A 141,246-nucleotide genomic window follows, 5' to 3' on the forward strand; every position below is an offset into this window, starting at 1 on the left:
GGGTCCCCCCTTTGAAATTTCGAAAATTCAAAATTTGAAATCTCAAGTTTTCACTTTTAATGAACTCCTGATATCGTAATTAGTATAAAACAACACTTTAAACTTGATTCTGAGACCTTTCATTTTTTTGTAAAAAATCATGTGAAATTGAACACAAATTTGGACTTGTAAAGTGACTAGGTCGGAAGTCTGACCAACTTCAAACTGTCATAACTTGATCAAAACTGAACCGATTTTTAAGCGGAATGTCATTTTAATCATGATTTGGCATTTTAATTCGTTCTGCATTTAAATTTTAATAAATTAAAAAAAAAAAATATTTTTCTCTAGATTCTACTAGATATTGATTTCGATCCTAAGGGTCCCCCCTTTGAAATTTTGAAAATTCAAAATTTTAAATCTCAAGTTTTTTCTTTTAATCAACTCCTTATATCGTAATTAGTTGAAAACAACACTTTAAACTTGATTCTGAGACCTTTCATTTTTTTGTAAAAAATCATGTGAAATTGAACAAAAATTTGGACTTGTAAAGTGGCTAAGTCCGCAGTCTGACCATCTTCACACTGTCATAACTTGAACAAAACTGAACCGAATATCAAGCGGAATGTCATTTTGATCATTATTTGGCCTCTAAATTCACTCTGAATTCAAATATTTGTAAGTTCGTTCAAAAAATTTTTTTGTCCTTGGTCTGTTTATTTTGATGTCATATTTATTATAAAACATCTTAAAATTTAAAAATGTTTTAAAATTGATTTGCTGTACCGTTACGTACCGGAACCGAAAGAGTTATTTCGAGACGTACCGTTTTAAATCAGTTTGAAATAGCTTAGTAAATTTGTGAATATTATAAAACATAATTTTAAGTACATTTAAGTGCATGTTATGTGGCTGGCTCGTCAATAATTGGCTTATTAGCATGAGGAGCATCAAAGTCTGGATGTCTCATGTTTTCAGCTGTCACAAACAGAGCAATGGAATTAACATATTCCGCCACGTAGCACCCATCAAAATGTGCATATAAAAAATTAAAATAAAAATTAAAAGCTCCTGCTAAAAATCAAGTCCCAAAGTCGACGTCGACAGCGACGTTGGAGCGTCAAAAGCCAAAAAGCGCGACGTCAACGTTGTCGTTGTTGTTGTTGCTGTTGTTGTCGACGTTGTTGCTGTCGCCGTGTCACTGCACCCATGGCAAATGCGGGGAGTGTTGGTACTTGGTGGCACATATGAGGTGTTCTGTGACACACACACACACACAGACACAGACAAGCCCACTGGAGACACATACAGAGAGAGGTGGAGAAATAGATGGAGAGACAGAAAGAGAGAGAGAGAGAGGGATAGAGAGAAGAACGACGACATCATAGTACCCACTTGAAACGCTTTTTAACAAAAATTCTTTTAATTTTTTGAGCTTCTTTTCTCTTCTTTTTTTTTTTTTTTTTGGGCATCAACATAGTAAAAAGAGAAAGAGAAAAAATTAAAGAAAAATCCTGGAGTTTGGCTGAAAGCGCAACTGGAAGCTGGCAGTGCTGCCACCGATGTTGCTGCCACTGCTGCCACCGATGTTGCTTGTATATTTGCGCAACCCTCACTGAAAATGAAATCTTCCTACAAGACGGCAGCAGCCGACGACAACGCCGCATTGTTGATGAACATGAACAAGCGGCACGCTAACAAGTTGCCACCCTCCACCCACCGCACAACCCTGGTCTCCACTCCCCCTGCTCCCACTTAACACTGCTAACAGGACGCTGCCTTGATGCACCTTTCAACGCTGGCGTTGTTACGTGGGCGCTGACATTGTTGTTGTTCTTGTTGCTTTTGCTGCTGCTGCGGATGCACATGCCACGCCTCCTCCTCCTCCCTGCCTCCCTAAAGCCGCTGTGGCACCTAGAGAAATTATGATGTTTGAGTTGTTTCTCGTTTACTGCCTGCGCTCATTTTAATTTTCATTTCTATTTTGTTTTTTTTTTTGAGTCGTTTTTTGGCCTTCGAAAATTACAACAAACAAAATGGGAGGGCGAAAAGTGAAGGAAAAAAAACGGATTAAACAGTTAGGAAAAATAGAAAAATTCAAGTGCATTTTTCACTTCACTTTACGGTGCATTCACATTTCCGTTGCATTGCATTTTGCCCGCGTATCGTTTGGTTTTATATTTTTGTCGTCTAAGAGGGGATCTGAGAGGGGAAGGGGATTGGGTAGGCCGCCCTTTTGTTGTGTCCCCCACCGCCTTTGAAGAGGCATTTGTACCTATGCATTGTCATTCGGTTTTTTTTTGGTGGGGTCAGTCTGCAATCTGCACGTTGCACGTTGCACGTTGCATGTTGCATGCTGCAAGAGTTGCACTTTTTCAGCCTGCCCACAAAATTTGTTGTTTGTTGTTGTTTAATTTTTTATAAAAATCGGCATAAAAAGTGCATTTCCCTGGCGTTCTTAAGCCCCATCATTTGTTTCATTTCTGCTTTTTATTATTTGGGCATTTTATTTATTTTAATTTGTTAATTAGTAGCCCCCTCTTGTGGCATGCAACTGCAGCGGGGTTGTGCACAAGGGTTGTGCGCAGCTTTAAAAGCATTGCAAATTAGACAAATTGAAATGGCTGACAAAGTATGTGGCATGGTGGCATGATGATATTGGCTCTTTGATCCAAGCCATGCAGTCCACGCAATCAGAACGCACAAACTATTTAAAATCTAATTTGCATTTCAACTTTTCAGCACAAAACTCGACGCATAATCACAAAATTTGTCATAAAACTTTGACAGACAAAAAAGTTGGCAACGTTTGTTGTTCTTGTTCTTGTTGTTGTTGTTGGCTATGCAAAAATTAGCCAAAAATCAAGAATATAGAGAGAGAGAGAGACTGGCAAGTTTGGCGCAAACAAACGCCAAGTTAGTGTGTCTTATTTATGCTTGGCATGATGCATGTCGATTTTCTTTGCAGCGCTTTTCATTCTCAAACTTATGCATTTATTACTGCATTTCCCTGCCCACTTCATTCGCCTCTTTGCCACTCACACTTGCTAAAGGGGGCGGAACGTTCTAAAACTTTTTAATTACCCTCATCAGCGAAATGCAATGTGCACTCTCTGAACACAAGACTGGGAAAATTCACTTTGTGGTCGGCATTGCAGCAGCAGATTTTGTGGCATCGCGAAACGTGGCATGAATTTAGTGAGCGGGTTTTTGTTTATTTTATGATAATTGCATTTAAGAACTATGTATGCATGTGTCACAAAGATGACTAAGTGCTGTTTAATTAATATAATTAATATTAGCTCGAGTTCAACGACTGCACCTTGAGCCTTGCACTTCCTGTTCAATTTCTTCTTGCCAACTTGCAACCTTAGGGATGCCGCGTGTGGCGCCTCACAGAGGCAGCAGCAGCAGCAGCAGCTCATGCGTGTGACAAGACACACTTGTTATCTGTTTGTGGCAATCAAACTGTGTCACTGTGCAACAAACGGAAAGCGAAACTCAATGCAACCTGATGATGCTTATCTCTAGTGCTAAAGTGTGAAAAGCGAAAACTCAGAGCAAATGGGCAAACAGCTGGACACTGACAACACTGAACACTAAATACTGAATGTTGCCACAAAATGAGGCGATCTTATCTGTAATTGCTTTTTGCAAAAGCAACCAAATCCGTTTTCTTAAGAAGGCTGTCATCAGTGCAACACTGCCACATTGCACTTTAAGGAAATGACCCAAATTAGGCGTTGAGTTGAAAAGTTTTTGCATTAGCATGCCGCATGTGGCATGCAGCATGCTAGATGTAAGATGCGTCTGCCACTTTGTCTTTAGTTTTGTGGCAAACTTCAAGAAATCGACATTTACTTCACCTTCTATTTTTTTTTTTTTTGTCTATGTGAAACTCAAGAAATCACGTAGATGCCACTCCCACGCTGCCAGGTGTGTGTGTGAGTGCATCATATTTTCCACACACATTTTATCTGCAAACATATCTCACACACACACACACACTCGCACACACTCGCACACACTCGCACACACGTTTCGCTCTCTGTCAAACACAAACATGAGATGTTGAATTTGTACTTCCGCTTCTTCTTCTTCTTCTTCTATTACTTCTTGCCCCGCGGCCAAAAATCAGTTTTTCATATTTTTTCATATTTTTTTTTTGTCTCTGTTGATTTGTCGCACGAGTTGAATTCATGATTATGAACCGCCAAAGGGGCATAAACATGTGTTGAACTTTTTTAGTTTTTTTTTTTAATAGAATTCAAGCTCACATTGAAGTGGCACATTAATTATGCGTAAATGAGCTTAATGCATCAATTAATCAAATCAAAGCCAGCTCGCCTGCAACTGCAATAGGCCGAGCTTCTTCCCTTTTCCACCCTGCCAACGTCTCTGCCTCCTCCAAATGCAGTTTTTCCGTAGCCTTTGTAGTGTCACACAAAAGCGCGAACTCGTTCGTCGTAAAAACTCATATCCCACACTCCCCCTGCAACCCCCTGTTGGTCATTTCATGGGTGGGTAACAGTCGAGATGGGTTAAATTCCACTGACCACACAATCTGGACACTACTGTTGCCAACCTAGCTATTTAATAGCTAGTTTTAGAAATTTTCAAATGTCGTTTGCTAAAAAAATTTGAAAATTGCTATTAGCCGGAAACCTGCCTATTTTTCATATATTTTCAGCCATCTTTTACAATTAATATTATTCCTAAATCTGTGCCAAGCGCACACAAAAACTTATTTAGATGCTTTCCAGCCAGAAACATCTATTTTTTCTCTAAAAAGTTGCCAGCACTCATATGGCAATACTGTACTCAAATACTAATACTGTTCAAAATGTTCCGATCTGGCAGCATGTACCGTTTTGGGTACAATTGGACACCGCCTGTATCTTTTTCATTGACAAAAAGATGGCCGTTGACAAGCGCCATCTGGCGCTCGATTTGCTAAACTGACCGCAGGGTTCGTGTCTTGACTAAATTAAATGAGCTGTAGCGATGGAAAATTTAAATAAATAATAAAAATAAGAAAAATTTCAATTTAGTCAAATTATTGTAGTTGCAACTAAATTTTTTTTATTATTAAATTAGAACAAGCTGCCAGATCGGAAAAATTTGTAGGGTGGCAGCCCCAATTAGAACAAGCTGCCAGATCGGAAATGTTTGTAGGGTGGCAGCCCCAATTTCCAGCACTCTGGCAAAAATGTTCCTTTTTGTATTTTACAGTTTTCAAGCCACGAGCGATTGATTAAGCAATAAATTTAAATTTAGGTATTGCAAATTTCCAAATGCCATAACTTTTCAATAGCTAAAGTACAATTTAATTGTAGTAGTAAATCTGCTAGATTCAATTGAACTCGAATTGAACTGTAACTTTCACATCACGAATTTCATAAACAAATAAAAATGACGAGTATTATAACTTCTCAATAAACAATATTAACTGTTAATATTAATACTAGGAGTATTTTTAATAATTCAATTATATTATCTGTATTAAATTTCGAATTTGCTTAAATTTTCCTCATAATTTTAAATAAAATTGCAAGTTCTTTATAGAAATAAATGGTAATAAATAGTTAGTATTTAATAGACATTTTTTTCAAATCAAATTGCTTCTTGGATTATCTACTGCAATTTATTATTAGCCCCTTAACTTAAATAAAATAAAAAAGTTTAATTAACATAGTAACGATTTCAAACAAAACGAATTTGTTTTTTTTTCACCATTATAGTATTGAGATTTTATTTTATTTTTGCCATAGGATACACATTCTTTAAGTTTTTCAAATTAAGTTTTCTCTCATTTTACTTTATTTTCGCTTAATTTTCACATCTTTGGATTTAAGCCCTAAAAAGCTAAACAATTATTAAATTTTTATAGTTATCTCCAAGTGTCGTGCAAGTGTTGAGGCCAGTGGACAATAATGAGACATCATCTGCCATGGCCAATCAAAACCAACTTGGATATGGTCGCCATGCTGAAAGTTAGTATTAGAACTATGCAAACAGTTAAGTCCTTGAAACAACTGTCAGAACGTAAAGCCAGAGCCAAACTAGCAAAAACAACACCACTTCATTCTGGATGATGACCTTAAGAGGCAACGCATTTATGTAGAAGCTTCCCTTCCACGGCAGCTAAACAACAACACATTCACATGCATAGCGTGTTGTCATTGACCATAACTAATGGCATTGATGCTTATAGCAAATTGCCTATCAGCTTTCACACTAGCATATACACACAGACACACAGCTAAATACTCGAAAAAGGTTCAACGTGCCATGTTTTCAGGTTTAATTAGCTGTATACCGCCAATAGTGTGCAAAAAAGCTGCGTTGTGGCCACGAAAGTTATTAATTAAATTTATAGCTCTGTCTGGTTCGTATGTAAATCCAAAGCACACACATTCTTTCACACTTAAATCATTTGTTGATTTGTGGCGCACAAATGTATGCTACACATTTTTCTCCCTTGTCTGCGAGTTGAATGTGTTTGTGGATTGCATGTCATGCAAGCATGCTCCACAAAAATCTCCAGCAATTCAAAAGCTATTCTCAGTGTTTTCAAAACAAGCAAGCAACGCTTTTGAATGTTAAAATATATATGTTTTGGAAAATTGATAAAATCCATCATTTATGGAATGATATAAATGTTTAAACGGGCAAAAAATACATTTTAAATAAATTTATTCATTGTATAATTGAACAAAATTCATTTTTAAATTTTATAAAAAAGGCAAAAAATTAATTTAATTTATGCCTTCCGATTTTTAAATATGAAAAACAAATTCAATTGTCATTAAAATCTCTAGTAATTTTTAGAGCACATCTGATAAATTGATATTGATTAGCTATTATTTGAATCAAGTTCAAACTTTTTATTATTTATACAATTGTTTACTATCAAAATAGAGCTAGGTAACAATCAAGGCTAAATTCAAACCAACTTGTCTTAAAATTTGATTACCTCTGTGTTCAGACAGACAATATAGAGACAGTATTTTACCGGATATCTGTGTCATGCTCACATTGCCAATTACTTTGACACAACAGCAATAAGCAAATTTCATTAGTAATTACTAGAAGCTGGCTTGAGTGCCACAGCAATGCCTGGAAATCAACTACCCCCTTTTCTACTAATGATGTTAACTTATTACATACTACGACTAACACGGCCCATGTCTGCGTTTACTCGGCTATTGTTTTTACTCGTCTATTTTGTTGTTGTTGTCTCTTCACATATGCTTCATCTAATTTTATACATATAATGCATTGTATTCCAAATCTAATAAATATTTTACCAACCCAGTCGTCTGCCCGTTTTATGATTGTATACAATGTAAGATCCACTCATATATCAAGTGGACTTCCAACTACAGCACGCTATGTGCCTTTTATTGTGGCTGTAAATGTCTAAGCTTGTATGTATACCTATGCGTATACGTAATGTATAGATGCCTGCTTGGGAATAGCCGTTTGCATGAGCCACTTGGTTGTTATAAAACTGAGATTCACTCCATAATTTAACTTAATTTTCTAGTTAAAGGTCGTAGTTGATGGTCGTTCCAGAATTAAACTACATTAGCATCATGTTTTTGTATTTATTGAGTGTAGATACACAATCAATAATAAAAGTTCATTTATGACAAAAAATTAAATAAATAAAATATTTAACTGAATTTTAATTTATCCAGTTTTTTAAACAAAATTGTAAATTAAGAAGAAGGCTGTTCAGTTTTACCTCTAGGCTTTGCTACTGCAATTAATTTAAAAAATTATTACAATTGCTTTAAATGCTTTCAAGCTTTTTCTCTTATCTGTAATTCGTGTTGCGTAAAAAGGCATTGAGCGTAACATTTTAATTTCTTAGTCTGGCAGACAAATGTAAGAAAAAGGCCATCGACGTTGTCATATGTTAAATTAGCTATGCCAAATTAAAACCCACTTAAAATAGAACTGTTAGAAGTATTATATAAGCGTGGGAAATTAATTAGGTAGCTAGGCAGAGTTCTTTTGAAGTAGCTTATACCCTGTAACCATGCTGGAATATAAATAAAAGAATGGCAAATCTTGGAAAAAGAGTTATAGAAGATCTACAAAGTTGAGTTATAAAGATAAAATACATGAAACAACAGGTAAGCAATTTCAGTTATTCTATGTCTCTAGAAGGTGTCTAATGATCTTTAAGCCCCAAAAGGGTTAAAAATATTGCGTTTTTACCCACAATTTCGACAATTAGGCACGACACGTGCAGACATTTGGTTGAAAAGCTGTTTGGAGGCATTAAATCTGTTGTCCTTATTCACACACAAAATGAATTCAATTTGAGTGCGTTGACAGATATTTGTGTACTATGTTATTCCATTGAGTGCACGTAAAGTTCAAATTTGTCAATCGATGTGGCAAAGAATGACATATGTAATGGTCAACGAATTCAAATTGATTTATTCACACATCATCAATAAATTATGTGAAAATAATGCTGTCGAGAGCAGACAATCTCGTTTAGTATTGTATTATTTTTCTGTACTAAAGCTTATATTGTCATAAAAATGTATCCGATTTATGTGAAGAAGGGAAACAGAGTTCATTGTCAGGTGAACAGCGTAGGTTGGGGTCATAAAAGTGAAAGCACATAAACTACTTAGTTAACATTTTGCGAAATGTCTGAATGACCTTGGCATAGGACTTTTACCCCTGAATCGAAAAACAACAGCAACTGCTCTCTTTCTGGTTGTATAAATAAATATATAGAACAATTATTTATAGTCTGGTGTGGGGGATGCAAAGTAATTAAAAAAAAAAAAAAAAAATGAAACAAACTGAAGGAAATGTTATAAATGTTATACATGGACTCATAATCGTATAGAGACAACCACGCATATGTGTATTGTCATTGTGTGTGTGTGTGCGAATTATATCAGAAACTATGGAAATTCATAATTAAGCAAGGACGTGGCTCTTGACACAGATTGATAGACTTTGGATTATGAGAGTTTTTCGCAACTGTTAACTTATTAATTATTTTGCTGAATTGAAAAATCATTTATCAATAAATCACTAAAATTAGTAGCCCCAAATTCATCTGAGAGTATGGTAAAGAGTGGGAATACAAAAATATTAATTGATAGGGTAAGTCATTTATTACGTATACGCCGCTCATACAATTTATTAAACAATTACAAAGTGGAATTGATGTGTCAATTTTTTACATTACCTTTAATGACCACAAATTAACCACATCAAAAGACAACAGTATTTTATTTTGCCAGAAATTAGATGAGGGTTGCAAAAAAGTAAGAAAAATGTGTTGACTGAATTCCTTAAAATTGCTTGAATTTGAAATCTTAAAATTTTAAATCATTATTAACCAATTGGCAGATAAATGCGGGTTGAAAAACTTTCATTAAAATATAATTGAATAGAGCAGTTGAAGCATTACGTATACGCTACGTTGCACGCTCAAAGTGAAACTCTTTTGCGTATTGTCAGTTCATTAAAAAGCCACAACAAATATGTGTATTGAACATAAGCAAATACTCAAACTCATTAAACTTCAGTTACACAATATATCTCATTAACGCTCTTTACGTTAAGCCTATTCAATTAGGCCGCCGATGCGGTTGAATAACCAAATAAAGAACTTAACTTAAGGTCGATGGACTGCAAAAATTACAAACATATAAATAAAAAGGTGAAACCCTGGTATACACACACAAGGAGCAAACAATTTATAAATTCCGACAAGTTCTCGGTGGCTGTCTCGGTCTGAGCCAGAGTTTGTTGAGTTTAGACTGTTAACGCTGCTGAAGAACGTTTAATATTTTTTTAAGGGGCCAAAAGCAAACAAAAAACTGTCAAGTCAAGTGCACACTCTAGAGTTTTTCAAACATGAGGCACTTGTCGCTTGGGTACGCAAACAAAAAGGAAACAATTCTCAGTTGGGAAATCCAATTGAAAGTGAACATAAGTTTTTATACTTTGAAAAATGAAATAAATATGTATGAAGAAATGTAAAAATAATACAAGGAAAGTAATAAATAAACAATTTTGCCAATGTCACAAAATCACAAGCCATAGTATCTGAGATAAATTCATAAGAAACTTTTACTTTAAAGAGTTTACAAATAATAAGAATAACAATAATAATAATAAAAAAAATTAATTAAAAAACATAACTTACACAAGACTTTTATTGTCCAACGTTTTATTTATACAACTAAGTGCTTTTAAGTGCATTTAACTGTGAAGTAGATTTCTGAGCTGGTCGAAAACAATTTGGGTAGGTTTCGTCCGAAAATAACACATATTTCATTCACAATTAATCTAAACCGAGATAGTTTAGGGTTGGCAACTACTTGCAAAATTAATTCCATTCACACTTCGTTCAACTGGTCATTAAAGTTTGTTTGCTTCCATTTTCAAGCAGCCAATTCAAAGTATTTCAATTTAATAGTTTCTTTCATTTCACTACAAAGAATTTGTCAACAATTTTCAGAGTTTTTGCAGAATATTTTCATTTATGCAATAGAAGGACGAATATTTTATTAATTTCTTTGACCTGAGCTGAACCATTATTACAAATTTGTGGAGAAAATGCCAGCTCCTTTAGAACAAAAAAATTATTATTCCCATGGATTTTTGTTGGGTTTATCAAACAGAGCAGACTCCGTAAACCGCTGCGCAGACAGCGAGCGCTAGAATTATGCTTAATAGAGAATTCTTCTCATTGTATATTCTCCCAACAGATATAAATAACAATTTCCCTTGACTTTTTAATATATTTAAAGCTATTTACTTTTCACTGCATTTACTTTAATTTTCTTGCATTTACTTTACACTACACACTATTATCAAACAATTCACTATACACATTAATATTAACTAAGGATACACTGGATCAATTTTGAATTCTCAAAAAACTCGACTTATATATTGCTTTATGTCATTTGCATTTTAATGAATAAAATGCTTACGCACAATAAGAAGAAAAGAAAGGAAATATAAAGTGAAATTCTCTATAAGTTAATCATTTCATGGCAAATAAATTTCCGGCTGTATTAGGAAGGAAATTACGAGAAGCAAATGAAATTGAGTTCACAGCACGACAGAGGTATCGAAATCGCGAACGTGACTGTATTATCTCAACCTTATAAATGTATTTACCTTTTGTCGAAGTGTACTTACATACAGGTAAAAACAGGGAAACACAAGTGGCAACAATAAATCACGTTTTTCATTCATTTTACAAAAAAATGATTGTAAATCAAACGACACAAATCAAAGCCTACAGTCAAGTTCCTCGCATCCCTCAATATCGCACCGACCTTGGTTTACTTTAATGCCAGACAAATTAGGCCCAGAAAGAAAAAGCGGTCTAGAAATGAAATTTAAGTCAAGCTGTGTCGATTGAAATTCAAACAACAACTGATATTAAATCAAATTACAGTCTGTAAATACTTCGTATACCTGAGCATTATATTTGTAACTAATGAAATCAAACATATTCTATTCAATTTGGTTTTGTATTTGCAAACACTTCTACTAAAAGCAATACTATTTTAGTTAGCGCAACTAGTTGATGAATTAGTTGGGAAAATTTTCAATTTTTTTTTATACCTCACAAATTTAAAAACGTAATTGGGGTCTGACAAACTTTTACATCAAACTTTTCCCATTTTGTAATGAAAAGTAAATTAATTTATTCATTTTCGATACCTTACAGATTAACAATAGAAAAGGGTATGCAAAATGCTTTTCACCCAGATGAAATGATCTATTAATAAATGGCAAGATTGCAATTATTAATAATTTGCTATATATAAATATACTCAAAATTACTTAGAAACTTAGTCTGTCTCTCTCAATCGGCTTATCAGATCATAAATTATAGACAACTCGAAGTGCAAGTTTTCAGAATTGTAAAACTATTGCCAGAACTATTGTTATTTTGAAAGCTTTGAAGGTAGAATCCTAGTACTTATCCCCGCACTGAGTGGAGCTTGTTATTATATTACTTACAGAGGGCAAATCAGTGTAAAAGCGCATTTTAACAAGAAATGCATTCAGACTGTCTTACTTAAGGGATACTTGCAAAAGTTAATCATACGCCATGTTGCACGTGCACGTGAGACATCAACTTACGCAACTTGAGCTGACCAATTATGCTGATTTTGTTACAGACAGGCTTGAACGGTGCTTTACACGGTCTGTTGTATCATACATGACCTTCAAAAAGGTTATTTAGCTGCGAGCTGCCAGATTAAAAAGTTGAAAATTGCGTTTTATGATTGACTTTTTCAGGTAGGATTACTCCAAAATGTTTTCTGCTCAACCCTTTTGAAAATATTGCTTTTATTGCGACTGTCTGTATGTGAAGCTTTCGCAAACCCTCACAAGGGAACAGATTCAATTGTGTAAAAATTGCCACAATAAGATGAGTTGAGCCTGCCTTTGTAGTCATTTTCAAATACAAATTGTGATGCTGGGCAACGGCAATTGATGTGTGGGAGTTTGTCATGAAAAGAAGTGCATAAGTATGTCTAATATAAGAAATTTGTCATACAAACCAGTTATGTAACTACATGACATAAAAAGCTTTTGTGAAATTTCAAAGATACGCAATAGATTCTTTATGAAGCTTAGTCACTTTATTATGTTTTTTTCTTCAACTTGTTAAATATCCACATTGCAGGTCTCACATCTGCCATTGACTACAATATTGCCACCACGTCGATAAACGGTAGTACGACCATTATCGTAGCCAGGACGATTCACAATCACATTGCCATCGGATGAGGGGAAACTGCGATACTCCTCACCATTTATGTAAACCGCTTCGCCATTTGGATTGGAACCTGTTGAGAAAAAGGCGAGTTGGTTTAAGGCTGACAATTGAAATGCAACTGCAACTTACAGGTCAGACAAACGCCGTTCACCACAACAGTGGGATTAGCTGTGGATAAAGAGTGAATATAATGAGTATTATTGACACTTATTAAGCTTAAGTCGTTCAATTCGAACCGCTGATCAAAACTGGCAGCAATCCAAATAAAAGCAATAATGCACACGTCAAACACTTCATCTTAGCTGCCGGCAACTGGCCTTTCCATAATGCCCATATAGTTTATATATGAAATGCAAATCAAATTCAATTTACATAATGTAAGTGCTTGTGCTAAATCTTATCGCTAACGGCTCAATAAGTTCCATTCAATTCTCAACGACTGTCAAGTGCGCTACCAAACATTCAATTGTCATCTGAAAAATTAACTTCAAAAGCTTTTCAATCTCCAAGTTGACAGATTTTAGCAGACAAGTCTCAAATCTTAAATTGATAAATCGCAAGTTCATTCCGCTTGTTAATGTGCTTATTCTGGCCATATTTTGTAAAGTGCACAGTGGGAAAAAGCAATTACAAATGAGATGAGATTTATGGCAAATTTTAAACCCACTCCCACAAATATTAATATCAAAGTGATAGTTCAATTAAACCAAAGATTTAATTTACATAATTACTATGCACATTATGACAAACATAAGATAAAAGATAATTGTTGTGCGAAACACATGAATGAATGATAATAATGGTTGAGTGAATTCTTAAGAAGCTCGGCATTCCCCATTCTATACGCTGTTTAAGCCAACTGTCGTGACATCCATTCAGTCGTCTATCAACCGTTGAGACAGTGTACACTCCTCTCGTTTGCCAGTTGGAGCACAAATCAATTGCTGTTTGTAATTGCTGAAACGTCAGCAAAGCGTTAGCGATTAAGACTGGGCATTTCCCGGCTTTGATTAATATTTGTCTCTCTCTCTCTCTCTCACGTATACACCTTCATTAAGTACATACTAACGATAAGGCGATGCATTGAAAAAATACTTACGATTTATAAAAAAAAAACCACACAAAGTGCACAGATTGCCATATAAAAGTAGAAGTTAGCTCTGTCAGTCAGCCAGACTCGTTTGGCATCTCAACTCAATCACAACAGCAACAACAATAACAACAACACTAACACACTCGGCAACAAAATGGGAAAATTTTCTGTGGCTTTTGCGGTTTTCGCTCTGTGCACATTGGCAATCTCAGAGGCGGCTGTTTACATTGGCGGCGGATGTTATGACTGTAAGGCACAATTCGATGGCGACAAATAGACGAAATAATAACACATAACTAACGGCATTTGCAGGTAATCCACCCAATGGTCAAGGGCCTGGCATCTACTCCAACGGCGGTGGCGGTGCTCCCGGTGGTGGCAGAGGAAACGCTGGTGGCGGCTATTACAACTCTGGCGGTGGCGGTGGCGGTGGCGGCGGCGGACGTCCGGTTTACTCGGGAAATTTTGGACCAAATGGTTATAGCGGAGGTGGCGGACGCGGCGGCGGTGGCTACAGTAACGGCGGTGGCGGTGGTGGCGGCGGCTACGATGATGGTCTAACGCAAATCATTAGCGGTTAAAAGCAGTTAAGTAATCATAATGCAAATGGCATGCTTTTAGTTAGTTGTTCAGCTGCACTGTAATAACATTAAGCATACGCAGTGTGATCACATCCAGCATTTCAAACTTTTTCAATTAATAACATACAAAAATGCTTCATGGCGTTCATCATGCGCAAAATGAAAACAAAGTTTGTTTAATAAATTACAATGACTGCAACGTAAAACATAAATGCATATATAATAATGGTTTCCATAGTTATCGGTCAGAGTGAAGCTCATTAACCCGTTTCGTATTCGTATTTAAAGACGCTTGTTACATAAAGCCAGCTTAGAATTTCCACACATTGTTTGTTTACCGCCTTTCTGAAAAGGCAACCTTTCAATTGCGCAGTGCAAATTAAGTGAATTATTTGTTAAATTCAAATCGCAGTAATATATTACCCAAGGCCAAGTATTTTTTGTATTATTTTTATATTATATACCCTAAGTTGGCTTAGACAGAACAAATGATTTTAAGACGTGTGTAAAAGGCAAATAAAGGCGTGGCAGATCCCATAAAATATATACATGCATATAGAGTATTCTTTATCAGCATTAACAATGACTTATATTATATATACATGTTTGTATTTTAAATTCTACAGATAGGTGCAACTGAAACGGTTAACATTATTTGTTTTTTGGAGCATTTTTTGCTTTTAATGAAGAACACGTAATTACAGGGTATGACACAGTCGAGATCGTTTGACTGTAATTGTTTCTATTATTTTTTTTGTATTTCTATTATTATTATTATTACTGTGTATTATTATTTTCCTACTATCACTTACCAGACCTCAACCATAAAGTGTTTTCTATACATACTAAAATATACTTATGTCTACATGTAGTAAGGGTATTATGACGCAATTGTTAACCAAGTAACAGGTATGTAAGTATATTATGGACAAGTGTCAGCAGCTGATCTATCTATTCTATCCGGTAACTATTTGAGAAATTCCACATGCAATTAATCTGTTATGATTAATTAATATTATTAACCTAGTGTATAGAGCAAATATTTCTTTAGGTGCATGCTTATTGTGGGCATAACTTAGTCGAGCAATCTAAACTTGAGCACTCCCAACAGCATTGTTGAGAGTCAATTTAATGAGCTGTAAAACAAGATAATTGCCGTGTTTTTCAAGCTTAATTCTGTGTGGATTTCTTTACATTCTATACGTTAATAAAAGTTTGCAGATTTTACGTTTATACGTTGCGTTATATCGTTTATAGGCAAACATAAAATTTAAAATTGTATTCTATAATAATTATTTTTTAAATATTATATTAAGTTTCTGCTGTAGAAACTGCATACATTTAGTATCAAGAAAGTCATGCACTTTATCTTAAAATGTAATATGATATTTATTTTTAAATTGACTTTTCAATTTAATCTAATTAGGTGGTCAGTCAGTATATATTACGTTATATATATACTCACTTACTTCAGTTCCAAAGACTCTTGCATTTATGTGGTAAGATTTTTGTTTTGCTCACAGTTTTCTAGGAAAACACTTTGTAGTTACACCTGATATAATTGCAGCTGCAGATCAAAGCATATTATATATATACCGACTTTGGCTTCAATGGCCTTTGTGCTTTTACTAAACTTAATTAGCTACGTTTACTTTTTTCTTGGAAGCATTTTATCATTGCAATACATAAGCAAATTAATGCTAAAGTACATTAACGCAATAAGTTAGCATTATTTATAAATAGTATACATTTAATTATGTAACTATTGATTTACAAGAATCGAATCATATTAAATTACACTACAGAAATCAATTAAAAACTTAAGATATTTAAATTACTTTAAGAATTCAAGTACTTGAAGCTCCGCTTTGACCTCTTCTATTTATATTTATTTTGATAACCCTTTTGCTTGTTGTATTGAAAAACCAATTAGTGGCCGTTAATGAAGTAATTCAAGTTGTTTGACGGGCCGAGTTCAATGTACTATGAGCAAATCACATAATTACGTTTACTTATTATCATAAAAGGCAAATAATCGAGCAAATAACGCACGTTGTTATTTGAAATACACACAAATTTAAGTGCTTTAGAGTTGCGCCTGAATGTATGCTATGCTTTAAAAGCGGATTTAAATGCAATCAGAAGATCTGTAATTTAACTCTCAGAATCCAAGAAAGATAAGGGAGAGAGAGAAAGATGCAATGATTAAGAGTGTGGGCTTTACTTGCTTCGATTCAATGTTGCAAAATCTTTCATTTTAATTTTCATTTTCATTGAATTGTTCAGCCTTCCGTTGAATCACAATGAGACTCTTAACTATGAAATGTTGGCAACTGCATGCAGTACAACCTACAATTTCTTATGAAATCCATAAATACCCAAACCCACAAGCTGGCATATTTGTTATCATTCTGTCTTATATGTTCGTTTGGTGGAACCACTTAATATGCGCCAAAAAGTATGCTATTATAAATATTTCCCTATAAAATTGTTTATTGTTTTCCCATTTCTTATTATTTTTCTGGCCTTGTTTTATCGTTCTGTTCAGCCATTGTTATTTGGTATCCGAAGGCAACATGTTGCATGCACGTGTTGACTTCCCACTACTATTTTGCTTAACATTTGCTTTTGTTTGCAGATGACAGGCTACAATTTAATTTTAGATTTGCGGGAACAGAGATTTCACATATTTGCAAATAAAAAGTAGATCCAGCCACTTTAGCATCATATGGAACATCGAGTTTCGCTGTTGTGGACCAACTCAAAAAAATGTTTCCAGCTAAGCAAATGGCTTAAAAGTGCTGTGCCGAGCATGTTCATCATTTAACTTGGCTCAAATGACAGCAACCATGTAGCTAACTCAAGAGTTGCCTTTGACATCGTAATGGTGAGAGCAAAAGTGCAGTGCATAAGCCATAAGCATTAACTTGCATTACAAGCTACCAGACTAAATGAATATCGATTCTCTATTAACAGCAACAGTATGTATAAAAATCAGTTGTTCAACTCAACAACTTTAATTTATGCTTAAATTTCATACTCTGCCAACAAAATTATAAGTTTTTATGAAACTTGATAGCCAACTAAGTCTTTGTTGTTGAAGTTATTGGCAGCAGTCGCCGGTCTTGTTAGACAGTTGGCTGTTTTTCGTTCAATCAAAAGTTTCGCACCAGACCAGACCAGACAAAAGAATGCACAAACATTTTTCCACCTACCCCGTATTAAATATTTAAGTAAGAGATAAATACCTGAAAAAAAGTTTGAATAAAATACTTGAATACTTGAAAATTTAAAGTAACAAAGCATGTGCTTAGTGAGTTGTCTGCGTGACCGATTTTATCTCATTTGTACAGACAAAAGAGGCTCTTTTACTTACTGTCTGACAGATGTACGTTTATCAATCAATTTAGCATATTACGTATACGTCATGTGACACAGACGAATTTTGATAAATAAATCGAATGTAAGTTGCTGAACTCAAGCTAAATTTATTTAATACACAAATATTCACACAAATAATCCATTTACATATACATATTTGAGAACTTTAAGACTAAAAAGTGCCGCTGTCCGACGCAATTACCCACCCCAGAGAATCACACGGCCATTCCAAGCGAATTGCTCAATGCTATGCATTTTCAATTGGACAACCTACACCAACACAACCAAGAGAAAGTGTCAATTCTACGGTCTGGCAATGTGCCGCAGAAAACGCAGCATCAGTACCAGAGCCAGGGGATAAAAACTGCTCGATATCCAGGCAATGCGTACCGAGCGCGCACAGATGTCCTCCAAGTGACGGCAATTCTGAAAGTGCTTCTCATCCGACAACATTTTGGCGGTTTCACGTGCGAATTCAGCCGAATGCTTGTAGCACTTGTACCGTGCACTATTGTAGATGCAATTCTCGTATGCGTAACGTGCACTGAAATGAAATGGCATCAACAACAACAACAACAATTACTCAATTGTTCACTGCTTTCATTCTATTTTCAATATGATTGCGACATCTGCTTACCAACAAAATTCCATGAATTTATCGCTGGCATTGCGTTTATTATCGTGCAAATCATCTGTGAGTATGTTTTCAAACTCTGTAGTGCAGCTAATCCAATCCGGCTGAATGTGAGTGAAACAATCTTTGTGGCGCAGATAATCTGCAAGGGATATATGTAAAGGTTCACTCGGCCATGTAAACACATATGTTTATATAAATTTTTTTTTTGCACACTGAGCGACATTATTTAATAAAATTGTGATTCCAAGTCCATTCTACAATATGTAATAATAATAAAATAATTATTTAAATAAAAATTACATCAATGTATTTCATATATTTGCACTTTAATAAAAAAATTAACTGTTGAATTAATTGTTCATGCAATCTGAACACATAATAATATTTGATAATAATTTATTCAAATTAGATTATTATTTATTCTTATGCAATTGATGCAATTATTTAATTTGTGCTTTATTTGAAAAGTAATTTTTGTTTTTTAAACACAAACATACACAAAACGTAAGCAGTTTTTCATTTCTTAATAAAAATAATTTCAAGCGTATATTTGTGTATTTGTATAGTATTTGTTACGTGTTCCTCAGATAATCGTACTTGTGTGTGTTGAGGCACTTGCTTTGCTAAGCATGCACTTTGCCTAAGTGAAATGGAAACAGATAGATCGCATTGTCTGCTTGTGCTTTGTATTCTGTTGTAATCATTTTGTCTGGGACGTTAAAGCCTTTAAGATCAACATTAAGTGCTGGACGACACATTCAATACTAAAGATTTTATACACATTTTTACAATGATCCAAAAAGTATGCTACATTTTATTGTGAAAGTTATTTGAGCGCAAAGAGTTAAGCAAGCAATTAAGTTGCTTTATTTAATGAAAAAAATGACAAAATATATTATTGTATTGTATTGTCTGGATAGATTAAACTAAGATTATAAAGTTAGAACAATCGTAAACCTCTAAGTTTTGAATAAAAAAGTTTAAAACAACATTAAGGATAAAGAACCAAAATAAAGAATACTTACAAAAATTTAAAAATTGATACAGTGACCAATCTGAATATTGTAAACAGACTTTAAAAAAACTAGTCCACTATATGCAGTGTTAAAAAATGGTTGCATACATATCTATTTCATTTTTTATTTATTTTATCTTCATTTACCTCGCTGAAAATCCTCATCGGAGCAGAATTTGTTGAAAAACTTCCGAGCTCCATCGATATTATTTTTAAATAGGCTTAGCTTTCGATTCTGCAGACAACGCGCTGAATAAGCATCAAAGCATTTCATGCCCCGATTGAATACACTATAAATAAAATTGAATAATTATTGCTAGGCGCACACATAATTATGTTACACTGTCCTGATTGAATAGCCTCCCCTTTCAAAGGGCACGTAATTTTAATTATGGAATTACCACTGTAGCGTATCGACGAAGGTTTTGATTTCATTCAATATGAAGGTTTTTTTTTTTATCATTTGAAGCATATTTTAATTGCTTATCAAATTACACTGCACACAGGCCAGCTCGCTTCAACTTGAGGCTGCCGAACAATTTATATTTTCCGCGAATTATTAAATATCCCAAGCTCAATTATAAATTTCACGAGTAGCCAAGACAAATTGAAGGACACAAAGAAAGTTCTTTCTTTAAGCCTTGCACTGTATTCGAAGTAAGCTTAAACTTAAATTTTGCTTTTTATGGCTAAGCTCGAACCAAGTTAAAAGGGTCCGTAGGACATTAAATAATTATTGGCTCTTCCGAGAGGGTTCTTATATGGCTGTATCTGAAGGGTAATCAATAATGTATGCACACACACACAGGTGTGTGTATTTATTTACAGTCGCTCTCACGCATTTTGAAGGCACTTAAAACACTTTGCGATTCGTGTGACTTCCGACACTTACATGCACTTAGCCATGATCTCCTGTTTGCTTATGACGATTTTAGTATTTTGTAAAAACTCCATTAGATGTGGAGGTAAATCCTTAAAGCATTCGTCAACCATCTTTTGAGTCGTACCGCACTGTTCAACGTGTGCCAGCTGTGGCGGTGGATTCTGTTGGGTTTCATTACGTGCATCAGTGATAGCAACAAGCAGCTCAATAAAAAACAGGAGAAGCATAAGTCTCTTTGTCATTTTAACACTGTTGCCCTTTAATTTTAAGTTCACTTGTTGCTCCGCGAAGACGTTTTTAAACTCGATGACACTATCGGTATTCCGTTGATTTTTGATCCTGACAATGCGCTTGCTGCCAAAGAACTGAGCCGCTAATCGTCATACAGGCGTCATTTAAGGAACGTTAACAGCGCTCTGTTAAGCCTCTGTTGATAACAGCGCATGCGCCTTGTCGCCAATTGCACGTGTTTCTCGGTTTGTTTACAATACACAAAGAACCTGTAGGCGTCCTTCTGACGGAAGTAAGTAAAATATGCATGCATTGATGCGTAAGTTGCTTGCAACTGCATAAAGTATTTAAATTCTTAAGAACTATAATTTTCTAAATGAAACGAGAATTTATAACTTCATTCGCGTGTACGCCCTTAGGTATATGCAGTGGAATTCCTTTGTAACTTATTTATGCTTATTAGCTACTTTGTTGCAATTCAGAATATTACACAACCAAATTCTAAAGTTCAGATTCATTGCATGTTAACCGCATCGAATGCTGAAAAACAAGGACCTTCAAGTAAACAAAATTGTTATGTTTTGACAAGTGTCCTTCGATATGTTTACCATTTGGCATTGCTCCAATGCACAGACGTGTCCATTCTCATGTTCATACAAATTACACGGCTTTTCGAGAAATCCCCAATGATGCTGCACGGCATAGTCGCATAAACGTCAAAATGAGCCATTGTTGTTTTCTTTACTGTCCTATAATTTGTTGTTCCTAATTTTAAAGCGTGCATAGGCTTAATTATTGTGCGGCATTGGAAAGTAAACTAATTCAAAACGGAGTTGGTTACGTTTCCATTTTCTTTTTCGACTGAAAAACATAGCAAAAGTTTGGTTTTTTATAAACATTTATTTTATGCAAAAACTTGTACATAATTTAGATTGATTTTGTTACAGTTGCGTAAATAATTATTATTATTTGAACATATGTGGATAAGTTTTGCAAAACTCTTTCAATGAATTTGCAATAATGTGCGTAATGATGTTTCATGTTAAATGAATGAATCTTGATTTGAAATAAATGTTCCCATTAACACAATAGTACATTAAACATTCAATTTGCCATGTGCTTAAGCTTACAACTATGCACTATATATTATATGCAGATATATATATAGAAATATATTTATTTATATTTAGTTTATATGTTACTCACAATCATCAATTGAATTGAAATTCGATAACGATATCGAAGACGAAACCAATTAACCCTCATCAATTATCGAAAGATTTAGGCAGCACACCAAAAGATTCTCAATTTGGCGGTGCTCATTGCTACGATTGCACGATTGCCGTTACTAACATAAAAATATATTATTAAATTGTTAAATTATTGTTAAATTGTGTTCTAATCGAAAGTATGAGTATGTCGGGATTCACATCATATCGTAGTATTATAATTTCAACATGTAGTGGCTGCTGCCTAGCGAGAAATTTTATTAGATTAGCTTTCTTTTGCTGCCAATTCTATGCTTTTGATTGGTGCCCTAATTAAAAAGTTTTTAGATTTAATATTTAACTTAGTTGCAATGCTTTAAAAGGCACACGTAATTACATTGTATTTGTTTTATCAGTAATCAGCTCCATTCAAAATTCTTTAATTTAAAACAATAAGCTATCCGTTTATCTTTTGTACCATAATTTAAATGCAATTAACATTAATTTTTTTCCTTTTACATAATTTGCTTTTATTAATTTAAAAAATATATTTATATATAAAAATTTTAACAAATTATGCGCGCTTTCTAACTTTTAGTATTCATTTTAAATTAAAGAATTTTGTTATAGTTTATATCATTCTTTATTTTTCATTATTATTATTTTGTTGCGGCTATTATAAAAAATATCTTCTCTTATTCCATTTGTTTTATTTTCTTTTTGTTTTATTTTTTGTGTATAATACATTATGATTGAGCTCAACATTAACATTAATTGTTAGAAGTAAATTATTATATATGTTTAACGTGTACATAATTAATGCATGATATTCGTTTTTTTTTTTCATTAACTAAATATGGCTTTTGCGTGTTTTGTTTATTCTGTTTGATTTGTTATCATAAAATTGTTAATAGCTTTTTGACTTAAAATGGATGTGTTTGTGTTGGTGTGGGTGTATATTGTTTATAACATAATCATAATCGAAATACTTCATTAACAAGAATTTGCGTCAATTTAACAAAATTTAATGATGAATATTTTGCATTAATCTAGACTTTAGCAGAGCATCATAAAACAATCAAATGCTGCATAATGAATGGATGCGTTTATATCTGTGTGCTTAATAATTACACAGATCAAATAAAACAACTGTTTAGACTTACAAACTACAAAAAAGATTATTTTTTCGCATTTTGTAGAGTGATAAAATTGTGATAAAAACGATTTGAAGATTTCTTGATGAGATTCCGTAGACATGATATTCATCTTATTTTGTTTGTTTCTTTTTTTTTGAGTTTTATGTTTTCTTTTAATAAAATATGTTTATAGACATAATAATAATAATGGCTCTAAGGGCATATACACAAATGGATATGCGTTTTTTGCAGTTTAAGTAATTTTTGTTCGTTGAACTTTTAATTATGTGCTACTTATCAGTGCATAATAATAATAATTATAATTATCATAATAATTATGTGCTTTAATTTAAACTAGACGCTATCATTTGATTTGATTGGTTTTCTTTTGTTTTGTTTGCTGTCGGGCAAAACGCAACAGAAATGGCCACAAAATTCTATATATTATTATTAATTTGTTTTCTTATTGTTTGATGCAGTTGCAGGAGCAGGCAACAGGCCACAGACTTGTTTTGAGGGTGTGCGAGAGTGTGTGTGTGTGTGTGTTTTATTAGTTGTCAGTGACAAGTGCTGTTGTTGCTGTATTAAAATTGTACATTCCATTTAAAATGGCACACAATGCTTGACTACTGCCACTGCTGCTGCTGCTGCTGTTGCTGCCACACCGTTGATGCCACACTGATGCAGTTGTTGTTGCTGCCCTTGTTGTTGTGGCTGTTGTTGCTGCATTCTAATGCAAATCGCTTGCTGCTGAATCCTGCCTGTGTTTCAATGACGAGCTCATCTGACCAAACGGCAGACGGGCAGAAAGGCAGATAGATGTTGGTTGGCGGTTGTCGGTTGATGAAGGGATTTGGTGGTTTTGTTTTGTGGATATTTGTGTGTATTTCAGATATGTTGTTGGTAGATTTGGTTTAGATTTTTATGTATACATATTTTTTTTTTTATGTTTGGTTAGCATGTAAATAAAAAAGAGTAATAGAAATGGAAATTGAGTTTTAATAAATGGTTAGCAGTTAGTTATTTATATTTTTGTTTCCTTTCATTTCTTTTGTTTAATATGCCTAAACTAGAAACATTGAAGTTGTTTTAATATGCAAAGAAAATGAGCGCAAAAGTTACTAAATGAAAGCGGGCATATCAGATGTATATATATTTATATTTTATATATAGTATGCAATGTGAACAATAAAATTTTAAATAATTTATTAAGAGCAGGGCACACAGGACATGCAGGCCAAGATATTGTACAAGATTTATAGCTCACAAACGTTTAGTAACTTGTCTCGAATATATACGAAAAAACTATTCAATACTATTCAAAATTATTTGTTCGAGTTGAAATGGACAAACACATACGTAATCATTAAGTTCGTAGGTAGTGCAAATAGATATTAAAGTTGATAATTTGATTTAATACGTTATTAATGAAACATTTATTGGTTATTCGAATCGTTTCGGGATTTTTTTATCGAGTAATTTGCAAAACAACGGAAATAGTGTTGTAGTTTTTATTCTTTTTTTTTTCAGTTTTGGTTTAATTTATTTTATTTACTAGTTTTGTTTTTTACTTTTATTTTCTTTGTTTAGTTAACTTGGCCTTTGGTTAGTTAAAATTAGCAATAATATTACATCACATATCATTTAATATTTATATGGTTTTTATACATATGTAAATGCTAAAGAGTATAAAATTTAAAGATTAGAAAAAATAATAAAATTGCAAGTGCATTGGCTGTCAATTATTTAAAACATAATAGTAATAATAATTGTAAAAAAATTTTTGGTCGAAAATGCCAAGGTAAAGCGTTATTTACATTGATTTGTAATTTTAATTAAATTTAATTTGTACCTAACAAAATATTATTTTTTTTAACTGTTTTTAGCAATAGCCGAAAGGAATTTCACAGTGCATAATTAATAATTTATCATTATCATACATTCATTGGCATGGCATTAGAATCGATTTAGTAATTGGTCTCATATACGCGTTTGTATGGGTGTGTGCGTGTATCTGTGTGTTTCTGTGTATGTAAGTACTTTAGGATTTTTTTTAAGCAAATGCATATGCAATTTTATCAAACGTTATACAATTATATATCTTACTGTTCTAAAGAGAGATAGAGAAAGTATTACTGATACCATAACCAGATAAGTAAGCTTATAGAGTAAGTCTGTTAAATACACATTAATATATGTATATATATAATGATATACATATTAATGATAATTGGTAGTAGTTGGACTTGCTATTTTTGGTTGCTTTTTGTTGTCTTCTTTATTAATTAATTAATTCGATTTTATTTATATATGTATTATGTACGATTTTATAGGTGTGGAAGGTGAGACAGACATTAAGCATAGAGTTACGCTCCCAAGTAGTATGTAGCAGTGGTTGTGGTGGTTTTAATTGTGGTTGTGGTGGTAGTAGTAGTACATCAGTAGACGCCACATCTGGCTACGAGTTGTGTGTGCATTACACAGAGCTTATTATTAAAGTTAAGTTCTTATTATACTAAAAGTTGCAAACAAAAGTTAAGTGTGTTCTTATAATTTCATCTATACATGTGTTATAAGTTCTCTAAAGGTGATCAATGAGTTATGTGTGACGAAGACGACGAGTAGAAGGAGTTTTTTGTTAGGTTTCAGAAAGCGTTAGGTTCAAACGATTTGAAAGAAGTTATTTTGAATGCCCAGAGCATTCGTATTTTGATATTATAAAACTTTATAGACTGGTGTTTTGTTGTTGTTTGTTGGTTTTTGTTTTCTGTGTTTTGGGTTGCACTTCAACAAAAGTCATTGATCTTTATTCTGGTACACTTTCGGTTCAATTGCAACATACATTTAAATGATATACAAGGTAAACTTTACAGACTAACAGGTTCTTAATACTAAATACACATATAAAATTCATAATTCATATATATAAAGATGTAGATATATAGATATAGATCATAATAATATTAATTATATGGCTTAAGAAAAAGTAATACAAAATGTACTAAATTGCGTTTGCTTTTTGTTTGTTGAAATCGATAGAAGAATTTCTTACCATCGTTTTTGTTTTTTTTTTTTTTTCTTTAATTTTCTTATTGTTTTGTAAAACACCAAAGGCACAAGTCAACGTCGTCAACAAAGTAATAAAATAAACTAACAAAAATATAGAAACAACTGATTTTGATTTTCTTCAAATTTATTTAGCAACCATTGCACTAACATTCAGCATGTGTCTGTGTATTTTCTATTATTTATTAAAAAAATTTTATTTTTTTCATGTTTGGAAAATAAATCAAAAGTTGCAAATGAGCTGCAGTTTCTATCCTTCAGTTTAGTTTAGAAACTGCAGCTCAATGGGAAACATATTTAAAAAAGTAATAAAAACAAATTTATAGATGAGTAGAAACACAACTAACCTGTGAGGCGCTTGATATATTTATTGGACTGAGTTAACTGAGTTACGGAGCTGCACAGACCGGCCTGGCCAACTGGACTGGCTGGGTTTCATTGGACACACACGCAGCAGAGCAGCAGATGCATGAGTTTAGTTTAAAACATTTTTAAAAAAAAATTTAAAAATTATGATATAAATTTGAAATAGTTATAATGCAAACATACATTTATATATATGTTTAGAAAATCGTAATTGAACTAAATTGTATAATGCCCATTTTTGAACGTAATGGCGGGGCGGAGTTGATAATCCACATGATATTTTTCTTTTAGCATTTGTTTAAACTTTTTACATTGATCTCAAAAAAATTGAAAAATTATTACTTTAGATATAAATACAAAAAGGTGTTGTTCGCAACAAAGTGTCAGTTGCAATGTGTTGCTGCTGCTGAGGCTCTACTGTATCTCAATGAAACCCGCCGGCTTGGCTGGCACTCCGACCGTTGCACGCTGATAGGGGTGTTCTCTGTTAGCCGCCAATCGACGTTGCTGCTTAAGGGCGCCTACTAAAATATACGATACGATACATGTAGATATATTGCATATATAGGTTTATCATATTATATTGGTATTGGTATTGGTATATATAATAGATTATATAGATAATCAAGGCAATAAATATATATATACTGTATATTGCATATATATGTGTATTGTCTACAAAACCTTATTGTTAAAAGAAAAAACATATATGTATATATTTATGCTTGCTCTTTGCTATTGCCTTCGCTTTTGTTTTTTTGTTTTAAACAATTTTTAACATTTTTCACTCTCGGGACACACTGTTTTTTTTTCTTTTTTTTTGTTTTTTGCTAATTACCAATTTTATATTTTGTTATTTTAAATTATAAAAAATTGTTTATAATTAACTGTATTTGCATTTGCATTTTGCTTTACATTTAAATTCTGTTTCTTTGGAATGAGTCGTATATATGTTTAATTGTTTATGTTTTTTCTATGATTAAAAAAACACTTGATTCGGTTTCTGGTTTTGTTTTTGTTTTTGTGTCGCTGGAATAAGTGATTTTTAAGCAGCTCCAATTACTAAACCTAAACAATTCGTAAAACTAATATTTAAATAATTATAGTATAGATAAGTACAGTCATACTTCCATTAAATAAACGTCTCTGCTAACTATTTAATCAGATCTCTAGCGGTTAACACTTTCTTAAAAATTTACGAAAGTAAAATTTAAGAGATACTTGTCTATGTGAACATATTCGCATTGTGATTTCATTGTGTTGAAGTTCGACTGTCGATACTAATATATATGTTTTGTCATAACTTTAATGTAGTTTGTTCTTTAGAATTCTTCCAGCTGTCTGTCACATTGTCTAACTGTCCGTCTCTTTGTCTGTCTGTCTAACTTTTTATCAAACATTTGATGCTCGCTTTTGCTGACTTTTGACTAGTTGTGCAAAATATTGTTGGACGGCTGCCTGAACCTCAACTAACTTATTTCTATAAAATGTTTAAGCACCAATTCGATTCAAGGCTCCGTTTAATAAGCTACAATAATAAATGAATAAATATTCATAATCTAGTTATAATAATATATGTTTGTATGGATTCTCATTAAAATGCTAGCAAAAATTGTGAGGCTGCTGCTCTTTGTTCAAATAACAAAAAATTAAAGATGGCACTGGCTGGAAAAAATCAAACGGTACGGAAATCAAATGTAAAACTTGAACTTGTCGTAAGGTACATTTGTGCATAAATACTGCGTTTAATTGCTTCACAAAACTAATTAGCTACCAGCTAAATATTGCACTTAAAGAGTATTGAAAAATTAAAACGAAAATAAACAATCAACCCACACCGCAAAAAATCAAACAAAAAAGGTATATAATCTATGCTATAAATAACAGAAGTCGAAACCTAAGAAAGCTAAAAAACATACAGACCCTGTTCTGTGCTACAATTTCGGCTACATTTCACATTGCAATCATAAAAGCATTCTCTAAAGAAAAGTCAGACTGAAAAATAACTTTAAACTGCTCTCAATGCTATGCCAAATTTATGAACGTGCAATTGAAGCGAATATAGAATACGGAACAAGGTTATTTCGACATAAAAATAAGGTACACTAATAGCTATTCAAGTCAGCAACTTAGTTGAAGGCTTTAAGTAATATGTATGTATTTATGTAAGTAGAATACTTCATTGTTCCCAAACAACAACCAACAACCAATTTGCTGTCATTTGTTATGTTTGTTGTTGTTGTCAACTAGAATATACTCATGTTTGTCAAAACGAAAGAAACAAGATAAAATAAAAAGATAAATTCTTCATTTGTAGCGCCTAAAAATCACTTATTAACCAGTCGCCAGTTTTGTAGAAATGTTTTGCGACCTATGAACTAACAAAAACTTTGACGAGCAATAATCATTCATGTATGCTTTAAGTATTTTCTGCATTTTCTTTCTCTTTTGAGTATTTGTTTTTTGTTTTTGTAGTTGTAGTTGTAGTTGTTGTTGTTTGTTCTTGTGCCATTTTGCATTTGTTTGTTTTGTATCTATAACTAATTATGTTTAGGTAATTTTTTTTTATCTGTGTTGTGCACTGTCAGCTGCAGAATGTAATTTAACTGGAACTAAGAACTAACAATTTATGGACTTCAATAAATTCTTGGTGCACACTCAAATTAAAAAAAAGTTCAAAAGACGGAGCCGGCATGCATATATCGACCAACTGCAAATATTTATATATGAACATGTTCAGATCAAAAAAGGAAAATTTAAAGAAATAAAATAAAAGTAAATCAATTAGATCGTCAGTATATGAAACATTGTTAGCTGTGAGAAAGTGGCGTGCAAACCGTTATAAAGCAAGCGTTGCCAAAATGGGTTAAAAGCGTGGACTTAATTAAAAATCGAAACAAAAAAAATCTATAGCATACTTTATGGCACTGCAAAATTAAATTAAATCAAAATCATAACAAGAGAACTCTACTCGTATCTTCGACCATCCGAAGCCAAAATAGCCTTGCATTTAGTGGAACATTTAGAAAATATTTCTAATCTCTCAGACGGACGCAAGTCTTAAAGAACATTTGTAAATGGGCTTTGTTAACAAGCATGAAATGTAAACTACAAATCATACAAAAAAATACAAATATTATTCTTAATTATGTGAATTACTACTACTAAACTAATGTATATATTTTAAATATTGCACTTTGGTTAATACGTCTACTAAAAAATGCTGCCTAATAAATTGCTAATACAACTGGGCGTATGCGTGATGTGTTCTTGTTCAAGTAGTAGTAGTAATTGCAATTGATCTGTTAACAATCAAGACTAACATATAACATATTATTCAACAATATATAAATATTATTTAATTTGATTGTTAACTGACCAACTGCAGATACACTAGAGTATATACAATGATTATATTTAAGTATGTTTACATTTTGTGCAATTCTCACGTTAACTGATCGCTTGTTTGTAAGTGTGGTAAGTATGTGTAGTTATTATTGCTTACAGTTTGGCACAATACGATGGCTAATTATAAACTCAACTGGCAGATGACTCGAGTCTCATCCAACTTGACTAAATTGTGATACGATTTAGATATGTGTGTGTGCGGCGTGTGTGTGTGTGTATGTGTGTAAACTGTTATGGCGCATATAGTTAAGTTATATAAATATGTATATGTATGTACGAGTATATATCGATAAAATCAATCTTCGGCTGATTGAATATCATAGATTGTAGTTATTGATTGTATGATATGTATTTTATGTATGTATGTATATATGTAGTTTATCTAGCAAACAACCCACCGCTATGATCTGCATATTCCGTCAGCAGAGGATTGCCAGCGAGTGCCGCATAATTCGCATAATCTCCATAGGGTGCAAAGATCATGCCATGTGCTGTCTGATCAAATGTTGCTGTCGGCGCTGCTTGGGCGGACAATATGCTGGCCGCCGAAGTGGGCACTGTCATCCGTGGATTAAGTATCAAGGGTGCGCCCAGTGGTGCATTCGCAGGTGAACGTATTTGAGTGGCCAATCCAGACAATGTCGGTGTCAGCAGCCGATTATCCGATGCAGCAACCAGGCGACGCCAGTCCTCTTCGCAAACTGCGGGATACAGAACAGAAGCAGAAGGAGAACCAACGCATGAGAAAGCTGTCCGTATAGAAAATCCATGTAAATTTAAAGGAAAACAAATTGCAATATATCATTATTGGTTAGATTCTTGTATTAGAGAATTCGATTCGATTCGCATTCGCGAATTGGCTTTACGCATTGGCGCATTTGCTTTCAGAGCCGGGATTTTGGATTTTAGTCAATACTGGGATTAGGCTGTTGGTTTAGACAAAGTTTTTCTATTTTTTTTTCTCTATATGTTTAAGTGTATTATGGTTTTTGTTTTGTTTTTGTTGTTGTTTGAGTTGACTTAGAATCTAAGTAGAGCTTGATTGACGTACCTGCGACTGATTTCGCTGTTGTGTCCCTATAAGTGCCGTTAATAATGGCTAATTCCATAAGTTGACGTTTCTTTAGTTCATCTTCGCCTTCGGCTTGCTGTTAGTACGAGTATGCGTACGCGTGTGTTTGTGTGTGTATGTGTAATAGTAGTAGGTTCGTATTTTTCAATGTATTAAACAAAATACATTAAAGCAGATTAGATTTTTTGGTAAAAGAAATGAAAATAATATAAAAAAATCATTAATATTAATATTTTTTGGTTAACAAATTTTAGCAATGAGATTTATTTATTGGTTTTTTATTTATTTTATAATTATACAGTTTGATAGATACAGCAAACGCATTATCTTTGCACACAAGTTTAATAGTGAAGGATTAATTAAAATCAAAGGGGGAAAACCGACGCAATTATTGCATTAATTTAATATAACAAATGCCTTGCACATTTATAGGTGTAAGCATTAGAAGTATTTTTTTACATTTTCTTTACATTTTTTTTTTTCAAGAAAAACTTGCTTCGTTTATTATATGCTGCTTAAATTAAGGATTTACTTACCGGCACAAGCAACTTTTGCACTTCAGCGACAGCCTGGGCCAACTTGACTTTGGCGCGATTCTCGGTATCCTCGACAGTGATCAGGACATGCAGATCATCGGACAAATGCTCCCAGTTTGGCTTGCCGCGATTGGCATCCTCCTGTTAAAGAAAGCACAAGTTAAATATTAATATAAATGAATTTATTACCAAAGATGATCTCAGTATTAAGTTATTCTAAATACTTCAACTATCTGTTTAGCTTAAGTAATTGTTTTTCATGCACATGAATCACAGACAAGTGAATCACACTCATTTAAATCACATGAGGATTATTTTAAAATTAGATTTGTGTCATTTCTTTCAGATTAAGATCAATTAAACGTTAAATCATCTTCAAAGAAAATTGTTTTAACTGACTAAAGAATGGAATTAAATTCATATAATGAATCTTGAATCTCAAATTATGCGATAAATATTTCAGTTTATTTTTAATCAAAGCGGCCCCGCTTTAAAATTTTAAAAATTGAAAATTGTAAATTTCAAGTCTCAACTTTTAATCAATTTTCACATTTATTTTAAATTTCAACAATATTATTTGATTTTTATTTATATTTTATACAGTAAATAAATCCATAATATATCTATATGTATCATTCAAGTTAAAAAAAAAAATTTACCTCAATTCGATAAATTTACAATACCTTAAAATCTTTCAATACATGAGTTTGCTTGATTGGTTGCCCAAACACTGAAAATTGCTATTGCGGTTTGTTCGAGATTTAGAATATAAAAATATTTAACCAGAAAACTACTGATGTTGACCAATTGAACTCTATCTTGACCTTTTACAAGCCTTTTCTCACATTCTCTCTCTGTCGAAATATGCTTAGAATTTCCTGTTCCAAGACGACACCTGCTCGCGCGTGTTATTCTTAATGGCTGCTAAACTATTAAATGTGGGCGTTGCATTGCAAATGAAAATGCATTTTATTAATTTTAGAATTTCGCTTTACTTTTGTTACTTTTGCGGCCACGAAAAATGCCAAATGCCAAAAGCACTTTTGGCTAACACGCTCGAAATGTAGCAAAATATGTACTTAATATTTATTTTACAATGCATGGCCCACGGCTCTGTAAGTGGACGGGAGAATTATTCGGGTTCGGGTCGGGGACGCGCATTAACTTTTGACCCAAAAACGAATGTATATATAAATGTATTTTGTGTGTCACGTTAAAAATTAATTTCGTTAAATTTCTAATCAATTAAGCTCAAAATGGCCAGCAAGAGCTGTCAGTTTAGTTGGCTTTTGAAGTTGGCTCATCCGTGGGATGTCCAGTGACAACACCACTATCTAAATGCCTGACTGTCTGACTGTTTTGGCCTGGCTAATTCCGCACCACTTGTCAAATTAAGAGCTGTCAAGCAGGCAGTCCGTCTAAGCAGCAACATTTCTATTCCTCTTAGGGAGGGTTCTTCAACAGACTCTGAGTAATCTCCTTCTATTTTAATGCACATTGCCATGACTCAACTCAGGCAAAGTCTCTAAATATCTCTGAATGTGGGTGTCAGATCTTTGTATAGCTACTAAATTATCAAAATATTGCACCGTTATAAAAGTGAGCATTTTAATAATACCAGAGATATATGTGTCTCGTCTTTATGTCTACCTGTCATGTCTCCGTTTACGAATTAACCAAAAATACATTTGCGAGTATCTCATAGTCACAGTTTTTGCTCTTTGTTTGGCAAACGCCAAAAGGAAATTAAATCATCAAAAAGCATTGGAGTGACAAGATCTAAATGTGTGTATGTGTATATGTATATGTATATACATATGTGCACTTCCAAGGAGCAGCAATAATTTACCAAATAAAAAATATGTATGAATTGCTTGAATGAGCAAGCTGAATATAATATACTCTGTTTAATTTTAAAATTACAAATTTTCACTGTATTATTTCTTATGTTTTTCAATCTTAACAAATAAATTAAATACAATGAACAAAGTGGAACATTTTCAAATAGCATTAAAGTCACATTCAACAACAGCAAAAATTCTGTTGATATAAAAAATAAATGTGCTAATATTAATTCCCAATAATTTCAGCTTTGGCATCACAAACCGACTGTCAAGCAGCTTAGCTATTTCGTGTAGATATCTAATATTTCTCTAAAAATTTAATTAAGACAAAGAGCTTATTGTACAATAAAACCATGAATACGTATTGTGTCAGTGGGGGAAATCGGGAAACTATAGTATTTGGTGCTTTTAGCTTGGCATGCAAAGAATGCAGCATATTGGAATTTCGTATTCGATGTGTGAATCAAATTTTTAGCAATTTTTAGGAGCTTAACACAAGTTAATGGATTCAGTCTGTATAGTTAATAAATTTTAATGCATGTATATTTATGGCTTACCTTCTTCTTGTCCCGCATGGATCCCTTGCCGCGTACCATTATCTTACAGCCAGTCTCTTGTTCTAATTGTTTGGCTGTCATGCCGCGTGGTCCCAAAATGCGACCAACAAAGTTGAACTGAAATCACAGGAAATGAGCAACAATTAAATTACAATAATAATATTAAAACAAATTAGCTTATGTCTTAATGCCAAATGAAAAAATAAGACTGATTTGAACAAAATTTAAAACGCATTAGCAAATTAGAAGGTTGACTCATGAACCAAATCATTCACTGCACAAAACATTCTTTCAAAGTCAAATTTATTATATTTCCATTCCGCCTTCCACTCTTTCCCTCTGCTTGACGAGTGCACAACAACGTATACGTAATATGACCTGAGGCGACACGCCTGAATTTGGCACGATAAACCAATCAGCCAGATACTCAAACAGATTGCCAACTGCAGCAGCTGCCACATTACCAACAACAACAAAGGCGGCATTTTGTAGCATAATCTGCGGTTCAAAGTGGAGAGTGTAGAGTGTAGTGTGCAGTGTAGAGATGGGAGAGTGTACAATACATTTCAATGGATCACGTTGATAGTAAAGTGATGAATTTGGTATTGTTGCAAGTTGGCCAACAAGTTGTCGTTATAATTGCCACGCCCCCGAAGCATTGTTCGCTGCCCATAAATTATATGATTAAATTGTTGGATTTATTGGAGCCGTTTCATAGTCATATCTCAAATCATTTACACCGAGTTATAAATATAAATGACTTGGCAAACTGGTTCAACGGTAGCCCAGAGGCAAGCCGCAACAAGCCACAGACGACCACCCACAAAATGTGTGGCATGGTCTTTTTTGTTGTTGCCCCCCCGAGCGAGAATCTATTCCGAATCGATGATGTGATGCTGCGATGATGTGAGCAACTACAACAACCATTATTGTTGTTGTTGTCAGAGAATTATCTGCAACTGTTGCAAGCATCTGTTGAAGAGATAGCATCAATTGCAAATTGCTGCAGTTACGTGTTGCATCATTGCATCAGCGAGCTTTATTAAATATATATTTAGCAAATTTTATTCGTTTTCAAAGTTTTGGCCAAGTTTGCTAAGTTCTTGACGATCAATATTAAATCAAATTTCAACAACTCGACAACTCAACTCTAATTTAATTTTGCATCCAAATTGAAAAATTCCATTTTTGTATCTCTGTTCATTGTTTCTTTACCTTTCATTTGGAACTTTTTCAAAAACTTCAGACCTTCATAAATTTGTCAAACCTTACCAGATTTTCTAGCAGAATATCAATTTTATTATTATTTTTCCCCTTTTTTGATTCTGCATCAAAATTGGAAATTTTAAATTTTTGATCATTTTTGTCAATTTTTTCCATAAATATGAGCGTTTTGACTAATCGTCAACTTGTTTTTTTTTTTTACATTTCGATATTAAATTTGTTTTAAAGTTTGATTTACAAACAGCAGTCGATAAACAAGGAAATTAAATTCAATCCGTCGCAAACTTAATTATTTGATATAGTTAAATAACTTATATGAAGTGACTGCAGCCCTTTATTAACATTTTATTGGAAATCAATAATGACACAAGCTACAGCGGCAATTATGAGCATCAAGTGGAAAGCGTGCCACAAAAGGAGGCAGAGCTGGCAAGACAAGAGCAACAATGATAGTAAAAAGTAAACAGTTTTCTTGTTGCCTTTGTTGTTATTGTTGTATAAAGACAGCACTTGGGTAAAATTTGCTGTTAACAGACAAAAGAGGGAACAGATGCGAAGCAGGAGGAAAGAGGCAAGTGGTAAGAGCACACAGTAGCTGCAAGCTGTTGAATAAATGTTGTACAAGTGTGCGTGTGTCGGAGGTCTGCCTTATATTAAAGATTGTGAACGGCGATAAGAATGTAAGGTACTCAGAATAACACACAAATGTATTATGTACAAATATAAACACATAAGAAATGTACATAATTTAACAAGTGCAAACAGACAGCAGCAATTGATAAGGCACAAAGGGCAGCCCATCAAAAGGTATAAGAAATAAGAAATCACCCAAATTATAAACTGATGATAGGAAATGGTAAATGAAAAATGGAAAACTTGCGTTGCCATGACATTCGAAAAAGATTCGTAGTGGTCAAATTGGTCAAAAGCTGCTTATCATTACGCGTGGCAAGCATTTCATACCACACATAAACACACACACACACACACGCAGATGTAAACGACAAATATAGAAGTCAATAATTATGCGAGCATTTAAGCCAAGTTTTGTTGGCTTGGCAATGAGCTCAACACAATTTGCAAATACTTTTGAAAAGAGCAAAACATCTTTTTATATTAGCCGACAGTTAACTAGAAAAATGCAAAACTAAGCAACAGTCGGCGCAGATCAAATAGATTACAACTATGTATATACTATATAAAGTATATGTACTTGGTCTTATCTATACATCCGTCTATATATACATATGTGTGTATGTGTATTACGCGACAGTTGCACACAACAAAATTTGTCTGTATAAATCAAAGTTTGACGTGTAACAAAAAAAAAAAAAAACTCCCCGCCACTCAACTAGATTGTTGTTGTTGCTACTTTTTTCTTTTTGCTTCCACAAAATATTTTGTCTAATGCAATACCCGTACTTATTAAATAACTCAACACGAAAATAGCATTTTAGTTGCAAGTAATTAGCATTTTATGTTCATGACCAATCAGCTGCAGTTTTCAGATTAATTGCCACTTTATTTACGACTCAAAAGCACACACACAAGTAAACAATTTAAAAGTACGAGCTGTTTTTATTTTTTGTTACCTTTTTCAACAAAGTTTTTAATTTAGCATAAATATTTCAAACGCTTGTAATGATTGCTAATAGCTGTCCATGGCGAGAATTACATTTAACAGAAGGTTAACATTAATATTCGAGTACTTAACAGCAGTATATCATTTGGCAAATTTGCTAGGAAATTAAGCTTGGGCTGTTAAGTTAGGGCTGTACTAAGAAAGCTACGGAACAAAAAAGTTGACAACAGAAACATAAACTCTCGTCGCTGCAATAAATAACTGCAAAAATAACTAAAATTGGAAAGTTTTTTAAATAAAATCGACAGAAAAAGCAATAAAGATCTAAAAGAGCGCTGCCATCTTAGTCATCTTTAATCTAACTAATACTTATATAATAAACAATTGATTTATGACAGCTTTCGTCGAGTTTATCTGCTGCTTAGATTTTCATCTTTTATCTTCGCTTTTATCATCTTATATACAGAAATTCCATAAAGCAACCGCTCAGTAGCTTAAACAGTGGGTCAAACTGTCACGCCACGGGGCGTATGAGCAATGTGAGTTGACAGCCAAGCAACTGAGACGAATGGACAAGCATAAAGAATAAAAGAAATAAATTCGACTGCGTGTGAGTGTGTGTGTTTGTGTGTTTGTGTGTGCCAAGGGGAAGAGAGTAAAGGGGAGGTAATTGGGCTACTACTACTAAAACGCATCTATGCGAGAGCGTTAATAGTTTCATAGTGATTAATTGTAAACAGTTTAATGCTTTTGTGTCTGTTTTTCAGTTGCAGCAACAGACGTTTGACTTTAATTAAGTTGTATTTATGTTTTGGACACAACAACAACAACAACAACAACAACAATTACAACAAGCAGCTGCAATTTAGTTGCATTTGTGGTCTTGGATCGTTGCAAAGCGATAGGCTCTCTTCCCTCTCTCTTTCTCTTTCACTGTGTGTATCTGCCTCTTGCTCTTTCTCTGTCTCCATTTGTCCATAGCTGGTGTTGACAAATTGTTGTCTATTTACATGGTGTTTGTTTGTTGCCGGTTGTCAGCCGGCTGACAAATCATTATTTACATTGTTGAATATGGTATAAATTATATACAGGCTATTATTTCATTATTTTCGAGCAACATTTGTTGCTGCTGCGTCAGACTTGGAAATTTATAGCCAATGACGGGGCTGCACAAAAGTATTTAAACATAGCTATGTATATATTATCTGTAGCATTGTACATACATATACAAACCAAGTATGCTTGTTTGTATTTTGACAATAAACATTGTGCAAACTTGTTGCATTTTCTTGTGTTTTTCGTGCGGTTCGAAACGCAATTTGTCTTGCTTTATAACCATTTGGCTTTGCTCAGTCGCTGCTGTGAAAGAAAATGTCAGAAATTTTTCGTGTTTGTGTGTTTTCTATCGAGCTAGAAATATTGCAATTAAATGAAATGATTTATTGCAATGCTAAAACGCCCGCGCACACCTAAAGAAAAAAAAAATACAAATCAAATCTACAGCTGCTTCGATTTAAAATAGACAAATCGAAAACACACACAGTCATCGCACACCTGAAATATCACAAAAAGATACTATATATACCTATATTAGATACATCTATAAAACCTATGCCCTCTGGTCGTAAATCTCAACTGTTTCTGTGCCAATTTCCATTTGGAAAGCATCGAGAACATCATCAAATACAAACATGGCTAGCATCATCAGAAATCGACTTTGACTTGGTTGTTGCTCTGCTTTTTTATGTCAAACTATGTTCATTTTTAATTTATGACTTTACTCATTTACATTCATTTCGAATTTCAGTTCTCTATGCTCTTTGAAGACGCAACACAAAAAAAATAACATTTTGATTTGAATAATGTTTATATTAATGAGCGCCCCTGCTTCTACTAACTTAAAAGTTAAGACTTATGCAATATCTCCAAGTAATTAATTAACTAACGCTAAAACTGTTGCAAATGTTTTGGTGTTTGCTCTAATCTTAATCGAATACCCTGTATACGAATATTCAAATAATTATTTGAATATTGCCACGCTTTCTGTGTGAAACTTTGTATAGGGTATTGCTTAGTTGTATCGCTTGTGCTTATTACTGTTCTCCAAGCTTCGCTAATTAGCAACTGTGATTAAGAAACTCGAAAATTTGCATATCGATATTCTAAAGTGATAGCAAAGCTTGAACCAAATCAAGAATTGGATAAAATCTAATAGAGCTTTCGTGCTAATGGTTTAGCTCTTGATACTAATAAATAATTTACCTATTAAATATTTGTACTTAAAGGGTATATTAATGTTGTGCAAAGGTATGTAACTGGAAGGCTACAATGTTGATAGATTTTCTTAATGTATCTATCAATTATAATTGATCTTTATCATAGAAAGCTTAAGAACCTCTGTAATATTTATATAAATCAAAATCACCGTCTATCAGGCAGATGAAGTGTATTACATTTTCGGCTTGATTAAAAGGTTAATTTTCTAATGTTTAAAGCACAATAAATGACATCGTGTCACCGCAAATGTTTAGCGCCATTTGCTAGACAAAAATATTTAAACAGCTGTTCAACATAAGGCTTTCATCTTTGCCCCAATGCATTTAAATTTATGCAACAATGTGGAGCACGCACTCCCCTACACAGAAAGAGAGTGAGAGAGAGAGGAAAACACAAATAGAAGTTAATTGTGTCAAGAAATGAAATAAATTTACTGAGCTCTCGGTTCATGATGCTGTCAGCCATAAATAAGCCAAAACGACGAGACGCCCAAACAATTTCAAAAAAAAAAAATAACAACAATAAAATGGAAAAACAAAATAAATACATAGATAGCAAAGCAAAATTTGGAATTGCATAAAATTAAATCAAATTCTAATTTGCCATGGCGTTGTTTCTGGGCGGGAAAACAAAACGCCTACAACGAAATGAAGCGACGTCAAGCGACTTCCTAAAACGCTTCACTGATTTTGTCTAACCCATATATAAAGTAGACAGACATATCTATTTGTACGAGTATGTGTGTGCCTCTTGTGGAACTGCAACATCAACTGCTACGCATTTTGCATGCGGCAAAGTCTTAAGGCGAGCCCAGGCCGAAACATTTGCCAGGTCTTGGACAACTTAACAGCCGACTGATTCCATCAGCTGTCTCAAGGTGTGTTGATCACTGTGTGTGCAAGTGTGTGAGCTCGTGTGTGTGTTAGGGTTGCCTAACCGCCCATTTGTTGCAGCAGCAACAGCGCCTCGAATTCTTTTTTTTTTATTTTCATTTTTGCGGGCTGTTAGAGGGCGCACCTTAAAGCGATTTCCGGTGTACCAGTTGCTCATTGGGGCTCATTGAGCAATCGTGCTGTCAATTCTAATTAGCGGAAGCGCTTCAAATGTGCTTCGATTCATAAATTAGATCATCGTTGATTTCAACTTACATCTGGATGCTCACGCACTGGCACATAGACCTTCTCGTTCAACGTTACCATGGCACCCTCTGGCTCGGGCAGTGTAAGCGGCTCCTTCTTAACGCCATTGATCTGGAACAGGGAGGCGCGTACGCGTGCAATTTCTGTAAAATAAAAATAATTAAAATTAATAAATCATAATAATAATAATAGCTGATAATAAAAAAAAAATTAACAAAAACAGCACAAAAAAAGGAATAAATGAGTTTATAAAAAAATCAAACGCCTTTCAAATTATCTGGATGAATAGGAACATGTGAAAAATAAGATTTTCCATGATATAATCTGAACAAGTAAAAATTTCAATTTAAATTGTTTAATTTTATACCAGATTAATTATTTAGTTCAATATTTAGAATTATTAATTCATTTAAGGTTACAAAGAAACTAATGTTTTTATTTTATAATATTAATTTGAACAACATTTATAATCGCAGTGCGCGCTATAATAAATTAATAGTAATAATTAGTAAACCAATCCTTGACATGCTGGCTGATGACAGCAAACATATGTAACTTATTCAATTGTCCTCGATTGTAATGACAATTTGTCTTATATGCCTCTTAGTTAGACTTATTAAGCAGCTCAGCCAGCAACAATTGTGCCAGCATATGCCAATAATAGCGTGTGAATGTTTACTTAAAATTAATGCTTGCTAATTTATTAGATGCAAAATACGCGAACAAGTTGCTCTTGTGGGTGGTAAGGGGTGATAAGGGGCAGCGTAACGATTTTATCACCTAATGAAATCATTTGGTTTATATATAAACGAATTATGGCATGCATTTGCCTTTAAAATTACGCCAACTATAAACTTCGCTGTCGAATGGTAGTGAGCTATGCCAAATGCAATGCCAAGTTGCGCATACGCCTCATTGTCCCCCCATAATTCACACATTTGGCGTTTGGACTACCGCGACAACAACATTGCACTGTCCCCCCAACTGTGCCAGTTGACAGCGCCTTTACAATTGATATGATCAACATTTCGTTGTTTAGTTTGGCTTTTGGATAAGCTCTCAGTTGCATTGTTTGCTTTTGGCATGTGCCTGTCTGAATGTCTCACACAATGGCCACCGCTTTGACAATTTGTCACCCGACTGCGATTGGAGCTAGCTGTGATATATGTGTGTACATAATGTGCATATCTATATGTATTTATCTTAGGAGGGGGCGTGCGCCATCGGCTAATGTAATAGAAAATGACTTAAGAATTTGCCACTGTGCATACTCTGAGGCATCTATGACATCAATTTGATGCATGACTTGGCTTATAAAATTATTAATCGCATTTCTTGTTATGGAAAAAGGCAAAAATATACTTGTATATGGCGCTTCTATTACACATACTAATAAAAGTCAATACAATACCTAATTATTGTTATTGTTTTCAGAATCGTTATTTAATATTCAATGACTTCAATTAGTTTTCGCTAACGGGAAAATTGAGAAATGCATTTTGTTTGCCAGCCAATTTCCTTAGCCCAATTCTCAAAATAAACTCAATCCATGTACAGTGAAAGCTATCTAAGCTAACTAAAATGCAACAATAAACAATAAATCCGCCTTACAAAATAATCGGTCTAGGCAAAAGCAAAGTATTTTTGGATTTAAAAAGCTGTCCATTTTTAGAGCTCGCACTGTACTTCAATTGTTTATGTGATGACGGAATAAACGCAGACTTTCTCAGAATTAATGAATGTTTTTCCATCGAGTTAAAGATGATAAACCAAAGTCAATTCATAGAAAGCTGAGAACACTTTGAAATCTAGATTTTAATTACAAATAATTATGAGCATAAAATTTAATTGAATGCAATATTTTTCAGTTTAATTCAATTTCCTTAATTTAAAATAACTTTTTAACAGTTTTCCTTAACACTTTGGCCCCATTTTTCGGTTTAGGCAGATAGATAGCTGCCCTCTGGCTGCCAAAATGCGAAAAATTCTTGCCAAATGTAAAATCGCAATGCATAAAATTTGACAATTTATTGACGCTCCGCTGAGGCTCATAAAGTGCAAGAACGCCACAGAAAAATACACACAAAAATCTAAATATAAAATGTTGCAAAATGTGCCAACCGAGCGCAAACAGTGAACGGAGCAGAAGATCCCAGAAGGGCGTCATAAAGCCGTCAAATTATGCACCCAAAAGTGTTAGCAAATGGCCAATGACAAAAGGCAACAGGCACAAAAAAATCGAATGGGAGGTCACATCTATTTTTAAACAGAATGCAAAAACTTTATGAGGCATCTCAAATTAAAATTTGTCATATCCTTTAAACCGTCAAGAGATTTGTTGACTTTTTGACCAATTTATGGCAATAAGCGATAATATTTTAAATGCGAATAAGATACAAAAACCACTTAAAGCAACGTGCGGGGGCTGGCAATAATAAAAAGACAAACAAACTGAAAATAAAACTCATAATACTTAAATACTTCAACATTGTAGCCCACACACATGAGCACTATTCAACGTTCTTCTAGGTGCCTAATTTGGTAACGCTGTTTGTACCATATTTAGAAGTTAGATTATTTGAATTTCTTAGATAGTCATAAGCAAACACATGTAAATTATGACTAAAACTTGACTTGCATTAAGAAGAGAGCGACATTCAAATGAATGAATGAACGACTCGCCTTATAAGTAACCAGCTCCGAGAACTTGTTAATGAATACAGCAAAAATACAAAAAAAAAAAAAAAGATCTTCCATTGATAATTATAAGATTGGCAAAACTCAAACTGATCGACACCTACATACAAAGCTCAGAGTGGAGCCGCAACCTGCTCGCCAACTCAGGCAATGCCCTTAAATGGTCAGAGTTGGCAACGGACACGAGGATTTAATTATAGTTCAGCCTGACGCAGCGCACAGATACAAACATAGAAAGAATTAGATGTATAGATAGAGATAAAGAGAGGCAGATATCGGGGCAGGTTATTAATTAAGCCGCCTGCGCATATGGTCGGCTTGAATCGGCTTGACTCTGCTTAATTATTGTAATTTATCTAAATACAGCTATCAATTCGGTTTGCCAGTGACTAATTCAATTCAAATCCCCTTAAGCCACTTCGTCATATGCAAATGCATTTTCCACACGAATTTTGCTCGGCTTATTCATCTCGAATCCGACTCAATTTTCAGTCACGTTGTCTGTTCATCTATATGTCTGTCTCTATGTCTGTTTTTTTCTGGCTGACATTTGACCGATTAATATTGACAGCTGTCATGATTGCATTTAAGCTTAGACAAAAGATCTCAAGAGCTAATTTCGTTATTGCTCTAAAGAATTTCAGTTGCGTGCCCCATTCGAGTTGCAGCAAAGTTGCCCTTAATTTGCTTTTGAGCATCTATTTGAATAAAATCAACGCATACTTAATGCCGACAACAACAACAATACAGAAACAACAGCAACAAATGGGGCATGATCATATTTTTCATGTTTATTGCGACAATTTCCATGCTGCATTCAATATTTCACTTGTCGCTCTCGTCTCTTAATGAGTTCTTTGGCCGTCTCTTAATGTTCTTGGACAGCTACAACAAGCCATATCTTGTTATTAATTTGCTACTTTTTCTCTCATTCGTTTTTTTTCTGCTGACAGTTGCAAAAAATAGCTAAGTGTGTGTGCTTCTGTATTTCATCCTAGAAAATTAAAATATGTGCATTATAAAGAGCGTTTTTTCGCTGTGTTTTTTTGTTTCAGCTTTAGTCTTTGGTGAACATTTTTTGTCTGTTTATAATTTATTTGCGTGTAGCTGGCAACAAGCATTGTTATTTAGACGAACATAAAGTTCAATTAAATAAAATGTCAAAATCATAATACTTAAATTGTATGAGAGAAGCAGAAAATGCAAGGAATTTCATGAATCTTCATCTTGAATTGATAAACATGAAATGTAATCCAATTTATTTTTAATTCTACTCTACACTTTGATAAGAGTGTTCGTTTGCTGTATGCTTTGTACCTGGATATATTGATTTTAATTTCAATATGTTAACAAGACTTTAGGCTTGACACAGCGACGTCTACAACAAACCGCAGACAGCCTTGTTCACGCCAAAATCTAATCCCAACTCGTCAATCTCATAAGATATGCCATGCAGGCGGCAGTCAGTCATTCAGCCATTCAGTCAATTCGTCAGGTAGGCCAGTTGACACCTAAAACCAAATTAATATCAAACTCATTCGCAGGTTTAGCAACTCAGCTGATTGATTGTTTTGGTCGAGTCGAGCAATTTGCATTGGCTCACGACTTGGCTTCAAGTGCGACACATAAGTATCTAAGTATCTCGCAGCCAGCTAATTTATGAATGCAAAGCCATTCATGCCCCGAATTAGATGACTCGCTGTGAGTTCCCATTGCTTTGGCTAAGCGTGGGTGTTGCCAGCCTTAACAATGCTAAAATAAAGCTGAATCTGCATCAGTGTGTGGGTGACAAGCCGAGTTTTAACAAATTGTCACAGCAATGACAAACGCTCGTAATGGCACAACAACAGAAACGTTTAAACTTTAAAGCTTCGGCTTGAATGTTGGCTGTTATGTATATGTCCCAGCCAAAGCCACTGCAATTAAGCCGTTTTGCCTCCGGGCCATAAACCAACTGCAAGCACTTTTGGCTTAAACATGAACTCAACAAATGCCTTGACTGGCCTTGACAATGCGCACAAAATCAATTTGCAAAAAAAAATATACAAACAATTTCGCATATTTATGCATTTGTATGTGTATTAATGTGTCTGTATGTATTCAAGTAATTTCATTTATTTGTTTTTTTGAATATATGAATATTTCTGAGCCTGCGGTTAACAAGCTCAGTTCCTTTGATAAGTGTAAATGTGGTTAGAAAAGTATACAGAAACGATAATAATATAAACAAACGATATTCCAAATATTTTTAATACATTACGATTTTTTGTGTGACATTTGAAAGCTGATAACACACACTTGTTTTTATTTGGTTAACTATTATATCACGTTTTGCCTGTTTACATACAAAATTGAAAACCAAATTGTCACTACTTTATCATTTCAATCAACACATATTTGAAATCTGCGCAAAATATTGTGACATTTTGTTGTTGCTCATAATTTTAATATTTTAAAAATATGCAAGCGCAGACGCCTTTATGGTTTTAACCCATTTTTTATTTAAAACACAGGTAAAACATATTGTTGACAAGCAGTACGATAAAATCAAATTGAAAACAGAATTAAAACAACCAAGCACCGCGGATCGAGTGCAATGCCCAAACCAGAAGATACTTAAAAAAAAAAGTATATATATATATATAAAATATTTGTGCACTGAGTATTACTCGAAATTGGGTCATGCGAGTACGAAAGCAGTCTCAAGCGTAATAATTACATCAATGTTAAAAAACAGCAAGAAATTATCAAGTTGAGAGTGAACGAATTGAAGTTACTCTGTAAATAAGGCTACTCAATTTAGATAAATAAACAATAATAATATACAACTGAATTTACTATCCGATCAAAATAAAAAATAATGTTAAGATACCCAATTCAAGAAATTACAATAAGCATCGTCATTAAATAAAAATATATATATTAAGTTCTAAGCCTTAAATTAACTACTGAAATGCATATTCACAAATTTTGTATGCAACCTATATAAAAGACAGCAAAATATTAATTGGAGCATAAATCAGATGTACGAAAACAACAATTCTAAGGAAAAATAAAATAGAACAAACAAAACGTGTCAATAAATATTAATTATTGCCGTGCACACGCCAGAAGGAGCTTGTATTTTATTTATATTTTTAGTTGTTTATGCAATATGGAATAAGAATATTTCATCAATTTTGATTCCAAAAAATAGAAGAAAAATTCTACAATAAAACTTGCGAGAAAGCACCGCCAAAAATCCAATAGCCCCACCTGGCCAGCTGCCTGGCTTATCTCAGCTCAATGCTGGTTCACATATTGCATATTGTGCTAACAATAACACGGAATAATGTATAAATTGTTTGTTGAACAAAAGCAATTTTCCAATTTTTCTCCTTTTGTGATGTAGACAAAAACCAGCAAGAGTGAAGCTAAAAGTGCCCGACTATGGAATACCATAAATTCAGAGATATATGTATTTGATAGATATAATTTTCATTGTAGAATGGATAAAAAAGGAAGGAAAGTACGTATACTTTTTTTATTTATTTATCAATTCGTTATTGTGATCAAGGTGGTCATATTAACAATCTAAGCATGTATACCTTATTATAAGACTGCCAGATAATGCTTCGTAGCTTCAACTAATTTAATTCGTTCTTTTAATATGTATATGTACACAGAATGACATAGCAATGCAATTTAGTCAGATTGTATAATTTGTCAATTAAAAGGAGCATGCAAATAGCCACAAATACAATGTACATTGAAATTGATATTAGAATTATGGTAATATTGTTATTAGTATTTTGACAGCTTTCAAAGTTTTTGATGAAGTAATATGCTTTATTATTAGAGTCTTTCGTCAAGTTAAATGCTATTAGTCATTGAATGTCATCAATTTTATGATGCTTTAATCAAATACTTTTTTTACAAATGAAGACTGACAGCCGAGGCACTCAAGGGAAAAAATCTTTCACAAAAAAAGGGCAAAGCTTTGAATAATTAATTTTGGCAATTGATATTAAAATTTGTTTAATTGTAGCAATCATTGCGCAATTAACAAACGACACTCTCGTTAAATTGTACACATCTGACAGTCTCGTTAAATTGTACATATCTGACAGTCAAATTAATTGGAGTTAAAATGAAATTGGTGCAAATGAAACTTGCAAAACACCTTGAACAAAAAGACAGCATATAAATCGTTGTGATTAAATCGAAAACGAATACTTATTCACTCAAACACCCAAAATCGTGACTAATTTTGTTTCGCTTCTTAGCACATTTTATATTCTTTACATTTTTTGTGTGAAGTCGGTGTCATTTATTAATTCTTAAATACGTCAAGGTCTGGGTAAAAGCAAAAATAAATATATATTAACAAAATTTTAATGAGATAATTTTATGGTGGACTGCAGAAAGCCAAAGCGATTGCTTGGCAACACAATCCGCTTAATTATTTTATTATTTTTTGCAAAATGACTATTCCCAGCGAAGGGCATTAAAACTAATACCATAAAGCCAAAGATCAAAACTGTTAAGACTCTCAAAGAATATGCCAATTTGTGGCAAGGGAAATGTGTTAACAGCGATGGGGCAATATAATGAGAGTATTGCGGTTTAATTTTTTCTTTCTGTTTCACATATTCAAAAGATGAGCATGGTGAATAAAGTGAAGGTGGTCGACACGCCAGAATGGCTTTGACAACGACAATGAAGCAGAGAGTCATGAATCTTAACTGATTGCTGGGTTGTTAAAAGGCGTTGGAAAGGAAGTGAAATGTGGCAGGCAGCGTCGCGTGAATCTGATGAACTTTCAGTTTCAACAATGGCCAAAATGGAAAGCTGTTGTCAACAACTGGCACACAGATAGACAGAGAGAGAAAAAAAACAAACTTAAATCCGAGTATCTATTAAGTAAATAACATTATTATTCACACACACTAGAAACAGAGATTGAAATGAAAATGCAAATGATGTTTTAATGCGACATCGCAACGTATGTGGGTAGCAGCAACAACAACAATAACAATAATACTAGTAGTATTAACAACATTACGACAATTTTTCACACGCACACAATTAAAACAAATAACTGTACATCTGTGTGTGCAGGTGTGCGTGTATGTGGGTGTGTGCGTGTGCGTGTGTGCAACAGCGCGGCAACCTTGCAACTTGACATTAAGCTTGGAGATTACAATTACAACAACAACCACAGACAGTCGGAACGTTGCTCGATAGGCGGGAAGGCGTGTCAATTTGCGTGGCTTAACAACAACTACAGCAAGTTCTACAACACATTATGGTCAAAACGACAGCAATGCAAACAATTAACATGTAATAAGATATATTTTTGGAATTGCCTTTACCCTTGAAATCTAAGCATTCGTATTTTTGTAGCTTTTTTTTATGGATATTTGAGATGGTTTTTAAGCTAAAAAAAAAAAAAAATAGCACAAAAGTAAAATAACATGCTTGTGAAATTGTGTCATTTGGCTAATTAAGTATTCGATATTCTGAAAGTGAAACAAAAATTTGCAGAAGCAACCGAAAATTACTCATAAATACTTGTTGATTGATTTCCCCCTCAACACGAGCTGAGATGTTTTCTATAGCCAAAGGCAAAAAACTAGATATAATTGCAACAAAACACACGTCTAAATGGCAAAATGAAACATGTACGAAAACTGCTAAACAAGTTCGTAAATTGTAAGCCAATTTTTCCAAAAACAAATATAAAAAAAAAAAAAATCAACTTGTCATTGCCAAAAAACGTTGCAAATGTCGATTTATACTGTTAAACAGTTGTTGAGGTTGCAGCAGCTGTTGTTGTTGTTGGTCAAAGTGGCGCAAGGCATCGAGCCAAGCAAAATTGGCCGCAAATCAAACAGTTCCCATGTGCGCAATTTCCAACCAAACTGCCGCCACGTAAGCAAGAAAAACCCGAACTTAAAACCCAACCAACAACATGTACATTAAATGCGTAAATTTGTGAAATTGTGGAAAATGCTGGGCACCAAAAAAAAAAGTGCTCCTAATGATCTAAAAAAAAAAAACAATAGTCAAAGTTGAAGACTAAACATGGTGCAGGCAGGAAGCCACACCCCAAGCCAACTCAAAAGACTGAACTGAACCAAGGCAAACTGTTGAAACGCCGCGTTTTTTTATGTACATAATTCGTTCATATTTCAAAATTAATTAAGATTCATACAATGAAAGCATTCAGATCGAAGGAGGTGTGGAATGTTTCATAGGGTTCTATTAAAAAAACCTTTTTGTTTCTCGACCTTTTTTATTTCTTTTTGCAAATAGCTTGACAAGCAAAGTGCATAAATTTGTCAGCTTAAGGCCCTCTTTTATTTTATATTTTTTTTTTTCATTCGTTCAGTAAGTCAATTAGTCAGTTGGTCAGTTAATCATTTGAAAAACGGTAGTCGCTTGTCGGCAGTCGTTCCATGCGCGCCCATTTTTATAAAGCAATTAACTGAGCTTATTTTATAGCCTTGCTCATAAAATTCAACGTCAGACAATATCGATGAGCTGTCTCGTTCCCTTCCTCACTCAATCACGCGCCCTTTCTCTGTCACTCTGTGCAGTGTTTACTATTCCCTGTTCTCAGTTCATAGCAATGGCTGCTTAAACCAATTAAAAATTAACAATCTATAGTATAAATAATAGACAATTTGTGTACTCAGCCAATCAGGTTAAGTTTTAACCCAGCGCCGACGGCATTTTCTGTAACATTAACAACAGTTGCCATTGTTGTCGTTGTTATTGTTGTTGTTGCTTTTAGCATTACCAATGGGCAGCTACAGTGTTATCGCAGCTGATAAGTTTGTTAAGATAAACTCACCTGAAACGAGCAAGACAGGTAGAAAAGATAAGATTAGCTATTAAAATATAAATAGTTCATTTCGGTTCGGTTTATTATAAATACTAATTTAATTTATGGACCAAAAGTTCCACTTGTGCAAGTCTAAAGATATATCTCCTGCAATCTCTGTAAACTTGTGGAGATAACAATTTTAAAGATAACAAAAATAATACATTTTATTGTTAAATATATCTGCCGTTTATGATCTCATTTGGAAGGCATAAAACATTCAATAGCTCACTCGAAGCGAGTATTTTTTTCTTCGTATAGCTCAATCAACACGTGGAGAATTTAAACTGTTAACACCCGCCGAAAAAGCGACTTGCAACAGACAGAGGTATACAATAATACGACGTTTTCTTGCCGTTGTTGTTGGCCAAACTATTTTTAAGTAAATCCAAATCCAAAAGATACAATTTCTGTCATGCCCGCGTGCTCCACCACTTTGGATGTGATGCGTCTCGGCAGTGGCACTATGTATTGTTGCCACCATCTCGCTTGTTTATTTCTGGAGTAGCCGAATGACTTTTCCGGAGCCCCTGCTACGTGTGTGGAACATAAACAGCCGCTGCCTGGCCACAACCACAATAACTACAACAACAACGGCAACAACAAGAGAACCAAAGAGAAAACAGAAAACAAATCATGAACTGAATTGAATACAGACACAGTCCAAAAGAGCAAAGCAACCGCAAGGGTTCATGACCTTTTGACGTCTTCTGTTTTTGTAAAGTGCTTCGATACTTTATCAGATTCTACCTGCTTCTAGTTCTACCTCTTGACATGAATATTGCACAAGTTTTTGAAATAAAGCAAATTGGTTACGAAAATTTGTGGATCAGTTGTAAACATTTTCTGTTCAACAAGCTGTGTTCCATCAACTGCATTGTTTTCGTTTAAGCAAAATATTATTTCTACGCTTTTCTTTTTTTGTCTGAAAACTCCCAGCTGTTATTAGTTTAGAGAATGCTGCGCGTGTTTTCACGGAAATTAAAATAAAATGATACATATATACTGTGAGATTTTTGGGTCGGGATGCCTAAACAAACAGTCATCATGTGTACGCCATGTAAACAGATTTGTACAGATCGTATATAGCATTTGGTGAAAGTCGAAATTGCCATTTGGTAACAAAACTAGCCAAGTTAAACTGTTGACGCTTATGACAAATACGTTTTTATATTTCTGCCAATACTTTAACCATAATTAGTTAAAATGTAAATCAATTTTATAACGAACAAATTACAGTCAGAGCAAAAAAGATGGCCAGCAAATTATTCATCATGAACATTAATTAAAATTATATATTGAAACATATGCACTTAAGTATATAAGAGTTCATTGTAAATAGGTAAGTATGAGCTGTGGGCGTTTAAAGCGCTTTAAATGGGCCATGCATTACATGTTATTTGATCGTGCTGCCTTTTACTTGGCGTATAATTAATATTGTTGTTTATAGCGCATACGCAACGTGACACACACGTCTCGCACTGAGCCCCCACACGAATATATGTGGCAACAAGAAACAAGACAAAACCTCAGCCCAAACGCCAACTACAGAAACAGGCCACAAGTAGAAACTAAAAAAACAATGACAATACATGAAGAGCTCTCGCTATTGCTATAAATTATTACTGAGCCGCCGACCTAACTGCCTACCACTTGTCCACCTACCTAACCACTGTCACTGCTATCTTTTGTGTTGTCGAGAGTTGAGCGTAAGTCGCAGATACACACGTACCCACCAGGTATCTATATACTTATGTATCTGCATAATTAAACATATAACGTAATGTGCTTGACCAAAAATTCAAGTGTCCAGCAATTCGTTTTCAAAACAAAAGTCAAAGAGTTTGCCGCTTTTTCAATTGTTACATTGATAGTTATTGTATATCCCATATACCAATTAATACTCTGGGGTATTTTATGACATTAATAGGTATCTCATTGTCGACAACACTTGCCACCTATATGGTTGTGGAGTATATTACGACTAAGATAACTTCTCAATGTAATCAAAAATTATTAAAAATTTGCATGAACATATTCAAATAAAACTAATAATAGGTATCTCATAGTCGATAACACCTGTCTCTTGTATTGTTACTTGTCTTACAATCGTGTACCTATTTATTAGTATTTATTATAGGTATTTCTACATTGCAAGTTTTTTTTTTTCTCTCTCTCTCTCTGTCTTGTTGTTGTGCAACTTGTTCTTAACACCTTTGAGCGCCCACGTATTTTATTTATTTTTAGTCAAAAGGCGGCGGCAACCTCAACTAGCAACCATGTCTCCGTCAATGTGATGCCCCTTCCCTCAATCTCTTACCCTGCCTTTATATTTTTGTTAAGGGGTTTTTTTTTTGTTTTTTTGCTGTCGCTTTGTATGACAAAATACAAGAAATTTTTGGTGTGGGCTTTATATGCGTGGAAAACCGGAAAAGCCTACGTGAGTTGGCCTAAAGCCGACTTGGCTTTGCTTTTTAGAAAATGCAAGTGCACTCGTTCGTCTGTACGGTCAACGCATATGCCAATGACATTCACGCAAACTGTCACTCTCCAGCTGATAAACCACAAGATGTCCTTGAGATAGAGATGCTTTAGCTGAGTCTGAGCTGAGTTTGAGTCTGAGTCTGAGTGGGCAGCAGTTGGTTGGATATTTGAAAGTGAAGCGGAAATTCAATGGCATTGTCAGGCAGCATTGCAGCTGATGATGTTTCTATATAAAATTGCATTGAATCGTAGTTGGTTTTACATAATACACAAAACAGATACAAGTAATCCACTTAAAATTGCTTTCATATGTGTGCAGATAAATGGATGTTTATCGTGAAATGTAGATGCATCTCGAGTAACAAAGTATGGAGTAACTGTCTTTAGCATAACATGATGTTAACAGCTATTAAAGCTATTGCTAGTTTAACTAAAGTTCTGCACCATTATCATAAGCAGTCTGTTGGCAAAGACTGTTAAAATAAATCTGTCAGCCAAATCCTGTTCGCTGTTTCTCTGTGTTTCGGCTTGGTACTAATCAGTTTTAGCCACATATGGCCGGCTGACACCCACGCACTTAACATTTCGCCATAAGAAACTTTGGAGCGTCCATATAAAATAGCATTTAACCCAAATACGCAGATGAATAAAACGTGGCGGCACGACATTCAATTTTTATGTCATGTTTCAAAAAAGTGCCATAATGAACATAAACAACGACAACGGACAGCGACAAAGGTAAAGCCAAAGACAAAACAAACATGCAACGACATCAAGACCAAACACACACACATACAGATACTGGCAGTGTTAAACACACGCACAACTGTCTGCATCACAGCTGATAGCAAATGCAACAATTAAGGCGTCATGGGGGCGTGACAATTGTACAATTTTATAAATACCAAAGACTTTCAATCGAAACAGTTGAACGACACGAAAGTGCGTGAAATTGGCTGACGCAGTTATGCGAAAATAGCGCAAAACTAAAACGGCTGGTGTCGTCCCCAAAACCAATACCAAAATGCCAAAACATAAACACACATACACACAGATACACACGTACACACACAACGTGCCAACAACGACAACATTCATTCATGCTGCACAAGTAAATACGCGTCGTTGTTGTTGAATTTCTGCATTGCAGACAGCCAAAAGATACAAAGATACAGACACAACTACAACTACAGCTTCAGATACATCTAGAGGCGCCTTCCTGAGTTTTAATTCGTTTGACTTTTTTTTACATTTTAATGCTGTCTACTGTATCTTTTGCGATGCTCTTATTTGAATCTATAAGATACAGCTCGGTTAATTGTTCTTAATGGCACTGATCTTGTTCGTCGATCTACTCAAAAGTATCTATTTGGCAACGCCAACGCTTCTTTGACTATGTAGTAACAAAAATTCGTATCAAATTTTAAATAGTTCATTGTAAAGAAAATTGGCTTGTTTTGTTTTTAATTTTTATTAAAAACTTGCAAACAATCATTAAACTTTAATTTTTATTTCAAAGCCATAATGTAGCTATTATTTACAATTGAATATCGAAAAATTTTAATAAAATTTCAATTTTTATTGGAACAATAATAACATACAATTTCAATCATGTATTTGCAACAGATTTCTATAGTTATAGTGACAATATATCAATTGATGCCATTTAATTGCAATTGCTTAACTTGTATCTAGGGGTGTGTATCTTTATCTTTAACCCGCATTTCACACGCCAAACAAAGCAGCCTTTTCACTTTTCATTTATCACTTTAATGCAGTTTACTTTTTGGTCAATTGAAAAATTCAATTGATCTGGCATAATAAATCGATATCGTTGCATTGCACAATAAAAGTGATTCACTTGCCGCAGCCGCATTTTCAAGTGCCATCGATCTGCCCATATACGTCGATCGAAAGAGAGATGCAAGCAACGACTTCGAGTTCGAGTTGAAGTTGAAGTTAAAGTTGAAGTTGTAGCCAGCACACCGACCATATGGCACAACTTCAAAGTAAATTTATTGCCTTTTGCATCTCGCACACTCTCAAGTATTGCGTTTTGTTATCAAATTGTTCAATTTGTGCGGCTTGGCGGCGGCTGTCTGCTGGCATATTAAAGCAATTGTCTAATGCCACATGGGTGCTGCTGCTGCCACAAGCGAAGCTGCTGCTGGTAGTCGCGTGCTTGTCAAGGGGGGTGGGGCGCCAGGCAGGGGGAACTGAAGTGTTTATGGAGGGCACATGGAATATGAGCATGCGAAAAATATTTTAATTACGCGCATTTTTTGTTTTCGCTAGCTATTTTTGTCAAAAAAATAAGTAATGTTGCAAGCTGTCTGTATCAAATGTCATGCAAGCTAGAAAATGACGCAATCTAATTCGATCAACGGTAGACGGGAATTTAGCGGGAGCAGGAGCGGCAGAGCAGGTCAGAAAGAGATGAAACCAAGCCACTGGCAGGCACTTGAAAATGCTAATTGAAGGCTATAGATACACATATGAACTCTCTGTCAATATACACTTATTTTGTATCTTTAGGATTGCCATTGCCATGTGCTCTACTGTGCTGAGTCATTTTTGTTGTTGCTATTAGGAATGAAGATATCATGTTTGCCGCCTAGAGATGAGCGCATTTCTATGAATTCTCGTCGGTAAGTTAAAAGCAAAAACCAGACAAAAATAGCGAAAATAATAAGATGCTTATTGCTAAACGCAGTCGAAAAATCGCTGACAAAAAAGGTTCGCAATTTAAGAAAATGCGACTGCTTGACAATATCATAAGTTCAATATGATTAGTAAAACAGTGGATTTGACTAGGAAATAGTTAAATTACTTTAAAAAATGTATTTGGTTGCACTTTTTCATTTGTATGATCTATAATTATATTAAATAAAATATATTTTCTCTATTTTTTCCGAGCTTCTTTGTATATATTCAATTTTAAAGGCTAAAAAAAACGGTCTTGATGAATAATAACAGACTAACTTCAAACTGTCATAACTTTGTCAAAACTGATCTGATTATTAAGCGGAAAGTAAATTTGATCATGTTTCGGCCTCTAAATTCATTCTGCGTTCAAATTTATTTAATTTGTTTAAGAAAAATATTCCCCTCTATTTTGATGAAAAGACTTGAAAATTTAAATTGTTTAACCGATATTTGTTTCGGTTGGATTTCTTGCTTATGACTTTTTACCTTGCCCCTTATCGCATTTTCAAACTAACTGAGAAAGTCATAGATTAGACAGATAATTGTCTGCAATTTTCCCACCCACTTTCCGGCCAACCAAGCCAGACCAATAATAATAGTTTAGCTGACAACTTTCGCCTGTCAACGATCAACGATCCATCCACCTATTGATCTGTGATCAAACGATCGTCGATCAATGCCCTTTCATCGTATAATAAATTTAAACATTGCCAATGCAATTGTGTGATCAATTGCTTCATTTGCTGCACAGTTATTCAATGGTCAATAATGCAGGTTTGAATGCTCCTGGCCATGGTTAACTTCCGCGCTGGGTTGCAATGGGCCAAACGCATGGTTGGCTTCTTTTTTTGGTAGCGCCCATAATACGATTTAGCCAACATAAACATAAACAACAATAACAGCAACAACAAATCAAAATAGCCGATGGTCGCCATGACAAAAGATTTTAATTGAATTTGAAAAACGCAATGGAACGTGTAGAGAGTTACCCCCGTTCCCGTTCCCGTTCCCTTTCTCCGTCATCATGAACGCTCTCTCAAGTGCTGCGGGTTGCAGGGAAGAGCGTAGATCGTAGATCGCTTATAGGGTGTGGAGGGGGCCTTAGAGGGATTGCCAGCTGTGCCCACGCGTTCCGCATAACAATTGTCAACAAATTTATGAGCACGACGTCAACTCGAAACTCAACTCAACTACTACGCTATAAACATTATCTCTGGGCCCGGACCCTGACTAATATCGAATTGAAATTCAAAAGCGCTCATTGCGCGTTTTATTTTAATTTATTTGGTTTCGATCTTTTTCTCTTTCCTTTTCTTTTTTTTTTAATTTAAAATTTAATTTGTTTGCAAAGCGATCGATGGAGCGTTGGATTTGTTGATGCATTTTAGCATTTTGCTTTGTTTGCATTGAAGTCCATTTAGCTCGCAAGCCAAGTTAATAACGATGCTCTTTTAATCTTTTAATGTGGGCAAACAACGCCCCAAAAACGGTCAAATAGAGAGCCGAAATTCCGCTCAAAAAAAATAAAGCAACAACAACCATTTCCAATCATCTAAATTTAGACGAAATGAAGCACATTTCAAATTTTTCATGAAAAAAATGTCGAGCGCTGAAAATTTTCTGCGTGTATGTATCTGAGAGAAATGCCAACGTATATATAAGACGCTATATGTATACACTTGTATATAGACATTTATATATATAAATCTTTGTATATATATAGTTGTGTGACTACATAAACATTTGCGAGTAGTCCGCAGCGGGTGTAGTCCGAACGTAATTTGATTTTTTAAATGCACAACGCAAGATACACACGAGCTGTGTATCTATAAGATCGTGGCCGCTGCGTTGCCTGCCAGAGATACAAAGAAAAAGCAAGAGCAACAACAGAATTTTTGATAGTTCGTTCGTTGTTGTATTTCGGTCAATGCGTGGGCAAAATATTACAATAACCACGACAACAACAAAAGCACCTCATAACAATAATTTGATTAAAAGATCGCTATGTCTGTTTTAATGTAGATATCAAATAGATACAGATACATCTACATCTCCAGATACACACAGAAATACTGATAGCTCTTTAGATAAAGATATAGGCTTTTAAGTGTATCTGTGTTTTATCTACAAGTATAGTTATCTCCGACGTCATGCGGAAGATACTCTCGAGTTATAAATACATATATGTATCTCAGAGATAGTACGTGCAGTTATGCTTGGACTGCGACGCCGTAATCCGAGTACACTTAGGTTTTGACGTCGTCTTTCCACAGTCTAGGCACACTTCAACTGTGCAAATTGCTCGGCATGCATCAAGATACAAAACGCTAGAAACGTGCTACCGCGGCATGTGTCATATGTATCTAACAGATACAATAAACGCTGCGGACAATCTTCCTCTTTAGCTTTTTCTCTTTAAAAATTTTGTGTATTATTTCTTTCTTTATTTTAGACATGAGTCACTAGCCCCAAACAAAACGAACAGCGAAATTTATGTCAGCAGTGCCAAATGCGACGAACGATAAACGTCGAAACGACGAGCGTCGAGTCGAGTCGAAAACAATAAAAACAAGCGGCAAATAAATAAGACATTCTAAATGCGAAAGAGGCAACAACAAAAAATCACAAAATAACAGAAGCCACATACATTTATGCATATAAAATATGAATGTGCATATGTAGGGGGCACGTATGTACATATGTACTTATGCAATTCAAAGCGACGCACAACAGGTTGCAACACAGATGAGTTACAAATAAATTCTCACACAGAATAATATAAACTCGCATTCAATTATTTTGGTTATTGTGGCCAAGAAAAGTATTTTAATTTCCACAAATTCGACACAAAAAAATGTTGATGTTCATGAAAAAAACTTTGGTTGTTTGGACATTTAATAACATTTACATTTTATTTATCTGTATTAAATTAATTTTAAACTGAATAAAAAGGCATAATATACATGTTAAATTTATTTATTTTTGTAGCTAAATATACGAATCGATTAATTTATTGAAATCGACTCTTAAAGTATTTAAGTTCAGTTTTTAAAAACATTTGCCATCAAAATCTCTAGAGATATAAGGAGCAATTGTGATTATACGTACATTAGTCTTAATACAGCTAATTTTTGGGAACTTTAAGAGCTACTTTAATTTCACTTAAAGATATATTCTTCAAGTCTAGTGTACATATTTAACTAACTAGAAATTGTCATAATGAATAATAAACAGAAAAATTATTCTGAGAGTTAAAATTTAATGAACAAAGCAGACGATTTTTCCGACGTATATATAATAAATGCGAAGAAAGTTAAAGTATCTTAAAGCCTACAAAAAAAAGTATCTATTAAAGGAACTCACTATACTGCATCTGCTGATCGTAATTCTATACTGCAATTCAAGTGGAAGTCATAACTAATAAATAAAAAAGCAAACTAAATTGTTTATTAATTATTTAAGCTGCTTGAGAAAAGCAAGAAAATGTCATGAAATTAAAAAGTTTTTGAGGGAGGTTTCTTCTTCTACTTTATTGCAATTGGGAAGTTGGCCAACCCGCATGTCAAAGTGACAACAAAAACAGAAACAGAAAAAACAAACCATAGCTGGCAGCAATTGAAAAGAGAAAGTTGGCAAAAAATAAAGCAACAAAAGTAAAAAAAAATAACTTCTAGCAAGTTGAAAAGTCGAAAGCCGTTAACAGAGCGACCCAGAGGCCTGGTCCGGGTCTTCAAGTGGCTCTCGGACTCGGACTTCGATGGGGATCACATTTGCTTTGTAAGTAGTTCATCCGTCGCCATTCGACTCCCACAGCTGCTGATAAGAGCCACAGTCAGCGGGTGGGTGGTGGCAAGCAGGTATAAAAAAATAAAAACAACAAAAACAAAATAAAACATTTTCTTGTAGCTGGTCGAACGAGATTTACAAATTGTCAACGCTTTGCTTTTGGCAAATAAAATCTGTGGGCACCCAAAACTAGTTTGCAGCCGCGTACATTAGCTGCTCAGTATCTATGTATCAGTATCTCTGTGCAACATAATTTTGTCATTACCAAGCGGCACACACAATCACACACACACACATATATAGAAATTTATGTACATATGCATATGGCAAACAGATGTTAAGCAAATAATAACAAGCCTAACGAAAACGAGCTGCGAGATGTGAAGATGTGAACATCCAGGTAGTCTGTCTTTATGGTCCTGTGCCACGCCCTCACCGCCGCCTCTGCCTTCGACTTCGTCGCACGCCCTGTGTTGATATTCGGCGCTGTTTTTGGGTAACTGTTGATTTTTCTCAGTGTTTGCATTGGCAAAGTCACATGCGTGGGCTGACGTGCAACCAAGACACGCCTTATTCAAAATGTAACAATTATTACCATTCGGATGTCATCACAGAGTTCTCTCTCTCTCTCTGTAGACTGTAGAGTGCAATCAAATCGTAAGTGGGGGTCCCGTTGGCAGAGCGAGACAGACGAATATTAAGAATTTACCAGAGAAGAAGAACAATAACAGAGGCCACAGCGAGTTCTCTTGAAAGAGAACGAGACAGACCACGACGAAGTGGCGCACAAAAAGGAAGTAACTAAAAATAACAAACAACTGCCAGCATCGCAGCGGCAGCGCCAGCGACGGCGACGTCGACAGCAGTGACTTTGGGTTCTCTGCAAGGTGGAATGAACTCAAGATCAAGCAGAGAAGCGACTTTAAATATAGAAAGCAACAAAGTTGCGCTTATTGGGGGGCAGACAGGCAGACAAACAGATAGAAAGATAGAATGAGAGAGAGTGTGAGAGTGATGCTGAGCATAATTGAAACTGGCGCTCACACAAAGACACTCACGTATTTATATGTATAGGAGTGTACGACTTACCTTCATCCAGGAGACGCTCAACATGCGTAAAGACATTTGGAAATGCGGCCAATTGCTTGCGATCCTTTAGCAATTGTGCCAAATAGTCGGCAATGCTTTGTGTGCTCTGTTGTTGTTGTTGTGGCGTCATGTGCTGTGCCTGTGCCACCACCACTTGCGGGGGCTGCTGTTGTTGTTGCTGCTGTTGAACAACGGCAGCGGCTGCGGCAGCCGCAACGGCAGCGGCTTGTTGTTGCAATTGCTGTTGCACAACGGTCTTGTTCTCACATACACTCATTTTGTTGTTGTTTCTGTTACTGTTTCTGCCGTGTGTGTGTTTGTTAAGGCTTTTACAAATTGTTTACTTTGTTGCACAATATTGTTTTTGTTATTGTTGTTGTTTTTTTGCCTGCCGAAATTCTTTTATAATGCGTATTTAACTTTTCGGCTCTTTCTCTGTTCTGCTTTATATTTGCTTTTCGCTTTTTTTTATGTATTGCACAATTGCCAAACAAAAGACTATTCTTTTTTTCTTAGCTTTAACACGCTTCGATTTGTTTTTTTTATTGTATGTTTGTAGTTACTGTAAAATATACACAGAATTGTTGTTGTAGAGAGCTGAATTCTCAATAAATCGTAGGCGAGAGCGAATAACAGAAACAGATTGAAAACAACTCCACCCAAAAAGTTTGAGAAAAAAACGAACGAAAACACAACAACAACAAGAGCAACAGCAACAACGAGAGAGCAAGTTGAAAATGAAGACAGAAAAAATTCCTCAGCGCAACAACGGCGGCTGCCTCTGATCGGTAAGAGGAAGAGACAGAGACAGACGTCGCAGTCGCCGTCTACGTTTTGCCATCACATACACCACACAGACACACACACTGAGACAGTTAATTTGTATGCGTATGCGTATGTGACTGTGAGCGTAGTCGTGAGCAAACGGAGATGAATGAAAGCAGAATGTCAAAATAGCTGCTCGCTCTCGCTCTCTGGCTGCTGCAGCCCCAAAGAAGTACAACAAAAATGAAATTAATTTTTATATGCAAATAAATATTTCTTATTTGCAATCAAATTATGGGAAATTCACAAGAATAACTGAAGAAATTTATAATTTAAGTTCCACGATCTCATACAGAAGAGCAACCATTGAAATTTCAATGTAAACGTTGAAAAATTCGCATAAAATATGCACATTTGCTGTAGCTGCTGATTATATATTTGTTGTTGTTGTTGATATTTTCGTGGGGTTGTTGCCTTCATTCAGTTTGTGTCACATTAATAGAGAGTATAAAATAGCATACATTTGCATTTGTTGCACACTATTTGAGAATTCCTTTTCTGTTTATAAAAATTTTATTCGAGTCGGGTAAAAGGAAAACGCACGGATCTCGCCTCTACTTGAACGATTCTTCCTATTTCTAAAACTGAACCGCACGCAAAGACAGAGAAAAAGAAACTGAACGCAAAGCGCACAGACAAAAAAGATGTAAGGAAGAGAGTCAGTATGCCATTTTGAGTATAACAGCGGCTTTACAGCACTGAAGATCAATTGCAAGCGTTGCCACACTTTGTATACTGCGCAGATGTTTGGCTTAGTTCAGAATTATGGGTTAAATTGATCAAATTTCTATTTATAAACAGCTAGACATAAAGTATTTAATGAAACAACATAAAAATCATTAAAATTTTAGCTAATCCATACGAAAATAATAGTTTATAAGGTCTTTTAATGAAAATTTTGTACCAGGTGGCAGCGCTAAAGTCTATTAAGCATGCGCCGCTCACAGCCGCCATCTCGCTTGCACTCATTTGGCTAAGCATATTTGGCGCGTTGGCGTCAATTTAAATTATGGAACACTGAGCGCGGAGGCATTAATTACGTACGGAAATTGTTAACAGGCAAACGAATGCGATTAGAACCAAACACAAAGTATGTTTATATTTTTTAAGATATGTGGGCATTTGGCCAAAATCGTATGCAAATTATGCCCGTACTGTCTTGATGGAAATGTGCGGCGGGCCGAAAGCCAAATGTTGGTGTTAAACTTGCCTTTGAGCCAAATGCTCAACAAAATGCTCAAATACTCGAAATGTATGTGGGAAAATTGGCATTCGCATGCAATGTGGATGGCGATGGCAATGTTGATGGCGACGCACCATATAAGCGACCCTGGAGAGTTACAACTTTTACTTTCCATTGCAAATGCGTTTCAGATGTTGTATGTTTATGTTTGTACGTACACTCAGAAAAATATGAAAATTTTAAATTAGGACCGTCCGTGCTTAAACTGATACAGTTTTGTTCTTTGAATTGTAAAATTTCTGTGTACTAAAACTATCAAATGAACTGATTATTTATGTGATAGCTATATAATAATCCGATTTTAACCAAAATAAGACAGAATATATAAAATCTTGCCAAATATAAAATCTGTAAGTTTGGTTGAAATACCTTCAGAAACAACAGTTTTTTTTTTTAATAAACCAGCTTAAAATTTTGCACTTAAAATTTTTTTTTCAAAGTTTTAAGTAACTTAAATATGAGATTGTTTTGTACTCAGTTTTCGAAATTTCGAACTTAGTCAGCTATTAAGATCGCTAATAATCGAATATCCCCTGATCAAGTACGAGAATCTTGACTTTTTTTCTGAGTGTAGGTATGTATGAATTTGTGCCTGGGCTTCCGTGTATTCCGCAAAAAGTCAACAACAAGTCAGCAGGCCGCTTGACTCGCACCCGCATGCACTTAAAAAGAGACGTGAAAGTTTTCAATCAGTGGAAGTGGAAAGCAGGCGCCCACCGACCTGGCCAACAACTTTATCAGCTAAACACCTCTCTCTTTCTGTCTCTCTCTCTCTGTCTCTCTATATGTGTGTGGGCCAGACCCGGCATTATCTTCGTATATCTAGATATTTTATTGCCATTGAAATACATATATGTGTCACGTAAAGATTTAGACATTGTATCATTATTGTTTTTCGATTCACAAAAGCCTATTTAGATTTTAACACCTACACTGACACACATTCACACATAGATACGTTAACATAAAATCTTATAGAAATGGATAAAGAGTCACATAATTTGATCCGTGGGCCGTTAAGCTGTTGGGCTTTTGTATGTGGGCCACATGTTGGTAGCACTTTCAATTTTATTTTTCTTTCAAAAGGAAATGGCTTTAAGGCTTTATGAAAATGGCCCAAATGCCAGCGACTGATTTTCACACAACGCTGTGAAAAGCCTTCCTCTCCCTTTTCGGTTTTCCCTCGCATTTTCCACTCAAGCATTCGGGCGTGAGTTATGACTTTACTGGCAAAATTGCATCTAAAATGCATTTCAATTGTTCCAACGAACCGAAGCCCAAAACCAGAGTCGAACTCAAAGACTTATTAGGAAGTTGCCCGGGCAACAGATTGACAAACAGCCCAGACGCACTGCCACATGGCCAGACGACACTCGACTCCGTGCCACAAAAAGTGTGGCAAATTGAATAGATGGAAAATTTACTTAAAGCCGGAATATCTAACAGTAGCTAAATTTATACAAAAATGCTTTTATATTTTATTAAAATTTATTTTTAAATTTTTGTAATGAAATTCTTGTTATTATTTGAATATACTGAAAATGAATTGAAACCTGAAATAATTTAAAGAACTTATAGGCAGTTACCATAATTGTTATAAGGAACATGCAAATAGAAATTATTTATCAATTCGAAAATTATTTAAAATTATATGTATTAAAATTTATAATTTTTTACAGTTCAAATTTTTTTTAAATATGTAATAATTCAATTTGAAAATGGAATATAGAACAGAATGTTAATTGTTTCATTTATTCGGTGAAATCTCAAATTCAACATATTTTCAAAATTAAAACAATACTTGCCACACTTGCAACACTGTGCGGATGTGTGTAGCTCGACAGTTTTCCAGCAGTATTTCACACTCAATTTTGGCCAGTCCGCTTTCAGGCGAATGCAAATTTGTTGGCCATTTTGGCAATTGCTTTGACGTTAGCCGACAAATTATGCATTGCGTTTGGGCCAATTTGCAATTGACACAGAAAGCTGGCAGCGTGTGTTTTAGCCACCTTTGTATAATTAGTAGCGGCATATTGGTTAAAAGCCAACTCTGTTGGCTTTAAACAGCCTGACAGTTGTTGCCATTACGCATGCAACACTTCGTTGCGTAGGCGCCCCCTCAACTCATGTGTGTGTGTGTCTCTCTGAGCCAAATAAAACCAGCTCCAACACCCACACTTACCTGGCCAATGGTTGCTACAGGTAGTCAACGTGTCGCAGTTGCACATGCTCGTTTTTCTTCGGTCGATCTTAACAATAGCTGAAACAGTGTCGGCCATTCCAAGTAGAGCTTAGTTGATATCAAAATATTTTATGATGACAATTTATGACGTTATAAAACGATGGGAAAGTTTGTGAACTTTTCCAGTATTAACTAATAACAATAATTTCTTGTTTATGATCTGTGACTCATATTCGATTCTAAGAGTATTCATTCAAATCAAAGTTTTAGGTCATTCAATAAAATTTGCAACTGGCAAAGTTAGTAGAAAGTTTTTGAGTAAGTTTCTAGAGCAATATAATTTGTACAATTTAATTTCTACTTTCAATTAATTTAAAGTATATTATGTGTTTCATATCTTATGCCTAAATAATTAATAGAAACTAGTGTTAAATTTTAAAAGTATAAATATTCTTCTTGTCTTAATTAGTTTTCTTTAAAAAAGTAAACTTTTTTAAGCTTGGGTTTTTAGACTATACCTTTCTTAAGTAAACAACTTTACTTATCACACACACACATGTTTTATCATAGCTTAAGTTTAAGTTTCTTGAAGTTGAAAGTGTTTCCCTGTTTTCTATGTCATTCATCTATTTTAAAGAAAAGCTTAAAGAGCTTTGGGGAACTTTTCCTGCATTTATAGGTTCAAGTTTTTGTGGTTATCCCACTCATTCATAAAAAATTCATTCATAAAATCTCGACTCTGAAATGCACGACCTTATTACACACTCGCACACGCGTGGCGAATCACTCATGAATATACTATTTAGTCGCATGAATGAATATAAAGTTGAGCAGCAGCATTAATTTGAATCCCATTCACAAGCACAAGCATTTGTTGACTTGATTATTAAATCGTGGCTGCGGCAAGTGCGGCTTTGTGTTAGTTGCATGTATTACCAACCTCCGAACGGTGAAGGGCTAAAGGGTGAGACGTGTGCATAGTAGTTTTCGGTATTTTAAACGCCCACAACAAAAACTAAAATCTATTAATTTGTTAGTATCCAAGCCCAGTTGACTTTCTGGCTGGTTTCATTAGGCAGCGCATTAGTTTCTTGATGCTGCTTTTTGGACAGCTCCAAGCAGCGGGATGTGGATGTGGTTGTTGTTGCGGTTGTGGCTGTGGAGTGGGTGTCGTGGGTTGTTGTTAAACGAGTTTTATTAGAAAATTGTTTACAGCTTCAATGCTATTTCAATTGACAGACAGCAGCGCCAGTGGGCGCCCAATAAATCCCATTGAACATTGCTCAATTGCGAGTTGCGCCGAGTGCTTGCAAAACTGTAACAATTTAGTTGGCATTGCTAAATTAAAAAAGCAACAAAAAAAACTTTATCTATGGCTAGCCAGAACTTTGATAACTATTCAGATCGCTGAACATATTAAAAAAGTTTGTAATCTTGTAAACAAAAAAAAGATTGGGTAAACAAGACTTAAATTTTTAATTTATATTATAAATAATATATAAGGTATAGTAGTCCGATTATAAGTCAATTCACAAGGATTTATAAAATATTATTAAATTAGCAATTCGTGAGTTTTGTTCAGATACTAAAAATGATTTTAAAAAAAAAGCAAGTTTTACGTACTAAGTCTTTATTTTGCAATTTTTTTTCAGTGAGAACTTTATTATATAAAATTCAAATATTAACTGCATCTTTTTAAAATATATAAGATATTATTTTTAATTAATTATTGCGATATAATAAATAAATAACTCTTAAATAATTTTCTTACGACAACTATATTATAAAGCAGTTTTATTGAAATATCTGAAGAATATAAAAAAAATGTTTAAGCAAAATCAACATTTTAAAACGTTTTGAAATGTTTCCCGATTAAGAATACATATACTCTATGGGGTCTGTCACGCCTCCTTTAAAACACAACACATTTCGTGACTAAATTAAAATACCCCCTGCAAGGGTATAAATTATAAATGACCGTCAATAAACTGGAACTGGAACAGTTTAATGAAAAGTTGCCAAAATAAAAAGCACAAGACGTTTGCCGTATTTGGCACAACTCGCTAAATGCTCAGCAATCAACAAACAAGCCACAAATAAGGCAATGCCACATCCGTGTGGGCGTTGCAACGCCTTATGCCGCAATCATAAGATGATGATTCGAAATTTTGTTATTTTTGGTGAAATGAAGACACACTTATGTACATTCGGCTACATTCAAACATGTAGTTGTTATTATATAAAAGTATATGGTTTACAAATTTAATGCTAAATAAACTTAACGCATAAACTTCTTGGCCTGATCCCGATGGACCTGCTTAAAGACACGTTGCTTGGAGTTGCCATCATTCATTTGCTTGTAATAACCGAAACCGCCGCCGCCCACACGCTTCTCGGGGCGCTCTCGCTTGGCCGCGCCCACCTTGAGGTCAACCACGGGCGGCACAAGGAAGCCAAAGCTCTTGGACACCGCCTGCAAGTCGAGGGTGTTCACATTGAATATCTGTTTCAGCTGATGCGAGTCATAAGCGCGCACATATGACTTGAACGCCTCCTTGGCCGACTGATTCAGGAAATAGTTCTTCGATATGAGTTTTTCCAACTGCAAGAGAACGAGAAAGATGAAGAGAAATGTTTCCAGAGTCATAGTTTACACTCACCTGCTGCTGTATGTCGGCAATCTTTTGCCAAGAGAACTCAAACTCATTCAGCGGCACCTTGGCTGCCTTAAGATAACGCAAGAAACCCAATTCCTCGGGTCTTAACATTAATAGAGCATGTCCAGATGTGCCTGAACCACGTGCCGTTCGACCCACACGATGGATGTACTCCTTGGGATCATCTGGTGGATCATATTGCACAATCCAGTCGACCTGCGGGATGTCGAGACCACGAGCTGCCACATCCGTGCAGAGCAGGATTCCCGACTCGGCATTACAGAACTGGAAGAATGTCGTCGTGCGTTTCGTCTGCTTTTGTTTGCCATGTATGGAAGTCACTGGTAGATCGATGTAGTTGAAGAGCTCGTGATGATACTTGACCGACATGCAGGATGAGAAGAAGACCATGACCTTCTTCTTGCGATTCTTCTTGAGGAACGTGAAGAGCACCAACAAACGCTTCTCCGATGGACAGACAATGTAGCCCTGCTCCAGGCCCTCGACCGTAGCCGTCGCCTGGTCATCATGCACACCCACATAGATGGGCTCCTTCTTCAGCGCCAGCTTGGACAGCGCATCGATGCGTTCCGTCTGCGTGGCCGAGAATAACATGGTCTGACGACGTTCTAAAGTGGGAAAATGAATTAAAATATGTATATATTAATGGATAATTCCATCTCTTACTGGGCAACAGATTGATGATCTGCTTGAGCTCCTCCTCGAAACCAATCTCCAGAATCCGATCCACCTCATCAATAATCAGGCACTGCAAGTTCTTGTATAGGAAATCCGGTGAGTTTTGCAAATGATCCAAAAGACGACCAGGTGTGGCCACCAGAATGTTGATGCCCTTGCCAAGTTTCTCGCTCTCCACCTGGCGATTGGAACCACCCATGACCAAGCCATAAGTATGATGATGATGCGCCATCAACTCTTTGAGCACACCAAATGTTTGCATGGACAATTCCCGAGTGGGAGAGATGATAATCACGCCCGTGCCATTGCGTGGCATAAAACGCAACTTGTTGATCAACTCCACGGCGGGAATGAGGAAGGCAAGTGTTTTTCCCGATCCCGTTTGGGCAGCGCCCACCAAATCCCGCCCCTTGAGCAGCGGCGTCAATGACTTGGCTTGGATTTCGGTCATTTCGCTGAATCCCATTTCGTTTATCGCACGTAATGTTGCCTCGGACACGGCTCCTTTAAGGGAAGCGAAGCTGCGATCATCGGAATCACGATAGTCCAATGCAGCCAACGAAGACTCTACCGAGAAGGGCGTGTCGTTGTCGTCGTCCGCAGCTTTGCCATTTGTTGTGGCCGCTTTTGTTGCAGCCTTTGCCTTCAGCTTGGGTTTCTTGGCAGGCGCAGGTTCCTCCTCCTCAGAGTCGGGCAAGTCAGCAGCTGGAAATCAAAGAACCTGATTAGCAAGCATCTCTTATCAAAGAGCAAAGTGCAAGTCCGAAGCATTTTCAGTTTGTATTTGAAATTGTTCTCATTTCTGCACATGGCAACATTAACTCGTTGCTCCAGTGCAGCTCAAATTCGCCTTTGAATCATCATCAAAACAAACAGTTGCCATACAGTTGATTCCATACAAACCTTCACTATCAATTTCCTCATCGTCCTCATCATCATCTTCCGCCTCACTTGCACTCTCCACTTCTTCTTGCTCATCGGATTCTGACTCGGAATCGGAGTCCGAGTTTGCAACCTCAATTTGTGGCTTATTCTTCTTTTGCTGCTGTTTCTTTTTGGATTGTGGCTGCTCCTGGAAATCGTCTTCCAAGTCATCTGTTGATGGTATGACGTATAGTTTAATTAATGATTTAAGCTATTGCTACTTTATTTACATACCTTCATCATCCTCTACAGGTCGTTTCTTTTGAGGCTTTTGCTTGTTCGGTTTGCCTTTGCCCTGTTTTATGGCGGGTGGCTCCGGTGCTGCCTGTTTTCCTTTACCCTTTTTTAGCGAGAGCTCCTTCTTCATTTTCTCGCGCTTAACGATTTTTTTCATTAGCAGCTTTTCTCTGATCGACATTTTAAGTAATAGCGGGGTTAATGCAACTATATGAAAAACAATTTATAATAAAACAAGCGCGCACGTGTTAGAGAACACGATTTTGCCATTCACACATAACAAACGATAGACGACAGCTGTTCGCGCTGCACGCTTATATCGACATCGCGGAAATACTCGATACCTTTTTATATCGATAGTTGAGTAGGGGAAAACTTGCATTTCAAATAATTTTAATAATTTATTATTTTTTTTAGTTCTAAGCCGAATTATTAACAATCTTAAGATTTAATATTAATATTTAAATTCAAAGTTCCAAATTAGTTTATAGTAAAATTTAATTATAAACAATTTTTAATTCAATCAAGTTGTAGGAATTCAAAATGAAAATATATAAATAGAATAATATATATAAAAAATGTATATACCAATAGAAGTATTCGTACAAATTAACTGTCTTCTCTGCTATAAACAAATATTTCGTTATTTTGTGATAATACCAATCTGTTGCCATTCTCATATTTTTTTGTCATTCACAACGATTGTATAGATTGGCCTAAAAAAGCCAACTTGATGGAAATTTCTATAAACGTTTTTGTTTTCATATTGTATACTTTGGTGGTTTTGTATTTGCAACATTTTGTCAACAAATACACGGAATTCGTGCGCAGTCTTTAGATGAGTATGTTGGGACTGCAATCCTACGGGAGCTCCTCCGAGGGCGAGTCGGACAGCGAGCAAGGCCAGAAGCAGGAGTCGGAGCAGGCATTGCCCGCGCATTTACAGCCCGTGGACAAAACACATTCGCTATCCACAGCTCTGGCTGTTTGTGCAGCACCCGAGGTGGTGCCAATGGGTGCGGTGGCTGTTTCGCGGACGCTGGATCCAACGCTCAAGGAAGTCGCATATAATCCACGCTACGATGAAATGTATGCACCGGTCAAGGGACCAGAGCATCCAAATCTGACCATGCAGCAGAGGGCGCCGCGGAATACGCTAGCTGGTTACGTGGAGAAGGCGCACATAAATGCCTTTGAGTTCGAGAATCAACGACGCACGTTCCACACCTACGGTTATGCCTTGGATCCCACTGTGGACGAGGACGCCGATGGCAAGTCATTTGTGGGAGACTTGCAATCCGCCTACGATGACAATGGCAAAACAGTTTTTGAGGCGCCCAAGTCGAAAAAGATGCGCAAGCAGGAGAAAAATGATAATCCAGAGGATGTTGAGGGCTTTCTAGGGCCATGGGGCAGGTTTGAGAACGAGGTAACTGTAGCTAAGCCCAATGAACAGGAACGCGCCGAGTTGGATGAGCTGCTCTCAAAGCGACACAAACGAGGACGCATTCCCGAGGACAAGCCGCTCGAGGAGAAGTCCACGCTGCACAGTAAGTATTCCCGATACTGCATTAACTGGATGATAAATATATTTACCTCATTTCTGTTGCAGTCAAGGATGCCTACGATTACCAGGGACGCTCTTATCTGCATGCACCACACGATCTCGGCGTGAATTTGCGTTCGAATGCACCACCTCCAAAATGTTTTCTTCCCAAGGCGCACATACACACCTGGACGGGTCACAACAAGGGCATCTCATCCATACGCTGGTTCCCCAAGACGGCACATCTTCTGCTCTCCGGCTCCATGGATTGCCGTGTCAAGCTGTGGGAGGTCTATGGCGATCGGCGTTGCGTACGCACCTTCTCGGGTCATCGACAGGCCATCAAGGATATTGCGTGGAACAACAAAGGAACCCACTTTCTGTCTGCCTCGTATGATCGCTACATAAAACTCTGGGATGCAGAGACCGGCGATGTCGTCTCGCGCTTCACAACCCGCAAGATGCCCTTCTGCGTCAAGTTTCATCCGGATAACAGCAAGCAGCATTTATTTGTGGCCGGCACCTCCGACAAGAAGATCATTTGCGTAAGCTAATCCGATAGATACAAGAAGGAAACTTTACTAATTGCTCTTCTCTTTAACAGTGGGACACGCGCAGTGGCGATATTGTGCAGGAATACGATCGACATTTGGGTTCAGTTAGTACCATTACCTTTGTGGATGATAATCGCAGATTCGTGACCACATCGGATGACAAATCCATGCGCATTTGGGAGTGGGACATTCCAGTGGACATGAAATACATTGCAGATCCAACAATGCACTCCATGCCTGCAGTCACATTGGCGCCCAATGGCAAGTGGATGGCCTGCCAATCGCTGGACAACAAAATCGTGATATTCTCCGCCCTGAATCGTTTCAAAATGAATCGCAAGAAGACCTTCACCGGACACATGGTCTCCGGCTATGCCTGCCAACTGGACTTCTCCCCCGATATGAGCTACCTGGTGTCGGGCGATGGCGATGGCAAATGCTACATCTGGGATTGGAAAACAACGAAAATGTACAAGAAGTGGCAGGCGCACGAGGGCGTCTGCATCAGCGCATTGTGGCATCCACATGAGGCGAGTAAATTGGTTACTGCCGGCTGGGATGGTCAGATTAAATATTGGGATTAATTGATCATTAATATTCTAAGCACAAATGTATAAACGAACTCTGTAAACTGACTAAATGAGAAAACAACAATGTTAACCTCATGGAAATTTTGCTTACCTTTTTTTAAATTTTACATTTTAACTGATAACAGCGCAATGCTTGTAAATCTTTATATTACGAGAGTTGTTTAGATTTAAATTTGGGATTAAATACGAATAATAAACAATTCATATTTAACACACAAATTTATAAAAGAGCTCGTGTAAGCAAACTAAAGAAGTAAACAACATTAAAAGTCTTTGTTTACATTTTGTGGGCAGCTGATAACAGAGCGCATGCGCAGTGCTTGCCAAACTGTGCAATATGGCGCTCAAACTGCGAGTCCACCCCGAGGGCACAAAACATATGCGATTGTCAGCCAAAATCAATACTTTTCACAAAAGCAAATCAACAGAAATTGTTTAAAAACGCAAGAATTGCATATAATTAGTGCAATTCGATGTTAAAAGACGCGTTAACAGCGCTGTAACTTAACTGTAAAGTCCTTACAGCTTGAAATAATGTGAAAATTGTGAAATTACAGAGATATAAATATTGTAACCAGCAAATAAAACACTTCCACTTTGAAGCAGACATGGCTAAACCGCCGACAGACACCTCGGGATTAGGCTATGCCTATCATCTGCCCTCTGGCGGTATTTTGTTGAGATTGAAGAATTCTCTATCCCAGTTTAGTGATTTATTCAGCGAGTTCAACAAATATATTTCACCTGCCTTCTTTCATGATCGGTGTGAGAGATCCGTTCACATGCGCATGTATTCGATGCACAAACGTGAGTTTGTTATGGTATTTCTTGGATTCTTCACCTGCTTCGGACTCGGCATCATCATTGGACTGACGGGTCCGCCCATCACAACGACAGACGCTTTGACGGCACAACAGATTCTGGCCAACACAACGTTGGCTCAGAGTAAAACGGTGCTGGCCACCGGACCATTTGCCATGAAATCTCCTCTGATGACGACATATTCTCAGCAGCTTTGGCTCATTGCCAAGCTGGTCACGGATAACAATGATGGTGAGAGATTTATAAATTTTCTTTAATCTGATTTTTTAGTAAAATTTTGATTCATGTTATAGTATTATATCATATTTATATTATATAAAAAGTTCAAAATAAGAATCTTAATAATTGTTATTCGATTTCCTCCTTTTTTCTATTAAATTCTTTCCTCATCTCCAGATGAACGCTATGACAAGAGTTTTCAGATCAGCGTCTCCATCGATGGCATTAGCGATCAGCATAAACCACTGAGTGTCCTTGGAGCAAGTATGGCTCACAATCGCACAAGGCATTTGATTTGTGTTCGTAACGATTGTGAGGAATTTACGGTGATGCATTTGGGTTTCCTGGATTATGCCCATTATATTATTACAGTGCGTTTTTTGGGACTAGAGTCGTTTCATCAAAAATACAACATCAGAGCAATTACTTTCTATGTGAGTACCTTGAAGTCGCCTTCATTAAAAGTGGAAACTAAAATTATATTCTTTCAGTTCAAGACGTACAGTCCAGAGTTTACACAGATTGAGATCTGGTTTAGATTCATCTTTTTGCTCTTCACCTTTATAGTCATCGTAAGTTTGTCAAATCTAATGTAATGTTATTCACGCTATAAAATATTTTTCGTGGAATCTTTTGTTACTCTGTAAAAGTATTAGTAACAGCGGCATTCTCACATTAAAATTTCTTGCCTGTTAATAGGGCTGTAAAGAGTGTGAAGCGATCATTAACATTTCTTTCTCTGTTAATAGTGCTGGTATGCTCACACGCTGCGAAAGTATCCCGTTTACGATTGGTCAATTGAGCAAAAATGGATCTCTGTGCTCCTGCCTCTGTTGCTCCTCTACGATAGTAAGTATCACATGGATTCCAGCTGAACAGGGTACTTATATAACTTATTTTTGCATAGATCCCTTCTTTCCCTTGATTTTTCTGATGAATTCATGGCTGCCGGGTATGTTGGATGCCGTTCTCCAAGCGACTTTCCTCTGCGCCCTGCTCATGTTCTGGCTGTGCATCTATCATGGATTAAGGCAGAATGAACGACGCTTCGTTAGCTTCTATCTGGTCAAAATTATCGTCGTACTGCCTATTTGGCTGTGTGCCATCGTCTTGGCCACTTGGGAGAAATGCAACGAGCTACGGGATCCTACTTATAGTCATTTTGTAGATACCAAGAACTATAATGTGAGTACAGTTGAGTGTTCATTTATAACTCAATCGTATTTAAAACTCTTCCTTTCTCTCTCTCTAGGGCCTCAAGATGTTTTTCTACATTGCCTGCTGCATGTATGTGCTCTATCTGGGTCTGCTACTCTTAAGGGCTTACACGGAACTACGCTCCATGCCTTACTTTGGTAAGCTTGCTTTAAAAAAGAGTATAAATGGATTCTTACTACTTAAAATCACTTGGGTTTTCCAAATTATGATAAAAATTGATATTTCGTAAGGAAATCGGTTAAGATTTGACAAAGTTTGTAGTTTTCAAAAAAGTATTGAAAAAATTGATTGATACAAAAAAAAAAATGGATTTTCCACTTTTGATGCAAAATTGAAATAGAGGCCAAATTTTCATAAAATTGATGTTCCGCAAGTAAATCGGTTAAAATTTGGCAAAGTCATGTCAGTTTATAGTTTTTCAAAAAGTGCCAAAGGTAAAGTATGGGAAAAAAATTTAGTTTTTGAATTTCGATTCAGAATCAAATTGTAGATTCAATAATCATAAAACTGACATTTAGGGTGCCTCTACTGTACTTTAAATGCTTATTCTCTACCACATTTTCTTTGCAGACATCAGGTTAAAGTTTCTCACTCTGCTGATGCTCTTCGTGCTGTCCATATCCATAACGGTGACCACTTGTCGTTTTGGCTTCGGCATCTTGGAGGATAACTTTGTGGCCACTTTGAATACCACCTACCGCAGTTCGGCACAATTTATGTGCTTTTATGGGCTGTTAAATTTCTATCTGTACACCATGGCGTATGTGTATTCACCTGATGGTCGCTTCGCCCAGGCCGAATTGGCCGTTACCAAAGATAATCCGGCCATTTCGATGATCGACGATTCCGATGAGGATGTTGTCTACGGCTCCGATGAGGAGTCACGCCGTCCCCTCACCTCCGTTGGTGGCGCTGGCAAAAATGATTACGACAGCGATTAACATCGAGTCGAGGGAGGAGCCTATCATATTTAAATCATTAATGTTCCATTGAGCACGAATTAAATCGTGTCTCATTATTTGTACAAATTATGTATTCTACAATTATAAACATTCAGCCAAGAGTTTTCGACTTCGTTAACTAACCAAAAATTTAAGTAAAATTAATTATTTGTTGTAAATCAGTTGTTTTCTTTAAGACTTTTCCTTGTACTTTTCCTGATTAATGACATAGTTATTCAATGTCCGATTTCTCCTATAAAAGTGGAAGTGAATACTGGAACAGTCCTGTATAATAAATCACAGTTAAATTGTTTAATTTACTGATTTATCCTCGTAATGATCCCCTTTTTATGCAACGAATTGAAACAGTTATTATAAGCGAAAAGATTACCATTATTTTACTAGATTGTTTATTACATAATTAACACATTTCGCCAGATGAATTACAGGCAAACAAATAGCTGACTAGGCAGCTTCGTTAATGCCAATCTTGTTTTTGGTCAAGAGACCGCTGTCACCAACATCCGAATTGTAACCAGGGCGATATTTCATGCCGGGCGCCTATTAATAAATCCAAAAAATAAAGTGACAGTGGGATTGAAATGAAAATGATCAGAAATTGACTTACATTGAACCAGACATCGCGCCAGACCTTGCTGTCGTCGGCACTGCGCAGCAGCTCGGGCACGTCGAAACGGGGCACATTGAAGTAGCTCATCAGATCGGGCTTGTCGTGGCAGAATTTGATGCGTGCCTCGCACCAGTCGTTCTCGAGATGGAAACGCCAGTCGAGCATTTTCTTGTTATGGTGATCCTCTTCATGCTGAGCGAAGTCCAGGCGTTCGATATCTTCGACAACAACCTCAGCCTCGCCACCGGACGACCAGTCGTAGATGAGGAGCTCGGCATGGCCAGAGATATCCTTGAGATACTGCTGCTTGTACAGAGTGTCCACATCGCGCAAATACTCCTCAGTGAAAGCTTTCGATTTCACCTCATGCTCCAAGTTGCGTGCCTTGATTTGCTGCTGCACTGCATTCACGGGCAGATCCAGATAGATGACCAAATGCGGCTTTAGCAGCTCTCCGATGGTATTCTGGCGAATTTCATTATAAACGGAACGTGCACCGCGTGACACGTAGCCCTGACGGTACATGGCCTCCATGAAGACAAAATCGGAGTAGGGACTACGCTCCAGGACGACGCCCTGGCCCGTGGACAGGATGTGCTGCAGTGCATCAATATACTGCGAGTAGCGCAGCATATACATGCGAATCTGGAACAATGCAGCCTGATCATGCTTGGGATTCTTGCAGAAATCTTTAATATCGTAGCTGCGACAGCTGGGCGGCAATTCGGGATCCAATTTACGCATATCATAGCCATATGGATTGATATAGATCATATCTAGATCGACGGCCGGATAGTAAAGCATGTCCAGCTCCGCAGCCAGCTCCTGGGCGAATTTCGTCTTGCCCGCAGCAATTGGACCCTCAACGCAGATGACTTTGGAGTTCTCATCGAAGCGCTTGGAGGTCTTGTCGAAGAATGAATTGACCACGCTGTACTTCTTCGTCTTGTATGGATAGGGCGCCACCTTGGGCACACGGGGTCCACCTCGCATCGTTTTGCCGGAAATGTTGCACTTCTGCATGAAGGCGGCGGACAGCGCATTTGTCTGTGCCTGCAACAGTGTGGCAGTGGCAGGTGCAGTGGCACTGCGGCATACAAGCCGCGTCAGGCCAACACGAAACACGGCAGTCATGCTGCAATACACAAATATCAACAATTAAATATAATCACAACAATATTTATAACATTTTTGTTGGCATTTTGTGGTGTCTGCTGTTACATCACACGAGCATCTAAATATTCTGTTGCTGCGAATTGCAGTTGAAGTTGGCGTTATTTATATTCTTTATGTTGCAGCTGTTACACAAAAGCCACGCTCCAAAATCAAATGTCCAGAATGTTTTTACTTTTGCCAATATCCATAGTATTTACTCACTTTTAAAGCGAAAATCGAAAATCTATCCAAAAACAATTTCGGCCCAGGTGTTTGGTGTTGATAAACGACAAACTTTTTAGCGCCAATCAACACTGGGAACAGAGTTTACAGCCTTGCTGGTTTCTGTTTGTTTGTTTATTTATTATTTAAATAATATTTATTGAGTGCTTAATTAAAGTTACCTTGTATTTGTTGTCAGCATAACACTTTATTTCCAGAAAAAAATTTACACGGTCTACATTTTTCTTTTATGTTTTGATAGCCTGACAACTCTGCGCGTAACCTCGCTGCAATTTGTCACTTTTGTTCACAACTGGCCTACACCATGAACAGTAAAAACATCAAATAAAACTGTTTGCAAATTCAATAGAAATCAAAGAAACACTTTGGAACGCAATCGAGGCAAACATAAAAGTAAGTGCAACATGGTCAATGTCCTGTCATTTCTCGCAATTCTTACAACGAGGAGTTACGCAACTTGAGAATCTGCTCGTGACACAGTTTGTTGACTGATGCAATAATATCTTGCAGGAATTGAAATTTAAAGAATGGGCAACACAGCGATAACCAAAGTCCAGATGGAGGCATCCAAGCGCATGGCCGCTGGTGGCTCACCTCCGCCGGAATGTCCCATGCACCAGAAGCAGGGAGAGAACACATCTGCCTCGGCCGTACCGCCACATCCCAAAATGCAGGCCGCCTCCGAGTGTCCAGTAAAGCACGACAATAGTGATGTGAATCCACTTAATATGATGCCACCGGCTAATCAACAGCCGGCGCCGGATCAGCCCTTCCCATTGCCCACAGACCGTCAGACATCGACCATACCAAAGGTGACCGAGGACGGAACCACTCAGTTCTGGCAATATCCCAGTCAGCAAATGTTCTGGAATGCCATGTTGCGCAAGGGCTGGCGCTGGAAGAACGAGGATGTGTCCCAGAAGGACATGGGAGACATAATACGCATTCACAATGCCAACAACGAACAGGCCTGGCAGGAGGTACTTAAATGGGAGGCGCTACACGCCAAAGAATGCGGCAATCCGCGTCTCAAGAGCTTCGGCGGCAAGGCCAAGGACTTCAGTCCGCGTGCCCGCTTCCGCAGCTGGCTCGGGTAAGATTGAAACACCTTAATATACCATAAACTTTAATTCAATTTTTATTTACAGCTATGAGTTGCCTTTTGATCGCCACGATTGGATTGTGGACCGTTGCGGCAAGGATGTGCGCTATGTTATTGACTACTATGACGGTGGATTGGTTGACAAGGATTACCGCTTTGCCCTGTTGGATGTGCGTCCGGCCATGGATTCAGTGGACAATGTTTGGGATCGCATGCGTGTGACCTACATGCGCTGGAAATACGAACTATTGGGGAGCTTCAAGGACGCCGGGAGCAGCAAAGTGTCTGCTGGTAGCGAATAAGTAATTTTCAAATATTGTAAACTTAACTAAATTAATCGAATGCAAAATGACCGTTATACAGTTTAGGCTGCACTGCTGTCTGGCATAAATACATAAAACTTGGTGCCGTCTGTTATAAAAAAAGCGAATCAAAACTGTTTTTACTTATTGATTTATATCATTTTTCAGTTTAAAAGTATGGCTGAAGCATGATGAAATTATAATTTCACCATGGTGTATACAAAATCCATGCGGCCAAATCTTGTGGGTATTTTTAAAACCATTTGACATTCGCGCTGAATTTTTGTATTTATATCGATATGTTGAAACAATCAGCGAGCGCAATATTTAAATATGAAAACGCATTTGAGTATATGGGTAAGTCGCGACCACAAAACATTAAATAACATTGCTACAACATTTAATTTAAATAGTGTAAAGTTTATAATTTCAAGTTGGTTTTCAGGTCAAGTCAACAACAGATAAAATGGATATATGAAAAGTTGTAGAAAATTTGTCTGTCTTATGGGAACAAGCGATTACAGTAAGAATCAGCTTTTACAGACAAAAAGCTCTTCTTAAAGCTTTCTTCTGAGCAATACTTTTTCCCCTTTAGAAATATTCCATTCAGTGAATGTCAATCCAGTTTGTCCAGGGTTGTGTGTGTGCATGTTTATTGTGTTCTTACGTCACGTAAGACTGCCATACGTCGTTAATTGTTTTAAGTGGAGCTACAACGTCGCTCCAGCGATCAGTCATAAATGTTGGCAGCCAGAATGCGTTTCGTGCAATATTTGCGTAAAGGTGACCTCGCCAAACGTCTTGGCCTGCTTGCGGAAGATCAGAAATCTCTGGTCGAGCTGTCCGGTGTCGATGGTTTGCCGTGTGATCTGAAAACATTGATTGCACAAAGTCCCAATCTGGAGGAGCTTGCGCAAAAGGCTCAAAAGCAACCGAAGTTGGATATAAACGATGACGTCACTCTGCTGCCACCACTCACGGATCCGGGTAAAATCATTTGCATTGGCCTTAACTATAAGGATCACTGCGATGAGCAGAATAAACCGGCACCCAAGGAGCCCATGTTCTTCAGCAAGTACAACAACACTTTGGTCGGACCCAAAGATAATGTCATAGCCCACAAATCATCTGATGTATGTAAGATAAATATGTTACAAGTGGAATATTACTCATTCTTTTCTTTTCTTATCAGAAAATCGACTGGGAAGTGGAGCTGGTGGTCGTCATTGGCAAGGTCGCTCGCAAGGTGGCCAAGGAGCGGGCTTTCGACTACGTCTTTGGTTACAGCGTTGCCCAGGACATTTCCGCCCGTGACTGGCAGAAGGAGCGCAATGGTGGACAATTTCTGTTGGGCAAATCTATGGATACCTTCTGCCCACTCGGTCCGGCCGTGGTGCACAAGAGCCTGATAAAGGATGTCTATGATCTGCCGCTGAAAACATGGATCAATGGCGTGGAGAAGCAAAACGGCAACACGGGCAACATGATCTATAAGATTGACGATGTCATCAGCAGGCTGACGGAGTGAGTCCTTAATCCGACTATTCTTAGTTCCTTTAAGACTAACTCCCAAACTCTTATAGGACAATTACATTGCTGCCTGGCGACATTATCTTGACGGGCACACCCAAGGGCGTTGGCATGCACCGCAGTCCGCCAGAGTACCTTAAGCCGGGGGATGTCATCAAGACGGAAATTGTCGGTGTGGGCACCATGACCAACAATGTTGTGGCATCTTAAAAAGAACCCCAATAAATGAATTGTTAATACTGTTATTAAAATAAACAATGTTTTGCATTTAATCAATTATTAATTTACACTTTAAATGATTTCGATTTGGTGGCAAAGTACTCATCGCGCTTGTGGTAAGGAGCATAAGGATCGTCAATGTAGTGCTTGGGTCGACGCCAATAGCTCGTGACCATCTTGTCCAGCAACCAGCTCTGGTTGGCATTGGTTAACACATGCTGGCGCAGACGACGCTTCAGTTCATTGGACTTCTTAAACAGTTTCTTATGGCGGCCAGAGTGTGTCCTGATCCAGGCTCCCCAATCCAGGCGCTTGAAACGCTTCAGCACCGCCTTCACAGTCTTCCGCTTGCCCTTGATGAGGGAGAACTTTGTAACGCTGCGGGCGGGCAGAGCTGTCAGTGCCGGCAATTGCAACAACATGGGTGATGACGCTGGCGTCATGCTGCAGGCTGGAAGCAGATTTATCCTATTCTGGGCGGGAGCAGACGCTTTTATCAACTGACTGAAACATGCTCGCTGCGTTTCTTGCAGTGCAGAAGCCGGCGACACTCGGCAAACACTGCGAAGTGCTAGAAGCAATAAATATTTAAATAAGCTGATGTGTATTTAAGGAAAGACACAACTTACCACCAGTAACCAGTGAACGCAGCATTTTATGATTTTTAATTCATTAAAATGTTGACCAAACTTTTTTTGTTACTCAGTCGCGTAACAGTCCAGAACGATCAGCTGTTCGCCAATAACACATGTCCGTATTCTGCTATTCACAGTTCACGCTTCACATTTTATAATACAGGGCTGAAAAACATCGTTAGTGGAATCATAAACGATGAACTATCGATTCTTCATTGAGTATTTAGAAACTTATTTAAGTAGATGCTGGTTCAATCCAAATAATTTTAATTAATATAATTTAACAAATGCAATGCAATAAAAGGAATGAATGGAATAACACAATTGTCAAACGTTACTATCGATTATAATCATCAATGATTTTGCAGCCCTAGTGTGGTGGCATATTTGAAATGAAATGCTTAAAATTTTATTTAGTTTTACATTTTGTATTTTTTATTATGCTCGTAGCCAGCAGTAAACTTGAGTCAATTTAAATTTACAAATTCCTGTATATTTATTATAGCACACATGCGAAATCTCCCAGACACAAGTGCACGAATGGAAGAAGCTGGATGTAATCGCTTGCCATTCATATGTAAACGTGCATATCACGTCGACGGCAAGGGAAACAGCAGTCGGTATTTGTCGTTGGAGAGAAATTGGGCAGGAAAATTATTAACGCCGCCGGTCAGGGCCTGCAGCAGACACCATCAAGTAAAATTATCAAAATTCTTTGGCTACATAATGTATCGACTAGCAGTTATAGAACAGTGCAAGTGTGCAGTGCAGGTAATAAATAAATAAATGTGTTCAACAATGTGACAATCATTCGTGTCGGTCGTGACGTCTTCTGTCCCCGCCCCCCTCACGCACCCACAAACAAAACCAATTGCAAAAAATATACAAGCGAACTTGTTATGTCATATAGCAAATGCAGTTAATATGCAAAAAATGTCCAAAATTCCAGCAAATTATCATCAGCAGACAATCGAAAAGTGTTTCAGTGTCCAATCAGAATCCTTTACTTTTGTCTTTCTAGCGCACTCTGCCACCCACAGGCAACAGACACTACAGCAACAACAGAAGTCACGGCGGCAATGGACAACACCAACAACAACAACAACGGCAAAGGAGTAGTCTGCCCCCACCACCTCATCTACGCGAAGCTGGCTTTGGCAAAGTGATGCTCCTGCTGACACCACTGGCTGCAGTCGGCGGCGTTATTACCTATGCCAAGTGAGTGGTTTTCCCCAATCCCATATATACTCGAAACTGATCAGAGTCCAACGTTTGCAGGTACGACAAAGGTTTCCGCCAAATGGTTGAGAAGAATGTGCCTGGCGCCGAATCGATCATTAAAGTAACTCTCAGGGAGGAGCCACCGTTCCAGGATTTAACCAAAAGTGTCAACGAACAATACGACAAAGTAAAATCGACTTTCAACAACGTATCCGATTCGGTTAACTCAGTTACTAGCAAAGTAACCGGCTTCTTTGGTGGAAACAGTGCACCGGAAGTGCCACCCACTCCAATTAAACACATCGACCAGAAGAAGCAACGCTCCGAGTCGGAATCGGCCAAGCCAAAAACAACTGCCCCAATTGCAAAGAGTGAGCCCCAAGTGGCCGTCATCCCGGTGCCCGCTCCAGCAGCGGCTCCAAAGCCATCGGCGCCCAAGGTGAGTCCTCTACCTCAAGAAGTCGTGGAACTGGAGAAGGCCATTGAATTGTCGGCCCAGCTGGCTGTCAAGGAATATAACACGGCCATTGGGGTGCTGAAGAAGTACGTAAATGTCTGCACTGTAATCTCCGGATGCTTAAATATTCTTCATGCAGGTTTAATGAGGATGTGCGACATGTTGTGGACAAGGCTGTAGAACATGGCGAAAACTCGCTCTGGCGTACACTGAAAAATCGTGCTGGTGCACGAGACACGGCCGTATCGACGGCTGAACGTGCAGCTCGCGAGGCACAGGATAAGATTGGTAAAGTCTTCTAAGAGTAACTGCACTTGGACCTCAAGTAAACTCCCTTTTCAATTGCAGATCGCTGTGAACTTGCCTTGAGCAAAGCAGTCACATCCGAGAACCAGGAGAAGGTGGAGCAGGTGCGTAACAAGATTAAGAAGCTCGTCGAGCACATTAGTCAAGTCAAGGATGAGCTCTACAGACATAAGGATACGGCGAGCGTCTCTGATAAATATTGGCGCAGTGTGGAACAAGCACGCAACTATTTCATCGATGAGATCGAGTCCATCTTTCCTGGCCTCAATCTCTCCGATAAGAAATTGAATATATCCAAGGAGGATTTGGATTTATTCATTCTGCACGCCTACTCCCACGTGGTGGCCTACCAAAAGGAGCTGCAGCGCCTGCAAACCGATGGTGAACTGCGTCTCAAGCGTGCCATTGACTCCCTAAAGGGTGACAATAGCTCCAGCGCTCTGCGTGCCCAGTTGGAGTATCATTTGGAGGCGGAGAAGCGCAAGCTGGCCGTTGAAAATCAGAAAAAGATATTCCAAATCCATGCCGATGCTGATAAGCAGCTGCGTTTGCAGCTCAAGAAACAGGCCGAAGCGCACACGGATCACATCAAGGATATTGTGGCTCAACGTGAAACGGATCTGACGCGCAGCTTCAAGCGTGAGTTGGACGACAAGTTGGCAGCCGAAAAGGCCAACTATAAGCTTCAACTAGCTGCTATGCTGGGCAAGCTACGCGGCATGGATACGGCTCTGGCTGGTAAGCAGATTATTGCATTGTCATTCAGTTTGTTGTCAAGTAATTTGAGCTGAAAAACAATCGAATGTCTCATCCCCTATCTAATCTTTAAGATAATTCCAAAGATTCGATTGTTTTCCAGTTTGAAATATGTTTAGCTAGCTTTATTATATTTATGATAAATACATTCCCAAATGCTGCTTTAGAAATAGAGGATGAATTTAAAGGTATTCCCAAGCTTATGATAATTTAGGTGCAAAAGTTTAGATTCATTTAACCACATTTTTAATCATTTTCACAGAGCGAGCTGAAACGGAGCGTTCGGCTAACCAGGCGCAAGCCTTGTGGGCTGCTTGCCAGGCTCTCTGGGCTTCGGTGCGCACTGCCACGCCCGGCGTGCACTACAAGGAGAAGCTGCGACCTCTGAAGAACGAGATCAATGCAATTGCCAAGGTCGCTGGTAAGTTCGCTTCATTCCCCAAATGAAAGCGAAACCTGTTTAATCTTTGGAACTGCTTGCAGAGGGTGATGAACTGGTGACTGCAGTCTTGAAAAATATGCCCAAGGAGGCACAGGAACGTGGTGTGTTCCCAGAGGATGCGCTGCGTGAACGTTTTCTGAACGTGGAGCGCATTGCACGGCGCTTGGCGCTGGTGCCGGAAAATGGAGGCAGCCTTCCTATTTACTTCCTCTCATTTCTGCAGTCATTGTTTATCGTGCGACCGGATAATCCCATTTCCAGAGATGAGCTTGACAACAAGCCCTTTGACTATAATAAATTGGATACCTACGACATTTTAAATAGAGCTAGGTAATTAATTACTTGCATCATATTCATCTCATATATAATTAATAAGTAATATATTTGATTTTCTTTCAGGTATCATGTGGATCGTGGTGACTTTTTGCAGGCGCTTAAATACTTAAACTTGTTGGAAGGTGCGTCACGAGAAGTTGCCAGCGATTGGATGAAGGAGACCCGCCTCATGTTGGAGACACAACAGGCGGCTAATACACTGATGGCTCATGCCGCAGCAAGCGGTTTGTTGTATTTGTAGATTATGTTTTCCTACACGTCATCCTTTTAGTTTGCAAATGATTTATTGTAATTTCACTTAAATGAAAAGTATATCAAACAACAAACAAAAAAAAGAATTATTACTTAAACATTGATTGTTTTAGATGCAATTATACAAATTTTAAATATAGAAGAAACCCCTTGCTGAAGGGCAATGAAAAGCGCTGTTATTGAATTTATGCATAAGGATTGACTACTTTATTTCGCATTTTTCCTAATTTTTGTATTTCACTCTCGACAAGATCACCTGGCTTGAGAAAGCTCGACGGAGTTTGATAAGCGCCGGCACCAGCTGGCGTTCCAGTTAAAATGATGTCACCAGGGCAGAGGGTCATAAACCTGTAATATAAATAATGTACATATAAATCACGAGATGTTGGTTGTAGTAATTGTTCTATATACTCACTGAGAGAGTCGATGTATAATGTAGTCTATTTTAAAAATCATATTCCTTGTATTGCCGCTTTGTCGTTCCTTACCATTGACAATAGTCTTAATCCACAAATTGTTCACATCAGGCACATGACATTTATGCACAATAACCGATCCCAATGGACAAAAGGAATCCAAGGATTTACCCAACAATGTTTGACCACCAAGTAATACATTCCAATCCCGTGCAGTAATATCCTGAGCAATCATATAGCCAAAAACACAGCCCATAGCCTCGACCCGTGGCACATTACGGCACTTACAGCCAATGACCACGGCTAACTGGCAGCCATAATCAATGCGCTGAAACGATAATTAATCATGGGCAGTCAAATATATTTAGGCAAAATATATTCAGAAATGTTGAAGAAAAATCAAACCCGCAGAAATTATTTGAACGGATGCGAAAATCCTAGATATTCTTAACTTATCGCGATAACGGAATTTTTATTATATTAAATTTTTTTATATAATGGAAAATTAATAGTTAATTCCCTAATAATCAAATCAAAAATTAAAAATTATGATATAAAGGAAAATGATTAACCTACCTTGGCTACATGATGAGCACGTATGTTGTCCAGAGCTCCAGTTATTGAGGTGTTAAATTTAACAAAAAATTCTGGAAATTTTGGTATTCGAAGATTTTGCTCATTGCAGCTGTCGTAATAGTTGCACGTAACACCAATGATCTTGACCGGTGCATCAATTGGAGGCAACAGCCGAAGATCCTCCATCACGTCGTTCACTTCCAGGAACTGTGAGCTATCGAGAAGACTGTCCATGCAATACCTTTGCTGTATGAACTGCACCATGTCTGTCGCGGCACAAGTTAAGTTGGACAATTCAATCATTTTGCACCCATTCTCAGAGACCATTCCCAATCTCTTATGTGTGTCTCCGGATCGTATATATTGAACAAATCGACATCTCGGTCTATGGTATTCGTTGTGACAGGAGGAGATTATTGATTCCAAAGGGTTGCCCCTTAAAGGATATTTATCCAAAGGTGCCGCTTTCGCATGTATTCTCGCGAATCCCAAATGATTACGCAGCAAAGATACTGCAGCTTTCATAGTTTGGCTTCATATGTATATACTTCTCTATTATGAATAATGCTCTAATTTGTGCAAATCTAATTAGCCAAATACACCGAACTCCTTGAATGTGCAATTTTACTCCTGAAACTTAAATTTAGCCTTACAAATTTGAAAATTGAATCAAAACTAAATATTTCACATTATACACCGCCGTGAAACAGATTGAAAATACACGTATAGAACCAGGATAGCTTTGATCGATCAACTTGTTGAGTCAAGAGTCAAAAAGGATCCAAAGTACGTGTACTGCATATTAAGAAAGTCTTATATGAGGATGATACGTATAAAATGTATAGAAAAATATATTAATTGGTAATCAAATATAAATCAAAGCTCTTTCGCCTCCTCTATAGTGCATTTGCATTTCACCGCCTTGGGAATCCAACTTGTGTCTGCTGTAGAGTAGAAAAATTTAAGCCCATTTTAATACTACTCACCGTATTAGCATTACTCTCTCTCTCTATCTGTTCGCTGTCAACTTTATATTTGAATAGAGCGCCCAATATCGATAGATCGATTTTCCGAATATGCGCGATTGTTCTTATCGAAAAATTCAATAGATGGATTCAATACATGATGTACATTTATATTCGTTGTTAAATTATGATTTAAACTACCTTTTTGTGTGTTTATATATGTAACTAAAAAAATTTTGAATGTGAAAAAGATGTCAATAAATTTATCGAAATCTTATTATTTGCGATTACTTAAGAGCAACCCTAGTCAGCTGTTACTGTTGGTTTTCGATTGAAATTTTGCACAGCAAAATTAAAGATTTAAACAATTAGACAGTAGGTCAATTGAAATTACTGCAATAAACACAATTGTCTTACGTACGATCAACATGTCGATGCTGGCTAAAAAACTGGGACGGACATTGGTGCAGGTAAGTAAAATTGGCAGTGTGTTGCACAGTGCTTACATAAACACTTGCCAAGCGCTTTTGCCGTTGACGATTTCGTCGCCTTTGCGGTCACAAATGCAAAATTTTTGAGGTTAAAATCCTCGCAAGAATAGAAGGTTTATTAATAATGGTTTCTCTGTTGGGAACAGGCAGCAGCGGTGCGCAGACTGCATGTTTCGGCGGCTGTCGGAGCTCAGGTGTGTACTCAACAGCACTTAAAGTGTGTCCATAAGTTAATATGTGGTTTCTTTTGCAGGAAGCTGCCCACAGCGGAAATAGAACATCCTGCACTCTAATTCCCGGCGATGGTGTCGGTCCCGAGTTGGTTTATTCCTTGCAGGAGGTCTTCAAGGTGAGTGCATAACATTGGAGTCCACATGAACATGAAGTCTCAAGGATTTCCATTGCTTTCAGGCAGCAAGTGTGCCTGTCGACTTTGAAGCTTACTTCCTGTCCGAAATCAATCCCGTGCTGAGCGCCAAACTTGAGGATGTAGTGGCTTCCATTCAAAAGAACAAAGTTTGCATTAAGGTAAGTTTTAGATGTGACAACCTCAATGACTGATGATTGGTTGAGTTTATCTGTTTCTGTTCCCACGCAGGGCATCTTGGCCACGCCCGATTACAGCAATGAGGGCGAACTGCAAACGCTCAACATGAAACTGCGCACAGATCTGGATTTGTATGCCAACGTTGTGCATGTGCGCTCCTTGCCTGGTGTGAAAACCCGTCACTCCAACATCGATACGGTCATCATTCGCGAACAGACCGAGGGTGAATACTCAGCGTTGGAGCATGAGTCTGTGCCCGGCATTGTGGAGTGCCTGAAAATCGTCACTGCCAAGAAATCGATGCGTATTGCCAAGTTTGCGTTCGATTATGCCACCAAGAACAACCGCAAGAAGGTCACAGCGGTGCACAAGGCCAACATCATGAAGCTGGGCGATGGTCTGTTCCTGAAGTGTTGCGAGGAGGTCTCCAAATTGTATCCCCGCATTGAATTCGATAAAATGATTGTCGACAACACGACCATGCAAATGGTGTCCAATCCCAATCAATTTGATGTCCTGGTCACCCCTAATCTGTATGGTGCCATTGTCGACAACTTGGCATCCGGTTTAGTTGGCGGCGCCGGCGTCGTTGCTGGTGCTTCTTACTCAGCGGAGACTGTGGTGTTCGAACCGGTAAACAAACGTTGATTTTAAGCTATACATACGATTTAAATTTATATACCTGCTTTTTCAGGGAGCACGTCACACCTTCGCCCAGGCTGTGGGCAAGAATCTTGCCAACCCAACGGCAATGTTGTTGTGCGGCACAAAGATGTTGCGTCACATCAATTTGCCCACGTACAGTGAAGTCATTCAAAATGCCATCAACCAGGTGCTCAAGGACGGCAAGGTGCGCACCAAGGATTTGGGTGGCCAATCCACTACGGCGGACTTTACGCGCGCTGTCATTGCCAATCTGCACTAGGCCAAAAGGCAGTAATAGCCACAATAATAGCAGACCAAATTGAAGGATCCCGCAATCTAATAGAGCTATTGTCTAAAAATTGAATTGTCATATAGGTTTTAAATTTTTAGTTCGCTTTCACTCAGTATGTTTGTCTCCCAAATTTAATTGCATTCTTTGAGTATTATTTCTGGCGAATATTTAAGTTTAGTCCAATTACCTCGCCCCCCTGCCTCCCCAAAAACTATTCATAGTTTATTAAATTGACCGTATCCTTTATTATTATTTTGTGATTATATATGTATTATAATTTTTGGCAAATCTCGAATTGTATTCGAATTTAGCCGTCAACTTAATGGTTTACAAAACAAAAGCTAAACAAAATGCAAAATCATATATTCATTTAATTTAAAACTCAAAGTGTACCGAAAACTATTTATGTCAACCAAAATGGCGAGTAAAAACTACAAATAAATTAAAAGCTAGCAGCCAAGACAAAAGTGCTGGCTATTTAAATAGATGAAATAAAATTTTAAAGCTTTGGTTTAGATTCAAAGAATAATAAGCTAAACTCTTCACAAGAAGTTTTAGAAAACATTCCACAATTTATTTGAAATTACCAAAAGATTAGTACAAAAAATGTTACAACAAATTTTGAATATCAAGAGCTATGATCCCTTTGGCTTGGCTAATTCTATAAGACGTGGTGATGCTTTGGCCTTGAGAGCTGCCGGCGAGATGGCGAACGGATTCTCACGTATGTGAGTATTCTCAAACTCCTTTGGTTCGGCCAACTCCTTGATGCGCGTTGAGGGCTTGTATTTGAGTGCATTTGGAGAAATGGAGAATGGATCATCCTTCACATCGCCAGCCAAGTTGGCTTCGTTTTTAGCCAATGGTTGGGCCATTTCCTTAATGCGTTCACTCGCTGTATAGAACCAAAATAGTTATTATTTGGTTGGTTAGCATATGGATAAAGATGTACTTACGTTTGTATTTCAGGGCGTTGGGCGACACCTTCTCTGGCTCCTCATTGGTGTGAACGTTCGGGCGACTGACTGGCATAGCCATTGTCTTGATGCGATCCGATGCCGTGTAAGCCTTCATGCCGGGTGTCAATTCCCACGTTGGTTTCACAATCTCCTCGACCACCTTCGGCCGCGACAATTTCTTTATACGCTTCGCACTAAACTCACCCGCTTTACGCTCCTAGGGATGGCATTAAGGAGTAATTTTGAATAAAGTATTTATTTTGTTTGATGTGGATAACTTACGGGCGTTGGTGGCTCGAGTGGAACTTTAGGCTTTGCTAGCTTCTCAATGTAGGCTGCTTGTTTCTTCTTCTCCTTCTCCGTGGCCTTCTTCTTTTTGACTCTATTCATGAAAAATAATATGGTTAGTTATTTGCAGGGATCGTAAATGATTATTATATATAATTTTTTATTTATTTTTCGCTCAAATCATTGATGAAAATTCTTGAAAAATTATCATAAGTTAACTTTTATTATATTTAGAATATAATGATTACTTTCCCTGGTTATTTGTTAAAGGAAACTTACGGTTTCTTCAGTGGCTGCATGTTGCCTAGACGACTGTAGAGGGACATGTAACTGTAGCGTAACCAGCGATTTAATATGCTCTCGCCAATCCTATCTCCAATTTCCATGGCATGTTGCCTGCGATAGAGCAGTCGCCTAACAGTGGGCAATGCTAATTGTTCGGTTCGGGTGTTGCTGGGCAAGTCGGCTGGCACAATCTCAATGGTCTTCTTGAAGGGACAGGCACATTTGGGCACAAAGCGACACTTGGGATTAATTGGTTTTGCCAATTCCATTATGCGTTTGCTCTTTACAAACGTATTCTCATGTCGCTTGTAGAGCTCACTCAGCTCCTTCGAGATGTCCTTGATGAAACATTGGGCATCATAGGGTATACGATTTAGCACTGGACAACAATCAGGACGAACACTGTCGGCCAGCTTCAGACCCGTTGTTAGCTCAGGACTTAGATCACATTTTAATCGTTTCATGGTCAAAATAGATTAATCTTTTACTACTCTTTTACTTTTTTTTTTTTCAATTTTCACTTTACAATCAATTTTATTGGACTCTGCGAAAGCAAACAATTTGAAGTTAAAATACGTTTATGGGATCCTGAAAAGCCTACTAGAATATTACAATCAAACACTTTCGAGAGAATTTCAATAATGGGTTTGCAATAAAAAGAAAACTTCATCCAATGAAATTGATAAATATACCATGTTATTAATAAAGAAAATGCACCTTTTGCTGTATGTTTTATTAAATTTTTATTGACAGTATTTATCAAAATACTGATAGCTCCATGTTCACATCATTACAAGTTAATAGTTGTTGTTTTTGTCATTTTGTAAGAACGTTCTTTAGTTGATTTGTTGCCATTATAAGTACATACCTTCTATTTGTTCACATACATATACACAAATCTAATCTTTTACTTCTTTTTTTTTTTTTTTAAGTTTTTACAATGATTTTGACATGTTATTTTGTTGTTCTTGTTGTTGTTGTAACCTATATACGCTTGCTATTTCAACAATTGCAATTCAATTGGAAATCAGCACTCATTGTTCTTGTTCTTGATGTTGTTGGCATTCAATTTGTTTTGGAAACAGAAGAACGTTTTTGTTTTTATTTTTGAAATCAATATTCATGATCCATGATATAATTTTAGCATACGTACACAAATATATAAGTAAGTACTATAAATTTGAATTTATCATTTACTAAGTTGACATAAATTTTGCTAATTTAATTTGTTAAACTTTTTAATTTTAATTTTTCCGTTCATTCTTTTAATGTGTTTTACAAAACCCACCTAGCAATTCATTATATTTTGATATTTTATTTATTTATTTACACCCAAAATTACACCAAATAATAATTATAATTTTCTATTTAACTAAATTTAGTTTTCACTTCTTGTTATTATTTTTTTCTGACGCTTACACAATTCCAACCAAATACTTATCTTTGATATTCTTAATGGAATGATTTAAATTTTTGTTTACCGCATATCGTATACAAATTTCTTATTCATAGTTAAATCTTCAATGTCCGGGAGCTTTGACTGACTTTATGACTTTATATAAGTTTTAATATTACCAAAGGGTCACTTATGTACATATAAATATGTGTAAGTACATTGAATTTTTATATACTCATTATAATTTTTGTTATATTTTCCCTAGACGTTCCCTAGATTTATGTTTTTTTGGTAGCTTCTAAATTATTTGCATTTAAGCATATTTATTTCAGAATTTCCGAGTTTTAATTTTAGATTTTTTATGTTTTGCCAAATGTGTTTAATCAGTTATCAAATAAATTTTCTTGTTTGGTCCCTGAAGCTGTTGAGTTTAGATTAACGATAGCTTTATTCATATGTGATAGTTTTTGCCCTTTTTCTAGCCAGGTCTAAAAAATTGCCAGTACATTAGTATCTTGGTTCCAAAGTGTTTAGTGGGTTCAACTAAAGTAAATCAAATGATAATTAAATTCGATCCAAACTGCTCTCTACGAGTATCATTCAAATGCTTCGCCAATTTACCAATTTGCATGTATATTTGCTTTTGTTTAATGTGAAAATGGAGCAAATATTGACGATGTTTGGCTATATTCTGTCCCCCATAGTCAATATTTACTTTGGGCTATTGATAAGTTTATAATAACTGTCCTAGTCATACGTTAATATGGCATTTAATTGTAAGTACAAGTATGTGAATTGTAAATATTTGTTATAATTTATAATTTGCTGTTCCGCTTGGATGAAGTGAATGCGAATAAGTTTTAAATAAAAGCCTCTTTGTTTATACTAAATAAAGAAGGTAAAAAAAGTTAAAAATGCAATTGTTGAACTAAAATATTTTTTTTTATTAATAAACATTTTCAGCGTAAATGTATAATATATATAGAGATGTATATATATAAATCTTTTTGCGTTTAAAACATAATAAGTAAAAATAAAAATAACGAAAATCATTAACTTAAGCATTATTATAAGTGTATATATAACAATTATGCACGCTGAACAAATTTTTAATTTATTTAAATGATTACATATAACTTAAATCAAACCTTTTATGCTTTTCTTTTTCTAACCAAATTTAGATTGTTTATTCTTAGGTTAAACTAAATTTATTTTTTTTGTATTTAAAAACTTGTTTTTTTTGTTGTTGTAAAAAATAAATATACATAGATACATATTACATTTTTGCTGAAAAGAACTAAACATAATTTTTCAATTATTATTTCTATGGAATTTCGCAATGAAATAATTTGATTAGAAATTATTACTTATTTTGCATTCTTATCTGCTGTTTACTTAAGTTTTTATCTTTGCTATTTTGTTGTTGTTGTTATCTGTACTTATGGGCTATTGCTAATCATAAAGTGGTTTTGTTTGTTATTTTGTTTATATTTAGTTAAGCTTATTGGCTGTGAAACAATTTCAATCATGTTTTTTGTTTTACTCAAAAAAAGGTTAATAAAATGATTATTTTGCTTTTGTTGATAAATGCAAAAAATATTTAAATTTTTCTCAAGTTGCTATGTTTTTGTTGATGTATATATTGTACTTGCATCAGTTAAAACGCGTCTAGGGCGTCATCAATATTGTTGTTGTAAAAATAATTTAAATGTATTTTGTTAAAAACGAGAAACTTTATTTCATTGTAGTGTATTAACCAAGTCTGGAGTATTGTTGGTTTTATTTTCTTTATTGTTTGATGAAAACTGTATAGAACTATATGTTTATGCCATTTTCTGTTGCCAATAACTTAGAACTATTGTTGTTGTTTTTTATATTGGTTATTACGATTATTATTGTTACTAGGGCTATTGTTTTTTGTTTTTTAACAGTAATTATGTGGAGTGTTGTTGGTTGAGTCGATAATTGAAATAAAAATTGCTTTCATTTTTACTTATGACAAATGCTTACGAATGCTTCGTCCAATGCGACGTATACGTAATGCATTTACACGTACGTAATCCAAAGCACTCTCTTCGATCTTGTTCTGCTTCTTTTTCCTTCTGCTTTTGCTTTTGCTGTCTATTGTATGCTTGGCTATAATGTTAATTATATATGTGGCTATTGTATTGGTTATTGCTATGAATTTAATTCTGTATGAAAATCAGCTGTTAGTTGTTGTTTTTTCTGTGTGTATGTATGTGTTGGTGTCAGTTTATCTTGTTGTTGGATTTGTTTTTAAAGTTAATTGTATTGTGGCTATTGCTATTTCTATTACTGTTTCTATTTTAGATTGTAGTAAGAGTAGTACTATTGTTTAATAAAATTGTTCTCTGTAATTGCTTGTGGAAAAAAGAAAAGTACAATCGACGTCAGGCTTTGTGTTCTGTTGTTGTTGATGTTGTCTTATTGATTTGATATACAACCAGAAGATTTGTTGTAAATCTGTCTTTTGAATATATGTTTATCAATTTTTAGTTCAATTATTTTGGGCTATTGTTGGTATTCTTTAAGATGTTGGTTAAGTTGGTTGTCATTGTTGGGCTATTGTTTCTTGTTTTTGTTGTTGTTTTGCTCGTGTTCTTTGCATTTATCGCTCAAGTTAAAAATAAAACATTTTGTGTTCAGAATTTGTTTGGTTGGCACAACTTAACATTGTTTTGTTTTGTAACTAATTGATATTTGAATGGTTTCTCGTTTCTATAACTGATTTATAAATAACAATATATATTTTTCTGTGATGTTTGGTTTATGTTTGATTCATTCTTTTAGCAAAATTATATCTGATTTCGACTTTAGGCATATTCTTTTGTTTAATTAAATGTCTATAAAAAGTTATGTGCACTTATAATGATTTTTGATTTTCAATTGAAGATTTTTCTTGGTTAAATAATAATGCTTGTTGTTAACATATATATATATGTATATATGCATTGTATATATGTATACATACTTCTTGGCATTGCAAAGTAGTATATCAGTTGGTTGTTGTTATTATTTTAATATACGTGTATTATTAATATTTGTTGTTGTTTGTTTGTTTGAAACAATTGCACTATAAGTCAAATGTGTTGCCCGTTTTATAATAATTATTATAAAAAATTGTTTAAAGAAAATAGCTTATAATGTGGTCTAATATATACAAAACACAAATCAAGGCTAACAACAGTGGCAACACGCCAGTCTGCTACACTCGGCTAATATACATATACATATGTAATCATATATATTAAGTATATATAAATGATAGTTAATTATAATAAGTAAAATTTTGATTTGCCTTTTTTGCGTAGACGGCGCGTACAGATAATTAGAATAATTGTTATAATTATTGTAATAATAATAATAATAATAATAATAATATGCACTAATTCATATAAGTAGATAAATTATATATGGAGAATATATGCACTTATATTCAGCAAATTTTGATTCATGTTGAACAAATTATATTTTTATACACAAAGGTGAGCAATTCATAAGCATGCTAAAACGATTTTGTTTTTCGTTTATAAACAATTACATAAACATTAGTATATATAAGTATGTATATATTTATCGATTTAATTTGTATATGGTACAATTATTAACTATTAATTTGTAGTGAACAAAGAATAAGTAATGTATGGGTAATCAATCTTTTTTCTCTCCGAAAAATAAAACACGTACCTGAGCGTTTTTGCACGCTCACCTGTATCTCAACCAAGTAGGCACAAGTTTTGTGGCCTACTTTTTGGGGCTGGGTGACATGGTGGGTGTGCAAAAATTCTATACAATTCAACATTCTCAAGCTGTTACTCATTACACTCGACTTCAAAACCTATCATTAGGTTGACGATCTTTCAGTTTCTCACGCCCTTTCAGTTTTTGATATATATTTTTTTTTTGTATATAAGAATGCCATTTCCTGTTGCTGTATGTGTGTATTGTGTGTATAAGTAAGTATTTGTTGCCTGTCTTCTGATCTAACTTAGACACAAGGCACAAAGCAACGCGCCTAAAACCGTTGGCTTGGCTAGGCTGGCATGTCTGTTGGTCTGGTGTTGGTTAAATGTTTATAAACAATTTAAATAATTGGTTTGGTTGCCTTGAAATTGAACCGAACATCCATCGAAATATTTGCTAAATTTCGTATATTTTTAACGTTTGCTTCTTAATATAAACCGTATAATTGCACTTTATTTTTATGTCATTATTTCATTACTTTTACACTCTTTTAGTTTGATTTCAAGTTTATCTTTTTACATATCATTTTTGTAGCTTATAAACAAAATAAATGTACTGCAATTGCATATATTTTTTTGTTGTCATAATTTTGTTATGTTTCTTTTGCATTACTTTGTATAATTTTGTTTTATAAAATGTTCCTTTTTTCATATTAATTTGGTTTGTATATTATAATTTTTTCGACTGGTTTTTTGCTGTTTTCCTGTATGTTTTTAGTAAAAAATTTTCCAAAATATATGTACAACTATATAAGTATGTATGCTCTGAACTCTGAACTGTCTGTTTTAGTGATGTGCTGTAGTTGTTGTTGCCTTGTTGCTATTTTAACCATTTGAATAAATTAAACAGGCAACTCTTATACAAGAGTAATCTTGCCATAATTATTATGCTTCTTACCAACTTGTGGGTACAGTTAAGACTTAACTTTTGCTTTGCTTGTGCTCTGTTTAGTTATTTGTTGTTAATTATTTTGTATCCGATCTTCATTGTTTATAAATTGTTTCAATATTATGTTAAGTATTCATTATTAATTTGTTTTGTTTAGATTGAGTTGCTGTTTATAATGTATGCCTAACCAACATTAGTCAGAAAAAGTTTCTTCAAAATTTTGGATTATTAATCACAGATAGTGTGTCTAATATATATGTATATATGTATGTATAATAAATATTTATGTATACTTCAAATATAAATTAATTAGCAATAAATACTTTTCATCGATTTTTTTCTTTCTTTCATTCCATTCATTTTCCATTTCGTATAATAAACAATTTTTTGCTGTTGGGTTTTTGATACGCATACAATTTTTGCATGGCGTGATGCAAATAATTCACTAAATTTTACAATTTTTGCTTTTGTTATTACCGAATGTTTTACTTGAGACACCAAATGTACATTTTTAAGTATAATATAATTTTGGATTGATATATTTTGTTACTGAGCCACAACATTTATGCACATTGAATTTATTTTAAAGGTTAGCCAATAAATGTGCTTTTTTTTTTTAATTATCCACGCAAAAATTATAAATAATATGTTTTTCTGGTGTAAATGCTTTTAAATGATTTTGTTTTGCTGAATATATAGTTGTTTATATATACTTTCAATTACAATTACAATTTACTAAACATTTTGACATACTCATATTACCGACATTACCGACTTTTAAAATACATATAGTATTGTATATATAATTTATTATTTTTCATTTTCTTTTTCCTTTTTGACACTTACTAGCTAGCACACAAAATATGTTTGTTTTTTAGGTACATTTATATAGATTTTTTTTTATCTTTTTGTTTATTTACGCATACATTTAGTAACCCATCGAAAGTTTTTGAAACATTGCCCAAAATCATTAGAGACATCGAAAGAGTGTGTGTGTGTGTTGGCCAAAAGGTGTAATATGTTTGTATGTGTGTACTGTTAGGAGAGGTTGTTGTTATACATACGAATACATTAATGAAGTGTAAATATGTTAAACGTTTTCTTTCTTGTTGTAGAGTGTAAGTATAGAGTGTATAAGTGTATAAGTACATTTAAATATATATATAGTTTGCTCAAAATGATCATGTGTTTTATTTGAGGTATACGCGTAGTGATCAAGACACACACATACATAAATATACATATATATAGAGTTTGTTTTATATCTTATTAAATATTTTATTTTATAGCCAAATATTTAATTTGTTCTTATGTCCATTTAATGCCTAAACACATGAAGTTTTGATTTAATTTTTTTTTTTTGATTGTAAACACCGAAACATTCAATTTTTTTTGTATTCTTTCTTTTTTAATAACTTTTCTTAATATATGTATATTTTTTTTGTATTTTTTTGTTTGAATTTTTTTAAATGTAATTTTGTTGTGTGACTTAGTTAATTTTGATTTAAAAAATCAAATCAAATGGGAGTTTGATGGGATTCTCTGGGGTTTATTCAGTTTTTGCTGTCTTAATTTTTGGTGGTTTTAGTTTTTTGTGAATTTAAGCTTTGCATGTTGTTTGTGTTGCGTATTTTTTTTTTTGATTTGTTATTATTATTTTGTGTGCTTTTTACCTAACGTTTCTCTTTTCCTCTTATTAATTTATTTAATTTGTAAATGTGAAGGCAGCTTTGTTTATTGATTTCCGTTTTTTGTATGCTTGTTTTTCTTTAAGGTTTCTGGGTTGTAAGTTTCTCCATCTTCTTAATTCTTTGAAAATAATGCAAACTATAATTAAAACTTTTTTTTTTTCAAAGAATGTGAAACAATTTTAAATAATTTTTTGAATAATTTGTAGTTGTAGTTTTTGAATTTTGCTTTGCTATTTCCGTTGTTGTAGTGTTGTGTTGTTTGTTTGTTATTATTGTTTATTGGCTATTATTGATCGGATATTGTAGATGTTGTTGTTGTTGTTGTTATTGTTATTGTTGTTTTTCCTAGCTATGGTCTTTTGCTGTATTTATTGCTGTTGTTGTTGGGTTTTTGTCAGTTTCTATGTCTGAGGCGTCTGCATTGCGTTTGCGAATCACATTTCAAGTTTTCTAAGTCAAGTTTTCAAAATATTGGAATGTTTTTGTTAGAGAATTTTTCATATACAATTCGCTAGCACACGCTGCATAGTTTTTGGCTATTCTGTTGCTTGTAATTGCTTTGCTTGTTGTTGTTATTTTTGTTATTGCTGTTTGTTGATGTTATTTTTTACTTTTGAAAAAAATAATATATATATTTCTGCATTTTTTACTTAACATAAGAGAAAACGCAAACTAAAATATTTATATTTTTTGTTTTGATTTTTTTTTAGAGTGTTTTCTTCCGTTTGGTCTTATAAAGTTATGTAATTTTGTTGATGTTGTAGTTGTTATTTTGTATTTTTGTATTTTTTATTTTAATGATTTTTGTTTTTAGAAAGTTTGTACAAGAGAATGCCTATTTGTCGATTGTCAAAAAACTAAACAATAAATATGCATAAACACAATTGTATCTATGCATGTTTGCTTGTTGTTGTTGTTGCTGTTGTCTATATACTTATCTATGTATTGTGTTGTGTGTTGTGTAGTGTAGTGTACATCTTAACTAACAATATGAACTGACGCTCTTGCCTTGCCTATGTATTTATTATGATATACTTAAAATGTTTTCTTATTATTTTTGTTTTGCATTTGGTTTGCTTTCTCTGCTTCTTAGATGATTTATTCATATGATTCATATTCAATGTGAATCATTGCCTGTACAATACGAACTGCTGCTCACCTCTCCCCTCAAACAGCCTAGAAACTGTAGTAGTGTGTGGCAAGCGGTGGCCAAACAAATGTTGCTGCCACCTGTTGCTGTTGCTGTTGTTGTTGCTGTTGCTGCTGCTGCGGATAATTGGCGGATTGCCACCTGCTCTATAACTGCTCCTCGGTCTGCTCGGCCTTGATCTGTGCCAGTTTCTCGTGCAGTATGGAACTGCTGGGTGAAATGGGCAATGTTGTTGCTGTTGCTGTTGTTTCCGGCTCGAATTTGACACTGTTGCTGCCATTGAGATCCATCATTTTGCTGTTGCCAGTTGTTGCAGTGGCAAGTTGGGCCGAGCTCTGCGATTGCTCGCTCTTCAGACTGCTGACATCCGTTTCCGAGTCGCGTGATGTCATGCGACTGCGGCCATTTCCATTGCTGTTGCCATTGTTGCTGCTGCTGTTGTTCTTGTTGTGCGCCAGGTCACTATTGTTATTGTTATTGTTGTTATTGTTGTTGCTGGTGGCATGCTCATGATCCTCATCGCTGCTCGCACTCCCCGCACTACGCATGGGACTGAGACGCTCCCGCTTGATGTCCGCATAGGCGCCCAAGGGGCTGCCCGCCCGCTTGACGCCCTCGGAACTGGAACAGGCAGTGGCAGCAGCAGCAGCAGCAGCGGCAGCGGCAGCAGCAGCAATATAATCATTGCTGCGATTATTGGTAAATGGCAGCGGTGTCTTCTTCACCAGCAGCTGATCCAGCAGCGCATTGGTATTGCTGTTGCTGTTGCCATTGCCGCTGTTGCTGTTGCTGCCAGCATCGCCCTCATTCTTGAGAGTCTTGCGTATGATGTCGTCGTACATATTCTCGGTATACTCGTGAGCAATCGAGTGGCGACCATGATGGGCATTGGGATTCACACCCAGCGGACTGCTGCGCATCACCTCGACGAGTTGGGTCTTCAGAAATTCGGGACTGCGATTGAAGTCGAGGCCAAAGCCGGCGCCGACATTCGGTTGCGTCCAGAACATGTTCGGCTGGAAGGACAATTGTGGGGCAGCATCAAAGATGGGCAACTTCATGCCATTGGCCGTTGCTGCCGCTGCCGCTGCTGCGGAGCCGCTGCTGTTGTTCTTCAGTGCATTGCTCAGCTTGGAGCCGGAACTGTTGTTGTTGTGGTTGCTGTTGACATTGTGGCTGCTGCTGGCCTTCAGCTTGTCCAGCTGATTGAGACCGACCAAATTGGACGCCTTATTCGCAGCTCCTGTTAATCCCACGAGATCTGGTTGCGGTTTCGGTTCACGTTTACGTGGTCGCATCAAATGTCGCTCCTTAACCTTGTACTCCAGTGTGGAGTGTGGCACGCCATAATAGCTGCCCGCTCGATGCACCGACATCTCGCCACGTTGCACCGCCTTGACTGCCTCCACAAGACTGTCCCGGTCATAGTTGCGATACTTGCCACGCTTCGGACGCGTTCCCTTGCCCGCTGCCAATGCGGCAGCATCCTGAGCACTCAGCTGCTGCTGATGATGATGCGAATGGGCGGCATGATGAGCGGGCAGATGACTGTGATGCTGCTGGGCAAGCAGATTGGGTGAGGCACCAAAGCGTGAGGTGTCCGTGCCACCAATTATTTTGGCCACCGAAATGCTTGGCTTCTTGTAGTTGCTGCCGCCGCCGCTGCTGCTGACATTGCCATTGCCACCACCGCCAGCAACGCCAGCACCTCCACCTCCACCTCCGCCGCTGCTGCTGCACTCGCTGCCGCTGGTGTTGCCATTGTTGCGCTTGTCCAGACTGGACAGCAGATTGTCCTGGTTGCTCTGCTCATTGATCTGGCGCTGTATTGTTGTTGCCATCATTTTCTGTATGGATGTCTGCGACGGCGACAACAGATTGCTGCTGTTGCTCTGTCTGTAAGTGTTGCTGGCTGCCGCAGCGGCAACAGCTGCTGCCAGCATCGGTGAGGCTGAGTGCGGACTGTGATCCCCATTGCGATTGCTGCTGTTGATTGAGTTGTTATTGTTGTTGTTGTTGTGATGGTGGTGGCTGATGTTGTTGATGTGGCTGCTGTTGCCGCTGCCGCCGCTTTTGCCGTGCAGCGTGGGCGAAATGTTGCCAGCGCCGCTGACCTTGAAGGACGGAATCTTCAATATCGGATCCTCGCAGATCTCATTGGCATCCAGTGAGGAGCTGGTCTCGGGCGTTTCAGACTTTGGTAGATGACGACGATAGGCGGCAACAGCTGCCAACTGTTGCTGTTGCTGCTGCTGTTGTTGTTGCTGCTGCTGCTGTTGCTGGTGGTGCTGTTGCTGGTGGTGTTGGTGTTGCTGCAGCAGGCTGCCATTGCTCTCATGCCCGGCAGCAACCGCATTGGCCAATCCCTCGTTAATGATCCCACCGCTGTTGGCCAGCACTAACGATTTCACCAGATCCCCCAGCGTCTGCGTCTCATCCAGCTTGGGCATCACGCCAATGCCCGCCGCCAACACCAGCGTGTGCAACAAGACATTGGCATCAATGGACATGGGCAATCCAGCGGCTGCCTGAATGCCTTGAATGCCCGTTGGCGTGCCACTCTGTGGCCTGGCCAGCTTTGGCGACATGACCGGCTCCAGGTCATCGCCCAGGTCGCTGCCATTGTGCTCGGACATGTTGCTCAACTTACGCAGATGCTCTGTGGCCGCAATGCGCTGGGCAAACTCCTGAAAGCCCGACGCTGGCGTCGATGCATTGCTATCACCATCGTTGCCTTCTTCCCCAGAATCGTCCTGCTCCTCCAGCTCCAGTTCGTGTTGCAGCTGCTGCTTCGCATCTATCGACACTTTGCACAGCTTGTTGCGCAACGTTGAGCGCGGCACGTGATACTGACTGGATGCTTTCCGTGTGCCCCGATTATTGGACAGCACATCATGCAACGCGCTACTCAGATCCTCGCGACTGTAGGTGCGTCGGCGTGGCACAGGCGTGGCACACTCCGAAAGGCCTCTGTAAGTAAATAAAAATTGAGGAAAGGCTTAATATTTTATATTTTATATCAATATTTTATCTGATTAGGTTATTTAAGGAATTTTCTCAATTCAGTTCCGGTAAATTCCTAAACTATTTCAGTATAAGGTTTTATTTCGGTTTTGTCCTATTGGTTTCGGTATCAGTACTAAGGGCAATTTTCGAAAAACACATTAGGAGAACTTTTGCATACATTTGATTGCAGATTAAATAAAAACGCCAAATCATGATCAAAATGACATTCCGTTTGAAAATCGGTCTATTTTTGACAAAGTTATGACAGTCTGAAGTTGGTCAGATTTTGGATCTATGAATTTTACAAGTCAAAATTTTTGTCCGATTTCACATGATTTTTAACAAAAAAATAAAACATCTCAGAAAACAATTTGAATTGTTATTTTATATTAATTACGATATTAGAAGTTGATTTAAAGTGAAAAGTTGAGATTTAAAATTTTACATTTTCACAATTTCAAAGGGGGGACCCTTAGCATCAATATCGAAACTAGGTCAAAAAATGTTAAATTTTTTAAACACACAAAATTTGAATGCAGAATGAATTTAATGGTCAAACCATGATCAAAATGATATTCCGATTGAAAATCGGCTCAGATTTGACAAAGTTATGACAGTTTGAAGTTGGTCAAACCTTTGACTTAGCAACTTTACAAGTCAAAATTGTTGTACAATTTTGCATGATATTTTACAAAAAAATGAAAGGTGTCAGAATCAAGTTTAAAGTATTCTTTTATACTAATTACGATATAAGGAGTTGATTAAAAGTGATAACTTGAGATTTAAAATTTTGAATTTTCAAAATTTCAAAGGGGGGACCCTTAGCATCGAAATCGAATCTTGGTCGAAAATAATTAAATTTTCTAAATTAACAAAAATTGAATACAGAATGAATTTTGAGGCCAAATCATGTTCAAAATGACATTCCGCTTGAAATTCGGTACAGTTTTGCCAAAGTTATGAATGTATGAAGTTGGTCAAACCTTTGACTTCGCAGCTTTACAAGTAAAATTTGTTGTTCAATTTGTCATGATTTTTTACAAAAAATTCTAGTGAACGAAATTAATTAAATGTGAACTCAGAATTTATAATTTAGAGAGCAAATCATGATTAAATTGGCATTCCGCTTAAAAAGCGGTTCAGTTTTGAAAAAGTTATAAAAGTTTGAAGTCTACGGGATAAAATTATGGGATACATAGATACTTAAGCTTAATATTATTCTATGTTTTACTAGTTGTATGATTTAATTAATTAATTATCCAAATTTGTCGTTTTAGCTGGAAGTTAAATTGGCTGTGTCTAGTTACAGTGGGGACTACATGGAGTTGGGATGCAATTGACCGGTCAATCTGGTGGCACATCACCCCTTGCCACAACTCTGTGTCATGCCAGCGTGTGTGGAGTGACTTTACTTCAAAGCGGCACAAAGAAGCTGACAAAATATTATTTGCACACTCTTCTTTTTTCGGAGCCTGCACACACACACACACACACACACACACACACACACACACACACACACACACACACACACACACACACACACACACTGAGTCAAGCACTCACACACTCGTAGGTACACTCAAAAGTACTGACAATGAGCGCTTCTTAAATGTCTGCAGCAGGCAGGACACAGGACGCAGGACGTAGGACGTCGACGTTGTCCTTGTCAAAGGCTATATGGCAAGGATGTAGCATAGAAAAATTTGTGCATTTTTTTTAAGCTTCTTCTTGTTTTTCGGCTGCAGCAGAGACAAAAGATGACACGCAGCAAGGGTTGAGTGACAGAAGGGCTGGAGAGAGGGGAGGAAACGGGTAAGAAGCTGTCAGGCTGACAGCTAGAGCCAGGGACAAACATGTTTTTGAAGTTCATTAGACGAATTTCAAAAAAAAAAAACGAAAAAAAAACGTGCATTTTTTTTTTTTTTGTACATAATGCCAAGCTTGAGCCGAGCCGCAGCACTTGGCGCGCTTTGGTGGTGCCAGCATTTGGAGAAGGGGGCAGCACTTTTGGGTAGCCCATTTCAAAAGGCAACTTTTGTGTAAAGCAAACAACAACAACAACAACAACAACATCAAGAACGCTGGCAGCAACATCAGTGAAAGCCATACGAAATTTTTCTTTTCTTTATGCGCAGCCAGCAGGGAGACGCCACGAGACGAGACGCGACGCGAGTGGAGGCGACTCGACGCGACGCGACGCGAAACGAGACGAGACGAGAAGAGTTGAGACCAAGACCCTTTTGGCAACACAGTGGGTGGGCACTCAAGCTGCAGTACATTGCACTGGCTGTCGTCAGGCAGCAGCAACAACAGCAACAACAGCAGCAGCAACAGCAACAGCGGCAGCGGCAACGGAAACGCACAGCTTCTTGCCCCGCAAAAGTTGACTGAAAAGTTGTCGCTTTTGTTGTTGCTTTTTCGTCTTTCTTTTTTTTACATTTTAGGGCTCGCTCGCGTCTGGAAAACGTCTGAAAATTGTGCAGACAACAAATAAAAAAAATGAGCGCGCTGCGACCGCTGCAACAGCAGGTGGCAAGTGGCAATGACTGGCTGCAACAACTGCTGGCCAAAACTGAACCGAACTGGACTCAGCACTATCATTAACAGCGACAGTTTTTCGGCATAAAAATTTTGCATAATTGCGGCACCTGAGTCTCAGTTGCAACAACATTCATTTGTGGCAGGAGGCAGCACAAAAAAGTAAATGCAAAATGTCATTTCAATGTCGTTTTGATTTTTTGTTGGTGTCGTTTACCTTTTGGCTGCACTTCAATTGCAATTTGACGTGGCTGCAACAGTCGCTGCCGCTGCCGCTGCCGCTGGCGACGTCGACAGCGCTGCTCGTGTCGCTAATGTTGTTGGTATTATTGCACGCATGTTGCCCAGGATTCATTTGCGTTGCAATTCTACTTTTTTTTTGTTTGTTAATGGCGTTCACTTTTTTTTTTTGCCTTTTTCGTTTTTCTGACATTTTGTTTTAATTTGTGGCAGCAACGCGGCAACTGCAACAGCAACAGCAACTGCAACAGCCACGCAGCAGCATAAAAAAAAAAATATATAAAGGGTTGATTTTTTATATGTGTTGCATTTTTGTTGTTGCTCTCGTAATTTTGACGCTTGTTGCAATTGCAGCGGCAACTGCTGCAGTTTGTTGTTGTTGCTGTTGCTGCTGACATTTTTATGTGCATATCGCATTTTTGTCGGTGCATCCCACACCTTTTGTTTGCCTTCAACACACACACACACACAAACACTCACACACGCACACCTTTTCCTGCCTGCCACATTGCAGCATGCGTCGGCTGTAATTTTTGGGTTTACCATGGGCGGAGGGTTGCAGTTGAGCATATAATTACATTTGGGTATCTGCCTTATTGAAATAAACCATAAAAAAGTAAAATATTCTTCAACCTGCGCCCGATCGGGAGAGAGAGCTCGACTGTGAGACACCCAGTAGTAGGATTGAAATTAATAAATTGTTGTGTATACATGTAATAATAAATGGGATTTATGAGGGAGGTCCCATAAGTAGACATCAACTAAAATTTTAACATTTCTATAAATATTAATGTTAGATTGTAATTCACTGTGGCATATTAATATAAAATGGAGTTATTTTAAAAGAACAATAATAAATTATAAATAAATTAATTAATTAGCCTATAGAAAGATCAAACATTGAAAATTTGAGAAAAGATTTCTACAAAATACTATGGTCATATTTTAAAATCTTTTAATCAAATATGATTTAATTATTGTTTATGATAGAAAAAAATTTGTTCATGATTGAGAAAAAGTACTTGAAAGACAAATATATTTGTAAGTAGTGAATACGAATTACTTTTTGAAGATTTCTCTTATTTATTTGGAATAAGAATCTGGTTATTTTAATCTCTTAGTAATCTTCATCTCTTAATTTTATATTAATGACCATTAAATCAACTTTTTTTTAGATCTTTCTCCTTTTCGTTCATTAATTTTTCTATTCTTCTATTTATATTTTTTCTTCAAAATCTTATTTTATTCTCTCTTTCTGACTTACTTTACAATTAATGTAATTCTTCTGCCTATTTTGTTGCCCTTTCTTTTAATTGCGTGCAACGTGGCCCCTAAATTTGTCAGTTGTCGAGATGCGGCAGCTTTACCGGACGCCCAGCTCCGTCAGAGTGGGCGTTGGAAGGCGTGGCCGGGCTGGGCCAAGCATAAAATGTCCCGTTCCATGATTAAATGCGTGTGAGTGTGAGAGTGTGTGTGTGTGAGTGTGTGTGTGTGTGTCTGGGACGACGTCGAATGCAATTTTGTTAAAAAATGCATTAAGTGCATGTGTGTGAGTGTATAAGTATGTGAGTGTGTGTGTGTGTGTGCTTTTTTATTTGTGTATGAATGCAATTGCATGTTTGTTTTTGTTGCCAATGCAGTCGCCCCAGCCGCATTGCCTGCCACTCCCCCGCCCTGCCCCGCCCCGCCCGCAACACCCTCACCTTCCACCTTTGCACTTGATGCGTGCGCAGCAAACAAGCAACCACCCATACACACACAACCACACACACACACACACTCGCACACACACATGCACTTGCTTATATGCAGTTGCATTTTTTCGGAAGATATGCACTCATTTTTTACGAACAGCGCTGTCAGCGTCGACGTCGCTGTTGACGTCGCAGCTGCTGCTGTGTGTGTTTTTTTCTTTTTTTTTTTTTTGTATATTTTTGCTGCTGTTTTTTCTTCTTTTTTCTATCTCGCTCATTTAAGCGACATTTCATTCACGCACGCATATAGCGCCATATAACGGCAATCAGACTGACAGGCGGAAGGGGGAAGTGGGGAGCGACCCCTAATGTTGCCCACCAACGGTCATTGAAATGACAAAAATATGGCAAAAATAAAACCAAAAGCGAAGCGTGCTAGGAAAAAACAGTTTAAAAAAAATTGTTGGCCTGCAGCAACAGCAACAACAACTATCACAACAATAACAGCTGCGACAACAACAACAACAGCAACTACAATAACAATAACAAGCGCACGCATTAAGGTTTTTTATTTCGCTCTTTTTTCAGCATTCTTTTTCATATTTTGGGGCCAAATGGGGAAAGCGACGCTGCAGTCGCTACCGGCGTTGGCGTCGGCGTCGGCGTTGGCGTCGCAGTTAGCGTTAACGCCATCAGTCTATGCCAGTTATTACGTTCACAATCTTTTTTTCGGTGTGTGTGTGTGTGTGTGCACAGAGAATTTTTCGTAAACGAAAAATAATGAATACATACATATATACACAGCGGCAACACCCCCGCTGCACCTCCCCACCTCCCTACCGCCCTTCCTGCCCCTGCACCCCTTTCGGCATATTGCATAGAAAAAAGTAGCAAGAAGAAAGACCAAAAAAAAAGTGGAAAAAAAAAAAATATAAAACGCAACGGGGAAAAAAAAGCGATCGATATGATGCACTCATTTTCTGTCTGCTGCGCCGACGACGACGTCAGCGTCGCTGCAGCAGCGACGACATCTCGTCGCTTGACTTGGAGTGGCAACGTCGCCGCCTCGTCATCAGCAGCAAGGGGGGGAGGGGCAACAGAGGGGCAGCAACAGAAAAAGTGTATAAAAAATCCGTAATAATAAACGCTCGAAAAAGCCAAAAATTGCAGCGTCAGTAGCTTTTGTATTTCAAGTGTTTGGCTGAGTCTGAGATGGGAATAGGGTAGGGAATAGCTTGGAGCAGCGGGGCACAGAGAAGGGAGCGGAATATATTCAACGCAAGCTTAACTATGTGGCGAATATATATATATTTGCAACTGGACATTGAACACTTGTCGATCTTTTGGCTTTTGCTGCAGTTCCTCTATCCAGGTTCTGACACTGTCCTGTCACAAGTTTTCTATTTTTCACAACAATTAAAATAGGTGCACGTTGACGTCAGGCATCCACTGGCTGCTAACAAACACTTGGCCATGCTTTAGACAATAGACAAGCACTCGTGTTTGCGGCTCAAGTGGCAGCCACCGTTGCCACAAAAAAAAAAATAAAGAAAAAAATAGAAATAAAAAAAATGAAACAACCGAAAAAAAAGTAATGACGAAAATTGTGGAACTGCTGGAAAATTATGCACACGTTGTCGACGCTTGTCTCTCTCTGTCGTCTGAAGTGCACACACACACACTCACACACACACTCAGTAAGGGGGAATAAAGGAAAATAACATAAATAATAGGCTAGGTGCTGCTGAACATTTTAGAGTAATTAAAAAAAATAGCTGGCAGAATAAAAAAACGGGTGCACAAAAAAGGAGTTAAGATGCAAAGCACACACAGCATGAAATATATAAATTTTGTATTCTTTTCTATTTTTTTAATTGTTTTTTTTTTTTTTTTTGCTGCTCAAATTTGATGCAAATTTATGCGGTTGTTGCAATGCCAACATAACGCAGCGCTGACTGCGTGCTATGGGGCGTATGTGTAATTTTCGGCATCGTTTCATAAACCGCACTCAAACCACACACAGAGCGAGACACAAAGGCACTTGCACTGAGCTGGCGTTTCACACATACTTAAATACGTATGTACACACAACATTCTCTGCCAGCCCCTCTCATGTCCCTGTTAAGTATGCTACAAAAAATGCAGTGTCAGGGCCGCCTCTGCCCAAAGTGCAATTATCTCATGTATTGTCTGCTCACACAACATCATTTTATTTCGTCTCTTCTGTTCTCTTCTCTTCATTCTGTTCGTAGTTTTTTTTTTGGCATAGGTAATAGGACATAAAGTTTCGACTGATTTTGTATACATTTAAAAAAGAAATAAATGAAGCTAAAAGTGCTTCTCAGATTCTGCCTAAGATTCAATATATGATCTTTATTAGCTATATTCAAGATCAGTCTATTATTTAAACTTTATTAAACAAAAAACAGCAAAGAGTAGCAAGAAAGGTGTCACATTTCTAAATAATACGTGTAATAATCATATATAAATAATAAAAATATATAAATACGTTTAAAAACCGAATTTCTATTGATCACACAAAAATTCTTTGAGCGGTATGCTTAAATTTTACATAAATTTCTATACATTTAACGTCAAACTATGTTTCAGTTAGTTAATTAAGACCTTTAATAGACATTAATAATGGGCAGCAAAAAATTAATAATTTTTAACTTGAAATAACTTGCTCATAAATAATATTAAATATTTAAATATTTGATTATTCTGAGTCCCAGTGTCATGTTTTTGTTTCTTTTAAATAAATAAATTAGAAAAAATAGTGCATTTTAATTTTTTTTAATCCTAAAAGGCTATCATTACTAATATTGATATACAACTTGTTGTTGATCTTGATAAGTATATGTACTGCATTTTTATTATATAGTACAACTTACCTGACTGTCTTAATGTCGCTGCTATTGGGTGAATTTGGCGATGGTTTGCTGCTTAGATCCAATGGGGCATCTGCACTGGGACTCGGTGTATCTTTGAGTGTGGGACTTGCGGCGACTGCCGATGCATCTGAGGTAGTTGGTGTTACCGAATTAGCATGCTGTTGTTGTTGTTGCTGCTGTTGCTGCTGCTGTTGATTGGCCAGCGTGCTCATCAGATTGAAATCGGCCATCATTGTGAACTGTGCCAATTTGCCATGATTAGTTGCATTAAGTATACGTTAATTTAATGTCATATCAAGAGAGAAAGAGGCAAAAAAAAAAAGAAATGATTTTAAGCTTACCTGCTGCACAGCTGTGCCGTTGTAAATGTGGTTGTTGTTGTTGCTGGACGCGCTTGCCGTTGTTTCGGCCACCAATTCGCCTTTGGTGTTCACCGTTAGCAAGCGACCGTTAACACAGAAATTGCACTTATCAGACGGTGTCCAATCGTTGGGTTCTGGCGGTGGTGAAGGTGAGCCGGAGCTACGTGATGTTGCACTTGACTCGTTGTCGTGTGATGTAGGGTTGTTGTCTGCAATATTGATTCATGTCTTAGCTAAGTTCATTTTAAATAACAATTAACGTTTTCTATTGAAGTAATAATATCGAAAATCGCTAAAATCTTATATTATATTTTATTTTCAATATCAATTCTTATTATTATTATTTACTTCATAATTTGATGTTTATAATAATATTTCAAATTTTATTTAAGCTTACTGAAAAACATTTTTTTTTTCATTAAATAATAAAAAAATAGTTAACTAAATTTTATAAATTTTTTTATTTTTAGTTTGCAGTTTTTCTTTTACCAAAATCTCTTTCAAATTGCAGTGCGTCTTTGTTGTTGTTGTTGCTGTTGAAATGTTGGCCGTTGGGCTGCTCGAAACGGTGGTTCAGTGGTTTGCAGTTCTTGTTGTCTTCGACTTCTGTTTCTGATTCTGTCGTTATTATTGATATGGGCTGTTGCTCTGCAATATTCAATTGGTTGCGCGTCAGTTGATCTTGATAATGTTTCCATTTCCTGCGACCCATGAATTCCTCAGCGACACGTTCTAAGCCTACAAAAAAAAAAAGCGAAAAAAGTTATGAAAAGTTAGCCAAGTTACGATTTTCTTTCATTTATTTATAAATGGCAGCACTTGAGCCATGAAATATTCATAAGTCGTATAGGCTATTAACTTTAGCTAATGGATATATAATTTGCGAATGCTAGCATTTATACAATTCTCCCTTCATATTTTTTTTGTGCCACCAAACCTTGGGAATTTCTACAGACATAAATTACTTAATTGAAATGCAAAAAAATGCTGGTAAAACGAAAGAAATAGAATGAAAGAATGACCAGCAGTTATTTTACCCATATGTTTTCGAGAGTACATTTCAAATTACAGTCTGGTGCGCAGCGTACACCCTGCGTATGCGTATTATTACGTATACGCCATGCCAGCTAAGCGGGCGGTACAAAATTGATAGATTTGCATTCGTTGTTTGCATAGGAGAACGGCATTTCCTTGCATATCCTTGCGAATGCCGTCTAATTGCCACAAAAGTTATGCAATTTAATGCAAAATGCATAGGCCATAGGCCATATGCCACATGCCGCTAACGGAGGCCACTCCAGTTGTCGGGCATGCGTGCCTCAAAAGCAGAAAACTTTTGTGCTTACGAGTATACGGTAAAAGGTTACGCGTCAACTCACACGAAATGCGAATTAAATATTGGGGCTGAGACTGAGCGAAAGAGAGCGGCAGCCTAAGAGCTTGTGCGAGAGAGAGAGGGAGAGAGAGAGAGGGAGAGTGAGAGAATGAAACACCTAACTGCAAATTTGGCCGCATTTTGTAGCACTTTGTACGCATTTCAATTTACAAAATATGCAATTTATTTGCTGCTGTTGTTGTTTTAGTTTTTTTTTTTTATATCGGAAGTTTTGCAAAATTTTTGATGCCCCTGGCCGCTTTTTTTCCGTTTCCCCCCTCCGTCTAGCTGTTGTTGTCCCGGTCGCGTCCTGATTACGCAAAAGTGCGTGCAGTGCGTGCCTTGGCTAGCTGTGCCACACAACTTGAAGTGGGGCAACAAGGCGCCACAGCAGCAGCAGCAGGAGCTGTGGCAAGAAGTAGCTGCTGCTGCTGCTGCAACTGCAACGACAACGGCAACTGCTGCTCATTCCGGCGCATAAGTAGAGCGGCATGTTCAAACTTTTTTAGCGTTAAAATTGCATTGCAACTGCAGTTTTGCAGTGTTGCTGTCGGTTGCCTTGCATTTGTTGCTGTTGTTGTTGCTGTTGCACATTGCGTTTTTTGAGGCGCTCAAATAAACAGGGTCGTCGTCGCCGTCGCCGTCGTTGTTGTTGCTGCCTCAGGGGTTGCTGCTGTTGCTGTTGCCGTTGACGTCGCACGCACCAAAAAAGGCGAAAAAAACCGAGGTGAATGCACGCGCGGGACTTACGAAACTCCAACTTTAAAGTGCAGCCAGCTAACACACACACACACACATAGACATACACACTTGCATTTGGGCTGAAAAAAAAGTTACGCATACAAGTGAAATTCCGAGGGTTGCTCGACTCTGCAGCGGTTGCATACAATGCGGCGTACGCACGCACGCACAAAATGTCTGCCCCAACCAGTGGCATGCAGGTGAGGCGACTGTATGTGTGTGTGCGATTGTGTGTGTGGCTAAGCGACACACATTGCGTATGATGATGACGACGACGACGACGGCCGCAAGGTGGCTTTTGAATGCGTCGACTGCCAGAGTAGCGTTTACATTATGCCAAGCGAACGCCTGAATGTATGCTAAATAGAATTTTCACTTGGTTTTTTCTTCTGCTATTTCTGCTGTGCTGTCGATAGGGCTAGAGCTCTATGTGCAGCTATGCATATGAATATGTATGCAGTTATACACAAAAATACACACTAGAGATGGTCACGGCTCCAATTAATACGGCCTGACAACTACGCGTATAACAAATTTCCTATCGATCAGCCAATTTATATTAAAAACAACTCAAATATAATTGGGTTCTGCATCAGAAATAGAAGTTTACATTTTTTGTCATTACTGTTTTTTATTATTTTATTCCATACTTTGTCTTTAAAGCTTGTTTAAAAACAAATTTCCTTGCGGAGTGTCAATTTTATCATTTTTTGCGATTTACATCACTATTCATAATGAAGTAAATACATACTGGTATTTAAATTTTTGTAATATCAAACAAACAAAATAAAAGAAAAAGAATAAAATGTATGTGCTCTTTAAATTTTGAACTCGCAACCACGATAGGTCACGACAAAAATTCCGACCCGTGCTCATCTCTAATACACTCAAACATACACACATGCATTCAAGGCGACATGTCAGCTGAGTGTTCCCCCTAATTGTAGAGTCGTCTATCTGCCTAGCTGTCAGTCTAACTATCTGTCTATCTGTCTGTCTGTCACTCTGCCTGTCTGTTTGTTTGTTGTTGTGGTTTTTGTGGCCGCCCTAAAACTAACAACAAGTCAAAAATGAAAGTGCGTTTAATCAAAGTTAGATGCACATATTAAGTGCAAATTCTTTAAGCGGGGCGTATGATTAATATGTAGTTATTTAAACTCACAGGGATGAAACACAACACGAATACAAAAAAAAAAACCAATTAAACACGCAAACTCATTTAATAAAAACGACGAAAAAAAAAACAGAACACAAACACACACACACACACATATATGCATACATACACGCACATGGAAATGCCATGTGCCATGTGCCATGAGAGACAACCTGAAACAACCCATGAAAAGTGGCAAAAGAAATGCACGAAAAAAAAAATGCAATTATCGATTAATGTACACATTACGAGTATATATGGCTCATACTCATGCACACATATATATTGACATGTGTGTGCGTGTATCTTTGGCTGATAATTCCTTATGTATAGGTAATTTTTAATGTATATATAGGCGCTACCTCAGCGTCTATATATAAAAGTCATACACGGACAACAATTTTCGTTTTTTTATTTCGGTTTTTTTTTGCAATTTTAATGCTCATCCTTTATTTTCCTTTGGGGGGTTGGGGGGAATGGCAGGGGAAGGGGGCTGATTCATGTCATTTACGCGCGTTACATAAGCAAATTTCAGTAATGATATACATAATGTATTGCCATCGATACAAAATGGCTCTTGTTGCTGCCATTTGCATTATTCTTGTGGCATGCAACGTGCCAACCCCTCCCCTACAGTATGGTGTGCAGTATGAGGGCGATGTCAACTTTTTAGCCATGCTGACATGTCGACAACGACAACTTGACATTTTTTACGGCCTTTAACATTGTGTTTTGCTTTCAGTTTTGGCTTTTCGTTGATTTCCTTTTCATTCCTATATTTATACTATATTTTTGTGCCAGTTTAGTTTGGTTTGGTAGCACACGGCGTATGAGTGGTGCGTGCCATAATGAAATGTCAAAAGGTGACTGAGAATACAACGCATACGTATGAGTAATATTATTAATATACGAATATCTATGTACATATACATAGATGTGTGGAATGCTAGGCACGTGCAAGTGACTCGAGACATCTCAGCATTGTGATGTTCTCATTTATTATTTAGCCTCAATTTCTCACAAATATCTGTAGCATACTGTTTGAGACTTTTAATGAGCCTAAAAGTATGCTTTAGTTTTCATTGTGGATAGCAAAGTGGAACCTGTTAATATATGATCAGTTCGTAGAGTGATTTACATTAGATTACCCTATCTCTATACAAAGATCAACTATAGATAGTTTAAAAGAAGGTGGCAAAGGCTGAATTAATATATAAATATATATATATATGTATTTATTAGAGTAGGTCAATTTTGTTTCGCGACAAAGCGGTTTTGAAATTTGTAATCCATGATGAATTCTAAGAAGAATTGCCCAAGAAACTATATGTTGAAAATCATATCAAGCTTCCACTTTTTTCTTTGTGCATTTTTTATACTCCATACAAATTGACCCTCTGTAATATATATATATATATATAGAAATATAGAACAAACCTATATAAATATAAAACATCGCAAAGATCGTTATTAGCACATTAAATTTGTACTTGTAGTGCTGGAAATCTAAATAAACAAATAAATATAAAAAAACGTAATAATAATAATGTTTCTACAATTCAAATTATTATTATATGAGTTTTAAAAATCACTTTTTGGAAAACAGTGACGTTTTTTTTATAGAGAAATCATATAATCGGAATGGAATATCTTAAAGATACCTGAATAGAAAGAATTGTAAATTACAATTATAATTGATCAAAAGTTATTTAGACAGGATTTCTCAGCTGGCCCTTAGATATTGAGAACATTATGCGCACTGCATAATAAATAAAACTGAAAGAAACAAAACAAAATACTTGCAGATTCTTATAAATAGATACAGAGTATCTGCTAGTCTCTCAACTAAAAAGATACAGAGTATCTGCTAGTCGTACACTCTCAACTAGATCATAATTTCTAAGGATCATATCTTAAGTAAGTCGATTGTAACTAAAACATATTTCCATTAAATAAATATATTTATTCGACTTTATCGCAGTTAAGTGTATTAGTTAAGTAGAGCAGCTTCAAAAATTATGCTAAAAATAAACGAAAATTGCTAAATTGTGTTGTAAGAGCAACACACGCCATTGCTTTTTGCATAGCATTTTGAGTTATGTCGAATGTCAACGTACTTGCAACGTGCATTAGCGGGTGGATTGTGGCAGTTGGGGCAGAGGCAGAAACAGGGGCAGAAACAGAAACAGAAACAGAGGCAAAGGCAGGCGGCAGTTAGTTAGTTAAAGGATAACGTTGTAGCTTTTAGTAGACGTTGTTGTACTTGGCGTCACATGTCCTGCAACCGCAACAACAAATTGGTTAGAATGTGTGCAACAGCAGCAATAACAAAAAAGAAATGCAAGCAAAAGTCAGGTTTCAAAAGCCAAAAGTAAAGCAAAGAAATGAGTTTCGTTAAAAACAAAAACAACAACAACAACAACATTGGCAGAAAGAAGCAGAATGCAATGAAAGGCTGAACTGAAAACTCGAAACTGAACTGTGAACTGTGAACTGGGAACTGGGAAACGAGACGCGTCGTTCGTCGGTCGCCTGTGCGTTTTTAGGGGCTTGTTAAATGTTGGTGTGCAATGAAAAGGACATGCGACTATGTGTGACAAGCCTAGGTCTTTTTATACGTGTGTGTGTGTGTGTGCTTGTGAGGCTAAAACGCTTTCGGCCAAATTGTCCACCTTTCGCATAGCAATGCAAAGCGGCAGCGTTGAAATGTAAATGAATTGCACAAAATGCAAGGACATACGCAGCACACACACACACGCACACACACACATGCACGCACAACACTGGGATGCATCCAATGCTGTCACTAAATGGGCCTTCCCCTTGCCCCCCTTCCCCTCAACGACCCTTTCTGCGCTCATAAGCAACCCTTTTTTTTTTCAGACTGCACAACTAAAACGCAACCTACCCCAAAATAAAAAATAGAAGCAAACCTGGCAATTTACATACTGACAACATCAATACACACACACACACACACACACACACACTCACTCTCACACTCACACACACATGCATAGTTGCAGTTGTGCTTAGAGCTTTTTGTGTGTCACTTTGGCATAGAAATTGTCGTCGTCATCGCTTGACGCTTGTGTGAGCGTGAGGGGCCAGAGAGAGGGAGAGGGAGATAGAGACAGGGACGGGGGTTAAAGGGGAAGCATATGAAAATTAGAAGCAGCAAATAAATTCGATTGCCCTGCTCGGCGTTCGCTTCGTCTCGTTTCGTTTCGTCACGTCTCGTCTCGCCTTCGTCTTGCATCGGCTCGGCTCATATAACTGTAACTGTCGTTGTCGTTGTTGTTGTTGCTGTTGTTGTTGTTGATTTTTTGGTGTGGGAGTCCCTCTCGGCTTTTCGAAATGTATGTTTCGGCTGCGCTATCGTTGTCTCGCTCTAATGCGCTTTCCCATGCACTTTTGGGCCTGCTTGCAATTTGATTGGTTAGCCAGCCGTTTTTCGGCCAAAAATTTTGAACACTGCCTTTTTGTTGTTGTTGCTGTTGCTGTTGTTGTTGTTGTTCGATTGCATTTGATTGCATGTTTGCTCAGCACTCCAAGTGTCTGTGCTGCAATTGGTGGGTTTCACAGTTTTGCCGACTCGTTTACAAAAAAAAAACAACAAAAAAATAAATGATGAAGGAAATTGGCCGAAATTGCCGCAAAGCTCTGACTTGAAGTAATTGATGTGAGCACTCACCTAACTAATTCTAACTTGTTAGTTAAGGGTCTCGCTGTTGCACTAATTACAAGTGTGAGATTGATGATTGATGGGTAATTACCCAGTAAAAAAGTTCTACATACTTCAGTTGTAGCAGTAGCAGTTATCCCATCAACGTCAAACGTTAAAAATGTCATACTTTGGCATATTAGACACTAAATTAGTATATACTTGACTCAAAAACGTCACTGTATTATTATTTATACACAGAGCGAGGCATTTTATTGTAGAATATCAAAAGTGGATTGATCAAGACATATTTATTTTCCATAACTGTCACTCTGGACATTGTCATAGGTCAAGCATTGATTAGTATCAATATAAGCAGATAAAATAGATTTCTAAATTAGATTTAATTTTTATAAAAATAATTCACACATTAGTACTACTGACAGACAGTAGCTTTATTTTATTAAAAAGATTGTATTTTATTTCTGTATTTCAGAAAAAAGAAACTCTGTAAAACCCTATTTCTTAGGTGGTGATTCAGCAACTACTTTAATAATTATTCATATCATACTATTAAAATCCCATTTAACTAATTGACTAATTATTTCAGCTTTAAATATTTTCTAAAGTCAAGTAATAATACTAAATATTCATATTAAACAAAAAATTGCCATTTGTTTGCACATAACTGAGTGACTATTTAAGTTAGTAATCAAAATACTATTTTCAAATATTATTCAACAAGAGATTTACTTATTTGATCATGATGCATTAACTATTTTAGAATTGAAAAAAAAAACCAATTCAGTAATTATGTGATTGAATTAAATACCAAGCTGATTCATGTGATCTGTAGTACTGCAACTTTCTAAGCTAATACCAATTTTGACATTTAGTAAAAACAGTTGATTACCCAGAATAGCTGGTGACCGGACATTTAATTTATTTTCACCTAAGCTTTGTAATATTACTTTATCACTGATCATATCTAATATCATCATTGCATTTCCTGTCTTTTTTATGGAGTCGCCCAATTTTACGGCACCATAAAAAGCCAACCAAATATACATCCCATAGACACACAAAAAATGCGACAATAAAAAATAGTTTTTTATATAAATAAATAAAGTCGGGCCAAAATAGCAGCATAAAAAAAGAACAGGAGCAGCTTGAAAATTTATTGAAATGTAAAATGCAGAGAAATGCAATTTCCGCAGCAACGCTGGAGCAATAAAATGAATACGAATAACAACAAAAACAACAAGGGAAAAAACTAGACAATTGTCGAGAGCAAAAACCAAAATAAAAGAGATGCAAAAGCAGCAGGAGCAACAGCTGGAGTAGCAGCAGCAAAAGCAACGACATGGCAGGACTTTAATATAACAGTTGCAACAGGCGGTTCAAGCTTAAACAAGTATATATATAAATCTATATATAGAGAGTGTGACATACATGTGCATGCACTCTCTATTTTCTAAAAAGTGAAGCTGCATGCAACAGGCAGCCCAAAAGTATGCAATGAAAAACACAAACAACAACAGCAGTCGAGGACTAAATAACTAAACAAAAGCTAAACCAATTCATGCGCTCATTCATTCATTGAATTTGCAAATTCAATTTAGCCAACAACAGAAAGTGAGTGAGAGAGCGAGAGAGAGAGAGAAAGAGAGAGTGAGGGAGTGAGAGAGATGTTGACGATTGTTAACTGCACAAACGATGCGCAATAAAACGAAGCGTGGCAACAGATGAGCAGCCCGACGGTTTAACAAGCAAACAAACAGACAGACGGACAGACAGACAGACGGACAGACAGACAGACAGACAGACGGTCAGACAGACAGACAGATGCTGGCATCAAAATTTTATTCATGGATTTAGTTGAATTTACAATGAATGGGTTTTTGGCTTAGTCTGCCGCATGCGGCAGTGAAGCAGGCAATGCCACTAAACGGCAAATGGCACGAAAAACGAGCAAATGATGACATATCTACAACAACAACAAGAGCAGTTGTAAAACAACAACAACAAATAAAGAACAACAACAGCAGCAGCTGGTATTTCAATTTAAATGCTGGCAGCACAGCCAACAAGTGGCAGTAAACTATTTTTCATGAGAGCATATTTAAATCTGCCGCACTCTCCCGCATCCTGTTGCTCCCGGACGGACAGAAGTTGTTACCGTTGTTGTTGCTGTTGTTGTCGTTGTTGTTGTTGTTGCTCTCGTCTGGCACACTCGACACGGACATAAATGGGGACCGTCGTCAGTGAATGAATGAAGCTGCTGCCACAAAAGACAGACGGACAGACGGACCGACACACCTACACACCTACACACACATAGACAGTTTGGTTAGTTGACTGGCATTTAACAGGAGTCTTGTTTTTGACAGCAACCTAAATAGAAAATTCGAGTTACCCCAAAAAGAGGCAGCAGGCTCCACTTGATGATGGGCAAGTGTGAAACCAATTAGGGCCACTTAAGTGTGCACTTCAAATGGACACGTTGTGGCTGCTCCTCTCCATATTCCATGCCTAGCTGCCACCAAAAACAAGTTGCAACAAAAACGAGAGAAACTTCATAAAAATGATTGCCATATGAGTACCGAGTGCAAAGGCAAAGTGACGTTACGTTACGTATACGCAGCGTTAACAATGCGCACAATAAAAGTCAATTGCTGGACCAGACACGAGAAGAAAAAAAAATGGGGCAAATGGGTATAATGGAGGCGGAGACACCACTTTAGCGCCGCATATAGCCAAAAGTCAACTGGCCAAAAAGCAGCAACAAAAAAGAGTGTTGAGTGATGCAACTAATTGCTTCAGGCTACGCTCTCCTCTACCACCTGCCTCTGTCCATCACCCTGCTGCGACGGCAACAGCAACAGGAGCAGGTCCCAATCCAATGAAAGGATAATTGCGCGGATTGCGCACAGATCGCCTTAATCCTTTTAGGCCAGGCTCGTCATGGTCCACACTGACACTGCTGTTGCAGTTCTCCAGGCGCCACTCGCAAGCATCAACAAGAACAGTTACAACAGCAACAACAACCAGAGACGACTGCGTTTTTTTCTCGCTTAATGCATCGTCCACTTGATTGCATTGCTGGCAACAGGATAAAAAAATATAAATACAACTCGACCTCTCCCTGCATGGGCAACAGTCACTTTTTTTTTCGCGGCTGCTGTTTGCATACAAAACTGCCACAACTGTGTGTGTGTGTGTGTGTGGTGTGCGTGTTGTGTGTTATCCTGACGCGGCAGGCAACTGGCACATCACTCGCATTTTTTGTGTGTTGAAGATTTTTTTGCGCCTCTTCTCGTTTTGTTCTGAGGGTTTCAGTAACTGGCGGCTGCTCTGATTGTCTTTGATTTGTAAAAGCGCGATACACGCTCCAAGTGTGAGCAAGTGTGGGAAAAGGAGAGCGACAAGGATAGAGAGAGAGGTTGCAATTGGCAGCATCAACTGTCAAATGTTTTCAGTTTTTGATCGAATGAAATTTGCATGCTGCAATTGAAAACTGCCTAGAAAGTGAGACTGTGATTATTGAAATTAATTTAAAAAACTTAAAGAACTTTCAGGGTTTTTTTTCTGATTTAATAAAGGGAACTCTAAACTGCTCAATAGTTAAATATTAATTATAAAAATAAATTCAAACTAATGTAGCTACACTCAGATAAAAAAAATATTCCTTAAATTCCTTAGTGATTGCCTAAAGACTATCTAATTTTACCTAAAGTATCTCATTTGAGGTCATAAATTTTTAGGTGTGTAATACTATTGTATACTATTGTATATAACTCGATTGTTTTTATAAGTAATTTTTTCATTGAACACTTTGTTGTATTGTTGACATTCATTTAAATTGTGTATTTTCATTTGTTGCATTAATTTTCAATTACTTAAGAATGCATTTTGTGACACTTCCAACGAAAGCGCACGATTTGTATACGTGAATATTGTATATAGCCCACCCAAATACAAAAAATATAAAGAAGGAGAAATGAAAAAAAATCAAATCAAAAGCCGCTACACAAAACCTTGAATCAATTGATACGAAATGTAAAAAATTCTAACAAGAAAAGAGAGAGAAAAAAAAACCGGACAGTTCCACAAAAGCGCCTCAGTAAATTAGAATTAGAATTGAACTTGTTATGCCATATTTGGTTACAATTTCAGTGCTTAATTCCGCAAACGTCAAACGATGCGACGAAAGGGGAGAAGGCGTCAAGAGGGAGGTGGACCGTGCAGGCGTGGCATATGGGTGTGTGTCTTTGGGGCACGAGCAAGGGTGCGGGGCTAGGCTTGGCAACGTGTCGTATTCGTCTTATGAGTTTCTAGTTAAGTATTTCATTTATTTACATTTCTGCATTGCACAATTAATAATTATGAGTACAACTGTGAATACAAATACAAATACGAATATGAATATGAATTCGAGAACATTTATTCAAATTGCAGCCCAATGAGCTGCGTTTTGTTGCTGCAGCTTCAGCAAAATACATTTATTAATTAAAACCGATTAATTTTTGTCTAATTGTCGTGTGTAAAAGTTCTCTGAAGTTGATTTGTTTTTACAGTTCAGTTTTACCCTATATGCTTGTTGAAAGGAGTAAAATCTGGTTGTGTGTGATCTATAGAAAAATGTCAGAAAATGAATAGATTAGATAGTAAATGTTGTTCTTAGCTGCTAAGAGGGTAACTGTTAGTCAATCACTTAGCCATTTGATACAAATATTGGAAAAGTCTTACTCCGTCTACATTTAAATATTTAATTTTGTTAGTAAGAACATTTGTTGCCTATTTTCTGTCAAATCAAATAATCTACCATCAATTATCGTAATTAAAGATATCGATTTTGTAACAATTATTTTCCATTTGTCAGTTGATTAATTGTTGTAAGTATACCCAGTACAATTTATTAGCTTTAATAGTTTTTTAAGTTAGGGAAACGGAAAGGCTAAAAAAAATGCTTCCTGACACATTTAGAGATACATTTTCAGCGTGTCAAATTGTAATTTGTTTGGGATATTTCATGCATCGTAATACGATTCTATTGATCTTGAACTTATCGCTATGCTCGCTTTGGAAATCTAAATAGAATGTACAAAAATACAAAATATCAGGCATATCAATGAGCAAAAAATTAACGAATACAATGCAAAGCACAGGGTGTATAATATGCTATTACAGTTACAGCTGTGTATGAGTGTGTGTTTGTGTGTGTGTGTGTGTGTGTATGTATCTGTGTGAGCTAAGGCATGCATGAAAGTCAATTGGGTGTGTGAGTTGCCAGTTGAGATACTTTACAGAATAAAAATTGCACTTTTCTGTACACTGACAGCGGGTGTATTAATTTTTTCATAAATTATGTAAAACAGAAATATATGATACTGGAAATTTATGCAAATTGAGCATAGTAAAATTATTATAATTTTTCTATTATTTTAATAATACTTGGCATAGATAATTCTGATAAATTAGTTAAAATGCTGCTAAATTTACAATCACGTAGCTGTTATCTTTATATGTTTCATGTTTATATAAAAATCAAAATACAACTGTAATTTGAGCGCATTTTATTCTATCTCATTTCATCAATTAAAAATAATTAAACTAGTATTTGATGCTTTGCAAAAAATAATTTTTGCTCATTTTCTATGCACGACTTTCTGATATTTTATATTAAAGTCCAACAGCAGGGAGTGAAGAATGAGGGGTGTTAGGGAAGGGGTGATAGGGCTAGACGTGCTGCTGCTGCTTGAACCTTTGCCACATTCTGTGCCCCAATCTAAAGCTCAGTCTGCGTCTCTGTTTCCATCTACGTCAATGTATGTGTATCATTTGCATCTACAAGATTTTCTATGCATTTTCGCATATTTGATTACACATGCGCCTCTTTTGACAGCTTTTCACTAAGCCGCCGTTGCAGTCTCAGTTTTCCCTACTCTCTATCCCTCTACCTCTTACTCTTTGCTATGTTTGTTTGTTCGTTTAGTGCGCCCATTTTTTTCTATTTTTTGCTTCTTTTTTATTTTCGTTGCTTATTGACGTTTCTACTTATTTAGTGTATTTTGCGCATTTTCGTATATGCTGAAAATTCTCTAATTCTTTTTTGCAACAGAAAAAAATAAAAAACTTGTTTTTTCCCTCCCTCTCACCCTCAGTCTCTCACACACACTCTCTTGTTTTTTTGAGCTGCACTTTGCATGCAGTTGGCTTGACTGTCTGTCTGTCATTCAGTCAGTCAGTCAGTCAGTCTGTCTCTCTGTCTGTGACCGATTGGCTTTGTTGCTTATTTTCATTAACAAGCCTCTATGTGCACATGAAAATTTGTACAACAGTAAGTCTGTATGTATGAGTGTGTATCTATGTATGCCTAATGTCTATGGCAAAAATCGCTAAACAAACAAATTTTACTGTTAACAGATACAGCAACAAAATGCAAAGTTGTATGCATTTCGGGGTGTTAATTGTGTTGCACTTTGCCAAAGTCTCAGACCAACTAAGCTGCAATTTGTTGTTGTTGTTATTGTTGTTGTTGCTGTTGTTGTTGTTGTTCTTGATTTGTTGTATTTGCAGTTTAAACTAAGGCGTGCATTGTATTTTATTTTATTTACGACTACGACCCAAGTATTATTGCAATTGCAATTTGTTGTAAATTTAGTTATACCAAATTTGGTGCCGCACAAAACGTCGCCCACGTTTGTCTCACACATTTTGGACGGGGGGGAGGGGGCGCCTGACAATTTATCATTTGTTGTGGGGGGATAAAGGCCTTGTCAAGTCTACACACACATATTTATACGATAAATGCAATTTGGAGTGCTCTAACCAATTAGTCAGTTGGCTTTAACCGCATTACGCTTGCGCTATCACAAAGCACATGAAAAATAAAAAGAAGCCTAATTAATAAAAAGCCTGTCGAGGCAAATCATAAGCATAAAAACTGAATTACAAAACAATAAGTGTATCAAAATGAAAAACGGCATACATACAAGCACTTATGAACCACTAATTCAGTTTATAATATAAGGTAATAATGACATAGGCATAGGCATAGACTCTACAACTTGAAAGCAACGCACTTAACCAAATCGAATTCTCTATTAAAGAATTGCAACCTGTATAACCCCTAACCATGTTGAGAACTAACTAACCTATGGGCTGGCTTTCAGCGACCCAAAGGCACAACTAGAAAATACAGAGAAAAAAAGATGGAAAATGAAAGAAATTGTAATAATGCGGTTGGGACATGCGTGGCTTGATGGGGTCTCTAAATAGGCCTCTGTAATATAATTACATGCGAGTGCGCAGAACAGAATAGTGCAGAAAAAAAAACTCACAGAAAAAGAAGAATTATTAAAGAAGAAGAACGCATAAACAGCTAAAAGAAGAAGCGAGCAGATGAAAAAATAAAGAAAGGGGACTAAACATAATGAAATTCACTTGTCCATTATGCACTGTAATTATTTCTATATACCTGGCCAGAGTTGCCGTGTTTTGTGTAAATTGGCGTATGTCGACGCGTTTTTTTAAATGCAATTAATTTGCAATGCATTAGCACAAAGAACAGGGCAGAGTTAGGTATTTAAGTTGGCTCCTCTAATGTGCAATTCTAATTTGAAATCTTAAGAGAATTGCCAACATTTTGTCAACTACAAAAAAGTATCTTGGAGATACAAAAAGCGCTGCTAAGTAAAGTATATGATTTGCAGTCAATTGAAAATCTCAAGGAAATTGCCACCATTTAGTCGCTGCGAATTGCAAGCAAAAAACAAAAGTATCTCTAAGATACAAAGAGTAGTACAGTTAAAAAAAAAGAAACTTTTTTCAGCTAATTCTTAAAAAAAAATGTAAAGAAATCTACAAACATTTTGTTTGCGACAGAAAAAGTATCTGTAAGATACGAAAAGTAGCTCTAAGATACATTAGCAAGAACAAGAAAAACGGCGACGTAAAATCAAATCGCAGCGAATATAAATTGCAGTTGAGTTTTCAAGGTTTTCCAGTTCATGGTTTTTAGTGTCTCGCAATGTGTGTGCGAGTGTGTGTGTGTGCGAGTGTGTGTGTGTGTTTAGCAAGGCGACGGTCGCGCTCCACAACAACAACAGCAACAACAACAATGCATCGTAGCTGATCTCTGCTGGCGTCATTGTCGGCGTCGCTCTTGTCATAGGCGCTTAGACACACGTGAGTTATTGTTGTTGCTGTTGCTCTTGTAGTTGAAACACAGTTGTTGTTGTTGTTGTTGTTGCTGTTTTTGCAACTGGGCGCTCCCGCATAGTCTCGCTGCTGACTTTATTTTTATCTCTCTTTTTTTTTTTTATAAATTATTTTAATTTATTTGCCTGGCACTTTTTCAGTTTGTCGATTTTTTGTATTCTTTTCGAAAATTTGCAACTAAATTATGCAAATGTTTTTTATATTGAAATACGTGAATTTTATTAAAGATTTTATTGTTGATTTCTCCGCCCCAACAAGGAACTCAGTGAAATGTAACCTTGCTGAGTAAAATAGGTAGTCGCAGCTGCCAATTGAATATTGTTAGCTGCTTTTCTTTGGAGATTTCTTTCTTTCACATTCCAACCCCTTCTATATATTTATTCTCATTCCCCGCTGAGTGTTGAAGGCGGCGGCTTTCTTTGCCAGACAATCGAAATCGCAAATAAAATAGATGCAATTTCTCATATTTACTTTTATTATTCCAGTTATCAGTTATGCTTTGGCTCTTCTGTTGCCAAGCAGCCGAAGGTTACACGATGTCTAAACTGTTTGTCTGACCAGGCTATCTTGGTATCTATGTATATGTATCTGTATCTGTATGTGTATCTGTATCAGTAGCTGTATCTGTGCATATTGGCACGTCATGTCTCTGTCTCGAAAGTGGGCACAAACTTATAGATTGCCATGGCTGACTGGCATTTTCCTCACCATTAGCAAAATGCCATTGAAAATAAATATTGCTCAAAGATGAAACGGACTGAGACAGGATATTCCAAGCAGGCAGCGTGCAAATAAATGTCTGCCAGCAATTCAAACTGTTCTTATTGTACTATATACCCAACTACATTTAAATCTAGTTAAACTGTTGTTATTTGTACATAATGCGCTTTATAAGTACTAGACAAAAATGATATTTCAGGCTTATAGAAACTTTGAATATGAAAACTTTTCAATTGCAAATTCCATTAACCAGCAACAGATGTACTCGCTGCTGTTTTCCATAAAAATTTACAAAAGCATAAAAAACTCAACTATTCATGGTATTTTTGAATTTGAGAAACAAAAGACCATAACTTCTATTTAATTTTTATGTTAATTATACAAATTTTAGCTAACTTAAAAATATCAAATAACAAATTTTGTAAGTTTTAAAAATTCTACTAAATTAATGACATATTTTAACCAATTAAAATCAATAAAAATATGTTGTAAGGAAAATGGAAATTTTATAAACTTATCTCGAAACTTTTAGATGAAAAATTTAAAAAACTTTCACAGATTAAAAAATTAAAAACATTATTTTTTTTTATATTTGTATGTAAGCTATTTCTATCTTTGAAAATAAATTTCTAATACTTATTCCGTAATATGTTTTCATATTAAAATTTTAAATAAAAATAATAAAATTTCATTTTATAAACATGTCATGAGTTGATTTAAAAATTTTTTATGTATATAAATCGTTCAAAAATGTCATAAAAATATATTGGGTTCACTTTTTCGGTATTTTCTATTAGCTTTTGATGTTTGCATAGTCCGGTTGTTTTTGTTGTCGCTTCGTATTTGAATCTGAATGTGCAAATTCATTTGCGTTTGTTTAGCACATTTTCTACGAGAATGCATTTTAGAGCTCGGCTTGAAATTGTATGGATTGGATCGACGGGACTTGTCTCAGTCTCTGTCTCCGTCTATAGTTTCGACTTGGACCGACCATGTAAATGTGTCAAAAATTTGTCGCCCATGTTGTGTGTGTGTTTGTTCATCTGTTCGCTTGACCGTTGTTGTTTTTTTTTTTAACATGACAAATTTCATTACAAGTGCAATCGCTTATAAACAGATACACAGACATTACTCATACGCTACGTTGTCGTATGCAGTGGAATTTGTTTTTCTTTTATTTTTTAAAATGGGGTTGGCAATTCGTGTAATTAAACTATGTGAAGCATTTGATAAGCGACAACAATTAGAGTTATTGAGACGCCCAAACGTCGCTCAGTTTATCCCTGGAAGTCAGCTTAGCGAAAATATGACAATAAAGCGCCAAGGGGCGATAACAGCGCTGACCGCAGGTACACAGTGAGACCACGCTACCGTGAACAGACAGAGAGCGACAAAAAGACAGAGAGAGAGCGAGTGTATCTTCTGGCGTTGGGCAAATGTTTACCAATGTGCGCCACGGGAAACTCAATATGGTCTTGTGTACTTGCCACACAAAATGGCCACGCGCTGCGTTTCAATTTTTCGCACAAATTTTTCCACTTTTTTTTTCCATTTTTATTTTTGTAATATTTTTTTTTGTTGCCTTCATCGTTTGTTTCATTTTTGTTGGCATTGTTGTTTGCTATGGCTGGCTTTTGTTGCAACAACAGCAGCAGCAGCAGCAGCGAGCTGAACTATGAATGCAATTTCGTAAATTATTTTCCTTTTAAGTAATTATTAAGGTGTGGTCCGGTTCGCGTTGCAGTCTTCCTCGACTTCGACTTCGACGTCAGTCAGTCAGTCAGTTTAACAGTTTAACAGTTTACCAAACACAAAAGCCATACGCTTTGCCATTGTTTTTGTTTTTATTGTTAATACTTTTTGTTTACTATTTTGTTAGAAACTACTGTGCGAGTATATTTCGAGTTATTCATCCATTATACGCCATTTAACTAATAACAGTGGCTACGGCTACAACAACGACTCTGGCTTGCAGTCTCAAGCTATCAGTCAGTCATTCACTCAGTCAGTCATTCACTCAAGCAGTCAGCCAGTTAGTCAGTCACTCATTCAGCAGTCAGTTTAGTCGTTTATTAAGTCACTCGAGTCATTCATTTCATTTGAGTTGCAAGATCGCGCTGCACACTTTTCTTGCCACATCCTTTCCATCAAAGTCATAATAAATTTTGCATTTGTGGGTGTTACCTGTTGTTGTTGTTGTTGTTGAAGCCGTCGGCTTTATGGCACTTAATGCCACCAATTAATTAGTTACAATTGTGCCACCTCGAAAGTTGTTGGCCATTAATCGAGTTAAGCGCACCCTGAAGCTGGCCATTTGAGCTTTATCTTCTCAAATTACCACTTGGCTACCTGTTTTTTGTAAATTTAAATTTAAATATTTTTTATTTTGGCTGAGGAAGTGCATTTACAGTGTTGACTGGCACACGACAAACAGCCAACAAATTGATCAGCGTCAACGGCTCTGATTTCTAACAACAAACGGCAAATGGCCACTTTGGGCCGACAACATGAATGGCAAATTACAAACAGTTAAGTAGCAAACAGTCAACACCAACAAATATAACAACACGAACAACAACAACAACAGCAACAACAGCAACAATCAAAGCGTACAAATTTGCTGTAATACAACAACAATTACATTAAAACGCGACCATAAACGTGCGGCCAACAACAAGAGCAGCAGTGGCTGTGGCAACAACTTGAAGTTGGACTTGGCTTAGCCAAAATGCAGCCGCGAATGCGGCATAAAGTTTGACGATGAGGCAGCATCAGCAGCCGCGCCAGTTGTGGCAGTGGCAGTGGCAGGCGCTACCAAAGTCATTCCACACCTTGTAAAATCAACAAAAAGGCAGCCAAGAAGCAGGCAGCACACACACAAACACACAAACACACACACACACATACATAGAGTGTGAGGCACATAGTGAGGCAGACAGAGATGCAAGCGTGCAATTTGCAGTCGCAGCCTAGAAAAATAATTGCATGTGGATGCCAGGGGTAGGTCAGGGAGGCAGCAAGGGAGGCAGGAGGGCAGACCGGGGAACTACAGCTCGCAATGGCTAAGAGGGAATGGGTCTAAGCCGCGTCATTCATGACGACGACGCGGCATTTGCAGCAAGTGCAAGTGCAGCTGTAACATTAACATGCAACCAGCAACAACAACAACAACAACAACATAAAAAACTGCTGAGATGCAGATGCATTTAACGTCATTGTTGTTGTTGTTGCTGTTGTTCTTGTTGTTGTTACTGCCAGGCAGCAGGTGAATTGCACGATTTTCAATGCAAAAGTCAAGAGCGCCAACGGAAAAAAGTCGTTAGCCAAGTTTTCAGCATAGCCCAGTCAGTTGTAACTATTTTGCCGTTGTTGTTGTTGCATTTATGGCTAGAACTATAGCAGTGGCAGCAACTGTGGCAACTCAACTGGCTGCAACATTGAGCAAAACCTAAACCAAACCTAAGCCGGCTGCATTTTGAGTTGAGTGTTTGGTAGCAGCTTCCTTTTGGCAGTTGCTTGACGTTGTCTTACCTTGCCACTTCTTGGCTAGCTGGCTATCTGGCTAGCTGGATGGCTTGATAGCTGGTCTAGCCCCTAGCTGGCTCTACCCTTATCCTCACTGCATCTGCATAGAGCAGGATAGATCTGCATGCCAGCCGGAGACTCTGAGACAGCTGTTTCCGTCTGTTTGTAAAATGTTTGGTATACTCGCAGTCGCCAATGATTGGCAAGCGATTGCCAACTTGGCCAAGACATTGATGTTCAGACTCGTTCATTTTGCTGGCATTAAATGTCTGTGCAATTGTGGCTAGCAGCTAATTACGCTGCATTTACTTAACTTACCACACACGCGTTGTGTGTGGCCAACAGCAATAGCAATGTTTTTAAGCCAAGTCAGCAAATTTTGCATTTTCATTTAATTTATTAAATGTATTTAATGTTCACACATTTGTCACGTTGTTATTATTTTTTTTTTTCCTTAGTTTGTTTATGATGCATTGCACATTTTTGTTGTCTCTTTCTCACTCTCACTCTCCCTTTCTCTACCTCTTTTTATCTGTTATCTTTGCCCAATTGGTAAACAGTTTGGTTAGGAGTTCGAGTTCCCATTATCTATTTGGACTGGCGAAAAACAGCTGCCAAGCATTTGACGAACTGAAACACGATCAGCAAATTCTATTTACACAATTTGTTTCTACTTACATAAATAGGTATATATAGTTTGTATATATATATTATAAAATAACCTATAAGCACTTTTAATGCGTTGCACGTTCCTAAATGAAGTGACATCAACTTTGTTTTGTTTTCGTTTGATTTCGGTAAATAAACACCAAAATTTATGAACACTGCATGTATTTTTATATATACTTAAACAAATTACATGGAAAACTTATTAATAACATTCGCTTTGAGTCACTTTCAATGGTTTATGTGGTTTCGGTGTGTTATTGTTTCTTTTTGGTTTAACTGCGACTTGGGATTTAAAAAATACAAAAATAAAGCAAAAAATTGAACCACAAATTTGGATAAGAATGCAAATGAGGGGAGGGGGGTCCCCCTTAAAATATATTAGTAAATAAAATCCATAGAGGAATAGCTTGAGAAGGAAATTTCTAAGAATTTTGCAGCAAGAGTTAATGATGTGGCATAGATAACACCCTTTAAAAATATTTATCAGGGTATGCTAGTGTTGTGTTTTTTTGAGTAAATGTGGAAAAAAGTTGAGAAATATGTAAGAGCTTGTTAGTAGTATATCAGATTTAAGCTATTGTTAAATTCTTAACTTTCCAAAATATATATTTTCAAATACAAAGGTCAATTAAGAAACAAGATATAATATTTTTATATTATATATAATATATTTACATCAGTAAAGTTTTTCGATTTACAGGGTATCTACTCGGTGACTCTAATGCGCCTGTGTAATTTGTAACTATAACTTCATATTGTTTGCTTCTAATTCAAAATAATATGCCTGTGGGTAGCAATAAAATAACTATAGAGAAATCATTATATTTACGACATATTGTAAATATGCGAATGTAATGATTGAGCTTTTTGTGCCCGCGCTTTTATCAGTGCAAGTTTTGTGGAAATATAATAAATAAATATATATATAAAATATTTGTGGCTAGTATATAAATACAAGTATATACTACATGTAATTACAATAAAAATTTAATTGCGATAATTTGAACTGTGCGCGTCAAAGAGTCGAACGATAGTGCGATCGCTCTAGCTGCAGCTGCATAGATTTTCATATAAAATACATACATATGCAACTACTATAATGTACATAAATTATATAAATAAAAATACTTTATATAAACGCAAGCACAAGTTCGTCTGTGAAAATTTCAGCAACAAAAATAAAATCAATTTTTTCGCTTGATAAGAAAGCGCAAAAAATATTTCCGCTTTGGGCGTTTTCTCATTTCATTTCATTTCATTTATTTTAAATCGCAATATACATAAGAAATCATATATATGATGAATGTATATACTGAATGTATATATATATTTGGTATTTTTTTGTTCAATAATTTGTTGCTTAATTTTGTGTTGTTGTTGAGATTTCACAAGTTGCCGCCGTATCAGCGAGGCAAACTCGGAGAGTGGCCTCCTCTGTTGTGTTGTCAGCTTCGTGATTTTTTTTTAAATATTTTTTTTTCGCAATTTGGGTCAGAATTGGCTGCGTCAGGCCACCTGATAAGGAACTCACACATCGCCACAAACAGATATACTCATATACGATTATGTACGTGTAGTAAGTGCAAACAGATTGCGAATTATTGTGAATTAAAAACTATAACTATCTTTTGCTGATGTGCTGGCATTTAGTGTCGAGCCGATCACTTTAAGATAAGCTCATTTATATCGAGTTGCAGTTTTGACAACGGCAACTTCCGCTGTGACAACTGATAGCGATTGCTAGCGAAAAGGTGTTGGCTTTGAATGAATTGTATAATTGTATAACTTACAGTTATCTCAGCGAGTAAATAATTCATAGTTGTCCATTTGTATCTGTATTTATAGATGCAATTGTATCTGTATCTGTATCTATAGCTCTAGCTGTGTGTCAACGCACTTTGCACTTGCTTAAACTTGTGTCCTTAAGCTTGTGTATCTTTTTTCTTTATATGCAATTTACATCGATCATTCGCACAGTATGTGTGTGTATGTGTATCTGATAGGCTGTCGCATTGTTTGCCTTTGTTTACATATTTCGCCTTTGTTGTTGGCATTGAAGGACAATGTCAATGAGGCATTGCTAAAATTCGCAATTTCTCATACTATATTATTGATAAGCGTTCGTAGAACTTGGCCAAAAAGTGAAATGTAAGGAGTTGCGCAAGGTTATTGGTATTACAGTAAATTACAATTGCCAAATAAGTGGATGAGGGGACATAAAAGTGCTGTCATCAGAAACGTAAAATCGATTAAAAAGATGATACAAAAAATGCAATTATATAATTCGACACAAAAAGAAAGCAGAATAAAATTTGACAGAAAAAGAAAGCAGAATAAAATTAATTGGCTGTATTGAATCAATAAAGGAAATTTAAATTGAGCATAAAAACTTATGTCTTAATTTCTTTTTAAAATTGCCCTAACTTTCAGATAAATAACAACATACAGAAGGGCTTTATATTGAGAGAACCTATGTAAATAAAATATTTAATCCTTACATGCGCTGAAAGCTCAGATATTTGGAAATTTTGTACTTCATAATGAAGGTCGAACAGTTTTTTTAAAATTCACTCATTTAATAATAGATTGAATTCTCTCTGAATTTCAGATAATTTGTCTTAAAGCTGCGAATTGCACTATGACTTTGTTAAAAAAATGTAGTCAGCAATTTTTTAAGTTGATTGCTTAATTAATTAGCGAATGATTTATCTGTATAATATATAAGTATGTTAAATTATCTTATAGCCAACAGATACGTACATAATTCATAGCTGCTGATGTGCATAGCATCACATATATTTCGCTTAAATTACTTTTGCCCAAAAGCCAAATTGATGATGTGATGCTGCTGTTGCTGCGTCGATGTTGCTGCTGCTGCTGCTGCTTCTCACGTTGACTGCGCAGTCGATGTAAGCAACAAAAACAACAACAACAATGAAATAAGTGAAGCAGCGTAAAAGCAACAACAACAATTTACGTGGCACGGAACTCAACTCCGAGTTGTTGGAGTTGTTTGGGGCGTTCTGCTGTAATTGTGTCTCGGTTGTTGCCGCTGCTGCTGCTGCTGCTGTGATGCTGTTGTTGTTGCGGCTGTGCAGCGCATACAGCACAAAAAAATATATATATAAATGTATATTTATATATAATATTTTTTTTGTATGTTGTGCCTATATACAATAAAAATTCTTCTCTTTTTTTTCGGTGCGCGCACAAAAGGCAAAATGCAGGCAATTATTGTTGTTGCAGCTGTTGTTGTTGCTGTTGCAGATTTTTTTGTTGATGCTATGTATTTTTTTTTTTGGGCTGATGGTTGGTTGGTATTTTCCTTCTTTTTTATTTTTGATGTTTTATGTGGCGCACAAAGTAAATAATATGCAACGTGAAAATGAAACGGTTTTCAGATTTTCCTTTTTTTCAGCTCGCTTTGTTGTTGTTGTTGTTGTGGTTGTTGTTAATTTTGCGTTTATATCTCTTATGTTCAATTTACAGACAGGCAGCAATTGTGTGATTTATTGTTGTTGTTGTTGTCGCAGTTGTATTTGTTGTATATTTTGACAGTTGCCCGTTGTTATTATTATTGTTTGTTGTGTGTGTATTAATTATTATAATTATATGTTGTTGTTGTTGTTGTATTTTTATTTGGTGATATGTTTTATTATAACTTTTTATTTTAATGCAGCATTCAAAATAATTCAAAAGTAACTGCTACTTTTTTAATTATTTTCGCTAGTTCTTTTTTTGTTTGTTTGTATATTTGTTATTTTTGTTGTTGTTAGTTTAACGTTTATTTTAATGGATTGCACTTTTATTTATTTTGTTTTTTTTGTTTGTTTTGTTTTTAACTCAACATAAATTTAATAACAAAAATATTGTTGCTGTTGCTGTTGTGTTTGTTGTTGTTGTTTATTATCTAAAATGGTAAATAAAAACGATGAGCAATTTTGCCACGTTGGAAAACGTGTGAAAATCGCGTATTTAAATGAGCGATCATAATGATTGCACAAATTTGTATCTTTAAGATAAATTTAATCAATTTTTGTACTTTTAAAAAATGCCAGTAAATTTACGTTGTTTTCTTTCATTTCTTTTTTATATCTATTCTTCTTCACTTCAGTTGCATATTTTGACTCTTCGCTCACGTTTAGCAGCAACGCAGATTTTTTTTCAATGAACCTCTGATAAGATTTGGCGCCGCTTAACAGTTTTTTTGTGCTATTCTTTTCTTTTTTTTATTCCAGCTTTTTATCAAATTTACTTAACGGTACTGCTCAAAAAAAAAAAAAAAGCAAGTGGAAATAAAGCAGAAAACTCAACTGAAATACCAAATGAAATTAGCAAGCTGCACAACTATGGAGCAAGGGGGGAAACAAAGGGTGAGCGGGTGTCATATAAAAGTTGAGGGCAGCGAAAAATTGTAGAAAAATATTCACCAGCTAAGTTGCAGCTGGCAAAAAACAACAAAAACAACTGAAAGCCATTGTAAATAGTAATTTAAGTTTTGGGCAAAAAGGATGTGCCAAAAAAACAAAAAAAAAAATGAAGTAAAGAACAGAACAGTAAGAGAGAAAAAGGGGAGAGACTGAGAGAAAATGCTAACGAACGGAAGGTAAGCCAAGGAAATGCGAAAATCAAATGCTGCGCTGCAATTCAGTTTTTCGCCGTCAGGTTGCTCAGCTGCAGCATCAACATGGGCTAAGCATTTTCCCAGCTATTTTCCAATTGCTGCGCAGCTGCAGCGCATGGCCAATTCGCTGTTGGCCGCACAAGCATAGCCAACAATTTTCGTTTCTTTTTCGTTATTTGCCATTTTTTGCTTTTTTGGCTATTTAATTTGCCATTTTTTTCTAGCATATATCTGAGAGTTTCCTTCATTTTTTTTTTCTTGATTTTTTTTGTATTATTTTTTTGGGTTCTCGTTCATTATGCTATGCTTCAAGCCCCGACGGCAAAGTAAATGCCTGAGCACCCTGAGAGACCTGGCCATTGTCATGCTGGGGCAGCAGTTGGTAATGGTTTGGGGCAGCTCCTGGTTAAGTTGGTAGTAGAGTCTCGTCTGTCTGACGAAAATTGAAACTGACAAAAATTTGTTACATTTTGCCTGCACATAAAGTTCGCCCTCCCCCTCGCCTCCCCCCCGCCTCCTCAAACCCACCCAACCACAGTTTATTACAGTACTCTTCACATCAACTTCTACTTCTATTTAGTTTTTTTTTTGTTCCTCTCATTTTATTTTTTTGACTGCTTTTGTTTGTTTTGTTTTACTGCTGCTGAAGTTTGCTACAGTTCATTTGTATGCTGAAGTACATTTTTTCATCTTTCTTTAATATTTTCTATTTTCAACTTTTTTTCTATATTTTTTTTCTTCATTTTAAGTAAATTTGGCACGACAAATGAATTTTTTGCGCTCTGCGTTTCTTTGGAACGTAACAAAAGTGCAATGAAAAGTGCAAAATGTTGCGATATCGAATATGAGATGTGGTGCGTGATGCATTCGATTGGCAATGAAACTATCAACTATACATATATAGTTTATGTTTAATTTGTATATAGTGTTTTTTGTGTTTGCACGTCTCGGATTATTCATTTAATTTGCACAATTTCTTTCGAAATATTTCAATTGATTTTTATTTTGAAATTCACAATTCTTTTGTTTGGCATGTGCTGTGCATTTGTCACATTTGTTTCAATTGAAATTGATATTAATTATACAATATTATTAACAATAAATTGTAGGCACATGCACACGCACACATGCACAGACTCACACACAGCGGCACACGCACACACGCGGGGCAGTGCAACTATTCAACCAAAAGACCGAAATAAAAATGCATTCTATAAAAATTTTGCGAGTGCGCGAAAAAAGTTTTCCGCGTTTTGCATGCCAGCGACAACGGCGACGGCGACTGCGACGGTGACGGTGACGGTGACTGCATTGACGACTGCGACGGCGACTGCAGCAGCCAGCGACCGCAGTGCACACACATACACACACACAAACACACACACACACACGCACATACAAAAGCTCAAGCAGCGACTGCAGCTTCGTTATTGTTGCTATTATTGTTATTATTGTCGTTGGTATTGTTGTTCTTATTGTTGTTGTCGGTTTTCAGTCAAGAACAGCCGAAAATATCAAACAACGCGCGCGGGCGACGACTTCATGGAAAAGCCAAGTGCGTGCATTGCCCAAAGGGCAAACGTTGCGTATACGCAATGTGTCACAGCTGCTGCTGTTATTGTTGAGACATTACAATATTGTAACTAACACTGCACACACTTTCATAACACATACATCTAAATGAATTCATTGCAACTGTTTTCTTTTATTTTATTTTAGTTTATTTATTTATTTTTTTTTAATTTTAATTTTCTATTTTCCATTTTTGACACTTTTTTTGTAAGTAGTTGTTATGGAATTTTGGATTGGATTGCGACTGATTAGAATGGAAATGGGGAATGCGCTTAATGCTTTACGATTGATATACGCGATCGTCGGACGCTACACCTCGGAACGACTCGGGCCGCGTCCGAAAATGCGTTCCGTTGCATATCGGATGCGTTGTGTTTATGCGACTGCCGAAGCCGACTGCGAAATTATATCACAACAACACGAAGACAGCGCTGACGACGACAGCGACGTCAAAATTGCATACAAGCGCATTCATGCTTGCAAAACAAAAAAAACAACATAGCAAAAAGAAACCCACAACTAGAATGCTGAGCGCAGCAGCAAGAGAGCCTGACAGCCTGAGAGAGAGAGAGAGCGTGAGCGTGAGCGTGAGTCGGAGTCGGAGTGTATGTGTGTGAGAGAGGAGCTCGTTGAGTCATTGAGTGGCAAAGGCGCGCAAACGCGAGAACTTTAGGAGTAACAGTAACGGGGTAAAGCCGCACACACACAAACACACACACACAGGGACATCAAGCCGAGTGAGCAAGAGAGAGTGAGAGTGAGAGAGAGAGAGAGCGCGCGAGTGCGAGAACAAACAGCGAGTGCAAGAGCGCGCTCGAGAGAGCAAATTCAAGTGCAATGTAATGCAATTCTCACCAACTGCAGGCAACTAGCTGCGACGCACGACGGCGACTGCGACGCCAGCGCGCGTTGATAAAAAGCCAGCGAACTGCGCGCAGCGCTGCCAAAATAGCCGGTGTCGGAGTCAGTTGAGTAGTTATATAGTTATAGTTGTAGTTGTTGTTGGACAGTCCCAAGTTGCTCAGCTGTCTCTTGATATTGTTGACAATTGACTATAAGAAATGTAGCTTACAATTAACACACACACACACACTTAGAACAACAACAAAGAAGTCACTCAAATTTGTTGGCCTTTCGCTCACAGAGCAAACGACACACAGTCACAGACACGGACACAGATGTAAGCTGAGGCTAGAACAATGCAGGCACACAGATAGAGAGACTCGGCAACAACAAACACAACATCTCAAATTTACTATTCACCACATTTTTTGTTGTTTTGTGTGCTGTCGCTTTTTTATTTCGCACACGCACACATCTGCTTGATAAGCAGCCACACACACATGCAAAGTTGTAAAAAAAATGCATTGCAGCTGCTGCGCTGCCGCGTCGCTGTCATGGCAATTAGCTGAACTTATTTTTTTTGGGGAGTGGGTAAGCGTGGGGTAAAGGGCAAAGGGGGCAGAGAGGGCGCTTTGAAGCTTTGCCTTGCAGGCATGCGGGTCTTTTTTTATGGTAATACATGTAAATATATTTAAATTTATGTACATATGTATAATTAGTATAAGTGCTCGCAATAAAATGTAAGTATGTACATTTTTTAGAGGGGAACACTCTTTCTCTATACTTAATCAGCCCTTAACCAGTGTCGTATAAAATACATTTTTAAAGTTATACACATTCATATTGTAAATATAAATACTTGTGTTTTTGCAACTCACATGAATTACGCTCAAAAATTAACCAACAACAATAACAACAACAACAACAATGAAACCCGCTCACTCATACAATAATAATCACTAGCTGAGAATTCACCATTGCTGCTTAACCTGCTCTCTGGCAAAGCACAAGAATTGCATTTCCTGCTCATTAATGACGCGTCGCCGCCGTGTGGTGAGTTTTTCCCCTTTTTCCCCATGCACTCAGTTAGCCACTTACTTACTCAATTCGCCTCAAGCACTCAGAACTTGACTCAAACTCGAGCTGCTCACTCGCTCGCTCGCTCGCTCGCTCGCTCGCACGCTCAGGCAGCAACAAATGCAACATGTAAATGAGCTTGAGTGTTGCTTTTGTTGCTTGTTTTTCGGTTTGTCTGTTGTGGGTCGCCTTGCTTTTTTGTAGTATTGAACTTTGGGTTCGCCTTGTGGCTTGGCAAGTGCTAAATAGTAAACGAATACTAAAACTACAACTACAACTGCAGTTGCTAATTGTGGATGAGCGCCTAAATGCGCAGTTGACTTTGTCAAAATGAAAAACAAAGAAGAAGCAGAAGAAGAAGAAGAAACGTGCAGCTTAATTGCACTCGAATGGCGAGTGACTAATGCTGAATGATAAAGAGATATTTGAATTAAGCTGCCAAATCATTGCACACTTTTAATTTCACTTGTGCATGTGATGACAACAATAACAACTGCAACTGCAACTACAACTAAAAACTATAATAACAGTAAGCGTAACAACAACAACAACAACAATGCTATGTCATGTACTATGTACGGCGTTGGCGGCAGTTAAACGACAACGACCTGACTGACGCACGTTCAAGGTATTATCTCATAAATGCACACACACACTCATACACACATGCACACACATACACACACGCATGCATGCATGCTCATATGGAGAGCCCTTGCTTGCCGCTAAAACAATAACAACAACTGAAACAATAACAACGCGAGCGCAACAGTTGCATCTGAGCAGAGAGGAGAAAGAAGAGAGAAGAGAGCGCAGTTGCCGTTACCGTTACCCTTCGAGCTGAGTTGTCGAAGCTCAGATTCAGATTTGCGACTTTTCGTTCATTGATTTATCGTAATTTTGTCTGTACATATGTGTATTTATTGCATTCGCAAAGATCACGCCCGACTTAAACATACCCTGTAATCTGTGTGAAATGTATCTATAAATCTAAGATCGACTCGACTATTGCTGCTTGATCAAGAAGTAGTACATGTACAGTGAAATTAATTTAACCTAGGCATAACCCCTTTGCTTTATATTTTTTTAAAGGGTATACAAAGTAACTAATGTTGTACAGATAAAACTCAACTGTTGATACTTATTAGAATTATGAGTTACCATGCATACAACCGCTTTAGCCAAATTAAAGTTACACGGTATACGAGTATTTATCATTCTTTATATATGTATGTATTTTTTTCTAAAAGATATTACTGACGAAAATAATATAAATAAAAATAAAAATATAAATAAAAGATCTACCAAAATATTTTATTTTTGCTTATTATGTGAAACACTTAGTTGTCTAAATGTAAGTTTATAATAATGTTAGATAAGTTTATAAGCAAACCTCTTTCCCATTTAATAATGACAGGGTATTAAAGTATTTAAAGTAATGACTCAAGCATAGATAAAACCAAGCATTGCTTTGCAAACTAAAGAATCTTTGATTGAAATAAGCTTTGACTTTATTTTTGGTTGTCTTATTAGAATTAAGTGTGCTGAAAACCTGGGAATAACAACGGAACCTATTCTGGAACCGTTAACAGAAACTAACCGTTTTATTTTTAGAACCGGATCTGAGACCGTAACCGAAATAAATACCGAATACCGAATCGTTTATACCGGTATGGTTAAAGAGTTGACCAACTTCAAACTGTCATAACTTGATTAAAACAGATTTGATTTTCAAGCGGAATGTCATTATGATCATGATTTGGCCTCTAAATTCATTCTGCATTTAAGTTTTGTTCATTTAGAAAATTTAATTATTTTTGACCAAGATTCGATTTCGATCCTAAGGGTCCCCCCTTTGAAATTTTGAAAATTCAAAATTTTAAATCTCAAGTTTTCACTTTTAATGAACTCCTGATATCGTAATTAGTATAAAACAACACTTTAAACTGGATTCTAAGACCTTTCATTTTTTTGTAAAAAATCATGTGAAATTGAACAAAAATTTGGACTTGTAAAGTGGCTTAATCCGCAGTCTGACCAACTTCAACCTGTCATAGCTTGGTCAAAACTGAACCGATTTTTAAGCGGAATGTCATTATGATCATGATTTGGCCTCTTAATTCATTCTGCATTTCAATTTTGTTCATTTAGGAAATTTAATTATTTTTGACCAAGACTGGATTACGATGCTAAGGGTCCCCCCTTTGAAATTTCGAAAATTTAAAATTTTAAATCTCAAGTTTTCACTTTTAATGAACTCCTGATATCATTATTAGTATAAAACAACACTTCAAACTTGATTCTAAGACCTTTCATTGTTTTGTAAAAAATCATGTGAAATTGAACAAAAATTTGGACTTGTAAAGTGGCTAAGTCCGCAGTCTGGCCAACTTCAAACTGTCATAATTTGATCAAAACTGAACCGATTTTCAAACGGAATGTCATTATGATCATGATTTGGCCTCTTAAATCATTCTGCATTTAAATTTTGTTCATTTAGAAAATTTAATTATTTTTGACCAAGATTCGATTTCGATCCTAAGGGTCCCCCCTTTGAAATTTCGAAAATTCAAAATTTTAAATCTCAAGTTTTCACTTTTAATGAACTCCTGATATCGTAATTAGTATAAAACAACACTTTAAACTTGATTCTGAGACCTTTCATATTTTTGTAAAAAATCATGTGAAATTTAACAAAAATTTGGACTTGTAAAGTGGCCAAGTCCGCAGTTTGACCAACTTAAAACTGTCATAACTTGATCAAAACTGAACCGATTTTCAAACGGAATGTCATTATGATCATGATATGGCCTCTTAATTCATTCTGCATTTAAATTTTGTTCATTTAGAAAATTTAATTATTTTGACCAAGATTCGATTTCGATCCTAAGGGTCCCCCCTTTGAAATTTCGAAAATTCAAAATTTTAAATCTCAAGTTTTCACTTTTAATGAACTCCTGATATCGTAATTAGTATAAAACAACACTTTAAACTTGATTCTGAGACCTTTCATATTTTTGTAAAAAATCATGTGAAATTTAACAAAAATTTGGACTTGTAAAGTGGCCAAGTCCGCAGTTTGACCAACTTAAAACTGTCATAACTTGATCAAAACTGAACCGATTTTCAAACGGAATGTCATTATGATCATGATATGGCCTCTTAATTCATTCTGCATTTAAATTTTGTTCATTTAGAAAATTTAATTATTTTTGACCAAGATTCGATTTCGATCCTAAGGGTCCCCCCTTTGAAATTTCGAAAATTCAAAATTTTAAATCTCAAGTTTTCACTTTTAATGAACTCCTGATATCGTAATTAGTATAAAACAACACTTTATACTTGATTCTGAGACCTTTCATTTTTTTGTAAAAAATCATGTGAAATTATACAAAAATTTGGACTTGTAAAGTGGCTTAATCCGCAGTCTGACCAACTTCAAACTGTCATAACTTGGTCAAAACTGAACCGATTTTTAAGCGGAATGTAATTTTGATAATAGTTTGGCCTCTTAATTCATTCTGCATTTAAATATTTGATTCGTTAAAAAATTTTATTTTCCCTATTTATTTTGATGTCAAATTTTTGGTATAAAACGACATTTGTGTTTGAAAATTGATTTGTTGTACCGTTAAGTATATTTTTTCGGTTTTATTCCCTGCTTAAAACTATTACAAAAAAATTACATAAAAAAAATATATCGAACTGTATTTGACAACAGCTAACAGCTAGCGTAGATTTTTAATTTGACTAAAGTTTTTTTGTCTGAACTTATATGGATTGGTTTAGTATTTAAATCTTAAAGTGCTGTTATCATATCAGTTATCAAGTTGCACAAATTCAAATCCATCCATTAACACACAACACACACACACACTCACGCACATACAAATACAAGTATTAATTATCAAATAGGCGGACACGTAGTTAACTCATCGGTTCTCTTATCTTCGCTTTCATTTGTTTATACCAGCGGTGGGCACGAAATTTGCAATCGGGAGCACTACAACAACATCTACAACAAACACAACTTCTGAAGTCATAAATCAAAGCAAAATGAACACTTTTATGACTCTCTGCG

The 141,246-nt window shown here is 36.4% G+C and overlaps 16 protein-coding genes across 24 annotated transcripts in view; 7 read left to right on the top strand and 9 right to left on the bottom strand.

The window, feature by feature from the left end:
* Positions 1–12,616: 12,616 nt before the first annotated feature.
* Positions 12,617–13,093, bottom strand: LOC117790273 (bomanin-23). Its single transcript, XM_034629663.1, has 3 exons — positions 13,012–13,093; positions 12,905–12,943; positions 12,617–12,845 (listed from the first exon to the last, which is right to left on the bottom strand). Exons 1-3 carry the CDS (start codon positions 13,070–13,072, stop codon positions 12,664–12,666), a joined length of 282 nt encoding a protein of 93 aa, XP_034485554.1. The 5' UTR covers positions 13,073–13,093; the 3' UTR covers positions 12,617–12,663.
* Positions 13,094–13,943: 850 nt separating this feature from the next.
* On the top strand, positions 13,944–14,997 carry LOC117791125 (glycine-rich protein DC9.1). Its single transcript, XM_034630790.1, has 2 exons — positions 13,944–14,116; positions 14,181–14,997. The coding sequence occupies exons 1-2, from the start codon at positions 14,023–14,025 to the stop codon at positions 14,447–14,449; spliced, it is 363 nt and encodes a 120-aa protein (XP_034486681.1). The 5' UTR covers positions 13,944–14,022; the 3' UTR covers positions 14,450–14,997.
* Positions 14,998–17,917: 2,920 nt separating this feature from the next.
* LOC117790961 lies at positions 17,918–20,665 on the bottom strand. Its single transcript, XM_034630582.1, has 4 exons — positions 20,375–20,665; positions 19,630–19,772; positions 18,468–18,606; positions 17,918–18,374 (listed from the first exon to the last, which is right to left on the bottom strand). The coding sequence occupies exons 1-4, from the start codon at positions 20,605–20,607 to the stop codon at positions 18,134–18,136; spliced, it is 756 nt and encodes a 251-aa protein (XP_034486473.1). The 5' UTR covers positions 20,608–20,665; the 3' UTR covers positions 17,918–18,133.
* Positions 20,666–23,398: 2,733 nt separating this feature from the next.
* LOC117792962 (protein held out wings) lies at positions 23,399–61,084 on the bottom strand. 8 transcript variants are annotated; one of them, XM_034633308.1, is made up of 9 exons: positions 61,010–61,084; positions 59,642–60,203; positions 40,021–40,154; positions 33,790–33,906; positions 31,389–31,529; positions 30,832–30,928; positions 30,179–30,529; positions 26,354–26,896; positions 23,399–23,724 (listed from the first exon to the last, which is right to left on the bottom strand). In XM_034633308.1, the coding sequence occupies exons 2-8, from the start codon at positions 59,916–59,918 to the stop codon at positions 26,787–26,789; spliced, it is 1,227 nt and encodes a 408-aa protein (XP_034489199.1). In that variant the 5' UTR covers positions 59,919–60,203; positions 61,010–61,084; the 3' UTR covers positions 23,399–23,724; positions 26,354–26,786. The 8 variants fall into 8 exon arrangements, with proteins under 8 accessions (XP_034489199.1, XP_034489202.1, XP_034489201.1 ...); XM_034633311.1 differs by having other exon boundaries at positions 26,354–26,893; positions 30,179–30,481; positions 60,928–61,084; XM_034633310.1 differs by having other exon boundaries at positions 30,179–30,481; positions 60,928–61,084.
* Positions 61,085–66,093: 5,009 nt separating this feature from the next.
* On the bottom strand, positions 66,094–68,703 carry LOC117791095 (probable ATP-dependent RNA helicase pitchoune). Its single transcript, XM_034630750.1, has 5 exons — positions 68,406–68,703; positions 68,151–68,342; positions 67,236–67,952; positions 66,552–67,177; positions 66,094–66,493 (listed from the first exon to the last, which is right to left on the bottom strand). The coding sequence occupies exons 1-5, from the start codon at positions 68,587–68,589 to the stop codon at positions 66,170–66,172; spliced, it is 2,043 nt and encodes a 680-aa protein (XP_034486641.1). The 5' UTR covers positions 68,590–68,703; the 3' UTR covers positions 66,094–66,169.
* A 401-nt stretch (positions 68,704–69,104) lies between these two features.
* On the top strand, positions 69,105–71,179 carry LOC117791835 (pre-mRNA-processing factor 17). The gene is made up of 3 exons (XM_034631735.1): positions 69,105–69,958; positions 70,021–70,499; positions 70,559–71,179. Exons 1-3 carry the CDS (start codon positions 69,247–69,249, stop codon positions 71,090–71,092), a joined length of 1,725 nt encoding a protein of 574 aa, XP_034487626.1. The 5' UTR covers positions 69,105–69,246; the 3' UTR covers positions 71,093–71,179.
* Positions 71,180–71,513: 334 nt separating this feature from the next.
* Positions 71,514–74,477, top strand: LOC117790116 (transmembrane protein 181). Its single transcript, XM_034629402.1, has 7 exons — positions 71,514–72,151; positions 72,317–72,573; positions 72,631–72,711; positions 72,889–72,988; positions 73,047–73,324; positions 73,392–73,494; positions 73,928–74,477. Exons 1-7 carry the CDS (start codon positions 71,707–71,709, stop codon positions 74,296–74,298), a joined length of 1,635 nt encoding a protein of 544 aa, XP_034485293.1. The 5' UTR covers positions 71,514–71,706; the 3' UTR covers positions 74,299–74,477.
* A 196-nt stretch (positions 74,478–74,673) lies between these two features.
* Positions 74,674–76,401, bottom strand: LOC117790117 (NADH dehydrogenase [ubiquinone] 1 alpha subcomplex subunit 10, mitochondrial). The gene is made up of 3 exons (XM_034629403.1): positions 76,307–76,401; positions 74,927–76,064; positions 74,674–74,859 (listed from the first exon to the last, which is right to left on the bottom strand). Exons 2-3 carry the CDS (start codon positions 76,061–76,063, stop codon positions 74,764–74,766), a joined length of 1,233 nt encoding a protein of 410 aa, XP_034485294.1. The 5' UTR covers position 76,064; positions 76,307–76,401; the 3' UTR covers positions 74,674–74,763.
* Positions 76,402–76,556: 155 nt separating this feature from the next.
* LOC117790122 (cytochrome c-type heme lyase) lies at positions 76,557–77,861 on the top strand. The gene is made up of 3 exons (XM_034629409.1): positions 76,557–76,720; positions 76,838–77,420; positions 77,476–77,861. Exons 2-3 carry the CDS (start codon positions 76,855–76,857, stop codon positions 77,729–77,731), a joined length of 822 nt encoding a protein of 273 aa, XP_034485300.1. The 5' UTR covers positions 76,557–76,720; positions 76,838–76,854; the 3' UTR covers positions 77,732–77,861.
* Positions 77,862–78,442: 581 nt separating this feature from the next.
* On the top strand, positions 78,443–79,541 carry LOC117790121 (fumarylacetoacetate hydrolase domain-containing protein 2). The gene is made up of 3 exons (XM_034629408.1): positions 78,443–78,864; positions 78,924–79,255; positions 79,315–79,541. The coding sequence occupies exons 1-3, from the start codon at positions 78,472–78,474 to the stop codon at positions 79,469–79,471; spliced, it is 882 nt and encodes a 293-aa protein (XP_034485299.1). The 5' UTR covers positions 78,443–78,471; the 3' UTR covers positions 79,472–79,541.
* On the bottom strand, positions 79,513–80,252 carry LOC117790124 (39S ribosomal protein L35, mitochondrial). The gene is made up of 2 exons (XM_034629410.1): positions 80,110–80,252; positions 79,513–80,051 (listed from the first exon to the last, which is right to left on the bottom strand). Exons 1-2 carry the CDS (start codon positions 80,132–80,134, stop codon positions 79,546–79,548), a joined length of 531 nt encoding a protein of 176 aa, XP_034485301.1. The 5' UTR covers positions 80,135–80,252; the 3' UTR covers positions 79,513–79,545.
* A 444-nt stretch (positions 80,253–80,696) lies between these two features.
* On the top strand, positions 80,697–83,959 carry LOC117790115 (MICOS complex subunit Mic60). 2 transcript variants are annotated; one of them, XM_034629399.1, is made up of 8 exons: positions 80,727–80,886; positions 81,137–81,333; positions 81,394–81,879; positions 81,933–82,081; positions 82,142–82,837; positions 83,118–83,276; positions 83,339–83,627; positions 83,697–83,959. In XM_034629399.1, exons 1-8 carry the CDS (start codon positions 80,842–80,844, stop codon positions 83,872–83,874), a joined length of 2,199 nt encoding a protein of 732 aa, XP_034485290.1. In that variant the 5' UTR covers positions 80,727–80,841; the 3' UTR covers positions 83,875–83,959. The 2 variants fall into 2 exon arrangements, with proteins under 2 accessions (XP_034485291.1, XP_034485290.1); XM_034629400.1 differs by lacking the exons at positions 83,118–83,276; positions 83,339–83,627; positions 83,697–83,959 and adding an exon at positions 83,023–83,113 and having other exon boundaries at positions 80,697–80,886.
* Positions 83,960–84,061: 102 nt separating this feature from the next.
* LOC117790120 (fumarylacetoacetate hydrolase domain-containing protein 2A) lies at positions 84,062–85,539 on the bottom strand. Its single transcript, XM_034629407.1, has 3 exons — positions 84,878–85,539; positions 84,301–84,629; positions 84,062–84,233 (listed from the first exon to the last, which is right to left on the bottom strand). The coding sequence occupies exons 1-3, from the start codon at positions 85,400–85,402 to the stop codon at positions 84,071–84,073; spliced, it is 1,017 nt and encodes a 338-aa protein (XP_034485298.1). The 5' UTR covers positions 85,403–85,539; the 3' UTR covers positions 84,062–84,070.
* A 597-nt stretch (positions 85,540–86,136) lies between these two features.
* On the top strand, positions 86,137–88,314 carry LOC117790118 (isocitrate dehydrogenase [NAD] subunit beta, mitochondrial). The gene is made up of 6 exons (XM_034629404.1): positions 86,137–86,312; positions 86,480–86,527; positions 86,587–86,682; positions 86,745–86,861; positions 86,932–87,513; positions 87,575–88,314. Exons 1-6 carry the CDS (start codon positions 86,271–86,273, stop codon positions 87,803–87,805), a joined length of 1,116 nt encoding a protein of 371 aa, XP_034485295.1. The 5' UTR covers positions 86,137–86,270; the 3' UTR covers positions 87,806–88,314.
* Positions 88,315–88,369: 55 nt separating this feature from the next.
* On the bottom strand, positions 88,370–89,846 carry LOC117790119. Its single transcript, XM_034629406.1, has 4 exons — positions 89,344–89,846; positions 89,059–89,158; positions 88,774–88,993; positions 88,370–88,712 (listed from the first exon to the last, which is right to left on the bottom strand). The coding sequence occupies exons 1-4, from the start codon at positions 89,811–89,813 to the stop codon at positions 88,453–88,455; spliced, it is 1,050 nt and encodes a 349-aa protein (XP_034485297.1). The 5' UTR covers positions 89,814–89,846; the 3' UTR covers positions 88,370–88,452.
* An 8,420-nt stretch (positions 89,847–98,266) lies between these two features.
* Positions 98,267–141,246, bottom strand: part of LOC117789458 (mushroom body large-type Kenyon cell-specific protein 1) — a 54,350-nt gene continuing 11,370 nt past the window's right edge. Inside the window, exons 2-5 of the mRNA XM_034628490.1 lie at positions 109,466–109,714; positions 108,956–109,185; positions 108,615–108,871; positions 98,267–101,209 (exon numbers count right to left, since the gene is read on the bottom strand). Coding sequence (XP_034484381.1) covers positions 98,386–101,209; positions 108,615–108,871; positions 108,956–109,185; positions 109,466–109,714 — 3,560 coding nt within the window. The 3' untranslated portion in view covers positions 98,267–98,385. The remainder of the gene's footprint in view (positions 101,210–108,614; positions 108,872–108,955; positions 109,186–109,465; positions 109,715–141,246) is intronic.

This window comes from Drosophila innubila (genome assembly GCF_004354385.1).
Source record: "Drosophila innubila isolate TH190305 chromosome 3R unlocalized genomic scaffold, UK_Dinn_1.0 2_E_3R, whole genome shotgun sequence".
Taxonomy (NCBI): Eukaryota; Metazoa; Arthropoda; class Insecta; order Diptera; family Drosophilidae; genus Drosophila; species Drosophila innubila.

Coding starts and splice junctions, on each gene's coding strand:
- LOC117790273 (XM_034629663.1), bottom strand. CDS start 13,072: ATGAAGTGTTTGACGTGTGCATTATTGCTTTTATTTGGATTGCTGCCA. Junction 12,944..13,011: donor GCTGCCAGTTTTGATCAGCG/GTTCGAATTGAA, acceptor CTTTATCCACAG/CTAATCCCACTGTTGTGGTG. Junction 12,846..12,904: donor GAACGGCGTTTGTCTGACCT/GTAAGTTGCAGT, acceptor TTTTCTCAACAG/GTTCCAATCCAAATGGCGAA.
- LOC117791125 (XM_034630790.1), top strand. CDS start 14,023: ATGGGAAAATTTTCTGTGGCTTTTGCGGTTTTCGCTCTGTGCACATTG. Junction 14,117..14,180: donor TGGCGGCGGATGTTATGACT/GTAAGGCACAAT, acceptor CGGCATTTGCAG/GTAATCCACCCAATGGTCAA.
- LOC117790961 (XM_034630582.1), bottom strand. CDS start 20,607: ATGACAAAGAGACTTATGCTTCTCCTGTTTTTTATTGAGCTGCTTGTT. Junction 18,607..19,629: donor CGATGAGGATTTTCAGCGAG/GTAAATGAAGAT, acceptor TATCCCTTGCAG/ATTATCTGCGCCACAAAGAT. Junction 18,375..18,467: donor AAATTCATGGAATTTTGTTG/GTAAGCAGATGT, acceptor ATTTCATTTCAG/TGCACGTTACGCATACGAGA.
- LOC117792962 (XM_034633308.1), bottom strand. CDS start 59,918: ATGAGTGTATGTGAGAACAAGACCGTTGTGCAACAGCAATTGCAACAA. Junction 40,155..59,641: donor TGAGCGTCTCCTGGATGAAG/GTAAGTCGTACA, acceptor TTTATTTTACAG/AAATTGCACGCGTACGCGCC. Junction 30,530..30,831: donor AACAGCGAAATCAGTCGCAG/GTACGTCAATCA, acceptor CTATACGGACAG/CTTTCTCATGCGTTGGTTCT.
- LOC117791095 (XM_034630750.1), bottom strand. CDS start 68,589: ATGTCGATCAGAGAAAAGCTGCTAATGAAAAAAATCGTTAAGCGCGAG. Junction 67,953..68,150: donor TGAGGAAATTGATAGTGAAG/GTTTGTATGGAA, acceptor TTTGATTTCCAG/CTGCTGACTTGCCCGACTCT. Junction 66,494..66,551: donor TTGCCGACATACAGCAGCAG/GTGAGTGTAAAC, acceptor GTTCTCTTGCAG/TTGGAAAAACTCATATCGAA.
- LOC117791835 (XM_034631735.1), top strand. CDS start 69,247: ATGAGTATGTTGGGACTGCAATCCTACGGGAGCTCCTCCGAGGGCGAG. Junction 69,959..70,020: donor GGAGAAGTCCACGCTGCACA/GTAAGTATTCCC, acceptor TTTCTGTTGCAG/TCAAGGATGCCTACGATTAC. Junction 70,500..70,558: donor CCGACAAGAAGATCATTTGC/GTAAGCTAATCC, acceptor TCTCTTTAACAG/TGGGACACGCGCAGTGGCGA.
- LOC117790116 (XM_034629402.1), top strand. CDS start 71,707: ATGGCTAAACCGCCGACAGACACCTCGGGATTAGGCTATGCCTATCAT. Junction 72,989..73,046: donor TCTGTTGCTCCTCTACGATA/GTAAGTATCACA, acceptor ATTTTTGCATAG/ATCCCTTCTTTCCCTTGATT. Junction 73,495..73,927: donor ACGCTCCATGCCTTACTTTG/GTAAGCTTGCTT, acceptor TTTTCTTTGCAG/ACATCAGGTTAAAGTTTCTC.
- LOC117790117 (XM_034629403.1), bottom strand. CDS start 76,063: ATGACTGCCGTGTTTCGTGTTGGCCTGACGCGGCTTGTATGCCGCAGT. Junction 74,860..74,926: donor GGCGCGATGTCTGGTTCAAT/GTAAGTCAATTT, acceptor ATTTATTAATAG/GCGCCCGGCATGAAATATCG.
- LOC117790122 (XM_034629409.1), top strand. CDS start 76,855: ATGGGCAACACAGCGATAACCAAAGTCCAGATGGAGGCATCCAAGCGC. Junction 77,421..77,475: donor CGCTTCCGCAGCTGGCTCGG/GTAAGATTGAAA, acceptor TTTTATTTACAG/CTATGAGTTGCCTTTTGATC.
- LOC117790121 (XM_034629408.1), top strand. CDS start 78,472: ATGTTGGCAGCCAGAATGCGTTTCGTGCAATATTTGCGTAAAGGTGAC. Junction 78,865..78,923: donor TAGCCCACAAATCATCTGAT/GTATGTAAGATA, acceptor TTTTCTTATCAG/AAAATCGACTGGGAAGTGGA. Junction 79,256..79,314: donor GTCATCAGCAGGCTGACGGA/GTGAGTCCTTAA, acceptor AAACTCTTATAG/GACAATTACATTGCTGCCTG.
- LOC117790124 (XM_034629410.1), bottom strand. CDS start 80,134: ATGCTGCGTTCACTGGTTACTGGTG. Junction 80,052..80,109: donor GCGTTCACTGGTTACTGGTG/GTAAGTTGTGTC, acceptor TATTGCTTCTAG/CACTTCGCAGTGTTTGCCGA.
- LOC117790115 (XM_034629399.1), top strand. CDS start 80,842: ATGTATCGACTAGCAGTTATAGAACAGTGCAAGTGTGCAGTGCAG. Junction 81,880..81,932: donor GCCATTGGGGTGCTGAAGAA/GTACGTAAATGT, acceptor TTCTTCATGCAG/GTTTAATGAGGATGTGCGAC. Junction 82,838..83,117: donor CATGGATACGGCTCTGGCTG/GTAAGCAGATTA, acceptor TCATTTTCACAG/AGCGAGCTGAAACGGAGCGT.
- LOC117790120 (XM_034629407.1), bottom strand. CDS start 85,402: ATGAAAGCTGCAGTATCTTTGCTGCGTAATCATTTGGGATTCGCGAGA. Junction 84,630..84,877: donor GTGCTCATCATGTAGCCAAG/GTAGGTTAATCA, acceptor TTATCGTTTCAG/CGCATTGATTATGGCTGCCA. Junction 84,234..84,300: donor ATTATACATCGACTCTCTCA/GTGAGTATATAG, acceptor TTTATATTACAG/GTTTATGACCCTCTGCCCTG.
- LOC117790118 (XM_034629404.1), top strand. CDS start 86,271: ATGTCGATGCTGGCTAAAAAACTGGGACGGACATTGGTGCAG. Junction 86,862..86,931: donor AGAACAAAGTTTGCATTAAG/GTAAGTTTTAGA, acceptor GTTCCCACGCAG/GGCATCTTGGCCACGCCCGA. Junction 87,514..87,574: donor AGACTGTGGTGTTCGAACCG/GTAAACAAACGT, acceptor CTGCTTTTTCAG/GGAGCACGTCACACCTTCGC.
- LOC117790119 (XM_034629406.1), bottom strand. CDS start 89,813: ATGAAACGATTAAAATGTGATCTAAGTCCTGAGCTAACAACGGGTCTG. Junction 89,159..89,343: donor ATGCAGCCACTGAAGAAACC/GTAAGTTTCCTT, acceptor TTTCATGAATAG/AGTCAAAAAGAAGAAGGCCA. Junction 88,994..89,058: donor CACTCGAGCCACCAACGCCC/GTAAGTTATCCA, acceptor TGCCATCCCTAG/GAGCGTAAAGCGGGTGAGTT.